The following is a 139,547-nucleotide window of genomic DNA, read 5'->3' as shown; positions in this document are numbered from 1 at the left end:
TTACAATAGTGGACTAAGCCACACATTAACCTTTTCCACTTACATGTGCAGAATCTTCACTGAAAGGAAGAAATAAAGAGTGACTCCATCACAGGGGTGCAGGGGAGGGGAGACACCGTTTTCAAATAAGACATCTGTGGTGTTTCTAGTAGTCATGGGGCAAATGGCGTTGAGTTGTCGAGACCCCTGAGCTGAGACCAGTGATCTAACAAGGGCATGGGAGACCTGCTGAGGCTGGTTTCCTGGTGCCCTGGTGGTTCTGGAGCTCAGATGGCAAAACCAGCTGTGGGCCAGAGGGCTGGACATGGCAAGGATGCGGGGACCAGCGGAGAGCTGTACTGCACCACGTTCACACAGAGCCGTGGGCAAGACAGTTCCCTGAATCAGAGAGCGATGGGCCCTGTGGCCTGAGTCGTGGGGCGGAGTGGCAGGTCACTTCCGGTTGCCACGTTCGACAAAAGCACAGCTGAGAGAGCTTCTAGCCTCCTCACCCCATCACACTGTGAGGCTTGTTGCCTACTTGCTTAGTTTGTGGGTGTCGGCCTCCCTACAGTCCTCGGAGTGAGGCCCCCTCCCTCCCACTGACACGCGCACATGCATGAATGTGCACACACACGCGCTGCAGGGTCACGCAGGAGGCCACGCGCACACCAGGCTGACACGGCCTGTCTCCACAGGCCCCCCTGCACGGTGTAAGACACAGGATTGCTAGAGAAGCGTTCCCCACTCGCCCTGCTGGGCAAATTTCAAGTATGAGTTAGTTTCTGATGCACTCTCCTGTAAAAATCCCATAACAGATTCCCACTGAAATCAAACATCCAAATTCCTTTCTAGAGCGAAATGTCACCTGTCTTCACTCTTACTTTGCTCCATCCCACTGGTCACCGAAGATGCAGCAACATTCCCCCCGGCCCCGGTGCAGGAGGTGGGGGCAGGATTCTGATGACGTTCCTGCAAGCTTCCTGTCCTCCGGTTATTCGATCAAATGTGAATCCAGGCACTTCTGGAAGGGACTTGACAGCTGCAGGATAGCTGTGGACCAAGACGGTGAGGTTATCCTGGATTAAGACAATGATTTCAGACCTTAAGAGCAGAGAATGTTCTCTGCGTGGTTACAGAACAGAAAGCAGAAGCAGGCTGTGGTGGAAGTGGAAGTCAGAGATGCCAGGCGTGGGAAGGACTTGACATGGCATCACAGTGTTTGGATGCAGGGCCACAGAGCTAGCAGAGAAACAGACAGCCTGGCCTTAGAACCACATGGAACTGAATTCTGCCAATGACCTGAATGAACCTGGACGTGGTTTCCCCCCAGAGATCCCCAGTGAGAGCCCAGGCAAGCCGGCACCTTGATTTCAGCCTCGCGGGGTTCGGGCAGAGAGCCTAGCCAGGGCCACGCCAGACGTGCACCTGCCCGATGGCCAGACAGTAAGTGTGCGTTGTTCTTGCTAAGTTGGTGGTGATGTGCTACGGCAGCCGTTGCACACGAATGCGGTGACTGAGGGCCTTTCTACTCCCCGTTCCTGAGTTTTGAAATCTGTTCTCCATCTCCTCTCGTGGTTGTTGCCTCACATCCAGTTTCTTCAGAAAGGTCGTCCCTGACCACTGAGTAGGGTGCGTCCACGCATCACTGTCACACCACCCGTTTTCAATTGGCGAATACAGCTAACCGGAATATTTATGCTTACTGCCCTTTAGTCCCTAACACCTCCCTGCCTCCCTGTCACACCCACCAGGGAGTTCCTAATAGCCGAGCACTTTCTCGTTCACGTTGGAACCATGCAAAATTCACCAGACATCTCAGAAAACCCAACAGCTGGGGAGACGCCCAGAGAAGAAGCACAGCTCATCTTGGAGAAACCTGTAAGTCCAGGAGACCGAGCACAGTCCTGAAAATCCCTGATCCCAGAAAACGCAGGGGCCACAAAATAAAAATCGGCAGCTGTGATAGGAGTTACTACCCTGGGGCAACAAACACAGTGGCATAGAATGATCTATGATCACGTGAATGATCTCCCAGAGTCTGTGGGCCAGGCGTGGCTGGGCCTCTGTGTCGGGGACTCCCACGGCTGCCCTGGAGGTGTCGGCTGGAGCTGAGTCTCAGCTGAGGTTCGACCGGGGAAGGGGCCACCTTCAGGCTCACGTGGCTGCCGGCAGTGGGTAGGACCTCGGAACTCGGGGTCTGCTGCCCACCACTCCTTGTCATGAAGGCCTTCCCAAGCGGCCCCTTGCTCCCTGAAAGCCAGCAAGGGAGAGAGTCTGCCAGCAAGACTGGCATTAGAAGTGTCCCCGGCGTGGTGACACAGGGGGCCCGCCACCCCTCTGCTGTATCCTGCTGGGTCACGGACACCACAGCCACAAAATTCAGACTCAGGAAGCAGGAAAGAGTCCTAACTGTCAAAAATCTTAGTGGAAGGACTGAAACGTAACTGGAAAATGTGGAAACCAACCTAGTGATATGGAGGAATGGCCTGTGGGACGATTTCAGACCATCAAGCAGGAGGACGAAGAGAAGGAAGGGGCGAGTTCAGTGGTATGAAGGATAGATTCCAGGAAATTTATCTCGGTGTAACGGGAATCTTCCAGAAAAGGAAGAGGAGAAGGGAAACAATAGTCACATTAATAAGAGCAGATGATTTCCTGAGTAAATATCTGAGACTTCACATAAAACAAAAAGTCCATTGAGTGTCCGGCAGGAATTGAGGATGGAGAAGAAATACCGAGAAATCTCCTGGTGTATTAGGGCTCTCCAGAGACACGGGCCAAGAGCATACACAGAGTGCATAAGAGGAGATTTATTATAGGAACTGGCTCCTGGCTGGGCAGGCTGAGACAGCCCATGATCTGGAGGACTTCACAGGTCAGTGTTCACAAAGTTATGGGGGCAAATGATTTCGAGATTACTGCTCTAAACCCTGGCTGTTAAATGTAGGCCTATAGGAAAATCGTATTTAGACACAACAGATCCGAAATTATCCCACATTCTTGGGGCACCTGGCTGGCTCAGTTGGTTAAGTATCCACTCAGATGATGATCTTAGGATCGTGACATCCAGCCCTGTGTCGGGCTCCAAGCTCAGTGTGGAGTCTGCTGGAGAGTCTCGCTCTCTTCTCCCTCTTCCCCTCCCACCCCCTGCTGCTCCCTCTCTCTCAAATAAATAAATTAAAAAAAAATTATCACTCACACATTCTTTACAGGAAGAGAAGAAACCATCAAGGTTGAGTGATGCAGAATGAAGAAATAATCAGGACAGGGAAGTTGACAAAGGAAATGCATAGGATATAACCAACAGCCGTGAGCAGGGGAACCAACGAGATCACGTTTGAAAAAGGAGTTGTAAAGTTTAATGAAACTGTTAAAAAGGATTCCTAAAAATAAAAGCGTGACGTTAAAAATAACGTTTAAAATAAGTTAAAGCTAACTTGCCAGCTGAGTTCATCAATCGGGTGAGGGGAAACAGAAGTAGAACACACCTGCTGATTTTTTATTGTGTGCTTTGTTCTGTTTGAGGAAAGGAGGTATGTATTCTGGTTAAGTTTTAAAGTTAATTGACAGTATGTGGGTTTAGGGCCAGGGTCCAGGGACATTGAGGCTGAACTTGGACCCCATGGCAGGCATATGGGGAGCGATTTGAGGAACAGGCATGGTGGCCTAGGAGGTGGGGGTGGCAGCAAGGGGCTGGAGGGAGCCACCCAGGCCATGGGGTGAGGATGTCTCCAGGAACTTCATCCACTAAGCTTTTAGGATGGTGGAAAAAAACAGTAGGACCACATTTCTTTCTTAAAAGGATAATATTGTCAGGACACTGGAATATTACTTTTCAAATTAGAGGACTAAAAAAAAAAGAAAGAAAGAAAAAAGTCAGGCTGTTAGAAAAACACACGTGTAGAGAGTGGGGAGTTTTAGGGCAAGTTGTTATAAACTACTAAGGTCCCAAGCACTCAGAAGATGGGATCTGTGTTCAGTGCAAGAACAAAGGGAATCCAGAGTCAGAGACTCCGCCCCTGGTTCCATTCCTGAGTCTTTTGATGAATCTGGAACCTTCTCTGAGAACTAAACCGAAGGAAGGCAGCCACCGTTTTGCCAGGAAACCGTCGCAGTACTGCTTGTCTCAGTACAGACGGGAGACTGGTCTCCTGTGTTCTCAGAGAATCTGCCGCATCTAGGCAGGCTTGGAGCACTCATGGGGGCTGTCAACAATTTTCCAGCCTTTCATCTCCTGTGTGGGTGCAGGAATTGTAGAACAGAGCTGCCCAATAGACATACATAATGACAACCACATACAGGACTGTGAATGTCCTCGTAGCAACCTTACAAAAAAATGAAAAAGAACCAAGTGAAATGAACACCCAATTATGTCATTCCAGCATGCAATCAAGGTAAGGATTATTTATGAGATATTTTATGTGTTTTTTTTCTCATACTGAGTCTCTGAAGTCCGGTGAGCATTGGTCATTCATAGCACTTCCCAGCAGAAGTGACCACACTTGCATGCTCGCCGGTCAGCCGTGGCTAGTGGCCGCCACATGGAGGGGCAGGGCCGAAGCGTCATAGCATCAACCTACACTTGTAATTAAGCTAAGCAGTTTCCCTTAAAACCCTGTGTGGCGTATACACAGGCAGCCTTTTGCAGTAGGAAATCATTTCATTTCCACACCTTTAGAGTGAACATTGAGAATCTAGCTTCTAAAATTAGTGAGCTTCATGGAACCTGGTTTCTGATCTAGCACTCTCCTAACCATGCTACTTGAGCATTGCTGCGAGTCTTGATGTTGATCTTTAAACACACCTGGTTGAGGCTCCTGGGTGGCTCAGTAGGGGGAAGCGTCTGCCTTCCGCTCAGGTCATGATCTCAGGGTCCCTGGATTGAGTCCCGCATCGGGCTCCCTGCTCAGCATGTAGCCGGCTTCTCCCTCTCTCTCTGCCCCTCCCCACCCCACCACCCCACATGCACGCTCTCTCTCTAATAAATAAATAAGAAGTCTTATAAAAAATAAATAAACACACCTGGTCTTCGTTGTCAGGCATTTTGCTTCAGCCCAAGCTCACTCTGTCACCTAAAATCATGTGGTGAGAATTACATGATAGAAATTATTGTCAGAGGAAAAGGTAAGTAGTGTTTTATCTCTGAGTAATTTAGAAGTATTTACTGTATACTGAGGGAGCAAAAAAAGAGAGAGAGAGAGAGAGAGAGAGAGAGAGAGAGAGAAGGTATATGAAAATAGAAATGCTTGAAATTAAAAAATGTCTTTAAAATTGATCTTGTAGTTTGAAACTCACAGTATTGTTTAACATTGCATTTAGCTTACTGTATCGCGCCCTTACATTCTGCTTAACTTGGGACAGATGGCTGCATGTTAATGCATGATCATCATCCGTTTCTCATGAAATCAGTCCTCGAGAATAAATAAAAAATTAGTGTTCAATCTACATTGATTAAACATCTAACTAAATATGTAATATATGAATATATGTATATTTAATTATACATATATACATTTTAAATATACATGTGTCCCATTTAAATTAGGGTAACAACAAAATGCATATGTGATACATAAGTATGTATGTATGTGTATATATGTTTCATGAACTATGTCAGTGCAAAATGTGAATGCAAATGTTAGTAAAGTAGAAACAGGGCATAGGTCAGAAATGAGACATGGGACTTTCACATCATAAGAGAAAAGTAAAATTCAAATGAAAGAGGAAAAAAAGATTTTAAAAAAGGCTATTTTATTAATAATAACAGAAAACTTGAGGTGTCAGGAACAGGATGAAACATTGTGGTGTTCACAAGAGATGGGAAGAACGCCTCAGTTAATAAACAGAGGCTCATAGATTGTGTAAAAAGGCAAAGTTCAGTTATCTCTAGAGAAGGAACAGAGATGTTGGAAAGAAAGGGATGGCGTGGGATGGAAGCGGGAAGGGCTAACAGTTCGAGAGTAGGCGCAACACCGTTAATCCCAGATTCAGGGTAAAACGCAATCAACTGGACTGGGAAAAACATTTTATGTGGATAAAATTTACTACCTTTCATGCCAGTCATGAACCTTTACATACTGAGCCCAAAGCATCAAAATGAAAAACTAAAAGCTAGAAGTTATTAAAACACTAGCAAAAATTCTAAAACCCTGTTGAGCGCCCAGTGCTGCAAGAGTTTGGGGGGCAGGGCACTCCACACACTGCTGGGGGCGAATCAGAAGTCTGGCCCTCCTGGGAGGCAGTTTGACCAAACCAAACGGTGATTCCACTGAGAGGCATCTATGCTACATGAAGAAGTTCGTGGAAACCTTCTAATGTATGAAAAAAATGGCCAGCCTAAATATCCAGCCATGGAGAATCGTTAAATCCCCTCCGTGGGGTTGTATGCAGGGGTCTGAAAGTCTCAAGCAGCTATATGTTTATACACTGATGGGGGAACTGCTCCAGGCACTGTTGGTCACCGAAACATGCAAACTTCATGATAATTCATACATGATTATGTGTAAGTACAGGAATGAGAAAAGGCCCCACCAGGATAGACAAATAGCAATTAAGGGGGCTCACCCTCTGGGGGTGGGAGTTGGGGGGTGAGGGGTCTCCAGGTCTGACGTGACATGCACAACACAGTTGTTCTGATTGTTTTACTCTTTCCATATTTTTAAAAACTCAGTGAAATCGTATTTTTAAAGTACCGAACATAGCTTTGTCCACTAACTAAAGCTTTTTTTTTTTAAAGATTATTCCAGCTGCCATCGGGTTTGTTCGTAGGTACTGGAGAGACAAGGAAAGAGTCCCGAGAGCCCTGATTATTAATTCCTCTTAGAAAACGTTTCACATCGCATATGGAAAACAGGGCTGAAAAATAATGAACGGACTGAAAATAAGTCTTTAAAAAAATCGTTTGAGAGTGTTGATGTTTTGCACATATATAAGATGGTATTTAGAACTAAACCTTTCAGGATCAGAATCCATAGCAAATAGCCATTCATTCAACTCCAAATTGAGCAAAGCTGTCAAAATTGCTTCAAAAAGTAGCTGTGAGGCCAATAGAGATTTCATCTGCATTTTAAGAAACTGAATGTTCAGAAACCCACTTTATGCAGAAGTCTGGGAGCAAGCAACATGTATGAATAACATTACACCTGTGACCACAGAAGTGGATAAATTCTATTTATCAGAGTTTCGGGTGCAGATAATGTCGAGCTCTCACATCTGGAAGAAATGGTGCAGCCACACACATGCTTCTGACCCAGTGCAACACCACAACCCCCAAGGTGTGATAGGCTTCTGGAGACATCATTTCACAAAATACAGAAAATTGCTGTGGAGCTAGGGCATGATTGCAATTTAAGGGAAATGGTGCAGATAAATCTATTTTAATGGATAAGCTTAGTAGATGCAAAATAAATATGTCAGTACTTCATTATTTATTCCTTTCAACTGGTCTAAGTTAGAGTGGAAAATGCACACGGTATCCAATCTGCAGTTATATACATAGAAATGAAAAAAATAATTGTTTCTCCTAAGCCATTTAAGTATTTTGGAAAAAACTTCCCACTGTATAATTAATTTCAAAGGCTCTTTCTGACTCTTTCAATTCCATCCCATGATCTATTGTACACTTCTTGGATGTCACACATTCCCTAGGCCATCAAGCTGCTCACCACTGAAAGTTCACAAATTCTCTTTTGATTAAGTGTGTCTCTTTGGACTCTGAGGGCCAGTATTTCTATTCAGCCAAAAATAGGTTAATGAGATAAGACAGAGCTATCTGCCTGGCGTCGCTGCCAGACAAAAGGGCGGTTGGTGGTGGACCCAACCCAAGGACCCCCAGAGGCTATGACACCCCCAACTTGGTAACTCCTGGTTTATTGAGCAATGTTATTAAGTAATGAGCAAGCCTCGCCTTTCTTGCTGTCTACACAACAGATAGGTTAAGAAGGGGAACTAAAAGTTTTACTACTTAAGACGCTCCTAAAACTTTACTCCATTGGAGGGATCAAGTCAAAGATATATACTCTAGAAATGGGGAATTCCATATAGCATTTCCTTTCTTGGATTCAATGTGCTAATTTATATAAGACACAGTACACACTTTATAATATGCTAGAGAAAATATGACATTTAAAAATATCAGGGAAACAGGTTCCTGATAACTTGATACATGATGTTATCAGCTTAAGATAAACGAGCTCTAAGATTAGCTATCAACTTGAAACAGGAGAAACTGTTCAGATAAAGCTGAATTTTGTGAAAGAAAATAAACCAACACACTTTCTGACGTAACCATAAAGGTAGGTACGGGCGCAGGGTCAAAAAGTAAAACTAAAACTGGCTCTGTTGAGCATAAAACTCTAGCAATTAAAATTGCGGGGGCTCGGGCATCTGGGTGGCTCAGATGGTTAAGCATCTGCCTTCGGCTCAAGTCATGATCTCCAGGTCCTGGGATCGAGCCCCACGTCAGGCTCCCAGCTTGGTGGGGAGTCTGCTTTTCACTCTCCCTTCTCTCTGCCTCTCCCACTGCTTGTGCTCTCTGTGTCTCTCTCACTCTAAGTGAATAAATAAAATCTAATAAAATAAAATAAAATATAAAATAAAATTGCAGGTGCTAGAATTTAAGAATCTTTGTGTTTCTCATCTCTTTTAATGTTCTCTGTGTTTTATCTTGTGAGGATAATGTTTCCCACATTAAGTATCATGATAAGGAGTAAATGAGAAATATGTATTTGGAGCTATCAAGGACATGTCAAAACATTGCTTCTTATCTTCCTTCTGACTGAGCCAGCCAGGGGCCCCAGAAATAAAGTCTTTAAACTCAGAAAACAGCTTCGCAAACATCCTGAGACTAGAGTTGGTTTTCCTTAAGGACACCTGGGATAAATTCCCAGCTGGAATTCCCAACAGATTTGCCCACTTCCAACCATTAGGACAATTTACAATAGTAAATTAAAACTGAAAGGTGGATATCAGTCTCCCAAAGTCCTTCTGGGAAGAAACAGGAAGAACAAATGACTCACCTGCCATCACTATTCATGGAAAAGGAAGAATGGCTCAGAAGGCAAAGCCAAGAGCCAGAGGAACTTATTCTCAGGCCTTGAAATTTAAAACACTCCCAATATTTGACTGACAGAGTCTCAGAGCCACTGTGGATCAGTGACCCTGCGTGCCTCTCATGTCTCCCAGATTTGAATGAGAATGTACTCAGCTGCTGTCCTGTGCTTATCCTGCCATTTATGTGGGAGGTGAAGGGGCAGATCCCTCACTGGTCCACACATCAAGAGTAGTTGTGCCCTGGGAACTGCATTTAATGAACCATCCTTAAGGGCTTTATCTGAACCTGGGCTTGACAAAGATGATAAGATTTGGGACTTGAGTTGTTGCATGAATGGGATAAGGCACACAGGAGGTGAATATATCTTACAGGTGTCAGGATAGAACCACTGGGGCCAGAGGGCGGCTGCTGGTGGACAGACACCAGGATCCTGATTTGTTTTGTTCATGGTTTCCTGGAGTGTGAATTGCTTCTAATGAACCAAATATAGAAGGAGATGGGATGTCATGTCCAAAGTTGGTTCACGGAAAGATCGCAGTTTCCCCTTTTATTCTCCTTCCCTTGCTCTCTCACTTGCTCATTCTGATGGTGTCCAGTGGCCGTGTCGTGAGCTGCCCTATGGAGAGGCCCACATGGCAAGGACAGAGGGAGATCTCTGGTCCATAAGGAACCGGAGTCCTTCACCCAACTTCCCAAGAGGAACTAAATCTTGGCAGGCATGTGAATGAGCTTGGAAGTGCATCCTCCCCCAGCTGAGCCTTCACATAAGACGCCGGCTCAACAAACTTGAATGTGTTCTTGGGGGACACCTTGAGCCAGAAAACCCAGCTGAGCTGCATTTGGATTCCTGACCCCCAGAAACTGTTGGATAACAAGTGTTTCCTGTGTGAGGCTGCTAGGTCTGGCGATCAGTTGCATGTAGCACTAGATAACAAATAAGAACAGTAAAATGGCATTTCACACAGGACCCAGGGCCTTTGGGGCAAGACATGCTAATCACATTAAAAACAGCATCGGAAGCAACAATGAGAAAATACAAAATGGAGAGTACAGGGAAGAAGGGAGGCACTATTTCAGGTCAAGCTGTAACAAGTGTCATCTCAACGCGGTGGAGGACGTCCCAGGCGTGCGACTTTGTGTGAGTATGGGCAAAGTTCTTTCCACTAAATTATGGATTTGCTCTCGACTCACACCTCTCAGGATGGGCAAGAACCCTTGTCTACAATTTCCAAATTCAAAATTCTGTAAGGATGTTTCATTTAAGACGAAGCATATAGTCAAACCAGCGCAGACCAGCTTTTGGGCAAAACTCAGACAATGTTAACGTGATAGAGCAAGCATGGTAGGTACCATGTAGGAAATCTGCTTGGGATACAGGATAACGGACTCTTTTTCCAGTGGTGTATTTAGCCGCCATTCACCTGTGGTGATACAGCTTTAAATTAATTATAAGATGAAATGAAATAAAACATTCAGTTCTTTCGTTGTGGTAGCCACATGTCAGTTGCTGAATAGCACCATGCCTGTGGGTTCTACCCCGGACAGGGCAGAAGTAGAACATTTTCATCGTCACAGAAAGTTCTATGGCACAGTGCTGGTCTAGATAATGTGGAGTCTGAGAGGGGTAAAGAGGAAGGGGCTATAACACGTATGTGAAATGAGATATTACATGGTGTGGGAAATGCAGCAGGGTCCTCTCAATGTTGTTAAAGGTGACAATGGTATTTATATGGATTTTTTCAAATAACTCACCAATTCTCTAGGCAAAATTTTTTGGACACTCTTTCTATGCCACTGATAATTTCTAATTCCTCCTTTATTAGTCTTGGGGGACTTTGGGCAATCCCGACCTTTTAGCACCTGGATCCCTGGCCATTCACCATGGGGATGGTTTTCTTTCTTGAAGACCAGCTGGATTTGAAATGCTGCCCCGGGAAAGCATGGACCTGCAAGCTTGGGTGGTTCTCTGCACGAGAAGAATGTTGTAGAGCAAAGATTAGGTAAGGTAAAATAAAATAAAATGTAAGACAAAGCATGAGATGATCTTAGCTTTTCCATCCTGCTCTCCAAGGACAGAAGACTTTGCGTGCTCCCACCTTGCGATGCCCCTCTGAGTGTAGACCAGATGGCCCAATGTTGGAAATTCCCTAGGATTTGGCCTAATGTAAGGCGTGCCTAGAGGCATTCATTCACATCAATCTTTGGAATCATCTGTTAAATACAGTGGAAAATGACGCTGGCCTCTCTCCAGGGGGAAGGCAGCCCACACGACCAGGTTAGTGTGGAGTTGTGCCTGATGCCTGGAGCCTCTTTCCCTGAAGACAGACGGTGGGCAATTTGAGGAAGTGGTAGTGCCCTCAATCCCCACCTAGTGTGTGGGCTCAGGTCTCTACCCTAGGACCCCATGGCACCTGAAGACCCAGCTGTGGAGTTTGACTGGGCTTTGTGTAAAATGTGGGGCCAACAGAGAGAAGTAATGGAACGGAACAATATATGCAATGTGAGTGCTCCTGGAGTTCACTGGCCGTGGGCTCCATGGGGCTCTTCAGATGGCCCCTTCTCCTCACATCCCACCTGTCTCCATGGTGCAGACACTGCTGACCTCAAAGCACAGGATGCTTTCCCCTGATCCCCGATCCAGAAGCTCCTGGCCCCCAAAGAACTCTTTCCTGTGCTGTAGAAGTTCTTCCTCCTCTGCCTGGGTTGGCTATGGAGGGAACTGTAGCTCCCTTTAGGGCAAGTCTGCCCCCACCCCAGGCCCCTGGCCAGGCTGTGCTGAAGGCTGAGGAGTGACTAGTCTCCTGTCATTTCAGGGTGCAGGTAGGGTGGGTGCTCCCACTGCTCACAGAGCAAAAGAAGGGTCTGCCTCAGTCGACAGGCACTGCTGGTGTTTTCCCGCCTCACCAATGTCAGTGTAGAAACTCTACTAAGCATCCCACTACATTTTCATAATAGCAATCATAATAGCTGATTGAGATATTTCCTATTTTCTAAAATTTTGGCTCCCCCATTCCCCTCTTCAAGGACTTCACTTGAACATGTAATAAGTTGCTGAAGTTTGGACCCTCTTTCTTCTATGTACTTTATTTTGCATAGTTTCTATTGCTATACTTTTAGTCCACTAATCCTTTCTCAGGCAATGCGTAATCTGCCCTTATTCCTAGCTAAATTTTTGTCATCCCACACATTGTAGTTGTCACCTATGGAATTTTTATTTGCACCTTTTATTTTTTTTAATGTTGACATTTTTTTAAAGTTTTTACTTGTTTTTTAAGTAATCTCTGCACCCAATGTGGGGCTCGATCTCATGACTCTGAGATCGAAAGTCTGTTGTATGCTCTTCCTATTGAGCCAATCCAGGTGCACCTGTTTGCATTTTTTATATCAACTATGTCACTTTGTCATCTTTTGAACATATGGAATAATGTGTTCTTATATGTTCCGCATACTAATGGAATAAATGATGGGTAATGTATTACCTGGTTATTCTAACACCTATGTCAGTTCTTGGCTTCCATTGATCTTTATGGATCATGTTTTCCTGCTTCTTTCCATCCCTGATAATATTTGATTGGACGCCAGACATTGCAAATCTTACTTTGCTGAGTGCTGGGTATTTTTCTCTTCTTATAACTCTTCTTGAGTTTTGTTCTAGGTTAATTTAATTTACTCAGAAATAGTTTAATTCTTCCAGGTCTTGCTTTTAAGACTTGCCAGGTGGGAAGGGAACAGGGATCAGTGGAGGGTTAATCATTCCTCACTTCTGAGGCAAGGGTATTTTGTGTACTCTTCCCTGATTCCTTGTAAACCCTGCCTAGCAGGAAAGGCCTATTCCCAGCCCGGTGTGATTGGTTAGGGAGTGCTCCTTCTGATCCTTTTGGATGGTTCTCTTTCCACCTTCAGATGGTTTCCTCCCATGGATGACCAGTCAGGGAAAGCCTCTGTAAATCTCTGGGATTTCTGTCTCTACGTAGCCCTCTCTTGTCTGGCACTCTATCCTGAGTCCTACACCTGCCTTGCCTTCATAAGAACCTTCACTCCACTCCCCTCAACTCAGGGGTCTGCCAGTGTCCCAATCTGTGCTGCTACCTGGATGCTCTGTCCAGCCAGTGAGTTGAGTCAGTTATAAGACTCGACTCACTGGTTGTCCCTCTTGCAGGGATTACTGATAGTCACAGCTTTATGTGTATTTTCTTGAAAACTATTGTTTCCTGTGTTTTGACCACAGTCCCTTGTTGTTTTTGTTGTTGTTTGTTTGTTTGTTTTTCCAGACAGGGAGGTAAATCTGGTCCCTGATAATCTATCTTGGCCACGGATAGGCATTTAGATACCTTAATTTTTCACTCTTCAAACTAATTGAAGTGGTACTGGATGATTCATATCAATTTAGTTGCCATTCAAAAATACAAGAGATTAGTCATGAGGGAAGTGAAGGCTTTCAGTGGACTGATGCCTTTCTTCCTAGAGATGTCATAGTGGAAAACGCTTACGGAAGTTGAGTGAGGACGTCGGTACTCTCCACGGTGTGCCCATGTCCCTCCCTGTCTGAAGGCTGAGGCTGACCCAGTGCTAGGCCAATCTTGATAATTAGGTGACGGGATATAAATACCTCAGAGGGTGTGAAACAGAATAGAGGTTGAAAATGGTTGGACTCTCTGAGTGTCTCCAATGTGCTGGGCACCATACCTTTCCCATGCTGTCTTTATAACAACCTTTTAAGGCAGGGACTGTTCTCATCCCATCTTCACAGATGAAGACATGGAGGTCTGTAGACAGCAAATAACATGCCCGAGCTACCCTAAGTCCGGAACAAGAGCCCAGATGGCCTAGCCCCAGTGCCTACTCATTCACCCACACTGTAGGGGGTCCTCTCTGGTTGTGGTCAGTGGACACTGGAGTGGTGGCAGAACAACCAGGGTTCCTGAGATCAGAGTGCACCGCCCCCAAATATGCCACTCTGGGGTAAGGATTATCTGGAGCCGAAGGCAATTGAGAAAAAGTAGTTACAGGATGAGCTCTCTGCCCTTCCCCATCCTCCTGAGAGCAGAGCATAAATTCTCCCTGTGAAGGCGTCTTCCCCCTGCCCAGAGAGTCCTCATCTGCCACCAGCTTCCCGTCATATTTTCCATCTTACAAATCACTGCCCCTGCAAGTTCAGTCTCTTTTCTTTGTCTTTCATCTTCCTTTGTCCAAGAAGCACAAACTCCTCCAAGCCTAGGTATTTATTTCTTTATTCCATGCCATACAAAACTTTTTACCCCAAATAAAATCGTAAACCTTTTCTCCTGTTGATCTGTCTACTGCCACTTTACTCCTCAGACCCAGCCAATGAATTTCAGAAGGCAGAGAGAAATGTTTCCTCCCCTGCAAGACATCAGAGATCTCAGCTCCAGGAATCTGGAGGCCAAAGGGTAAAAAGGGCCAGCAGTAAGAAGAATCATCGTCTGGGCTACATTCTTTTTTTAAAATTTAATTTAATTTTATTATGTTATGTTAGTCATCATTAGTTTTGATGCAGTGTTCCATGATTCATTGTTTTCGTGTAACACCCAGTGCTCCATGCAGAATGTGCCCTCTTTAATACCCATCACCGGGCTCACCCATCCCCCCACCCCCCTCCCCTCTAGAACCCTCAGTTTGTTTCTCGGAGTCCATAGTCTCTCATGGTTCATCTCTCCCTCCGATTTCCCTCCCTTCATTTTTCCCTTCCTTCTCCTAATGTCCTCCATGCTGTTCCTTAGGTTCCACAAATAAGTGAAACCATCCGATAATTGACTTTCTCTGCTTGACTTCTTTCACTTAGCATCATCGCCTCCAGTCCCATCCTTGCTGATGTGAAAGTTGGGTATTCATCCTTTCTGATGTCTGGGCTACATTCTTATTGCAAGTGAGCTCCCGTATGCTCCTTGCCTGGCTCAGGGCAAAGCTCAACAGAGGTCAAGGTGGCTCCCCAGGTAGACACAGATTAAGAGCATCCATCAAGGCTAGCGGGGTTCTGGACCAGAGTGAGGATGAGGGAGATCCCTACTCTTGGTGTTAACAGAGTTTATGCAAGAGTTGATTTCAGGAGGCATCATGGCTGAATGAGATTTAAAAGAGTCATTTGAAAATCAACTCATAACCAAATGATTCTGATATTTACCTGGTTGCAAGCCAGTTTCCACACTTACCTGGCTGAGCAACCGGGGTATGTTTTTACTGTCCCAGGGCTCAGCTTCTCCCTCCTGCAGTCAGGGAGCCGGGCTGGGTGTGGAGTGGCTCACCCCTAGCCCCCAGCAGGTGCAGCACGGCCTCCGGGAAACAGAAGGTTGGTTGTCAAAGGCCTTGATTGTGTTCAAGCCCACATTTGTTCACCACTAGATGGAGAGCTTCTCCCACCTTTCCCCCAGGGCTCCCGGAAGGCCCTGGAGGCTGCAGGACATATCCCTTTCAGTGTGGATACAATTTAAAGGAATTCCAGCTCGGATATTAAAAAATATTCCGGTAGTTAATGGGCTAAAACCTCAAATTTTGGGTTTCTTCACTTTTATCTTTTTTAATGTACTGCACTTAAAAAATGCTTCATTAATCGGACTTTCAACAGGCTCTGGCCTGTATTTTTCACAGGAGATTTCCAGCAGAACCTTCACCAGTGCTTGTTTTCTATATAAGTTGGAAGTGGCTGAATTCCTTTTCAGTAAGCTGTTCTTCCCTGGGTCAACCAGACATGATAAATGGTGAGGCTGGGGGAGGTGAGCGCCCGGCTTCCTTTCAGCCAGCGTGCTTTTGAAATTTCTGTTACCCATGAAATTCCTATTCTCGAGTCCTCAGCGCAGAGACAAGCACACACAAATTGGCTGATTGATCTTGTGTAGGTACCTTCTTCACATATAGTTTCTCACTCTGGGTCGAAGAGGAGGTTGGTCGGACTGAGTTATTAACCAGAAGGTCCCACTCCAGCCCAGTACACAAAGCCTGGGATTAGGAAGGGCTTTGATGTCCTTCTCGTGGCCCCGAGTGTGTAACTGTCTGGCGCACACAGCCTTGTATTTTGTAGCCTGATGTCTGGTGGAATCTTCCAGAGCTGTCCCGGCCCTGGGGTCCAGCGGGGACCAGCACAGTCTGCTGAAGGAAGAAGCAGAGGATCTGAGCTGGCACTTGTCTTCAAGCCCAGACGCAAGGAGCAAGGACGGCTGGAGCTCCAGGGATGGGGGTGGGGGACCTGGCGAGGGGAGGGTCCCGAAATGCAAATGCCTCCCGGAGCCCTGCTGTGTGAATGTGTGGAAACAGTGGCTTTCACAAGGAACATTGCTCTAAGTGCAAAGGAAATTAGGCAAGCAGTTTATTTAGGAGAAGCAGAAGCAAAGAGGAAAGTGATTTGCCTTCTTTTCCTCTTTTTCTCCTGGGAGGAGAATGATCCTGCAAGACTGTACCAGCAGGGTATAATGAGCCGTTCCCTATTTTGCTGGAAATCCCACCCTCCCACCACGGGCTCCTCAGTTTCTGTTTTGCAGCTTGCTGCTCCAGGAAGGGGACTGGAGGTCACAGAAGCAGCCAGCCAGGGCTCTGACGTAGCACAGGGAACGGGGTGGAAGTCAGGCAGGTCCCCGGGTTCCAAGGCACTGGGTGGGGGGGGAAGCAGTCCCCACTTAGCCAACACCATGAAGGCCCCAGTGAGTCAATGCCATCTCCCTGGCTGGCAGAGTGGAAACCCTGGTCTCCAAAGGGGAAATGAAAGTTGCTGCATAATTTGAATATTGAAGGGAGCCTTTAGGATTCGGTATCCCAGGGCAGGCTTCACGGAGAACAAGCTCGTTTACTTGGGGAGGGAATCAGTGTTTGTCGGGTACTACCTTTTCTGGGCACCGGGCTGGATGCTGGGGGGCTCATCAGCACTCCATGATGTGGATAGCGTTCATATCTGCGCTGTCCAATATGGTAGCTGTGGCCACGTGTGGCTTACCGAGCACGTGGAATGTGGCTGCTGCCACTGAATTTTCTATTTCTTTACATTTCAATGAATTTAAATGTAAGTAACCATGTGCGCCACTAAGCTACTACTGTACGCAACAGTGATGTTCTATGTCGAACCACTGTTCGGGGACCGACACAGGTGGGCTGTGATGTAGGCCCCCAGCATCTCTGTGCTACAGGGAAGGAAAGGGAAGCTCTGTTCCTCCATGCAAACAGTCAGGAAATCAGATTTGCTCTTTGCTTCTGTAAGACATGCCTTTTCAGCTACTCTATGTTCACACCCTCAATGCCGCCTAAATGGGGGTGTGCATGCACTCAGAGTGCCTGCTGCTGACCAAGTCATCCTAACGCAGAGGAATTATTCTCCTTCTGTTTGCTTCACATGATTCTGTACATGAGTCCCAGCCCCGGTGACCATGGTGTGGTGACAAGTGTGGCTCCCACCATCTGGGGGAACTCAGGGGAGCGAGGTCCAGGACTCTCTTTCCCATGGTCTCTAAGATAGGAGATAATGGCACCTTTGTCCCAGGCTTGATGTCCACATTGCTCCTGCCATATTCCTTGCTCTCTGTGTCCGACCCATCGAATATTCATCCAGTGATGGTGTCTCTGGGTCTGCTGGAGGAGGCCTGCATTCAGCCACCCAGTGGGAGGGCTGTTCCCGTCCTTCATGAGGAAGGCCTGGCATTGAGCACATGGGAGGTGCTGGTGGGGGCTGTGGGCTCCGGCATGGTGGTTTCCTCCCCCCTCGGATAGCAGGGCAGAGTGGAAGGCTACACCTTTTTTTCTTTTTTCCTGTGCAGTTTTTTTCCCCACTCAGCTTTCTACTACTTCTGATTCTCTTTCTGAATCATTAGTCTTTCTCAACACATGTCTTCATCCCATCATTCAAATTCAGGCACGCCCCGTGGATGTAAATTTTCAAGTTTCTTTATCCTGTTTTTTCCCAAAACGATTCTCTCTGACTGCCTCCCCCCCAGCCTCTGAACATAAAGTGTTGTAAGCAAGAGTTACATCACTCAAGTGAAACAATTTTGAGGGCTCTTCCTCATAATTGCTGGTTGCCAGAGGTGGGGTGTAGCATGGGAAAAATGAGTGAAGGGGATCGAAAGGTACAAAATTCCAGTTATAAAATAAGTAAGTCACATGGGTGTCATGTGCAGCTTGGTAACGATACTTAACACTGTATTGCATAGCTGAGAGTTTCCAAGAGGGTAGATCTCAAAAGTTCTTGCCACAAGAAAAGAAATTCTGTGTGTGGCGATGGATACAAAATGTGACCAGGTCTGAACTGAAAAGTCTAGGTACTGAAAAACAGAAATGTGAATAATACCTAACAGCAACCTGTCGTGGGGAACTGTTTGGAAAACAAAGAATAATTTATTAGCATAACTGATACCTTTCCTTTTCCCTTACATGCAACATGATGTAGTAGATATATTATTAAGAAGTTGTATTACCTCCATGTTGGTGTATTGCTTTTATTTTGTTATTAAATTGAGATATCCTGGGTATCAGGGGTCCATGAACGCTGTGTGAGTTGGGGGAAATGACGCAACCTGTCTGAGACGTAAGGTGTGATGGGAGCTTGCAAGGATCACAAGGGCACCGTGCCTGGTATCTGAGACCAACTCAGCACATTTCTTTCTTTCTTTTGTTTTCCCCACGTGTTTTATGGTTGGTCTAATGGTGTTTTTCACCAAGGCCTGAACCAGAAAACAAATATGGAAATGGTGTGCTGCTCCATTTCAAATGTCAGCACAGGTGTACAGGACCTCAACCTGTTCTGAATCATCCAGGCCCTACATCAGGTCCTATGTCTCAACGTCGAGTGGAGGCATAGGCTGAGGATGTGAGCATCCTGCCTCTTTTTCTCCTTGCCATAAAGAGAATGAGACACCCCCAAATTCACCTCTGAAATGCTCCAGCTACACCCCTGCTGGCAGCAAAAGACATGTTCCTGAAACAATTCTTTTTTTTTTAAATTTTTTATTGTTATGTTAATCACCATACATTACATCATTCGTTTTGGATCCCTCCTGAAACAATTCTACTCTCATGGAAAGACCGACTTGCAGAAGGCAGGAGACAGCCCATCCAAGCACCCTTCTGTGGCAAAGGCACCCATCAGTTCCACTGGGGGCTAGGGGGGCACTGTCTGGGGCCGGGAGCCTGTGTTCTCACCCTGGCTTCACTGCCGGATGGGGACATCCGCCAAGTCATGGAGCCACGCTTAGGTCTTCATCCACAGCCCAGGATGCTAAGGACCACCCAGCAGGGTGATGGGAGCAGTAATAGAAGCACACAGAGTCCCCAGCACAGGGCCTGGCGCTGCAGGAATAGCCTTGCTGGGCAGTGGTCCAGACCTCAGTGCTGGGGCATGGCCGGGGGCGCTGCTCCTAGAGCAGGGACATGCTAGGTGCTGTTCACCATGCCCTCCCAGAGCAACATGCATGTTGACAATAAAAAAGGGGTGGTGGGGATTTGGGGGAGTTAAATCCATTTATGGGAATCTGGATTAAAGAACCTCTATTCCATTCTTCTTGGAGCCTTACATTTTTTTTTTAAAGATTTTATTTATTTATTTGAGACAGAGAGAGTGTGTGAGCATGAGCAGGGGGAGGGGCAGGCAGAGGGAGAAGCAGACTCCCCACTGATCAGGGAGCCCGATGTGGGACTCGATCCCAGGACCCTGGGATCATGACCTGAGCTGAAGGCAGATGCTTCACCGACTGAGCCCCCCAGGCACCCCTCTTGGAGCCTTTCAAATGCTACCATACAGTGTTACTCTCTGAGAAGGGGCAGGAGTGTGTGCCTTTTCCCAAAACACTCTGTCCCATTCTTCTTTTTGTATTATGCATAATGAGCTTTAGGAAGTATGGCTCAAGGGTGGCTCTCTGTGACCTTGAAAAAGTCACTCTGCTTCCCTGGCCTTAGTTTCACTACCTGAAACTGATGCCCACACCCATCTCTGCCCTTCCTCCCAAGCAGCCTGGCAGCTCCAGGACCAGAACAGGGCTTATTTTCCACCCCTCTCTGGCCCCTGCTTAGTTTTGGTGCTGAGAAGACACTTCTGGGGCTAAACATGGTCCCCCTCCTCATGCTTATCCCCCACCCCACAGGGGGATGGCCAGAGGCCACAGGCCCAGAAAGCCGTCCCAGGACACTCTAGCCAAACTCTGGACCAAAGCCTTCCTCAAACACTGTTTCCATGTTCGAGCCTCTGCAGCTGTACACATACTGTCCCTTTGCCTTGAATTTCCTCACCATCTTCCTTTACCCCAATAACCCCTTCTTTCTTGCAGGTTCTCTGTGTCCTTGCTGATTTTCGGCCTGCTGGATCTGTCTGGTTCTGAGAGCCTCTGACCGCAAGCATGGGTTCATCTCTTCTCCCCGGCATTTCTGTCAGTTTGGCCTCACATATTTGGACGCTCTGTCATTAGGCACCTACATACACATTCAGGCTTGTTACATCTTCTTGGAGAACAGACCCCTTTATCATTAGGTAAGGCTCCTCTTTGTCCCCGATAAGTGTCCTTGCTCTGAAGTCAGTTCTGTCTGAAAGTTTAATATGTTACTCCTGTTTTCTTTGGATTAGTGCTAACAAGGTGTCTTTCTCCACGTCTTTCCTTTGAGCTTACATGTCTTTATAGTTAAAGGGGTTTTCTTGCAGACAACATATAGTTGGGGCTTGTTTGTGGATCCACTCTGATAATCTCTGTGCTTTAATTGGCGCATTTAGTTATTTTTTAAAGCTTTTATTTATTTATTTAGAGAGTGAAAGAGCTCACATGTTGGGGGAGGGGCAGAGGGAGGAGAATCTCAAGCAGACTCCCTGCTGAGCGTGGGGCCTGATGTAGGGCTTGATCCCAGGACCCTGAGATCAAGACCTGAGCTGAAATCAAGAGTCAGATGCTTAACCGACTGAGGCACCCAGGTGTCCCTTTAATTGGTGCATTTAGACCAATGGTACACAATTGGATTAGTGTCTACTACATTCTTATGCTTTCCATTTATTGGCTTCCTTCCTTCCTTTCACCTTCCTTCCTTCCTTCCTTCCTTCTGCCTTCCTCTGGTTTTAACTGGATATTTTGCATGATTCTGCTTCTTCTCCTCTCTACGTCTATCTCTCAAGATTTGACTGAGATGCACTTGGTCCAGGGGACCCCAGCAGGCTTGCCTTCCCTGACTCTCAGCCCCTCTTGCTCTATATCAGCAGCTTCCCCTCAGGACCACTCAGTCTGTCCCCTGGATGGGAACCCCTGTGAGGGCCCAAATGCCAGGATGCAGACAGGACCCTCCTGGAGAGGCTCAGGGAACCCAGGAGCCTGGGCCCTGGGTCCCATTGCCTCATGCTTGTCTCTGGGGAGAGTGACCCTGGCCCTGAAGCAAGTGGGAAGATGGGAGGGGGCTTCAGAAGGAGGAGTCATGAGGTGGGGTCCAGGTCATCATTTAGGGCAAGATAAGACCTCAGGAGTCCAGGGAGTAGAAGTGAAGGTCCATTTCACATACCACACAACATTCCTAGAGCTGTGAATGCCTGACTTTGCTTGCTGTTGGAGATTTGGGGGTGATGGAGGCAAGATGTCTGCCCTCCAGAGGCTCACAGTCTGATGGAGGAGGTGGACACCTGACACACAGAATCCTGAGAGCTCCCAGCATGGACTTATTCAAGGATTCCAGGAACACAGAGACCTGGTCTTGAGAAAGTTCCAAAAACCAGGTCAGTACAGTGAGCTCAGCCTTGTTGCATGACTAGTTCAGCAGTGGCGAGGCTGGAGGGACCACATGGTGAGGTAGTGGTCAGGCTGGATGCCATTCTGGAGAAAGGGGACTTGAAGCCTAGACCAGCCTCCCTGACCTCTCAGGGTTGCAGTCATCGTGGCGGACTTCCCGAACTCACAGTGGATATAAACACGCAACCGATTTCCCGCTGGGTGGCACACCGCAGTTTTGAAACGGCATCCTGATGCTTTCAGGGATAGGATCTGGGTGTGGGCAAGGGGGCCACAGTGGGTCTTGGGAGGGGCAGGGCCCAGAGGGAGGAGGCCCTGAAAGGGGAATCAGATGAAGGCCCCAAAACCACAGACCCTCCTTGCTGTGGGGCCCGGCCCGCCCTCGCCCACAGGAAGCGGGAGGGAGATGTGATGAGGAAGCTGCCACAGGTGCCGGGTGGGCTGAGATGCCCCGGAGGTGATGCCGCCACAGCGTAGCAGCCAGCAGGCCTCTGGAGAGCCTGGGCCCACCCTGCTGGGCGTAGGCGTGGGTGCATGTGCCCGGGGACACCCGGGGAGGGGACCCCTGCGTGAGAGGCCCAGGGATGGGCAGCGCAGAAGGGAGGCCTAGAGCTGACACACGGAGAGGCAGATAGAGTATCTTGGGACAGTTCACATGCTCAATGTCACATCTAGTTGGTTTGACAAAACATGGGAAAGAAGAAGTGAAATTTGTTAGCTGTACCGAGATCCATGTAGTTCACTTCAGGGGACAGTTTTGGTACCAAATTATCCTTGTTATGCAAATTTCCTCCCCAACTGGCTGGTTCCCAGTTGTGCACGGGGACCTTGGTGGCTACATCTGCTTCCCGTTGTGCCGATTCACCGGGTAGCCACAGCCCATCTGCTCCGCGGGCCAGCACCCCGCTGCCAGGGAGGAGGGACACTTGGGATGGCTCTTGAGCAGGGAGGGAACGTCAGCCTGCTCCCCGGGGCGACCACTGGCCCCAGAGGAGGGCAGCCAGGAGACTGAGCTCAGGGATGTCAGCCTTGCTCCTGTCCTTGACCTTGCCAAAAAGTGAAAATATCAAGGGGACTTCACCATGATATCTGTACCTGTGTCCCTGGGAAAATACTGCCCAGAACTTGGCATTTTTAAAGCAGCAGGTCCAAGCTAAGGCCTGAGGCCCGCAGTTTACAGGGCTCCCGGTTTCTTCTCTGCCACCCCTTCGTGGGGGTGCTCCCCGAATGTCCCTGTGAGTGTCCTGGACCCTCAGCCAGCAGCTCCTTCTCTGCCCCTCCTCATTTTCACTGCTTCCCTATACCCAGTTGTGGCCTCTCTTCCTGCACAGAGAAAATCTGGGGTGCTGTACACAGCTGGTTTTCCTTTTGTGGGCTCTTCAAAGCTGCTGCCCTGCCCCCCCGGTCTCCCTCCTCAGGCACATGGCTCATCTGTCACTTTCCTTACAGCCAGCCATCCACATCCTGGTGACTCTCAGGTCTTGGACCTCTCCCTACAGCTCACCTGTTCTCGTCATCCGGTCGCTTAGAGAAGACCAAACCTCGCTCCCCTCTTCAAACCGTCTGTGGTCTTAATGGCTTCTCTAGGATCTGAGACTGTTATTCCTTCAATGAGCAACGGATCAAATCATCTTAAATAGGGGATTATGTAGCCTATGTTCATGGAGCACCACCTTCACCCAAGGGGCTGTGGTAACAAAAAGCCACAGACTTGCGGGGATTAGAAACAACAGAAACTACTTCCCAGAGTTCTGGAAGCTGCAAGTGTGAGATCAGGGTCAGACTCAGGGCCCTCTTTTGTGTGATGGCTTCATGCTGTGTCCTCACATGGGGACAGGAATCTCTTTGGGGCCCCTTTTACGAGGGCACTAATCCCTTTCCTGAAGGCTCTACTGGGATTTCAGCACACGGACTTGAGGGGACACAAACTTTCAGACCAGTGCAGACACCTAGGCTATTCCAGGTAATCTTGTTGACCCTGAGGATGTGGCAGTTAGTACATTAAAAAACAAACAAACAAACAAACAAACAAAAAACAAACCCAGGGGCGCCTGGGTGGCTCGGTGGGTTAGGCATCTGACTCTTGATTTCGGCTCTGGTCATGATCTTGGGGTCGTGGGATTGAGCCTCTCATCGGGCTCCACATTCAGTGGAGAGTTTGCTTGAGATTCGCTTTCCCTTTCCCTCTGCCCCTCCCCACTCTCGTGTTCTCTTTCTCTCTCTAAAATAAATAAATAAATCTTAAAAAAAATAAAATCCCAAACCACCCCGTTCATGGAAATCGCATTCTAGTGGCAAGAATCCAAGCCCTCCCATCTTTGCTTCCCTCTTATCTGGATCCCTTCCAAGGTCAGCAGCTTGACCCCTGCTGGAAGGACCGCCTGGGTCCTCCCTGGTTCCCACTACATCTCCCCTCCATGCCTCCATGGCTCCCTATCACCTGGTTGGTCACCTTGTCACACTCTTCTGGAGGCAGGAGCTGAGCACGCTTCTTTTGGCTTTGCTGGGCTGTGCTGCCTACTGGGTCTCCTGTCCCCCATCCTCCACAGGGTTAGGGCTCAGTCTTCCGGGGGGGTGCATGAACTTAAATGCTGCCTGAGTCCAGGGGAGCACGTTGGTCTAATTCAGGTCAAGGGAGTTAGCAAGACTGCTATGCTCACACCCTGAAGCTATGTCCTCTAATCTAGGTTTTATGTGTAACATAGCAATTTATTTTGGTTTTCCACTCTCTAATCCTCTTGTCTCTGAGTTGTTTCAGACTCAAGAGGGGAAGAGAGAGTCATTATTAATTAGTCTTCCTCACTAAAAAAAAAATAGGTTTGGGTGGAGGAAGAGGGTTAAGCTGTAAATTGTGTTGGGGAGAAATGGGTTGGGGAGTCAGCTTCTCTGGTCTGGGGGAGCTGGTCTCACGCCTGGTGGGTGGACTCCATGCAGACCTCCAGCTCCAGAATGATCAGGAGCGGGTCTCTGGAAACTGCGTTTTTAATGACCACCCAGGTGATTCTGAGCTGCATTTGAGAACTAGGGTCACAGGGGATCTCTGGAAGCCCTGGCACCAGGGTGGGGATAGGGTGGGTGAGCGAGGAAGGCTTGAGGCAGCTGGGGATTGGGAATTTGGGTTCAGGGCAGGAGGGGCCAACGAGAGGACAGGAGCCTGGCTGTGAGACAGCAATGCTATCCTCAGAGCCAAGGGACTCCATTTCCTCCTGTTGCAGAGGGCTTGGGAGGCAGGGTGTTTGGGGAAAGGCAGGTAAGACTGTCAGGAAGCTAGCAGAGCAGGGAGTGGTGATGCTTTGGCAGCATCCCTGAGCAGGTGGGGCCGAGCCACCTCCTGCTTCTCCAGGTTCTGGTGCAGAGGAAACCCAGAGACATCAAGCAGATTCTGGTCTGCGGAGGAACTCACCGTCCCACCCCTAGTCTTGTACCAATCGCTGGGTGCCCCTGAGTTTCCTCTTGTGCCTTGCTCTCTGTTTGGAGTTGAGAAGCCATACCAAAAAAAAAAAAAAAAAAAGCACAGGACTTTTAGAAACTGCCGAAGGGATTCTGTTCCTTGAGAATCCGTATGATTTTGATGACAACGCACGCTTCCACCAAGGAGTCACAAAACCTCCAAGACATTCGATTTTGATAGAAAATATGACTAACTAATTAGCAATGGGAACGGGGATCTTCGCCTTCTGGACCCACAATCCTGATCTTCAGCTCCCCCAATTTCACACTAATATTTAAAAAATAGGGCAACTTTTGGGGCACCTGGGTGGCTCAGTTGGTTAAGCGTCTGACTTGGGCTCAGATCATGATCTCAGAGTCCTGGGATTGAGCCCTGCTTCAGCTCAGCAGGAGTCTGCTTGTTCCTACGCCCCTCCCCTGCTCACGCTCTCTCTCTTTTTCAAATAAATAAAATCTTTAAAAAATATATATATAGCGCAACTGTACATTCATGGCACTCATCGGGAACAGAAGTGAAGTGCGCAAGAGCAGCAGTTTCCAGTGGGAACGGTAAAATGCATGCAGGAAACCTCAGGAGCAGCCCTGGGGCTCCCCAGGGGAGATAGAGAGGGTGGGGGCGCTCAGGGGCTGCTGCGGGTGGGCTCGGAAGAGTGGCAGGTCATCAGGAATGCATCACTTCCACTCAGCCTCTTCTGGGTCCTTTGCACCTGCGGCCAACTCTTCGCACCTTGCTGCATCCCACCTGGAATCCGGTGCTGTCCTCCTGGGGCCCACCAGGCACACCTCACTGCCACCCCACAAACGGGGCACCCCCTCCGGGTCAGCCTTCCCAGAGTGGGTCTCATCATTTGGGCCTATCGAGTGGAGGCACCGCTGACTCGCAGTGCGCAGGGACCAGGGAAGGCACAGGGACACTACAGGTTCAGTATCAGAAGGATGTGCTGAGAATAAAGGATAATGAAAACCAAGAAATGGAGTCTCCCGTCCTACTGGTGGCTCTTGGAATCGAGATTTGAAACCTCCCTGTCACCTATTGGCCACATCTGGGGCTCCAGGATGAGCCTCCAACGTGTGCAGCTGAGAGCCGGGGACGTCTGGGAGGGATCAGCGCCACCTTTCCTCTCAATTCCTTCAGGTTTTATTTATTAAGCTTCATAAGGATGTGAGCTGCCAGGATGCACACAAACACGTTCCTCACGCTCACCATTAAATGTATCCTTTTGAGTGACTTTTTTCCCCTGAGGCTGGGCTCAGCTTATCTGTAAGTAAGTACATATTCGTTATTCTCTGGATCTATGATCCCTGTGAAATAACAAGGCAAAGCTGTAAAATGGTGGACCGGATTTCTAAATGGGCATCCGGTCACATCAATCTGAGCAACACACTCCAGCAGTGAGCTCACCTAAGGAGGCTGAACACTCCCTCAAAAGATGCTGCCTTGTCCAGGGCTGGTTTTGAAAGTCTCCTTTGGGAATTGGTAGCAGGCAGGGGCTGATGGGGAAAGAGTACGACCGTTTATTTCACTGGAGTTTCACCTTGCTCGGATCAAATGTTGCACCATGTAGACCCGGTTACCCCATCTCGTTCACTAGGTCTGAAGCCGTCTGATGTCTGGCTCTCTCTCCAAAAGGGAGATGAGCCTTCTGGCACTGCCCGGCCCTGACCTAAGTGTGCAGCTTTGCAGGGTCAGGAGCCTGACAGGTGGACACTGTGGTTAGCCACTGTCTCCCGCGCCCCCCACCCATGGACTCGCCTCCCGTGGCATTATGCAGCGGGCTGTAAAGAGCATGGGGTGCACTGATTGATGCTCGCCACCTCCACCTGCCTCAAATCCACATTTTGAAACCAAAGACCGAGACTCAGCACCCCAAGCCCAGGGCAGCCGGGGACGGAAGGCGGTCAGTGTGCGGTGCTGAGCGCTACAAACACTTCTGAGGCCCACGGTCACGTGGTTCCCAGCTGCGGCTCAGCCGCCCCCAAGGCCCGCCCACCTCTGCTGGAGGGGAGGAGTCGGCAGCAGGTGGCTGCGCCTCAGGGCCCCGGACTTCACCGGACGGGACAGACAAAGTATTTGTTGCATTTATTTGTTCTATCACTACAGAAGAAGCATTTCCAAATGTGTACAAAAGGATCCTCTATTCCTCCAGGGGTACACTACCCCTTGTTCACAGCTAAACAGAAATAATTTAACATCACCAGAGAAGGCCAATGGGAAATACAAGGGCATTTTCTCATTTACAATCCTGTACACGTATTTTCCAGAATGGCAGACAAAGACCTAAAGCTGCACCGGGATACAAGCAAATTGTACCTTGACGATCCCCACGGACAACATTGTAAAAAAGTGTATTAGAAAGTATTTGAGACAATATTGCATATTAATACCTGGTTACATCTGTTCACAGTGAATGAGACCATACCCACGGGTGGATGTGCTTCTTTCTTCTGATGCCTATACACCTTAAATAGATCTGACAGTGGTTCATTTTAAAGTTAAAAAAAACACAAAACACAACACACTGAACTGAATGAAAGCTATTTGGATTTTAAGTAGAGTTGACCCTTCCTTATTGCTGAAACTCAAGAAGTGCAGGTAAAGAGAAATATATTTGCTTCATGATTTGTCTCTGCAAGTCCATCTCCTCCCACTTCTGTTTTGGCAAGAATACCACATTGTAAGAGCTACATGGTAATCAAAACAAAACGAGAAAAAAAACCCACAAAAATAGAAAGAAACCCACCCCCCCAAAAAAAAAACCCCAAACTCACATCTCCATAACAGTAGCTTCCTTTTTCAATGAAGATTCTAAGATTTCTTTATGTGGAGGATTCTCGATTGGGAATGGAACATGCTGGTCTCTGAAGTGACTGGTGCTGCGATACGCCCTTTGGTGACAAAGCAATGACAGTGCAAATCTTTTTAGTGATTCTTCCGATAGGACAGCCCGTGCTCTCGGGTCCACGTCACAGAAGGGACCTGGGTAGTAAGGAGCAGGTGTCCAGGTTTTCTGTCGAGGGAAGCTCAGTGACTCAGTGACGAGGACAGGAGGGGCGGGGCAGCAATTTCTTACTGCAATCAACACATGGACCCACGACTAGCGACCCTCCTGTCTCCGGTGTTCATTTTAAAGACCAGTGCATAAAGCCTAGGTACCCTTCAGGACACAGCGTTCCCAAGACGCACACTCACGCCATCCAACAACAGAACAGACCACAGAACAAAAAGGGGGTGAAGTCATGCAAAATCCTACTTTAACCAGCTAGAAGAGAAAACGTTAACAGCTTTTGGTACAGAATAGGACCACCTTTCTAACATAATTTAATTACTTGTTGCCATTCTATGGGACCTTACCTTAAGCACAATAATCTCAAAGAAAAATGGTGTTACAATATAAAACCACAAGAAAAGGTGTGTAAATAGATGGTTACATTGGCTGGAAAAGGCAGTGGAAGGGGGGGGAGGGGATGGGGAGCATTTTAGGAAAGAACATCTGTGGCCACTATTTACAGTTCTGGGTTAAGCTTTGTTTGAAGCCACGGGGGTGGGGAAAAGTAACTCCTTTCAACCAACTGGCTGTGTGGGATGGATGGAAAAGAACAGGGCAGGTTCACCTGGCCGGCAAACTGGAAATCTCAGAAGTCTTTCACCTCGAGCATGTTCATATGGCTGAAGCGTAGCTTTCTCTGTGATTGTGTGTGGAATTACTGCTGTCAGCCGCCCTATCTGTCTCTACCGGACTCAGTGCATCCGTGTGCCCGAGTCTCAGTCACTGCGACTATGTTTCCAGTTTCAAAACACCATAAGCAAAGAAACCCGTGCCTCAGGTATGACATGTGTGGACTCCATCCTTTCAACAAAACTCATGAGAAGATTTGCTTCTGAAGAATGAAAGGTACTCATTCACTTATAGGATTTACAGTGAAGACAAAGGAACACGGGTCAGGAGCTAGACTCCCAATGGGGACAGTGCCTTTGCTCTTTGGGAGGCTTCCCAGACCTTTGACTGGTTTAGAAGTTGAGCAGTGGTTCTCAACTCGGGGTGACTTGCTCCCCAGGGGACATTTGGCAACATCTGGGGAGATTTTTGGTTGTCAAATGAGGGTGCTACTGGCATCTACCAGGGATGATGCTAAATATTCTGCAAGGTGCAGGGGAATCCCCCACCCCAAAGAATTATCCAGCCCCAAATGTCAAGAGCACCGTGACTAAGAAACCCAGATTTAGACTGCATGCAGAGGTGCTTATGGACAATTTTTCTTTTTTTTTTCTTCATGTTCACATTGGTTCAGTTTTGGCAAAAACACGTAAACATTGGAAATGGTATGCTCTTCCTTGCCTAGGTGGTTGGGATTATTATACTTAAAGATAGAATTAACCTTGAGGGCTACCCCTTCCAGTGGGGCCCGGAGTCACCAAACATCTCAGGGGAGTTCCCGGCAGCGTGGCTGAGGAAGGTTCTACCTCCAGCACCATCTGCCTCTTTCCCGGCAGACCTCGCTGGCAGGTTATGCGGTCGCTCTGCACGTTCCAAGCCCCCCCCCCCCCCCCCCAGTGAGAAAGGATGGCTCCTATATATGGGTGGGCACATAGGGGCTGCTCTGTCCTTCTGGGGAGAGTTTCAGACTGTTGAAAAGTTTAGTTTCTAACAGGTAGGTTCTGCGTGCTAGGCACAGGTCCTGGGCTTTGCTCATCATAGTTCCTTGCTCTAAAAATGACTGATCATTCTGCACGCTTCCTTTATGGATTTTAAGACAAGAATAATGTAGAGTGAGGGCAGGGAACGAAATGTACCGACAAACAAAACAGTGACATCGTTGAAATGGGGTCTAGGTTGGGCCTCTGAGGGGAAACAGGCTTCTGGCTGTCGGTGGAACCAGCCGAGGAAGGAAGGAGTGTGGCATTTGGAATGAAGTCTTGGAATGTTACCATTTGAGAGGTTCAAAGGAATTAAGGTCGGCATTTCAGGATGGACGTTAAAACTGCAGTGCCAGACTCTGGGCCTTGAGAGGCACAGACGCCAGAAGGCAGAGGACAGAGGTCTCCAGATCGGCCTCTGTGAGTTTGGAGTTGGGGGTTCCTTCCACCTGCCGGCAAGCCGGAGAAGGCTGAGCATTTCTACAGTGGTTTGGAAACTGAGACGGAGACTACCAGGTCCTCTGACCCCTCCCCACGCCCTTTGCCCGGGGAGTCCAACATTTCTCCAACAATGTACTTTTTGTGCAGGCTGTGACTTATATATAATCACATCTTTTAGAAACTGCAGCCTTCCAGACCGAGATGCATGCGGTCAGAGGCTGTGGTTTGGGTTTCTCAGCCCTGCTGTGTTGGGGGGCACCTGCCAGGCTGACCCGGGGGGCTGTGCTCACTGGGTCTGGGGCCGTGGATGCTCAGCCCAGAAACCAGCTCATTCCTTCCCAGGCTCTGACCTGTTTTGACGCAACTTTCTCTGGAAATGAGCACTTCTTTAGAGGAGGGGAATTCTAGGAAGCACCAGGGGAGGGGGATTTCCGCAAGCAGTCTCTGAGCACATCTAGTAAGTAACACAGCAGTTTGGGGGGGGGCGCGGGGCGGGGGGCTCCCCATGTAACCCTGCATCTAACAATAAAAATCTCCTTGTTTTCAAAAGCAAATCAAACCCCAGCCAAACGACCGACTTAAAAAAAAAAAAAAAAAAACCAAACGAAATGAAAAACCACCTAGAAATCAAAGCACAACGTTCTGGTCCAGTCCGGGGCTACTGGCAGGAGGGGAGGGCCCGGGGGCCCGCGTGCCTCGCTCGGCCCGGCTTAGCTCATGTGGAAGCGGTGCTCGCCCCGCGTGATGTGGGACGAGAACTCGTACCGGTCCTGGCTGTGGTAGCCGCACATGTTGCACTCAAAAGGATCACGGAAGCCGTGACAGCCCATGTGGATGGTGTACATGACGTGGTCCAGGAAGAGCACCCGGCAGTGTTCGCACTTGTACACCTTCATGGGCTCCCCGCTCGTGCCGATCACCCGGAAGGCGTCCTGGGAGCTCTCGGAGGCCGCCCGCAGCACGTCGTAGGCGGGGTGCTCCTCCTTGATGGACAGGCCGTTGCGGGCGTGCGGGTTGATGTGGTTGGTCAGGTAGATGAGACTGCTCCGCTGCTCCTCGTTATTGCTCTCCGTGTCCGTCGAGTCTTGGCAACTGTTGCTTGGGGACGCCTCCCGCTCGGAGGACACCGACTTGGCCTTGGAAAGCAGCAGCAGGTTCTCCACGGCGCTGTCCTGGGCTGAGTGGTTGGACCGCGGGGGCCCCTCCGCGTGGGGCTTGTGGAGCTGGTACATGGGGTTGATGACTGGCACTACCTCCGAGCTGCCGGGGGGCGTCTGCACCAGCGGGCGCAGGGACTCGGCCCCCAGGTAGCTGATGGCGTTGTTGATGGCCTGGTCCATCACGTGGGTCTGCATCATCTCATTCTCTTTCTCGTAGCTGGCGCTGTTGTCATAGGGCATGTCCGACAGGCACTTGTCCCCTGTGGGGGGGGGCAGGTGACAGTCAGTGAGGCCGCAGTAGCTCTGCGCATGACAGCGACAGCTGAAGTCTACACGCGTGCGGGAAGGGGCGGGGGACATCCCCACCTCAGGCTGTCCCAGTGCTCCGGCAGACACGCCACACAAACGCCTCCCAAATGGGGCAGGTGGAGATATCTCTGCCTATGGTCACCTAGCAGAGGGACCTGCCTGGAGTCTGCACTTAAACAGAAATGACGGGACAAATGAATCCGTGAACCAGAGTCAGGGCGGGTCAATATAAACAGCACACCTTCTACCTAAATACTCACCCACCACCTGTGTCTTTTCCTCTGGATGGTATAATCGAACATTACTATATTTAATTTAAGATTAAGATTTAAGTGATGCATTTTCAATAGAGCCTTCTAAGTGATTTCCAGTAACTAGTGAACTTCTCATGAATTTAATTAAAGTACATCAGTATACAATTACTGATGATAGTATGCAATATACTTATTTAAAATAGTATTAGATGGGGGGTGCCTGGGTGATCCGTCGGTTGAGCCTCTGACTCTTGATTTTGGCTCAGGTCAGGAGCCCAGGGTCCTGGGATAGAGCCCCATGCTGGGCTCCACGGTGGGTGTGGAGCCTGCTTGGGATTCTTTCTCTCCCTCTCCACCCCTGCATGCAATCCCTCTCTCTCTCTCTTAAATAAATAAATACATATTTAAATAAATAAATAAAATAGTATTACATGATGGAATTTCAAATTCAGAACTTTAATACTCAGAATAAAATTTAATCAAAAGATACAACTGGAAGGTTTATCGAAAGCTGACTTTGGGCTCTGAAAGTAAAAAGATGCTCAGGGGCCACGTGCCACAGAGGTATGTGCGGGGAGGCTGGGGGCAAACCAAGGAAGCTCAGGGGAGAAGGTGTGCCATTCATCCGATCTTTCCAAAAATTGAACGGTGCTCAAGGAACCACTACTGAGGACTCTCAGCTCACAAGCTTCACCTCAAGAAACTTCTGGTCTAAGAGCAGGGTTGGCAGCAGTAGGCAAGCTTGTTGCTCCCTGGGAATGGTGAACCCTGAGACCAGCTCTGGCTTCTGAGTAAAGATTTGCATCAAGATGCACCTTCTCGGAATACCGGTTATAGGTCCAGTATGAACAGGGCTGCACAAATAGCAGGTCCCAGGCTGGGAAGTCTGATGAAGAAAAGCTTGTGTCACATGGGCTTCTGACCTAGAAGAGTCAGCCAGGCAAGTGGGGCTTGTGTCCCACACTGGGAGCAGCAAGGGGAAAGCAAGGGGAGAAGGAGTCCCCACACCCTCCACACTGACACCTGACCTCAAGGTCTCCTGCTAGCTCTTAGCCACAGGAGGACAGACTCCCTGGTAGTTCAAAACTTATGAACTAATTCTTTTAGAAAAATGTTTCTGACCACTGACAGTTGTTCAGGGATCAGACCCATCATACTATAAAAGTATCTTTAGGCCTCATTTCTTGCTTGCAGAGGAGATTTATCACGAAACGGCTCAGCCTGCATTCATTCTAATCTACTGGTGGTCAGGAGGGGCACATGCCCTGATAGTGGAACAGTGTGATCCTCAGATTACAGAAAGGAAAACTGGCTGGTGACCAGTCACACCCTCTTCAGAAACGGAACATATGGATGGAATCTCTCCACGAGGTGGTCGGCAGGGAACACAGAGGTGGTATTTCTCTCCCTTAAAAGTTCAAAGAAGTAATTCAATAGCGTTACTAACACCACACAGTTTTCCTCATTTTTGTGTTGAGGTGCTAAATATCTTGTTGCTCTAACCCCAGAACAGAAGGTTTGTAGGGACCCTGGTAGGGACAAGATGAGGCACAGATATTGAGGCTGATTTAGGTATGTATCAAAGTGTTTATAGCACCACCAAAAATGGTGCTTCCCCACCTCATCATCCTGCTTCTTCTCAAAGTCATGATTCTCTGGTTTTCCAAGCAACCATTAAAATCCATTGTTTTTAGAACTTGGTCTCAACAACAAAATGGACAGAAGAAAAAATCCATATATTGCAGACTACTGTGGCATATTGAAACTACCCACAGAATTTCCCTTCCCTAATACTCCACAAAGTGAGAAAAAAAAAACCAACACACCATTCACTTTGGCAACCAACTAAATAAAAGAACGCTTTCTAACAAAATAGTTAAAAAAAAAAAATCAAGGACCAAGGAAAGACAATTCTGTCCTAAGACATACAGTAAAGGGTGTCTGCTGATCTGACTTCTAAAAAACCTTAAGTATGAGTCAACAAAATCCTCAGCACTTTCCCTAATATCCTCATATCTGTAGAGCACCATTTCAAATAAGCATCTTCTTCCACTTCTGACCCAAAAGCAGTGAAAACCTCTGCTAGCAAGAACCAGGTGGCACTGGACAGGTGAGCAGTGAAGTGGGCTCTCCTGACAGGAGTCAGGTCTTCTATGGGAGGAAAACAGCCTGAAGCCCCTGCTGTCCCTCTGTGGGGCTGGGAAGCACTCTCTAACCAGGTACAGTGATAACTGGTTTAGGACATTTAAACAAATCTCAGAATGGGAGAGAGAGCAAGGAGAAAGTTTTTTAACAAAGACTGCACTTTGCCTCACCTGAACTACCCACTCCACCCCATCCTTGGCATTCTTTCAGGATTTAGAAAAGTCGATAGCTCTCACAGGAAAAAAAAAAAAAGTCTCACATACAGTGGGAAGGATGTCAAAACGTCAATCAGGCTATATTAGCCCAAGTAGAAGAGCAAGATGAAAAGAAATGTCATGGTTACAGTGAAAATATTTTCTAGCAATACAAGGGAGGAAAGGAAGTAAAACAGACCAATAAGCCCATCCTAGGAAAAAAGCTTAACTCAAGGAATAGAGGAAATATCTCGTAATTACTTTGTGACATGGGCTCCATAAAAAAATGTACTGAAAGACAGCATGGTAAAACAACAGAATGAGATGAGAAAAGATGTCAGATCTCAGGACACAAAATGAGGTCCCAAACAGTTTTATTACAGAATGAATCCATGGATTTAGAAGCATCGAGTAATAGAACATAAGCTACTAAAAACGGAATGATTGACATAGAGGAAAAACACAAGATAATAAGTGTGAATGAATGTGAAAAAAGACACAAAAATTAACAAGGAAATGCTAACAGATATGGAAGACAAATTATCCAACACAAGGACAACTGGTATCCCTGATAGAGATCAGAAAGATGGAACAAAGGATGTCTCTATAAGGAAGAGAATTTCTCAGAAATAGAAAAAATGGGATTCCCCAACTTAAAATGGCAGGAAATTTTTATTCAGAATACAAAATACCAAGACACATCCTAGTGAGGCTAGTTAACTCTAAGGTTACAGAAAGAACTCTTCAAGCATTCAGGAAGAAAATGGAAATCACCTTGCAGAAAAAAATATCAGATTGGCCTTAGACATCTGCACGGCAACATTCAACAAGCAATGCCATTATGGCACCACACACTCTGTCAAGATAGAAAGGCAACAGGTAGACGTCCTTGAACACAAAACAACTGTGGAACTAGAACACCTATAGCACCTTTTTTTTTTTTTAAGAATATCTTTATTTATTTGTCAGAGAGAGTGAGAGAGCACAAGCGGGGGGGGGGTGGCAGAGGGAGAAGCAGGCTCCTCACTGAGTGCAGAGCCCAACATGGGGCTCGATTCCAGGACCCTGAGATCATAGCCTGAGCCAAAGGAAGATGCTTAATTGACTGAGCCACCCAGAGGCCCCCTATAGCACCTTTAATGTTAAGTCCAATCAGTTAAGAGAGTAATCAAAATAAATAGAAATAGCAGTAAAAGGACTGAGTCTGAGCCTTGAATCTATTTAAATATAGAGTTAACAGTAAGCAGCTAGACTTCTGGGAGAATTAGGATTATGAACTAGAATGTGAATATTAGGAAGCAGGACGATGTAAAAATAATATAACTGAAAACAGGGGAATAAAATCATGTCCTTATTTCCCAAAGCTACAAGTCAGTAGATACTGCCTAAATTGAAACAAATGGATTAAAACATTGATTTGAAGGTCTTCATGTTTTAAATAATGCAGTGCATCTTTCTAATCTTAGAAAAATCCTTTAAAAATAATATCTTTTTGTGAGAAAATATTTACTTGAAGATCAGCCATGCCTCCAGTTTTATTTGTTTTTTTTGTTCACCTCTTAATTTTAAGACAGCTATAAAAGTGATACTTTCATTTTGAAATAGCATCTGTAATATGACAGAATCTTTACAGAAGTATTTATTTCACACCTGTCTGTCAATCCACCTGTTCATCATAGTAGCCCCTCACATGCGTATATATGGATAGAAAGATACTTAGAATAATGCTCAGCTACTCTTAATATTGGCAATTTCTGGATGTTGGGGTTTTTGGGTAATTCTAGAACAATCATCTTTCCATTAAAATTCCTTATATTAACAGTGTGTCATTTTAATAATGCAACAGGGTAGTGTTTTTCTTTTAAAAAAAAAAAAAAGAAATACTCCAAGATAATTATAATGGATAGCAGGAATATTAATCATTGTTATTTTCCCCCTTTCTCCTCTTTTGTATTTAAAAAGCTTTCTCAGGGCACTTGGGTGGCTCAGTTGGTTAAGCATCCAACTCTTGATTTCAGTGCAGGTCACGATCTCAGGGCTGTGAGATCGAGCCCCACATCCGGCTCTGTGCTCAGCGTGGAATCTGCTTGCGATTCTCTCTCCCCCTCTCCCTCTGCCCCTCCCCTCCTCTCTCTCTCTAACAACACAACAACAAGAAACAACACTTTCTCCCCGTAACTGCCCCTCCCCTCCTCTCTCTCTCACAACAACAACAACAACAAGAAACAACACTTTCTCCCCGCAACTGCCCCTCCCCTCCTCTCTCTCTCACAACAACAACAACAAGAAACAACACTTTCTCCCCGCAATTGCCCAGCAGACTAAGAACAATGAGTAGCATTGCTATGTAACATTATTATCCCCTTTCTGTTGGGCTTCACTGATCCTGTTGACCTCTATCTGATGATCTTGAGGATGAGATCTTTGATGACATAATTGGTGAGGAATGTTGCCGGCAGAATCAATACTTACTTACAGTCAAGCCAACGTGTAAGGTAAAAATTTTAATCATAGATCATGTATCAATTAAGCAAAATTATAGGCCATTCTGAGCAATATACCACAGGAAAATAATGTCACCTTACATTTTTAAGGTGCTTTCTCAAGTGGAAAGCAGTGCCACACCCATTCTCCCTTTTGATCTTCAGAATAGCCCTAGGAAGGATGCAGGGCAGGAGGCATCACACCCATTTCACAGATGGGGACACTGAGTCCAGTGACGTGCTCCAGGTCACCAGCCAATCATAGCTGGAGCTGGACCTGAACTCAGGTCTCTTGAATGCAGACCTGGAGCTCTTTCAATGGCTCCACCCGTGTGTATGATCATGTATGGTAACAGCTGCATTCCTACACACTTTCTGAATTTATATAAAGGATAAAGTCAGCATCTAGAAGTTAAGAGGGACCTTAAGAGATCCATCTTTTCCCCTTCTTTCCTTCCCTCTTTCTTTCCACCCTCCCTTCCTTTTTTTTTTTTTTTTTTAATTTTAGTGATGGAGAAGCTGTGACGAGTCAGGAGTGGTTGACTGAAATTCCATCACATTGAAGTGAGGACAAGCTAGGCATTTGGGGGTAGAAAGAGGCATTATTTTAGAAATAACTTATCAATCACCAAACTCTTGGGAAAACACCTAACAGAATACACAGCTGTTCCAATCTCCGTGCTGCTGTCCTTGTCATACTGTTGCCATCACACTTCTCCTGTGCCCCCCCCTCTCCCCCAGGGACTTCTTTCTAACCTTGGCTTGGCTTGATTAGAGGTGTGGTGTTTTTGTTTTTTTGTTTGTTTGTTTGTTTGTTTAAACACAGAAGCATCTAAATCTGAAGACAATACCTAACTCGTGGCCTCCTCCCAGGTGGCTATAGGAGACGTTCACAGGTAGTCTCATTTGGTTGGAAGCCTCAAAAAGCTAATATGGGCTGCAAAGTTTCATTGAAAAGAGTCCTCAGCAGGACTTGTCCAATTTCCCAACGTGAAAGAGAAGTCGTGCCCAGCTTCCCAAAATCGGTGACCACTAACGACCTCGGGCACACTTGCTATTGGGTCTTTGCTCCATCTCCCCTCCTGGTTACCTGGCAACTGCCCTCCGCCTCACCTGCCGCCTGCTGACCACCGCCCACTGTGCACCGCATCCGCCCACTGCACCCCGAGCCCCACCCACTGAGGCACGTTGCCCATTGCGCCCCAAGCCCCGCCCACTGCGCCCCGAGCCCCGCCCTCTGCACACCGCCTGTCAGCGCTGTGTTCTCACCTAGCCCACTGTGACTTGAAATCCCATCACAACAGCCTATTCTGGGCTCAGGACCTTGCTCCCACTCTCCTCAGGAAATGCAGGGTCTCCTCGTTCCCACAGTCTAAGAGCTCACATTTATGTGGGTGACTCCCCACAGGGCGTCTCCAGCCAGTGCCTTGCAAAAGTGTTTTAAACTGGATCCTTCTTTCCCCCAACTCTCCCACCCCCAACATGCGAAAAGCCTCTAAAATCTAATCAAAATGGAGGCTTAAGTGCAAGAGGGAGGCTGGAGCCTCAAGAACTTGGCCTCTCCTTTGTCCTACCCCCTTCCTGCTGTCCCATCTGTCCTCTGAAACCCCAAGCCTCATTAACCATTAACCCCATTCTAGACCCATGCTCTGCCAACACACATTTTCCAGGCTCCCATGTGGCCTCTACAATGGAAAGCCCTAGAAGATGAGCAGATCAAAACCAGAACTCTCTTTTTCCAGAAACTGGCATTATCGTTTCTGTAAATGGCATCCTCCTCTACCAGCACCACCTGACTCACGGCTTCCACCCCCCAGTCCCTGCCCTGACCCACACGCACGTCACCAAACCCCTCTGCTCTCTGCTCCATTTCCCACTCCTTCCCTGCCACCACTGGCCCTCTTCTTTTCCAGTCACCTTCTGGTACTTGTGGTCTGATTTTCTAGCAGGTGGCTCCCATCAAAAATATGCCAGTGCTTTTTCCTGCCTCCTGAGTTAAGGAGACGTTTCCCACCTCGGCATTCAAAGGCCATTGACTCTGTGGCCGGAGCTTACTGGGACTTCATTTTTCTTGCTTCCCCGAGGGCACATGAGGTAGCCGGGAATACTCCCTGCTCCTCGGTCAGGTCCCACACGTCTGCTCCCCGCTCCAGCCCCTACAACCGGCGCCACCATTTCCCTGTACTTTTATGTCTGTTTAGAACCCTGTCCCTTTCTTCCACTTTTAATAATGTGCTGAAACCCTAGTCCCCTGTCAAGGTCACTATCAGCTTCATGAAGCTTTCACTTTTCATCATCTTTCCTGACCATGACCCTCCCCCACGGTCCTCTCTCCTGACCATGACCCTCCCCCACGGTCCTCTCTCCTGACAATGACCCTCCCCCACGGTCCTCTCTCCTGACCATGACCCTCCCCCACGGTCCTCTCTCCTGACCATGACCCTCCCCCACGGTCCTCTTTCCTGACCATGACCCTCCCCCACGGTCCTCTCTTCTGACCATGACCCTCCCCACGGTCCTCTTTCCTGACCATGACCCTCCCCCACGGTCCTCTCTCCTGACCATGACCCTCCCCCACGGTCCTCTTTCCTGACCATGACCCTCCCCCACGGTCCTCTCTCCTGACCATGACCCTCCCCCACGGTCCTCTCTCCTGACCATGACCCTCCCCCACGGTCCTCTCTTCTGACCATGACCCTCCCCACGGTCCTCTCTCCTGACCATGACCCTCCCCCACGGTCCTCTCTCCTGACCATGACCCTCCCCCACGGTCCTCTCTCCTGACCATGACCCTCCCCCAGGGTCCTCTTTCCTGACCATGACCCTCCCCCACGGTCCTCTCTTCTGACCATGACCCTCCCCCACGGTCCTCTCTTCTGACCATGACCCTCCCCCACGGTCCTCTTTCCTGACCATGATCCTCCCCCAGGGTCCTCTCTCCTGACCATGACCCTCCCCCACGGTCCTCTCTCCTGACCATGACCCTCCCCCACGGTCCTCTCTTCTGACCATGACCCTCCCCCACGGTCCTCTCTTCTGACCATGACCCTCCCCCACGGTCCTCTTTCCTGACAATGACCCTCCCCCACGGTCCTCTTTCCTGATCATGACCCTCCCCCACGGTCCTCTCTTCTGACCATGACCCTCCCCCACGGTCCTCTCTTCTGACCATGACCCTCCCCCACGGTCCTCTCTCCTGACCATGACCCTCCCCCACAGTCCTCTCTTCTGACCATGACCCTCCCCCATGGTCCTCCTTCCTGACAATGACCCTCCCCCACGGTCCTCTTTCCTGACCATGACCCTCCCCCACGGTCCTCTTTCCTGACCATGACCCTCCCCCACGGTCCTCTCTCCTGACCATGACCCTCCCCCACGGTCCTGTCTCCTGACCATGACCCTCCCCCACGGTCCTCTCTCCTGACCATGACCCTCCCCCACGGTCCTCTCTCCTGACCATGACCCTCCCCCACGGTCCTCTCTTCTGACCATGACCCTCCCCCACGGTCCTCCTTCCTGACCATGACCCTCCCCCACGGTCCTCTTTCCTGACCATGACCCTCCCCCACGGTCCTCTCTTCTGACCATGACCCTCCCCCACGGTCCTCTTTCCTGACCATGACCCTCCCCCACGGTCCTCTTTCCTGACCATGACCCTCCCCCACGGTCCTCTCTTCTGACCATGACCCTCCCCCACGGTCCTCTTTCCTGACCATGACCCTCCCCCACGGTCCTCTTTCCTGACAATGACCCTCCCCCAGGGTCCTCTTTCCTGACAATGACCCTCCCCCAGGGTCCTCTTTCCTGACAATGACCCTCCCCCACGGTCCTCTTTCCTGACAATGACCCTCCCCTAGGGTCCTCTTTCCTGACCATGACCTTTCCCCCAGCGTTCTCTTTCCACGTTATCCTATTGATAATAGTTGACCTTTATACTGAGGATTTCTAAATGTTCTCACATCCTTGATGTTAATTTATGTTCACAGAGCCCTGTGAGGTACATAAAGAATGGAACCAAGGCTTGGAGAGGTCAAGTAATGTCACCCAGTTGATAGCATTAACACGTGGCTGTGTGCTGACACCCTCAGGTTGGTACCCAAGCCCAGGGCATTTCCACTCTTACACTGAGCTAACTAGGTATCATTCTTCCTGCATTTGCAGTGTGTGGCCTGATGAGGGCTGCTGGTGTACCTGTCTACCATCTACACTGGACAGTGAGCTCCTAGAGGAAAGGGCCACCTTGCTCTTCCCTTTATCCCTCAAAGCACCTGGCACGGGCAGAGATTCCATGGTGAGCACAGTGATCATGGCTGTGCTCCCTCTTCCCTGGGCACTTCTCAGGGGCCAGTTGCTGTGCGATTCGAGGTAGCCCATGCAGGGGGTATTATGAACTTCTGAGCATCTGCAGCTCAGCGGGGCTGCTCAGGCAGCAGGTGAATCGGCTGTGTGGGGAGCTCCCCCAGCCACACTGGGCCAATGTTCTCAGCCCTGAGCACACTGACCCGGCCACCCCTGGAAGCACACAGGTGTCCACAGGCAGATCTCCCGGATGCCCAGGACTCTGTAAGCCCACGTCTAGGAAAAATTGCCCAGATAAGACTTCTTATGTGCAAGAAGTCTATTAGAAAAAAAATCCAAAATATTTAAGACATGGTAAGCCTGCCGATGTTTGCTTTTTAAAAAAATGAGATGCTTTTTCTTTCTCCTACTCTCAACTAATGGCCACCCGAGTCTAAAGCACCCGCGTAGTTGTTTTTTTAAGAGACAGCAAACATTGGACTCTTACCAACAAATTTCTGAGGCATAGAGCTCTTACGTTTGGCGACGTTACTTGCTAGTCTGTCCAGCACGAGGGATCTCTCTGATCCTATCTTGCACAGATCTTCTGCCATCCCACTCTGATTAGCTTCTTCTTTAATGACTAAAGTCAAAGACAGTTAGAGAGGCCAGTTTAGAAACGCTTACAGTTGAAAGAATTTGGTCGCGTCCCGCGCTAAATCTGACATTTGTTAAGCACCTACGAGAGCCAGGCCCTTCGTAGGGATGATGATGATGATGATGATGATGATGATGATGATGATGATGATTTCTAATCTCCCCGGCAACTCTGCCAGGCAGACAGAGTCTGCCCACAGCCACCTGCTAATGACACCCGGGGACTGCACATTATCTCCCACAACCAAAGAAAACAAGCACTGTCACCAGAAGCTGGATGTGATTAAGCACTTGTGTCCCTCTGATGAGTCCTCCTAACTTTTCAAGGGCTCCCAAATCCACTACTCATCAACCTGCTGAGAATCCAAGAATTGTCAGAGCTGGAAATGATCTAAGGGTCCAATGCCATCGGCTGGCACAGTGAAGTGAGATGCAGAAATGCAACAGAGAATCCCGGCAACACGGGGGTCGGGGGGAGAATCCAGAGCTCCTGATCCCCAAACACACAGCAAACGCTGGAAAATCAACACCTTCTAACTGCAGAACACCTAGACCCTGCGAGGGTAAGTGTTGATGTAGGGAGTATTTCTAGCCCTGTCTTTCTCTACCTTGTTTCTTTCCATAATTGAAGAGACAACTTTGTATCTTGTGGAATCCATCCATATTCTAGTTTTTATGTTGGATGTTTGGAAATAGAACTCTTTCACGTGCCTGCAATTTATCCTAATGTACGAGGAGCTGAAAATGTCAATTATATTCCAAATAGCTACTCAATCTTCCCAGCACCATTTCTGAATGGTCCACCTCAATCCCACTGCCCGATACCTCCTCCTCCTGCTTTCTCAGATACGACACGCTGATTTAGCACAGGACCTGTAGGCTTATCCACTCCTATTCTTGATTTCTGTCTATTCTTCAAAGAGCTCCGCATTAGCTGCATGTGAATACAGCACTAGACATTACTCTTCCTTTTTGAAAATGCCAATCCCCTCCTCTGTTCTTCTAGATACGCATCACGATATTCCAATACGATTTACAGACACATTTTATGTGAAAACCATGCCTTGATTTGGGAAGACACGTGCCTGCCCCTCCCCCTCTCCACGTCCCAGCTTTGCTTTCTGGCCCCAGCACGGTGGGGCAGCGGTCCTCATTATGTCCTGAGCATTGCCTGCAAAGATGATTTCTAAGTGTTTCGGGTCTTCATTGCTATTATGAAGACCATTTTGGAAACATATATTTCAAATTGGTTATTATCGCTGGTATATGCAATTTTTTAACATTGGAAATGTGTGTTTGCTATTCGATGGGCAAACATGATAGTCTACACCCTGATTTAGATGAAGGCTACATACAAAACCCACACAGCCCAATTCCAGTGGTTGTACGTTTGACCTATCAAGCTCATATTTTCCTCACATGTCCCTGCTTCTCCGCCAAGCCCCGCCCAGGGCACCTGCAGCACTTCAAGTGGGGTTACGTCCCCAACAGGCCACAGGGCCTCCTGAGAGCAGAGATGCTCAGAGTCATCACAGTGAGGGACAAAGGAGTCCAAAGCTCCCAGGTCAATGGCTACCCGTCTTCGATGCTTTTTCCCCTAAGAGCTTGTAACACAATTTGTGTACCTGATGGATCATCTTCCAAACGCTCAAGAGAAACTTACTTTTTCCATGAGGGAAATTACAACAGAGGACCAATAAGCCTTTAACTAAATACAGTTATATTCAGAAAAATTAAACTTTCCCACCTCCTAGCTAAGCTAGGCTTTGTTTTTACCAAATCCCAAAGAATGGCCCCAACCTACGGGGATTGAAGAGGGGGGAGGCTGTCTGGGTGTCCATCTGAGCACCGAGGGGGCTGGTCTCGGGTGCCGTGGGAAGGACAGGGCACGGGAAGGCACAGGTTCAGCCAGACCCAGCACAGCAAAGCTAAGTGAGCAAGGACCACCCGCCACCCCTACCCACACCCCAGCAGCCCACTGCCTGCCCTCTGAATCCATGTCAGCTTGTACGACTAGCACTGAAGTGCTTTTATGGATTCCCTCCATACCCCGAGTTCCTTCACTGCACACAGGAAGCCTTCTTTATCTCCTGAACACAGGAACATAAGGACACATCATTGTGGTATTCCTAATGATCTGGTCACCGAAGGGAAAAAATTAGCATTTCAACACGGACGTGATTCTGGCAAGAGGGTAAGATATATCGCAGACATATAAGCTCACTGACACAGACAGCCAACGGAGGAGACCAGTCCGGTGTCAATACTTCAGTGACTGACATTTGTATGTTCACGTGAGTGCGTGATGCATGTCGACGCTCCCTAAGGCTCTCTCCTCTTTCTCCCAGAGGCTTTCTGCGACGTTGGCCAGGCCAGAATTATCACTCCTGCTTGAGGGCCCAGGGTTGCATTCACAAACAGATTCAGAGATGCAACTTGAACCCAGGTCTCAGGGACACAAAAGCTGCTCTCCCCTGGATCAGCCTGGTCTGACTTCCTAACGTGTTCCTTCAGTAACAAAATGGCAGAGAAAACCAATGTGCTCTGTCTGTGTCTCTTGTCCATTTTGTCCTCGAAATTCCATATGTATGGTTTTAAAGGAAATTCAGATCACTATGCTCAAAGAGGGCTCAGTATTATAGATAATAAATTGCAGCAAATATCTGTTGGGTAGATAAATGGCTTATTTAAACATGGATCAGTCCATTTTGGAAATATATATTTCAAATTGGTTATTATAGCTGGTATACGCAATTTTTCAACATTGGAAATGTCTGTTTTTCATTAAATGGGCAAACATAAAAGCTCACACCCTGATTTATATGAAGGATACACACAAAATCCATAAAAACCTAATCCCATTGGTCGTATGTTTGACCTATCGAGCTAATATGCTTCCTCACATGTCCCTCCTTCTCGGCAAAGCAGGGCACGGTGGCACTTACTTCCAAGATCCATTAATTTATTTTTGGCAGGAAAACACAATGTCTGAATGTTTAGATTTTATTCTAAAAGAGCATCCTCCTCTCGTCTTCTAGACACCACCCTGGGGTTTGGCCACAAATTGATGACTATTAACATTGTTACTACTGTTTTACTACCTAATTTCCTCTCTTCTAGTAACCCTCAATACCTTTCCATTCTAGAAACAGACCTCAGACTTTGGAGAAGGCTAACTGAAAATATAACGGGATCTCCTGATTTTACAGGTGAGAAGAGTAAGGCCCAGAGAGATCAACGGTCAGTCCCCAGATCAACAGCTGATGGGCGGGGAAGGCAGCCCTAGAACCAGGGAGCTCTGGCCACGTAACACGCTGCCCGTGAGTGCCAAAACTATTCGGTTCTTAGAACTCCTTTCTGACCATTTGTCTCTCCTGCTCTCACCTGTACTTAATCTGAGTGCTCTTGAACTTACTCGGTGCCGCTCAAACATACACTCAAAAATGGTTAAGATCCTAAGTTGTCTGCTATGCGTATTTCACCCTAATAAAAATCCAGTAAGTGATCACATAAAATTTAAAATGATAAAAGTGATCTTCCTGTTCCCTGGTCGATTTCTTTTACGAGCCATTCATTCAAGTCAGAGAGCTGAACGAGGTTTTAAAAAATTTTCAACTCTTAGTTTAACTTCTGCTCCTGGGTCCAAAGATGAGCTTTCCCTTGGTGGCACCAAGCAAGTGGTGTTTTGAAAGAGGTTAGCTTCACTTGATCTATTCATAAATTTATTATGTTTTAAAAAGTTAGAAAGGTGCCTTTTATTCCACCGCCGTCCCTCTGAGTAAATTCAGCCTCCTGCAAATTCAGGCGTCTGTTTACATCCTTCACTTTACATTATCTAAGATCAGAGTCAAACGCTACCTCACGATGGGGTGCTGCAAGCATCAAGGCTCATAAGAAAAAAAGCAGCCTTTCCTCGAAACCTGTGACAGCCGCAATCCTCTGGGCTGTCAGGGTTTTCCAAGGAGCTCACCTGCTCCGGGCAGGTGCCAAAGCCTGAAAGCTTTTATTCGATCAACTTCATGAAAAAAAAAATAGTTTTTTGAACAAGACTTCACATCTTATTTTGATTACTAAGCACAAGGAAGCAATCGATACTCCAATTTTTTTAAAAAAATTACCAAAAACCAAGAAAACCCCCCAAAATTTCAGGGGTCACTCTTGTCTTAGACGCTTCCCCAGCTTTCAAGAGGGAGGGGTTCAAGGTCAGGCTCTCTCTGGTGAGATGAGAGCTTCAAAAGTCGGGAAGCACGGCTAGCTCCGGGTGAAACCGTGCCATGTTAGTGGCCAAAAACTTCTGTCTGTCCCGGCCGTGGTGGTGCGCGCGCCTGCGCGTTCTGCACCCGGAGCTATGTGCCCGGGGCCCTTCTTCCCCGCGGGCTGGGGAGGGAACGCCAGCGCTTACCTGGGTACAGCGTGCCTGGAAGACCCATGCTTTGCAAGTAGTTGTGGCAACGCTCTTTATGTTCCTCTAAAGAGCTTCGCTGTTTATAGCTTCGGCCACAATATCCACATTTGTGAGGTTTACCAACTGCAGAAAACACAATTGAGTTCAAGACCCCAATTAAATATTGGCCTTATGTGTAATGGGAATGCATGCAATACAATTATTATCAAAAATCCAAAAAAAAAAAAATACCCCTCAACTCTTGAGAGCTAAAAGCCTTATGGACTCAAGTCAAAATTGCTAAATTTAAAAATGTGAATGCCCACGGGTTTCTTTGTACCAAGAACTCCTGTGAGTCTTGTTTCATCTTAATTTGCCCACAGTCCTAACTACCAAATTCTCTTGGACTTCAATCACTTTTTCAACTGGAGGAAACGGGCCACCGCCGTTTGATCAGGTAGATGCCCAACAACTGGGTGGAGACGTGAGGAATGCATCTACACTGTGGGCCAGGTCTGGCATGACACTGGGGACAGATCCAAATGCAGCCAAAGTGGATTAAGTTCCAGGATACTAAACTGGATAATTTGAGGTCTCTAAGAAACCACAGTGGATAGATATACATTAATAAAATGAGCATTCATTTCCAAGATGTATTTCCTTGTTCTAGTTTAGAGAAAGCTCCGCATTCTCCCCAAAAAGTTAAGGATGACGTGGTTTCGAGATCAGCCCTTACCAACAGAACTTACTATGAAGATGCAAGTGTTCTCCATCTTCGCCGTCCAATGTGACAGCCACTGTGCTGTTCAATATGGCGGCCACCAGCTCCACATGACTACTGAGCTTTCAAAGTATGGCTAGAGTCCCCGAGGACTGAAGTTTTGATTTTGTTTAAGTTCAGTTGACTAGACTTACAATTTAAATACCATATATGGCTAGTGGCTACCCTATTAAGCAGTGCAGGTCTGTATGATGGGTTTGGTTCTTCCCGAACTTTATTGAGCCGTATTTTAGAAAAAGAAGACTGGCACAAACAAGTTCATATCATGCCTAAGCTTAAAGACTTTAATACACAGCAACTTAAGAGATGAAATAAGTGAAGTCTCTTTATTTAAATGGCAAATATAAATTTCTATCCTCAGACCAGAATCTTCTCTGACTTCCTTCTTATGTTGTTAGATTTCACAGATTTTGAAAGCATTGTATAAAAATCAATACCATCCAAATAGGAATGTTTGGTAAAATGGTTTAACCAAAGCTTGTACTGGTTCAGTCTCTTCCTTAGGTGAATAGAAGCAATGGCTTAAGAAGACTAAGAAAAAAAAAAAAAAAAACAAACCAAAATTTGACTTCTGGGACATTTAACAAAGGAAGAAAAGGATGGATCTTTATCCAGAGAGAACGTTATATCACTAATGTCAGGAAAGTAACATTGAAATATACAATGTTGCCTAAAATTGCCCATTTTATTGAGTGCTACCTTTAGAAATTAACAGGATATAGATAACCCGTCAGTGTCCTTTCCTAGAAAAGCGATCACTTAAGCAAATTCGTGTACATATGGCATGGTGTCTGAATATCCATTTTTCTAACTATATGATTGCTTTTAACTCTGGAACATAAGAAATATGTTCACAGTAAGAAACCGAACTAAAGTATACCTTGCATCATAGCCCAATGTTCTGAAGGAAAGACTCTAGCTCAGCTCTCAACTCCCAAAGAAAGCAGTGAGGAACAGAGGGGGATGTCTTCCCTACCTTGCCAGACCACTTGAACCCTCCTCTTATCAGTATAGGACACATTCTATGCCTATATCACTACGAATTTGTTGGTCTTTGGCACCTCAGGCCTCCACCAGTGGCCAGGGAAAGCTATGAGGCTGATCATGGCTTCCGTGGAATGGGGGGAGTGGCTCCATTTGGGTATTTTCTAAGAGTTGTGTGTCAATGGCACTCTTCGATGCCAGAATCACCAGCAGCCCTGGGTCAAGGGTACAGTGCTAGCTACTTGCTCATCACTGCATCCGTAGCAGATGCATCCATAGCGGATGCGGATATATAAGAGTCTACCACTCTTATATATAGTTACTCAAGTCATTGGCCATGCTTGGAGCAGGATACCATCATCACACCTTGGAGGAAATAAGCAGGCATGGGGCCAGAATAACCAAAAGTACTGTATTAGATGTTCCAAACTTCACAAGAGGTAGGAGAGCAAAGCGGGCAGCATCTCTTTGAGTTTTAAGGACCGATATGCAGGAGAGATTTCTGCTGCAAATCAGAGTCACTGGGGTTGACGATGACGTGGTTGGTGTCACCTAGGGATGAGTCTTTGTGTTTTCCACCTGCATGGAGTTGTGCTTCCTACCAACCCCGATGCAGTCCTGTTGTCAAGTGTGCTGATGTCCACTTGACCTGCATGAATAGTATGTGTGAAGTTCCTTGGTCCCAGATCACCTGTTCGGCTCTGCACACCACCAGTATCATGGTCATATGTGAAGCCTTGCATTTGGTTCCCCAGACACCTTCACTTCTAGGGGGCAACACACATGCTCCTCATTACTGACACACTGTAAACACTGTAAGATGCTCACTGTCATCCTCCCATGTTGGGGGAGCCATCGGTTCAATCTGTCCCCCGCAGCAAAGCCCTCCCCAGCCCTCGGCATGGACCCCTGTGGGGAAAGGGGTAGCATTTGGGAGTTTCCTACATGTTGACGACCAGGAAGGAGATCAGCATGAGGAGGAGATGGCTTGGCTGGATCCCGACAGGGTACTGGCACTCCCAGGGCACCTGCGACCACTCCCCTAGCCTCCTCCTGAGCTCCTGCAGGCACCGCTCCAGGAGAAAGACTATGTTCCCCACAACACTGGCTAAAATGCGTACCACGCCTCCTTCTGGGGTCACTTACAGAATTACACATTCACGTGGAACTTCTCTGAAGGTAAACCTCAGAAACTCCCCTTTTGGCGTGGACTCAAGCCCCTCCATCTATTGGAAGTCTCTCCTGAAGCCTCCCACCCTACCCTGGAGGCTGACTATCCCTTCCCTGTGCCCCCCACCGGCTCCTCAGACACTGTGTCAGCACACCGGTAACACGTTGGCACTTGGCTGCTTCCCACTAGCCTCCTCCATGGAGAGAGGGGCCCCTGGGTGCTCCGTAAATGCTCAGTGACAAAGGAAGAGGCACAGGGAGAGGCCACTAGAACCTCACCACTAACTACACTCATCACATTTGGGAAGGAGACGGCCTGATTCTAGGCACGCATTCCCAGGGACGCAGTATCACTGCCCCTGGGGGACAGCAAGGCCCTGGGGATGTCGGGGGGCGGGGGGGAGCTGGTCTGAAGTCTCTTCCTCCCCAGACAGCGCCCCGCTCCAGGGAAGTCGCTGACCAGCCGATGGTCTGGATGATGAGCTCTGGGAGGGCAGGGGTGAAGCATCCCTGCTGGACCGAGGGCCCCTCTCTGTTCCTCTGACCTGCAGGACCATGGGGCCCCTTGATGGGATAGCCAGGAAGATTCCTCCGGAGGCAGAGACTGAACCCAGTCAAAGGTGGATGTGTGCTTCGCAGGCTGGGGGTATTTTGGGAACTGTCAAGCGTTTGTGGTAATCATGCTCCGAGACTCCGGATTATTCGACGAGCGTTTGCTAAAATCTGGTAAGAGCCCCAAAGTGGCCTGTCTGCTGAGGCCTGCCTGGCTTCTAGCATGAGTTAGGCTGGGGCACGGAAAGGGGGGCGTGTGCCCAGTCAGGACGGATGGCGGCAGGCCTTGCTCACCTTCTCAGCTTTGCAAAGAAACTACGCCAGCGACAATGACCGCTACCGGAGTCCTCTGTCTAAAGCAGTTATACGTGCGGCCTGACCATTAATGTTAAGAAATGTACCTGGGAATTTTCTGGGTGTTAGCAGCGCGCCGGGTGAAAGGAGAGCTGGAAGAATCCTGCAGAAGGGCCCCACTTACCTGAGGACCCCGGGAAGACGAGGTCTCTCTGGAATGAGTCTCTATAAAGCGGGACTTTGTGTGCGTGTGTGTGTGTGTGTGCGTGTGCGTGTGCGTGTGTGTGTGCGTGCGCGTTCCCACCCACATCCTCTGCCCCGCGGGGGAGTCAGAACTGGGGGACCAGGGCAGTGCTGCCACAGTCCCGGGCGGGTGTGTGGGGAGGCCCGGATTGAGGGGGGCGGTGCTGTGCTGGGGATCAGGCCCAGCCCTTGGGGTGGGGTGGCGGGCTCCCGCGCATGCGCGCACACACAACACGCCGCGCGGAACCCGGGCCGGGACGCCTGGCACCTGCGCCCGGAGGACCTTACCGGAGTGCGTCCTCAGGTGGCCCGTGAGGGCGTCCCGCCGGCGGCACGCGTAGTTGCAAAGGTGGCACTTGAAGGGCTTCTCCCCGGAGTGCAGCTTGATGTGCCGGAGCAGGTTGCCCTTCTGCGTGAAGGAGGCCCCGCACTGGTTGCACTGGAAAGGCCGCTCCCCTGGGAGGAGGAGAGGGATGAGTGAGAACAGAACCCGGCGCGGGGACGAGAGGAGGACCCGGCGAGGAACTTGCTTCCCACGGGGCCCGGTGACTTCCACCGGCTGCAGGTTTGATAGAACATGAGGCTTTCAGACTAAACCTGCCAGCTCCTTAACGCTTCACTGGTTGGGTCAATTTGATCTGAAAATCTAATTTTTTTTCCCTAAATCAGAATGGCACATCACAATGCAAATTCAAACTCATTTAAATAAAGTGACTGCAACATTTTGTGATGAAGAGCCACTCTTCCTGATCAGCAGTTTTGGAATAAACCAATATCCAATTTTGCGTGTTGTGGCATTTGGTGGGGTTTTTAATGTGGCTTTTTTCAAAGGGTCTTTAAAATATGCCACTGAAGCAGCAAAATAAAAAGGAAACTCATTAAAAATGCATTTCAGGATCACAAGTTCATTTCAGCGTTACATTCTTATATTTAAATGAAAGGCACTTCATTATAACAGTTATAATAACTTCTTTTCATTTACATTTTTCCTGTATTTTGCCTTTCAATTTCTTCTCCATTACCTGTCTGTCCCTACGCAGGCAAATCAGGAAGGAGACAGACAGAAGAGAGTGTGAGGCTCAGAGAGAGAGAGAGAGAGAGAGAAGGAGAAAGATTGAATAAAATGAGAAGTTAAGGAACTGTGAAGGATGCTCCACATGGTCCAAAGAGAAGTCCCAGATCCCCCGTGGTGGGGCGTCCCAGCCTGAGGCTCACAGAGCCCTTCTGGCTTTTTCCTTCTCCCAAATCCTGAAACCACTAAAGCTATTACTGGCCTATCGCCACAGAAGATCGGTCATATTCTCAGTACAAATCATTTAAGAGAGGCAATTTAGCTGTTATTAGGAATTCTTTTAGGGGTGTTCCGGCTGGAGTGGTGGCTAAGCAGGCAGGGGAGCCCCGGATGTGTGCAGCGGTGCCTGTCCCGTGTGTCTGGGATCCAACAGAGGGACGCACAGACATCTGTGAGAAATACGCCACTGAGCAGTCCCGGGTCTTGGACTCCGAATCAGTGGCCATTTTATACTTAGCTCTCGGGTAGAAAGGATGATACACTTGTCAGGTTTAAATAAACACTAAAGCTCTTTTGAAAACAACTTTTTTTTTCCCTTTCTTTCTTTTTTTTTTTAAGAAGAGTTTTCTGTGCCCACAATAGCTGGTGTTGAGATACCATGAAAAAAAAAAAAAACCAAAAAACAAAAAACCCCAAAACAACATACTTCCTGGTAACTGTTTTTTCTTAGGAAAAAAGAATGTGTGAAAATGTATATTTAACAATTTTCTCAATTGCTTAATGTGGTTTTGGTGAACAAGGCGGTACTTACTAAAAGCAACTAGCAGAAGCATGTCCGGGACTAGTCAAACCTACACCGGCTTAAATGGAAAAGTTTACACTGGCCCCTGGATGTTGTGATTATCATCACTTTTATTTTTCAGTGGGCCGGACAGATGTGCTGCCGTAAGGATGGAGTGATACTTAATTATAGGCCAGTTGGAGGGATCCTGATACCAACCAGGACGTATTCGGTATTGTCCCAAATCTGCATCTGGGTCGGACGTGGCTGGGCAGAGTCAGGCAGGTGGGAAGGTGACAGCGACCCTGACTAGCTGGAGCTAAATCTCAAAGAGTCAGTGGCTGGGCGGCCCCCAGGAACATCCAGTAGCGAGAGATCATTATCTGTTACAAACACTTCTGGGCCTTCATTACACACACGTGCGTGAATGTGCATATTTTAACTCTAAGTAGATGCAAGGGAGAAGAGAAGTAATTGGTCCCCGGGGGCAGGTGCAGGGCGATCAGGGTGCGATGGATCTTGGCAGAGTGGATCTTTGGCTGAATGTTCCGGGAAGGTCGTCAGTCGGGAGAGCTCACGCCACCCAAAATGCATACAGGAAGGGTGGAGGACACGCCTGATGACACAGGTGTGTTGTGGCATGACCCAAAGCTAGCTAGCTCCATGCTGACGAGGCACTGGGGATCCGAAGGGCTGGGGTGGGGGGGGGGACGCAGGTCGGACCCTGCCGTGGGGCCATTGTGAAGAAGTAACAACAGTGGACCCAGGTGGGACCTCGCAGGCAAGCCACGCTCCCCACCCGCTCGACAGGGCGGGAAGGAAAGAAAGGAGGCTGTTGCTTCAAGAGTGAAATCTGTCTTCTAATTTGAGTCAACGGTTCTCATGTCTCTTGCTGTGCCCGGCATCTTAATCCTACTGGCAAGCTTTCCTGGAAATCTATTTGTTTCTGATTGTCTGTGCTGGCATGAATATGTAACACGGGACATGGAGACTCCCGAAGACGGCGTTCTCCGAAGTGACAACCCAGGGCTCAGCTCAAGGTGGTTTCCCTCTGGAGGTGTTAGCAGGACAGGGGGCACGGCCCCACTGCGGGATGACAGAACACAGCCCGCATTACCTGCTGAGGCTCCATCATCAACCGCTTGCCTCCTCTGGGTCCCTAGCTTGCTTCTTGTGGCTAAGTGACATCAAGCGCTCCGAGGCTGGACGGCTGTTACTTGGCGGGACGAAGGCTTTATCGTCATCACTAACTCAACATTAAGGTTTTACTCTCAGGGTCTACAGATGTACCACTCGAGGGACTCTCCGTAAGAAGGTCTGAGTCCCTCTGAAGAACTTATTTGGGTACAAAACAGAGGCTTCACGGGTGTCTCCATCATAAAATTTAAGAGGGGATATCAGAAGAATGTAGATTACAGAATATATACCTGAGCTGCAAAAATGAACTCGGGCCCACTGCAACCATACCTCGGAGCAGATTGTACTTTGATGCTGGTGATGATGGGAACCGGGGGAGGCCCGAGACTGTCCAGAATAACCATAATTCAGACACTTTTCTTGATCTTGATAGTTCAAAGTCCCATCACTTAGGACGATACTGCTGCATATTTGCATAGCGGGGTTTCCCCCTGCACTGCGTGGCTCTTTCGTACCACTCTCCCCTGTGATTCTCACATCGACCCCGAGGTGTTGGTGGGGAAGGCAGTGCTATTACACTTGAGTTAAAAAAAAAAAAAAAAAGAAAAAATAAAAAAGAGACTGAGCAGCAAAACTGGGGACGGAAGTAGAGGGATCAATACACAGTTCCGAGTGGCGCCCACGGCACCTGCCCCAGGTGGGGCTCTGGGCAGAGGCAAGGGGGCAGCCTGCCCCCGGGAGCTGTCGGGTACCAGGGAGGGAAACCCTGGTGTGATTTATATGGCCTTTGAGGTTGAGAAGAAACTGCTCTAGAAACACTGGAAACTCAGAGAATTTGGGGTGGGACTGATGGTTAGCAAAGCGTGCCTTTTCCAACATACTCCACTCAGATCCCAGAGAAATGGAAACCTCCCTAGCACCATCTACCTATTCAAACCTCGTTTGGCTCCACCTGCAACCCTCCACATTTATGCAAGTGCGGACACACCGTGAAGACAATCCACGAGTTTACTGTTTCAGGGGTTGGTTGGTTTGTTTAATAAAAGCCAGGCCAGGAACCATAACACTGACGGGCGGCACGTCCCTATTTCTGGAATAAACTTGTCCTGCAGGTGAAAGAATCAGCGTGTTGCTATGTGCTTGGCACTTAGCCGCGATCTGTGGGGAGAAGTGGGCAGCAAACAGCAGGGGCTACTCTGCATATCTATACTTGGCAGGTTTATTCATTAAATGCAATTATTCTTTTTATCGGGGCAGGCAGTCATTATGTTTTGACAGTTTAGTATGCCAGAATTTGATTCATTTATCAAATATTTATTTAAGCAAATTTTCACAGTACAGTCAGGCTTTACATGAATTAGCAAGGAAAGTAATTCATTTGTGAGGTCTATTCCTCCGTCAGGAATGTATTAACATGGGTCCCAGCGTCTTCTGTTAAGTGTCCATCACAAAGTAACTTACCTTCGCTTTAATTTCCAAGTCATTACAAAAGGGGAGAACCTGACTACTCTCACGCAAGCTTGACTTAGGGCTTGATGTGAGGGGTCTATTTCACGGGATAATTGGAAGATTAAGGGACGCATTAGGAAAAGCAAAGTTTGCTTAATTTTACGTTTTTATTAAAAACGCACATTTACCGAAAGTAAACAGGTTTTTAGGATTCTCCCGATGTATTGCAAATGGAAGGCATCATTTTGGAGACTGCCCCAAATCAGACATAAAAAATCACAACTCCACTGAGGCCTGTGTGTCCTGACAAGCTAGCTGTTTCGCTCAACGATTTTTCTGAATTCCTGCTTAATTTCTGATAATCATCAGATTTGTTTGGCCCCGGGTGAGAGTCACACGAAGCTGTGATTTTCAAGTCTTCTTCCTACTTCCCCGTCTTATAAAATCCTTTGTGCCTCCAGAGTAAACATTTCAACTGGTTTTGTTGTTGTTGTTGTTTTTTGTTTTTTTTTTAAATCCCCTTGCGGAGGGCGGTGGCAGATGCTGGTTCCGTGATGACCCACCGACACCAGCCCCTAGGCAGCTACGACTCGGGGTTCCTGCGTTTTACGTTTAAACTTTCAGTGACCACTATAGGTGGTGAGTTTATTGCATTTTGCACGCCTTTAGGGCAAAAGAGTCAGGGTTCTCTTCAATTCGGAGGACACCTCCTACGTACAGGTAACAGGTATTATGGGGCCCCATTCATGTCTCGAAGACTGTCTGGGGCCATTCGAGGTGACCCCACAGTGCTGGTGGGAGAGTATGGGGCTGATCCTTTGCCACGGCCGAGCACATGGAGGGACAGAACTGGTCCCCCCACCCCCGATGTGAGAACACCTCGTGAGCCTGGGCACAGCCGTGGGACGCTACGCTGTTCTCGCCCCTTCCTGTTTGGACGCAGGCTACCTCCTTCTCTGAGGCTTCCAGAGCCTCCAAAAAAAAAAGAGGCTCTGATGGGAAATTCTGTGCCCGTGTGAGATGGAAACTAAGCAGCCATCAGCAATCTTGTTCTGAGGCTCACCTGTTGGCGGGGAAGCCGCCTGAAAACTGAGCTGGACTTGGTGATACACTGGATTTTACAGCTTTTCCACTGCTCACTCACGTTTCTAAAAACCGAGCTCTGGGAGCCTGGATTTCAAAAAGGCACATTTTACTCATGGTTTCTCAGGGGAAACCTGGAGGAGGAGTGCATGTCAGCAGCTCGCTCTGTTTTTGTTTGGTTTCGTCTTGTGTTTGGGGGGGCGGTTGGAGTTACAGGTGCCCTAACCGCACAGCTGCCGCTCGTTAGTGGGCGGCGAGACCCCGGGGCCCTTGGCAGGACTGGGGAGGCTGTGAACGGTCCCTGTCTGGCGGCTTTAAGTCTAGGTTTGAACCGGTGCGTGTTTAGAAGTCCCTCTCGATGCTGATCGGCAAGAACAAGGCTCCCCCCTGCTACGACTTGGAGCCAATGCTACGAGACAGGGTATTATTCTCATCCCGCTACACCCCACGGACCTTCCCAGGCCACCAAAGGAGGAACTACGCCAGGCCTTACCAGTGTGGCTTCTCTTGTGGACCATGAGCACATTGGGGCCGATGCAAATTATCCCACAGACATCACACTTTAGTTTGCCGTTAGGAAGTCGAATGCCTCCGGTTCCCGACAGAGCTCTGTTGCCTTGGCCACTGTGGGAGCCATTCATTTTCTCTCCCGTGGCATCAAGCACTCGTAAATCCTCCGCACATTCTTCCCCATTCAGCTCACAGGCACGCGCATTCTCTTCATCACTCTGAGCCTCTACTTTAACATTACTGGCTGAAAGACACAATACAGGGGCCACTCAGTGTCATCACAAAAAAAAAAAAAAAAACAAAAAACAAAAACAAACAAAAAAAACCCGACACAGCAGCAAAAAGACAGCACATCGAAGCAGAGAAGGTTCTCAGCGGCTTGTACCACCAGGGACGGCGGCCCCGAGCCGGGCTCCGGCGGCAGGTGCCAGGGAGCCAACCGGGGCCTGGCCGGCAGGTGAGTACCGACCACGTGCTGTGCCTCCTGCCTGGGGCGACATCCCTGCTAAGGGGTCATCAAGCCTGAAAAATTTCTCCTCCTCGTGAGGCGCCCTTTCCCTGTTTCATGGGTTAATACACCCTGGGACAAAGCTCAGCAAAAGCACATGTTCCCGTTTCTGGCCACAGACTCCCGAAGGGTTTCCGCAAGAGTTCTGTTTGTTTCTTTGGTACAGGATCCTCCAAATTCCTTTTCAGTGCCTCAGGATAACAGAGCCTGTGCCCTGGAGTGGAGCTACGATTTCCTACAGGGTCTCGAGCTGCTGAAGGGCGGATGGGCAGAGTTTGTGGAGGTGACATATCTTGTTAGCTTCTCGAGGGGCCAGCCCCACGCGTGAGGGCGCGGAGCTGATGTTAAGGAACACACCAGCTCCTGTTCACTCTGCATTCCTGATTCCGCTAAAGTCACACTGAGGGCAGTTATTTCTGCCATTTGCATATTTTTGTTGGCAAGGGAAATCAGAGACATTCCATGTGCATCGTTCTGAAACACAGCCCGGTGATGAACTGATGAGTCCCACCCCATAATCAGTAGGACAAACTACAACAACCCTGAAAGCTATCACTTCTCTCATGGCCTCATAGATTAAGAAGGGCAGGGAGGTGAATTTTGCCAAGTACAAGAAATAGTGACATAGACAGTTGTTCTGACTATGAAATCTCTGACCGATGTTTTCAATCAGTGGGTCTCCAGGCTTGGTCCTTGGACCAGCAGCATCATCGTCAACCGAGAACTTGTCAGAAGAGCAAATTCTCCGGTCTGCCCCAGACGCGCTGAGCTAGAAGCTCTGGGGGTGGACCCAGTGCCCTGTGTTGTCATGAGACCCTCCAGGGGATTCCGACGTACAGGCTTGTCTGAGACCACGGTTTTAAATAATCAACCTAGTGAGTCACCCTCCAGGGTCATTTTATGCAACGCTTTGATTATAAAAGTCGAGAGCCCAGATTCTGAAATCGACATTCATGGCTGGGAACGTTAGCTCCACTCGTCACGAGCGCCGAGATCTCGGGGGCCAGTCACACACCTTCTCTGTGCCTTGGTTTTCACATCTGTCAAGGCTGGAAGGATCCGCAGTGGCCGGGCAGGGGCGCTGTGGGGACTCAGTGACAGATGGATGACGAGTCAGCTTAGCACAGGGGCTGCCCATTCCCCACATAGCTGTCCGTGGAGGGGCCCCCCTCACCCCCATGACATCTGCGACACTGACTCTGTGCTAGGCACACAGCACTTTATTTGCCCTGAGGTATTTAGCTCTCACAGCAACCTGCTGAGGGAGGTCATGCTGTCATCCTATTTCACGGTTGAAGACGCTCAGGCACAGAGAGGTTGAATGATGTGCGAAGGTCACACAGCCTGGCTCTGGCACCCACATTCCTAGCTGCTGACCCGCCAAGACTTTCCCATTAGCTCTCTGCGGAGGCAAATAAATAAATAAATGGGACAGTGAGTTGGAACACGGGCCAGAGCCCAGGAGGGAGTATCTCCTCTCAACAGATCCCTATGTTACATCCAGAAAGAGGGAGTCCCCACCCATGCTTTCCTACTAGATTCTGAAGACCAGACACCCTGGAGCGCCCCAGAGAGGCCCCCTGCTGACCTCTCCCAGCTGCCCGAGAAAGGGACCAAGTCCCATTGACACGGGGAGTACAGGACGTGAGGCAGGCCAGGCGGTGGGGTGCCGTCAGGCTTTCTGACCTCGGGGTGCTCTAGAACCCTTATTCCCAGGTACACGCCCTGTACCTTTCTAGGTGCAAGCTCATTCTCTAGGGTCTCATTATCCCCGGGCTCTGTGCTAGAACGCTCTGGAAACACGACCGTCCAGTTACAAAGACTTCTAAACGCCTTCACCTGGGATTATTTGTAACCATCCGACTGGTGGCTTGTTTTTTTCTCAAACGAGACTGGGGCATTCCAGAGCACAGCGGGGCACATGGTTGTTGGCATGGCAGGCTCTTCAGCCAGTGGCGCTGAGACAAGGGGTGTAGGTCTGCGCACCCGTGGCTGGGGAGGTGTGGGGACGTGGAGAGAACTGACCCTCGCCAGAAACCGTCACTTGTTGCACATGGTTAAGGCAGACAGGTATGGCTTTCACCCTGCGGTGTGCTGTGTGGCGTGCCTTGTTGGGGACGTGTGGGCCCTTCCTGGTGATGGGCAGGAGAGTGGGAAAGCAGCGGGCTGAACTTCTGGGTGACATGGGCCACAGCAGGCCACCTGCAGCGTGGAAGGAAGGAGGCGAGGGTGGCCTGGGGGGCGACCCGGCCCGGGTGTCACCTTAGGTAGCACGGAAGTCCTCAAACCAGACCCGATTCCTGTCATAATCCGGCTTTCTCGTTACTACGACGTCATGTGATAGTCAAGAACTGTAACAGAACCAAAATAGGAGGCTCAAAAGGCATGAGAGCCTATGAGAAGCGACCCCACGATTCTGTGGACCCCCAGGTACGGGTTGAGGTCGAGATGGTCCATGCCGGAGGAGGCAAAGCTCACAGACTGGAATTCGGGGTGCCTTAATGCTGCGGGTCTCTGAAGGAAAGGGCTCAGACAGCATCCCAGGTCACCGGAGGGCCAGGTCGGGCGACCGTGACGGGCGGGAGCGTGACAGGGGCCCTTGGAAGCAGACGCCACCCACGTTCCAGGTCAGAGCCAGGTGGCAGATGCAGAGAGTTTTAGGGCTGGGAGCTGGGTAGCACCTCGGGGACAGATTCCAGGCCACCTTAGGACAGGAAAGGTCTGCAGGGACCAAGGGAGAAAGGATGACAGGGAGGGGCCGGGAGAGGGCCGGGAGATCACAGTAGGCAACACGGTCCCCACGGGCACGCCAGAGTCAAGCACGAGCGACAGTTCTCTAAATATGGGCAAAACGCATTCCTATCTCTCTGTTTTTTAAAGACTTATTTTTTTTTTGGAGAGAGAGCGGTGGGAGGGGCAGAGGGAGAGGGAGAACCTCCAGCAGACCCCCTAAAGCATTCCTATCTCTGCGGACAAATGCAAAGTGGGTGTTGGCCACACAGAAGAGACGGACGGGCTCCTGCCCTCCGAGGAGGGCGTCCCTGGAAAAGGGGTGTCCCCTCTGGCTACGAGGAGAACACAGGCCAAGGGTTATTATTTTCAGGGGTTCAGGGTACGAACCTATCGTAATAAGTCACAAACACACCAGTCTCCAAAACTGTGATCTAAGGGACATAAATGTCAAGTCCCCTTAAGTTAAAAAACACCTTTTATAGAAACACAAACTCAGGAGTGGGGGAGGTGTCGGCCCCACTTGTCTAAGTGTGAAAAAGGTTTTGGGGGTTTGGGCTCAATTAGTGATGTGGCTGGAAAAAGGAGAAACAGAAGATGCAGTCTTGGGGTCCTGCACGGGGTGAGATCTGGAGTCCCTGCCCCGGGCCCGGCCGTGTGCCTCCGTTAAAAGGACAAGCCCAGCCTGAAGGGGTCAGAAGGAAGGAAGTCAGTGGGGGCTGAACACACTGGGGGCGTCCACGGGGCTGGGCCAGCTCGGAGAAATAACTTGCAGGGCCAAGAGGCTGGAAGCAACAGGAGAGCGGGCAGCCTGGGCGGCCCGGGCACAGCGCGGCTTGGAGGTGGCGCCCGGGTGGCGGGCTCCTTTTGCGGCTGGGCAGGCGGCCTCTAGCTCATGGAGCAGAGGGGACACTTGGGTGGATCACCTCCTCCTGCATCTCCATGTACAAGTCTGACTGCTGAGTTTGTGGGCCCATTATTTTTGCATTTCCCAACCCCGCAGAAGTCAAAGTCTCCGGGGGTTGCTTCACCTAATGAAGAGTTCGCAGGACAGGTGACTGGCATTGATTTAAGCTGTCCACCTGTTGGCTGGGAGCCCAGCCAGGGGAGGGTGCAAGGTTCCTACTCTACTCCCTTGAGAAAAGTCAAACGGGGCAGGACAGGTCCTCATCACTGGTGTCCCTTGAATGACACAGGTCGACCCGACCAGTCACTTCCATGAAACAGAGGGTCTCCCCTCGTTTGTGTTTATTGTGCTTTAGTCCACCCCTCGGATGATGTCTCTGAGCTCACCGGGGCTCGTGTTGACTGGCCGTCCCTTCCCCGGACTCCTAAACCACTCTTCCGCCCCATTTTCTTGGAGCCGGAACTGCTTAGGTGCACTATGGTGTCAGTGAAACGCCAGACTCTCCCTCGATGTGGGAATTACACTTATAAATATTTTGCAACTCCATCCCACCCCCCCCCTTAGAAAAAGGTCGAACTCAGTATGGCACTGAATCGAACTGATCAAATATAGAATATGACGTAAGACTCACGCACTTCTTTACCCCAGAACGCTCTGGCTTAGGTCTAACCCTGTAGCTCTTCCCGAGAGCACATGGACAGGGGCCTGATTTTATTATTTAATAAACGTGGCTTATATTAAGAGGGGATGTCTTCAAATCTGGAGTCAAAGCTACTTTCCTTCTCAGATGCTGCCTTACATTAGGAAAAATTAAAATATTATTGTTACATAATTTAGAGGCCTTCTATATTATTAGTGACACAGCAGACCTAAGAGAGACCCAAGACCCTTAAGAAGGCAAGGTGGACCTCAGCTCATACACAAGTTCAGCACTGAACAGTCTGGAGAATCCAGGGAACTCAGGGTCAACGGGGCCAGGAGGCCTCTGCGTGCCGCCAAGCACTGCACGTACTCATGAATGATTAAAATGTTTTAATGCATAGATATAACGTGCCCTGCCAGTCCCCACCTGACAAATGGGTTGTGTTTCCTCCCTGTTTTCCTTGCCCTTCTGGAATGTGTCTTTCTATTTACTGGTAACGTAAATGTTTGGTCCTCACACTGTGCTTTTCCATGGAGAAGACGTTCCAAAATCGTCCCTCAGGTCTGAGTTTAGGCCACGTGAGTCTCAAGTGCTCCATATTTTAAATGAAAAAAAAAAGGGGGGGAGAGAGAAATATCCCTGCAACCGGTGACTAGCAAGCAAAATGCAGAGGGAATAAAAATATTTACGAGAGATCCTGATGAGCGTAATTAAAATGTGAGATGAAGATGAAATATGTCGATGTTTTTGTGCTGCCTCTAAAAGAGATTTGGGAGAACTTTTAAGCATTTTTAAGCTAATAGAACCACTCATTCTAAGTTTTATCACTTAAAACATAGGGGTTTGGGGACGCTTGGGTGGTTTAGTCCGTTAGCTGTCCGACTCTTGATTTTGGCTTAGGTCATGGTCTCAGGGCCATGAGTTCAAGACACGTGTTGGGTTACACAGCCAACAACAACAACAACCTCCCCCCAAAACCCCAATAAAATGTAGGGGTATTTTTCTTGTCAAGATGCATGATTAGACGCATTTTTATCCTTATTTGATACTTTAGGACTTTAAATGAAATAAAGTCAAGGACAGAGGTGTCTGACAAAGGAATGATTTACAAGCACATTTACATTTTCCTCAGGTTACTGGGAACACAAACTGGGATAGAGAAGGTATCGGGGGTCAAACAGGTTATATATTTTTAATTTTCAAGCAGGAAAACAAAGAGGTGAGGTCAGGCGAGTGGGGCAATTCTCCACCCTGCCCACCAGGTGGCGATGTTGGCCCAGAACAGCTGGGTTGCTGTTGGGGTGGGGAAGTCCTCCAGGTCATCAGCCATCTGTGCGGGGGAGGAGGAGGATATTTACAGTCTGGGGATGGGGGAGGGGGAGGGGAGGAAAGAGAGAGTTACGAGTACCTTGTGAATCATTTGCATAAATATACAGACAAGCACATATCAAAACATGCATCAGCCATCTTACAAAATCTGCAGGTAGCATGTATCTTTATATGAGCACATGACAATATGCTTGCCCCCAGACCTCCCTCAGACTTCGTGAAAACGTCTCAGAACATCTTTTCTTACTCTTCGATGCATTTGACTTCTCAACATTTCAGCAATGTGATTGTTCATCTCAAAATTAACTTGACTTCTCTGTCCTAGCACCTCCATGTTTTCTATAATCATAGGAGTGCACACACCCATATATACACACACACACACACACACAAGTACATATACATACATCCATATCTCCCAGAAACACATCCCAAGCTATTGTTTTCAAGTTGAATCAAAGGAAGATTGATAAGAGAAAGATCTCGATAACTTTTATAACCTGGGAAAGTGGTCAGTTTCCAATCTGGGTTGTTGCTATACCCTTTAGATAGCAGAGTTTTGATGACTAGGATGTCAGAATCTTACCTTTACCACTACTGACACCTTTCAGATTGTGCCTGGATCAATAACTGTTACAGTATTAACAAGCACACCCTGTTTGCTGAGGTTGCTTTACAACAGGAGAGAATTTACTAATGCAGGCTCTGAAGGCTTTGGTCCTAAGGGGATGACCAATTTGTGCTACTTTAAATATTTTAAAGCATTTTAAAAAGCACACTCCATTCCTTAAAATACTCCTTCAAAGGTGCTGCCCTGATCTATCTATGGTTTATCATCTCTCAATACCTAAAAATGAAATTAACATCTGCTTTTGGTTTAACAGCTCAGATCAGGACTGTCCTGAGCACAAAAAGCACTCAGTGTGTCTGCTTGGGCAGTGAGGCACCGCACCGCAGACTAACGGTCCCAAAGCCCTGCGATGTTTCTCTTCTCGGTTCTGAAATTAATACTTCAGAGCAACAGAGGGAGAGTCTGTCTCTTCCTCCTGTCCCACAAATTTGTAAAAGTCATCATGCACACACGTTGGTCTGTCTCATGGTGACAGGAAGTCTGGCCATTTTATCATCCTACTCACTCGAAGGGAGATACTCCTCACATTAATGGCAGAACTGTTGACCAACATTAGTAGAGTAACAATTCAATGCTGGTGTTACTTCTACCTCTATTACTCCACCAAAAGGCATGTTCCACAGTCTAATCTTCCAATGGTCTGAAATGTTACATACGCACTTTATTGTATCAGTGATGCCCCAGATGGTAGATGTGTAATGAACAGGATGGGCAATATTTACCTCATTTTTTTTCAAGTACGAAGGCGGGAGATGAAGAATCATGCATTTACACTATGGAAACTGAGTATGAAATGAATACATGTTTCTGTTTTCTAGAAGCAAGGCATATACTTACGAGAGAAAGATTTGGGAATTAGTGCATGAAAATCCCTAAAGCCATCGGCCCCATATACAACTGCAATAAAGAAGGAGAAAAGAAAGCTGGCTTTTGATAGTGTTCATGAGGCACAGTAAATGTTTAAAAGAAAGGTTACTCTTTTTAAAAAAGAAGTATTACTGCTCAAAATCATTTGTTAGCTACTAATCAGCTACTCTCAGCCTTCATACAGGCAACTGAAAGGTAACCCAGTGATGCTCAGAAACAGGACTGTGACATCCAGGGGTCAGAGCTCCTGGTATATTATCTACAACCCCTGCTGTGCTAAGCACCTTGGGGGTCGTAACCAAGAACACATTCTAGAACCATGAGGAACTTTTCAGCAGAAGTGGTACACACGGACCCCAGATCTGAGCATCGAGGCAGAGGTTGTCCCGGGAGAGCACATATCTTCACAAAAGCCATGTGTTTCTTATCGGGCTGAATGCATAGCAAATGTTCTTCATTCACCTTTTCAACATTTCTTAGAAAGTGTTCATAGAAAATTAGAAATGTTCACATGACCCACTGAGTGGGGAAAATTAGTATTTTCCCCTACCTCAAAAAGAGCTATCAATTTCTGTAGGTATTCCTTATTAGCTGCTTTCATAAATGTTATCAGCGCCTCAAATCTTCAAGTTTTTGATCTGTCTTTATAGGTCAGAGCTTCCCACCCTGTGTCTGTGTCTGAAGGCTTAGTAGATACCACCCACGTGCACACACAGAGCACGATGCAGATGTGTGCGTGCGCACACACACACACACACGGTTTTCTCTCCAACGGTGGCATCCTAACGTCTATTGGAGTTGCGAGCACAGCGCAGCTGCTAAATTAAACTTGTTGGATCACCCACTGAATTAACAGAGGAAAGACCCCACGGTGTCCTGCAGGAAAGACACTCACTGAACCTTGCTGAAACTGTTCTAGCTTCCAAATTTACCTGACCACAGACCCTCCTGGTTGTCCCAGGAAATATTTATTAGAATATTGGGATAATGGGCAACGCTGTTCGTTGAAGTGACCACCTTAATTATTTCCCAACAAACCCTCAGTCTTCCTTACAGTGTCTCTTGACAGTCTGAATCTAACAGAGACGGTTACTATCGTGTGTCCCATCAAACAGGCAGGTCAGCGGTGGCTTGCCCGGGTGCACCTGTGCTCAATGTCGGCAGCCGGCCAGCAAAATGATGCCAATTTTACAGTGACCTTTGCACTGAGCTCCAACCCCAGTCTCTCTGTGCACGAGAGTGCGTGCATCTCAGATGATGGGAGAAAAGGCAGAGTCTTACCTTTTAAAAACGGGGGCATTACAATCCGCGATCTAAGACTCTGATTAAATGTTTAATCAGACACTGCCACACACCCTGAGATGCTGCTCAGATGGCCCTGGGTACCCCCTCAGCTCCGCAGGCCACAGTCTGTGTGCATCGTGACGAACATGGTGACGAGAGGTGTTCACGGTCACCAGTAACTTACGGGTACAGGAGCAAAGGGATTTTGAAAGGTAGGCTAAATACAAACTGTCTGATAGTGGAAAATGTAGACTTGCATAGGGCTTGGGTCATCCAAGTGTAAGCCCTGAAATACAGAACACCATCGCGGTACCTCATTAGACATTAAATGTTCATCCTTTTCAAGAGAATCCATTCCTTGCCTATTGTAATTCAAAGTTTTTGAGTTTTGTCCTTCATCTTTGATTCCCTAAAATGGGCAAAAAGCTTAAAAAACCAAACACGGCTATTGCTATAGAGTTGTTCTACTTCCCCGTAAGGAAGCTGAGCCGTTAGGAATTCACTCTTGGTGATGCACCACACACGTTCGTGCACGACCAACTTCTCAGTCCGGAAGAAGAACGTGGCATTCCTGTGGACGGCAATTATGCACAACAGGAAAACGGGAAACTCACCCTAACCTGTTCCGTCCCGTTTTGTCTGCTTCTGTCCTGTCTGGTGCTTTCTGGACCTGTGCTCTCCGGCCAGGTTCTGTCCAGTGCTGTCCAGTCCTGTGCCACCCTAACCTGTCCAGTCCTCTCCCGTCCAGTTCTGTCTATTTCTGTCCTGTCTGCTTTGATGTGGTGCTGTCCTGTAGTGTCTGGTTCTATCCTATCTAATTCTGTCTGCTTCTGCCCTGTCCAGTTCTGTGGTCCTGCCCTGCCCAGGTCTGCCTGTCTGGTCTATCCCTCACGGAGGGCGTTCACAGGGAGTTTGTAAATGCCAGGTACTTGCAAAGAACCTTCCATAAGCTGCCTTCAATCTTCGCCATGGCCCCACAAGGCAGGAACTACCACCAGTTTACCAGGGTGGAGACCGGGACTCCACGGAAGTTCTGGAGTTTGTCCTCCGGGTGGTTACCATGGGAAGGTGCAAATCTGAGACTATATCTAACTAACACATTACATTCGTGCGTAACATGTTAGTTCCAAACACACATTCTCCCGTGCAGGAAGGGCCTTCGAGGAGCTGTTTTCTCTGTCATGTGGCTCGAAAGGTGTCAGGAGGGGTGTTAGTCCAGCTACGCGCACACACACACACTTAGGTGTGCAAGCACACACACGCTCCCCCACACACGGGGGCCACGGCGCATTTACCAATAGTCCCCCGCAAGATGAAACGATTTGGCCACCATCAATTCAGAAAGCGTGTCCCCACTGGCTCTGCCCTCCACGCAGCTATCCCCACCCCAGCTCACCTGGGCCCTCTGGGACACCGGGTGAGCGTGCACAGTGTCTCCCAAGTCCCTGTCTCTCCCTGAGACAGCTGGTCAGGGACTCAAGCAGTCTGACGGTGCTCACATGCTTCTGGTGAGCCCTCAGGTGGGCCACAAAACCCTTCTTCTCACTCATGTGTGGAGAGGTTTGCAGGTATAGACCTGTCCTTTCCCTTAGCCTAATCCTGCCCGTAAGCCTGAGACTCGAAGCAAAGCAGCTCCTCTCGCTGGGGCTAGACGCCGACCTGTGGGAGCAGGGAAGTGAGGCTTCCATGAGGGGCGTTCAGGCGTGTGTTCCATTCTCTAATAAATCCCACCCCAAATTTTAGCCCATTGTTTTCAAAAGGGTACAGACAAGAAGAAGATTCAATGTATCTTAAGTTTTCTGAATGTCATGAAATGCATTCTTCTTCTCAAGACCAAATTTAGTTCATTTGGTGGAATTTTTATTTACCACATTGTCACAAATATTTTCAAAGAAAATGCTGTCAGTGGCTCAGATTCTAAGTTCTATTCAGACTACTACTTTGACGAACATTCTGGAAAAAAGATGAAATGCCCACAAACCGCACTTGCCAGTTTGCATTCTGTCATGCATGTGAATCTCTCATGCTGTTGTCACCCTTAGGGAGACACGAAAACAGACCTGAGATTTTCAAAACAGGAGGAGGAAGTCTGTTTCTCTTTCAAGTCAAAGAAGGACCCTGACGATTTTCTGGGGAGAGTCAACACGTATAGATTCGTATTCAGGAGAAGTCAGAAATACGCTGGGGTCTGACTTTTATACATATTCTTCAAATCATAGTAGCCTGTTGGGCACGGTCAGATCATTCGTGTCCTATTAACTTGAGTTAGTATGGTTTGCAGTGACCTTTGCAAGGTGTACAGGTCTGGCATTCCACGATTGGCAGCCTACCCCTGCCCATGCACCAGCGACAGGGTCCCCCGATTGGGATGGTAAGGAGAGGCCAAGAACAGGACAGGTGACCCTCGCCAGAGCCAAAACACCATGGCTGCACTCCTGCTAGGGAGTGAGCTAACCTGCACATCCAGACTCTCGTGGAATTCTTCCATACCTACACATTCCTGGGATGGGTATTTGTTCTTAACCCGTCCTCGACGTTGGGGAGCTCCGGGTTCTGCCTAGGAAAGAGAGCGCTAGCTAACGTCTCCTGACGGCTCATTTCAGGGAGGCACTGATGTTCCAGCCTCACTGAAGAGGAGGCTGCGCTACAGACACAGAGCCGGGGAGTGCTGGTGTGAGGTCTCATACCTACACTGAGTTGGTCCCAAGCTGCTCCTTCCAGGACACACTGAGCTTCTCATCCCACCTCCTTTTCAGGCTTTCGGGGGCCCTGGCATACAGGTTACGGTGTCTCACTCAGCCCTGCACCCTGCATGGCCCCAGCCAAACGCCACGCCCCGAGGGGCGCCCAAAATGTCTGTAAAAAGAGGCAGTGGACGTATGCCAGGGCTTCCTGGCCGTGGGAACTCACCCGGGCCCTGTCACCACCCAGCTCCCCCAAATCTGAACTCAAGCTCTTTCTGCAGACCCAGCTATCTTTCCTCCACCCCACCTGTACCAATGGCACTCCTGTCTGGATTCCCAGAGCTCGAACGCACATGGGTCCCCCCTGCACCCTGGACTCCCACCGCCTACCTCTGATCCTGCAGATCTTCTCGAGCTTCCTGCTTCCCAGTCACATCACTCCTCAGCAGCACCACCCAGCCGAGGCTGCCTTGGCCTGTGCCACATCCTGCCAGTGCTTCCTGGCCACCAACCCCCCTCCCCCCCAGCACGATGGTGGAGATGCATCCTGTGGACCTTGCCTTCGGGCTCCCCTTCATTGATCTTACCCGCTGCCCTAAGATGGTCATGCCAAAGGCTGCCTTCCTCAGCCCACATCCACTCCCAAAGTTCCCACTGGCTGGCACTCTTACTGCGAGCCCCAAATCCCAAGACCTGGGTCTGAGTCCCTCCAGGACTGGTCCGCAAGGACGGTGACTCTCTCAGCAAGCCATGCCACTCAGATAATCAAGTGCATGAGCCTTATGGAAAAATGTAAGAAAAAGCAAACTCACCAACTGCACCTTACTTGTGGATGCCCTGCACGTTTCATTCAGCTGTGCAGATCCTTATTTCCTAACTATGCCTCCTCCACCATAGGAACGTGGTCCCCTCCTGGAGCCCTGTCCATCCCCACCCTCCACAGGGCTGGATATCCCCCCTCCCCCCTCCCATCCTCTTGATGCCCACCCCAAAGCTGGCTCTCTCTCAGGCCAGCTCCAGCCCAGAATCCTCGGGGCACATGCCCAGTTCTGGACTTGATGTGGTCCAGAGCCCAATTCTGTGCTCAGATGAAGAGGTTACACATATTGGCTTCCCTCTTCCCCCGTTCCTCTCCTCCCGCACATTGCCTAGAACATGCAAGGTGCTCAGGATAGAACTGCTGAGTCAACAGCCTTTACTACTACTTTCTGAAGACAACTATCAGATCTGAACACTTTCAGAAGTTCATTCACATCCAATGAGAAGTTGCAAAATATGCAGCAGAAAGCACTTTAATTTCCTACGTCGGTGGAGAGTGAGGGTCCCAAGAAACTGGGGGCATCCGGAGCCAGTTAGGAAACAGGGAGAATCGCTCTTGCTGGTTTCCGCTCAGGGCTGGACTTGACTGCAGTGTGTATACACTGAGCACACATGGACTGGCTTTCAGTTTGGACGTGTCCCCTGGCCTGTGTCTCGTCCCCTTATGGGAAGGCAGGGGCAGCTTCTAGATAGTGGGGTGCAGAGCAGGTTTTGGGTCAGAGGTGCGTTTGGCATTCGGCTCTACCTCCCATCAGCTGTGTGGACTGAGTGGTCCAGGGCCACCTGCACTGAGCCTCAGTTTCCCGCCCCACCAAGTGAGAATAATCATATCTATCCTCGTCAGGTTTATGTGAAGACTCAGGCCTTCGGCATGCTGAAGCTTTTTTTCTTAGTGGAAAAGCACAGGCAGATAAACACCCATCTTGTCAACGAAGACTCAGGGCCTATGGGATCAGCTACAGCCCACTAACATTAACCGAGTTTTCTAAATGGGAGAAAAAACAGAGAGAATGCTTTGTGGGATCGCTGGCTGTAACAAGCAAAGACACATGTCCTCAGGGAAACTGCTGTTGGCACCGTGACCCCCTGGGTCCATGCAGGCTTCCCTCTGGCCCCGAATGCTCCTGCTTGGTGCTCCTCTCCATTTGAGAATTATGCAGATGGTGTTTCAGGCAAACTGCCAAGGTCATGGGACAATTTTGGTTGCTTGGACTGGGCCCGGACAAAGATGGCTAAAGTCAACTTTGCTTTACTTTAAACTCCAGCTGTCAGATCTGCCTTCCAGAGCAGACAGGGCGCAAAGCTAACTGAGAGCCCAGGGAACAGATGAAAACCCGGTTCTGAACCTCTCTCTCTCTCTCTCAATGCAGCACAGCTGGGCACCTATCCTATTTTTGTTTATGTTTTATTGATACACCTGTCATGTCTCACAGTGAACTAAGGGGCAGAGCAAAAGCTCTGATGCGCAGACCTGTAATTTAGAAAGGGAAAAACAGTACGTGAAGAAGAGTTTCCTTCTGAAGGGTACAAGTAAGAAAAAAGCAGGTTCAAAAATGATGATTCTATTTATGGGATTATCCTTGAAAGTCATTTGTGGTCATTTGGTGTCATTTGTGGCCTCCTGTCACCAACCCCCTCCCCAAGACACAGTTCATCACAACTTGGGGGTGAGACATCCCACAGATTAAAGAACAGGGTGAGGCTTAGTTTCTGACTGTTATGTCCTTCTTGCTCTTTCATTTTTTTAATGAAAAAGTACCTTTGTGTGTGTGTGTTGGGGGGGGGTAAAATAACATCTGCCTGTGCTAAAGATCACAAGTGTACAAAAGTAGCAAGATGAGATTTTCAGAAATTCACCTCCAAACGACTGTACATCTAAAGAAATCATGCGAGGGAGAACATGGGAAATAAAACTAAAATAAATAATAAAAACAGAGTGACAGAGCTTAATCCAAGCTTTAAAAAGCGAGAAGGGATATTTTCAGGCACCGAATCAGGCCTGGGAAAATGCAGCTGGCTGGAGAAACAGTGACGAGACAACGCGAGGTCCCGTCTGGCGTCAAGGGAGGACGAGCCCTGGGCAGAAGCGACAACGTGAATGTCTTCCTCCATTGCACATCTCATCCCAGGGAGGGACGTTTGTGCTGAGGCCCACGGGCCCGCACAGTAAGGGAGGGACATTCCACAAAGCGACTATGCCAGTGGGCAGGGGTGGCCGCCCAGGTGTGTCGGCGGCGGTGGGCCGTGGATGCAGGGCCACGTGGCCAGCAGGCCCTGCAAGGGCAGGGACAGCGCCGTGCTCCGCCTGCGCACAGGGCAGGGCTCACTCCCAACCCCGAGAGCGAGGGATGCGGGACGCGGAGCTCGCCAGCCGCCTAGGCCTCCGCCGCGTGGGCCGCGAAGCCAGGAGTCCGCCGCGTGGACCGCGAAGCGAGGCGTCTGCCGCGTGGGCCGCAAAGCCAGATGCCCGTCTGCTGTTTGTGCATGCGCTCCCGCTGAGGTCGCTGCACGCATGTTTCCGATGTGGTTTTCCCGCAGGCACATTCGCACTCAAACAACAGGCTGAACCCTTGCTGCCCCGGGGAAGGGAGTGTGGCAAAACGCGGCACAGAAGAGGAAAGGAAATCTTGCAACCGGTTGTTACACCTGCGAGTGTGGGGGCCGCGCGGGCCTGGAACTCATGGGGGGCGGGGCGCAGAAGACGGGGCTCCTGATGGAAACCCAGGAAGGGCTGAGGATGGCAAACCCAACTGTCGCCGGCCTCCGGGCTCAGGGGCGGAGCGGACACAGCTCGTCCAGGCTCGGCAAACGGGTCATTCCCTCCCTTCCCCACAGTTGGCACCATGTCAAGCCCCGAAGATTCCAGGAGCCCAGGCCCGGCTTCGGGGAGGCCGCAGATAAAGTAATCTCCCCCAGGACACACAGAGGGTGGCTCCCCTGCTGTCCCTCCCTTCCAGAAGCTCTGAGGGGTCCCTGCCAGCATTCCAAGCAAAAGGTGACTCAGCAAAGGCTGAGCAGGGTCAGGAAGAACAGCTCGGGCACTGGCCCCAGGGGCCCAGAGCCCAGAGGGGGCAGGAGTGGGCTCTCTGGCTTCACATGGTCACGGATCCTTGAGGGAGGTGTTGACCCTGCTCATCCTCTGAGGCCGCTGGGGCGCTCAGCAGGCCTCCGGATGCTTTCCCAAGCTGCAGGGGCCACGAGGCCCCCATTCCTGCCTTTCCTGTTTCTTCCTGTTCTCTGCCCCAAAAGCATACTTCGCAGGCACCAGCTCAGCCAGTGAGCCGGGGTTCGCGGGGTGTGGGCAGGAAAGAGCAGGAAGTGCAAGACACCTGCGTCATGCGCAGAGGAAGACAGGGCCGAGGGTGGGAGCGGTGGCCGGGACTGAAGCATGTGGGGGGGGGGGGAGCGGGTGGGTGCATCTGGCCTGGGTGCTGGAGCGCACATGCATGTGTGTGCACGCCTGTGCACATGTAAATGGCACAAAGATCACTCTTCCTGCACATGTATTTCACAAAGGCAGCTCAGGAAAAGAGGCTCGAAGCTAGAGAGCCTGGCACTCACAGTGACTTTTACATTCAAGACAACAATGCGGGATGGGGAGACAGGACTCCCCTCGCTCTGAGCACCAGATGAGCCCCGCATTCCTGGGGGCACCTTCACCGCCCCAGCCCAGTGAGTGGGCTGCAGACAGGAGCCCAGGCATCAGACTCAGGCCCCCACTGTGCTGGGAAGCCACAAAGCTCCTGCTCCCTCCTGTTAAGTGGCAAGCTAAGCATCCCTGTAGAGATTTCTGGGGAAGGAACAGTGGCCCATGGCAGGACTCCCCTGTCCCCAGCTGACACCGAGGCTGTGGGACACATGGGTACTTTAAGCTCTTTAGTAACTAGCGTTAACGAACTGCTCACCTCGAAATGCTCCTAAGGGATTCTTCAACACACCCCCCCTTCTTCTTCCCCTTCTTGATCTCTCTCTCTCTCTCTCATGATTTCCAAACTTCACTCTACCTTCTAACCGCTAAGCATATGGTGTTTTGTCAACACTCCCAAGGAAGCTCTGGGATGGGGCTCGGACCACCAAATGGGATGACGGAACAGGGGTTTAGGGAAGGACACGCCCATGCCCTCCTTCTCCCTCTGAGAGGCTCCGGGGTTTGAGGGACCCTCACAGCCTCAGCAGGTCTCAGTCCCCTCCCATGTGACACTGGGACCCAATGCCCGTCCTAACCCCACACATCTGGAGGGTGGAAGGGCAGCGCAGCCCCTGGGCAGAGGTGCCCACCCGCAGTACCAGCCTCTCTGCTGACGGCCCCACAGCCTCCGACTGGGACTCACTCATTACTCAGCAGCCTCCCACTGCCCGGCACCTCAGTCAAAACTGCACATCTCTTGGGAAGAACCTTCAAATATCATGCTTTTTTTTTTTTTCTGGTAGATGTCAGCTACTTCTCAGGATTCGAGAAGCTCAAAAGTTCCTGTCCTTCACTTCAGCACCGTTTCTTTGAAATGAGGGAGGTTCTCCTCTTCCTTTTCCCATCTCCGTCGTTTCATGATTCAACACTGTTTACTGGGAAGCGTGGGAGAAGAACCAGGGCAGCCCATGCCCTCCTCCATCTAGAATCCAGCAGATGCCAAACAAGCAGGGTCAACGTCAAAGGTTGGACCTGGCCCCAGCAGCTGGCTGCCCGTCGTCCACGGGGGGGCGATGAGGGAAAGGACTCAGAAGCCTCGGGGATGAGGTCCGAGGCCCCTGCCCCGAGGGTCCCGTGGTGGGAACGGGGCTCAGGTGTCAGGACAGGGGGCGGGGTCTGGCCGAGGAGATGCTGAGGACACTCCCCCTGACCCCACACCCCACAGACAGAAACTGGAAAGCTGGGGGCCAGCAGAGTGGCCTGGGGGAGAGGAGGCTCGTGGCCCTGGGCTGAGGCCCGAAGCCGACAGCCACCTCCCCACGGCTCCCCTCGGCCCTGCGGGTCTCGCGCGCATCTGGAATCAGGCCGCGGATGGGAAACTCCAGGCTTCTGAGGAAAACCATCCCAGCTATTGCCAGCTCTCGGGTTTCCAGAGGCCCCAACTTCTGCATTCTGTCCCCGCTCCACGCCACCTACCCTCCTGCTGCCCTATCCAGATGCTGCCAGGAGGCAGGGCCCAGAGCACGATTGTGACACGGCGGCATGTGTCATATTGTAACTGGGTGTCCACATCCTCCTGCCCAAATTGTTTAACAGCCTAGAAGAGGAACCAGGGCAAGGAGTGAAATGTAGGAATGCAGGGAAAGAGGAAGCCGCCGCCAGACACCAGCCCAACCGAAATGCGGAGAATTATGGAGAAGTGACAGAAAGGGAAGCAAGAGCAGGGAATTGCATTTGGTGGCTCGGCCAAGTGCACATGCATGCACAGATACACACTCACAGACACAGACTCTCACACTCCCACACGCTCCCACACGCACCGATACATGCTCTCACACACACACACACACACACTCACATATACACATACACATACAAAGACACCCCTCCACACAGACACACGATGGACACACTCACAGACTCACACACACTGATACATGTTCACACGCACACGGACACACACAGACTCACACTCCCACATGCACCGATACATGCTCACACACACACACTCACACATACACAGACCCACACTCAGACTCACACACAGATACATGCTCACACACAGACATGCACATGGGCACACAGACTCACACCCACACTCCCACACGCACTGAAACATGCTCATACACACAGACATGCACACACACACACACACACTTATACAGACACCACACACACACGGACACACACTCACAGATTTACACTCACTCACACACTGATACATGCTCACACACACACAAAGACACCCCTCCACAGACACACAGACTCCCACTCCCACACACACTGATACATGCTCACACACACGGACACACACAGATACAGACTCACACACACACTCCCACATGCACTGATACATGCTCACACACACAGACACACACGGATACACATACAAAGACACCCCCCCACACGGACACACTCCCTTACGCATAGATACATGCTCTCACACGGACACACACTCACACTCACACATAAATACCCACACAGACACACAGTCCCATATGCCCAGATACATGCTCACATGTATCTCATATATACACACATACTTATACACAGACACACAGAGACTCATACACACACTCATATACACACTCACACTCCCATACATACACACATGCTCTCACACACATAAACACATTCACAGATTTACACAGACACACACATACCTTTACAGAGAGACAGACTCTAACACAGTCACATGCCCACACTCACACATGCATATACACACTCACACAGACCTACCCCCCATACACACTTATACACAGGCACCAACAGAAACACACCCACACAGACTCACACAAGGCACATTCACATATACATACTCACATACACTCACACAGAGAGAGATTCCTACACACACACACACAGATATAAGCTCTCACACACATAGCCGCTCACTACAGACATATCACACATACACATACACACACACCCACAGTCTCACATACACACACACTTATATACACACTCAGATACACACACATACTCAGACACACATATATACACTTATGCATAGACACATGCACACTCGTGCACACACATACACGCACACTCACACACACACTCATACACATGCTATCTCATATACAGAGACACAGTCACCCTCACATACACTCATACACACACGCAATCACGCACAGACACACACACTCTTACACATGCTATCATATACAGAGACACATAGTCACCCTCTCACATACTCTCATACACACGCACACACACGCACACACTCATACACATGCTATCTCATATAGACGCATAGTCACCCTCTCACACACTCATACACACACGCACACACACGCACACTCACACACTCATACACATGCTATCTCATATACAGAGACACACAGTCACCCTCTACATACTCTCATACACACATGCACACTCACACACACTCACAAGCCTTTCCCGCACCTAAACCAGCCTTCTAAAAGACGAGGCTCTCCTAGTGCTTAGCCCCAGAGGAGAGGGACCAGTCAGCTCTGCAGTCCAGCTGTCTGAGGACACCTGGTCCAAGCTTCCTCTGTGTGTCTGTCCTACATGGTCCGAGACGCAAAAATTCCTAGTAATTCTAGGACACTGTTCTATCGTTTTCCTCTTATATTTAAAAAGAGTAAAACGGTAAATTTCCTTACATCATGGTCAAAAATTTAATTTTGGAGCTGAGACCCTCCCCCCCCCGCCAAAAAATGGAATATTGAACAGAAAGCGTAAGTACATTCAGGCAGATCCCCTTTGGGACAAAAAAAAAAATACCACTGTAAGAAATGAGAACAGGTCACGAGGAAAAACCTGAAATCTAGGGAAAAATGAGAAAGAAGTTGTGAATTAACCTGTTTGCGGCATTTTCTGTGTGTTCGAGATAAGCAGAGCTCTGAGTCAAAGGCATTCCCACCAGAGGGGTGAGGAGGTTGCCTAGAAAAATCCTTATCTACCGTTTTCACAGGCGTGTGGTGGAGGGTGGAGGGCCCAGCCAAGGGGGCCTCCCTGCCTGTCCTGGTCCCAGGATTTCTGAATTCACACTGGAAGCTCCCTCCAGGTGCGGGCTTTAAAATGAATGCATCTTTTCCCTCCTCTGATTTTCCAGGAGAAACACGGGTTACCCCAGGCACTATTACCGTTCTTGTAGAAAACTACTGAATATCTCTTGAAACTTGGCATGTGTGGGGGACCTTCCCGGGAGCGGTCCTTCCGATTCAGGCTCTGCAAGCTAGCGTGTGAAAGTTGCCATGAATTTAAGACAGGAGAACCTGCATCCCTAGAAGACTTGAGGTAAACCTTCAGCCTGTGGGCAGAGCTCAGACGTGTGGGCAGCTCAGGACTTCCCCGTGTGCCCACCTCCAGGCTTCCTGGGTGAGTGTTCTAGATGACCTTCTATGCATCACACATTGTTCCTACCCCAGCGTGATGTCCTGGACAATGCAGTGTGACACCCAGGCACTGCCACGTAAAACCAAGACACCTGATGTCTTCCTTCACAGGTAAACCTGGGTCTACTCAACAAGCTCTCACCAAGCACTGGTACCACAGAGGCTGTGACATCTACCCCATGGCCACAGGCCTGCAACCAAGGGCACTGACTGTTGACTCGTGAGACCCTTCCCAATATTACAAAAATGAAGACCACCCATGCTCGCAGGGGACACACAGCTGGTGATCCCAAAATGCCTGAGTTCTTTTTTTCCCTTCTGATTGGCAATTTGGTTTCTCATCTCTGATTCTTGTTTGTTTTTTTTTTTTCTGTTTTGTTTTTTCTCTATCTAAAAAAAAAAAAAAAAAACAGTAATGGCAGCGGAGACCTCTCCTTGGCACCACCCTACCTGAAGCCTGTCAGCCTCCCTTCCAGCCCACCGTGGGCAGGTGCACCCCCACACACCTCGTGTCAGCTGCTCAGCTGTTCTGTCTTTCTGCCCGGGGCATCTGAGGCTTCAGGAAATTCTGTGCTGCTCAGGAGCAGCCCCAAACCAGGACCCTCACTCTCCATGGGGCAGCTGTTGGCCAGTGGGGGACACTATGCCTGCCTCGTCCTGCATTCTGCCTGGTGGCTTGGGTGGGATGGAAGCCTGGTCCCCCATAGCACTGGGGGGCACATCTGCATTGGTTTCCCCCTTTTCTTTCTTCCCTATCCCTTGGTCTGGCCTCCCATCAGGCTGGGAGAACCACCCAGTTCTTCCAAGTGACAGAGAATTGATCAAGGAGCATCTCGCACGCACAGAAGGCAAACCTGGGGTTTTTAAACCCCGAGTTATGGATAAAGACAGGCAGCACCCATAAACCAGTGCCACCCACAGCAGATACTGGGGGGATGCTGCCTCCTCTGGACCCTGTCACTGAGTTTTAATATGATTCCTGCATCCCGGCTCTGGGACAGTCTGGTCCCCACACAAACTGATCTCCTACCTTGTAACAGAGATGCTGAGAGAAGCACATGTAAAAGGGTTGACACTATTTAATAGAGGAAAGTTTTAGTAACTTGCTAGTAGACTTCAAGATTCACTAACAAGAAATGCCCTTTAATAAAAACGACACCGGTGAAGACCTACCATGGAGCCAAAGCTGCATCTACTGGGCCCTTGGCATTCACGACTCTCCCAGCCCCAGCCTCAGTCTCCCCACCCGAGGACTGGCTCTCATGGCCAGTCACTCCCTTTTGGTGACTTTGGAGAGCCCCTAATGCCATGGCTGGGCGGACACGTGTAGGAAAGGGGCAAACTTCTTTCCCTCTTGTCCCTTACAAGCCTTCGCGCAAACACTGCAGAAATGAAACTTCAAGTTCAACACCAAGGAACAGGGAAAAAGCAGGAGACATGTGCCTGGCGGGAAGCGGGCATCAGGCCCAATCTGGGGAGGCATGGTGACGCACCAGAGCTCTGGATCTAATCAAGGAAGAGAGATTTGGGAAACTATAGCCTTGCTTATTTAAAGGCAATACTTATTTTCAGAACACCAAGTATCAAAAAAATTCTAAAACTATATGAGGGAAAAATACATAGCATGTGGAATTCACAGAGAATTTTTACCCTCTGCAATGACAAAATATTCATATTTAGGTCACCAATTATTCCAAGGTCTGTCATGGTTGAGGGTCAAGTGAAATAAAATGTCTAATAGGGGTGCCTGGGTGGTTCAGTTGGTTGAGCGTCTGACTCTTGGCTTCGGCTCAGGTCATGATCTCAGGGTCCTGGGATTGAGCCCTGCGTCGGGCTCTGCGCTCAGTGGGGCGTCTGCTGGAGATTCTCTTTCTCCCTCTTCCTCTGCCCCTCCCCTATTCATGCCCTATCTCTAAATAAATAAATAAACAAGCAAACAAATAAAATCTTTTTAAAAATGTCTAATAAAGTAACAACAAGACATATTTGCACAGTAGATCCAGAATTGTCATTAGACTTCCCCATCTCAACTTGAGGCTTTGGGTTCAAGGGACAGAAGGAAGTATCACAAAAACTTAAATTGGAAGGATCTGTATAAAGATCAAAGAAATTGAAAATGCAATGCCTTTGGCTCATTCAGAGCTGCTAAACTGAAAAATATAGACTGGGGGAAATCAAAAGCATCACTAGCTGACCTCATCCCGTTGACATTACACTTACTCAGAAGTTGGACATCTCATCTGCACCAACTGGTGACAACAGGTCAACAATGAGAAAGTAAAACTAGCCTCTGAGCCAACCATCAAAAAGAGAAGTAAGAAGCCTCTGAACCAAATTCACGCGTTTACTCATGGGTGAGTCCCTCTGACGCTCACTGGACCGTCTGTACCCTCACCTTATGCAGTGTTGAAGATGATTAAATATTCTTTCTTATCTTAACACCAAGCAGATTAGAAGTTGCAATTTAGAAAGTCGAGAAAGACACTCAAAACATCCAAACAGATAAGAGCGTTCAAAGCCAGGGTCATCTAGGGAACAGAGATAAGCTCTACAGGAACGTGACTTTTTGTGAAGTGAAGTTCAGGACCTCTACCATCCAACAAATGCCGCTGTTCTTTCTGGCCGCAAGAGAACTACCTCTTTGCAATGTGGACAGCTTTGGAAAATCTGAAAGTCAGGACCCCACTACCCTGGAGGCATGAAACATGTCTGCTGAAGAAAGGAATGAATGCATGAGCAAGTGAATGAACGGACAGTACAGTCCTGCCTGCTCACGGGGTTTACACGTGGCCAAATGTGTGCACACAAATGACCTCTCCATAATGCTAGAATTCACATTTACAACAGTAAACCCGAGTTCAGAAGAAGAGGTTCAAGTAATTTTAAGATATTCTTGAAAGAATCGCATGGGGGTTCTAGAAAGATCCCTCATCCAAAAGGGTTAAAATACAGCAAAAATAAAACAGGGTAGGTTTGAGTAGTTTGGAAATTTTCATCGTGAAGAATGCTCCCTCCTTGCAAATACTAGATGAATGAGAAGTGGCTGGAGGTTCCTCTGAACGTGAACAGAGAGCACGCATGGCAGACCCAGTATCAGGTCCAGATCCGCAGAGATGATGGGCTCACTGACCAGCCCACTGAATGACTTCCCGTGGGACTGGGACAGGGAATTCTGCCTCCCGTATCCACTTCTGAGCAGAGAAACTGCAGATTTTGATTGCAACCATGTGCCAGGTGCATACATCTTAGGTAGGGGTAAAAGAGTTCAGTGTTGATCGCTTCCAGGGTTTTGCTGCTGGGAAAGTAGATATGGAGGAAATGCAGAACATTCTGAGATTAAAAACAGGAAATGGGTGAATTCATTGCCCCTTCTGGGAAATGATGAAATGAAATGTGTTTCAACCTTAAGGTGTAATCATGCAAAACTTAGTTTATCAAGGTTATTAAGACATACGATTCCTCATCAAGATAAATGACTTTTTTAAAATTTAAAAACCCAGTGAATATAAGGGTTAAATCCGCCCTCTTTCCCATATCATAAAACTACAAAAAGCTACACGCTTGAGTATCTTCTACAATAAAAAGAGAGAGAAAGTACCTAATGAACAATTGTGATGTGAATATTTTCATGGTCTCAAATCAGAACCTATAATAAAGTTAGTAACCGGTTGTTTCTGTTCAGAGGTGTGCTACATGACCTGAATTAAACAACAAGAGTCCTTGCGTTAAAACGCCAGCCCCTTGTGCTAGAAAGCACAACCAGCACGTTCAAAAACAGGTCTTCAGCAGCAAGCGGGTCAACCAGAAGCCCAGTCCGTTGTCTGTTCGCGGATCCCCGGCGGCACAGGCAGGACCCACTGTGACACCACCACCTTGGAGCCAACCATCGCAACCCAGCACACAGGGATAAAGTGGCACCACCGAGCTCAGTGTGCCCACAGATTTCTTCTCACAGACCGATGCACAGAGCAGTTGTACTCATCACACCAAAGATCTACATGTATGAGTAACCAATGCAAATAAGAGGGAATGAAAGACCAGAAAATGATGGGAAATCGAACAGCGTAAATATTTTCACACTTCAATGACACATTTCTAACGGTTAGGAGCGAGGCAGTTATCTGTGCGTGATGTAAGGCCCTCGTCAGAGTCCGTTGGTGTAACCTGCTAGCACAGCCCGATGTCTCCTCCCATCTGCCTGCCTCCAAGTCCTGTCAGAAGGTTATCTACTCAGCTGCCAAATCTGCTGCGGGCAAACTCTGTCTCGGGACTGGGGAGAAGGACCATGGAATGGGTTGCTGGTGGAGCCACTCCTTCCCAAACATGGCACCTGCGCCGTGACCAACAGGGGTGACAGGTTTCGCCACCTTCTTGAGACACACAGACCAGCCTTCATGGCTGCGCCCTGCACCAAGAAGGCCTGACCCCCACACACCCCAGGATTTCCCTCCATGCTCCTCTGAGTTGACAGCATCGGTGTGTGGCCACATGGTCACCGATGGTGATTCAAACCGAGGCCTGCAGATCCCCCCAGGGGCTGCTTGGGATACCTCTTCTCAGACACACCTCAACTGACCTGGGGGTCACTTCATTTGTTTCTTATGTGGCTTCTCGCACCTAACCTCAGTGTTTTCAAGTCTTCAGCTTTCCATATGAATGTGTAAAATAAATAAGATACACTGTCTTGGTTCCCAAGCCTTGACTCAAGCTTTGCATGGAAGGTCCCTATCTGCCCCCAAATTATCTCTTACTGATCCTATAACATGACTTAAAATAGAAGCATGAATGCCCTAAATGCGACAGGGTTTCAGCGGGGGTGACATGTGCTATAAGACTTCTTGATGAAAGGCAAGTGATGGTCCAAGATGGTGTCCGTTTTGCGGGGAGAGCTATGGCAATGACTCCCCTGCTCCCCATCAGCCCCACAACTGTGACTGCCTAGGGAATGCATCTACTGAAGGCCAGCCCTCCTCCCAGAATCCCCCAAGCCCCATGCAGAAAACCAAAGATCCCAGTGTGTTTCCTCAGCCCCCCCGCAACCTGCTCCTTTTTCCTACCCACCTCTAAATATTCTACCCATTCTTGAAGGGACAGAATATATGTCATGTCTTCTGAAATCCTACATACATTCCATCAAAACTGATTTTGCTCCTTGCCTGTTTGTGGGTTTTGATACCTCCACTGCAGCATTTCATGTATCCTGCTCCCTGAGGAAGGCCCTGGGCATGCGTCCCTCGCCCTCTGAGTTCCTTGCTACTTGCCCAACAAGTGCAGCCACAGATGGAGGTAGCCTGGCCCGTGGATATCACAACCGAATTTTCCTACCAGTTTCCCAACGCCATTTAGAATACCAGTATTTTTCATTACATCATCCAGCTAATACTTACTCTTGGGATGGTAACAAAGATCATAAACACACAGGCTTAACATTAAAAAAAAAATGGTAGCAAGAGAGAGTCGAAAGAACACAAGATTTAGAATCAGAAAACTTGTGTCCGCATGGGTTGCGTGACTCAGAGATCGGTTAATGACCTCATTAAGTTTATAACCAACCGTGAACCCAAGATGAAGGCCCAACGACACCCAGTACCAACTGCCATTCCAGGCGGTCTGGGCACGGGGACCCTTCTCATCTGTAAAGCAGAGAGAAAGAGAGAGCAACGTGAGGACTAAGTTAAACCATGTCACCAAAACCAGTGTACTCGATCTCCCACCGATCAGTTATAAGAGCAGATGCTCTTAGCATGTGTAGCACATGCATCTGTGCATTTTGTTCCATGGGTGGGTACCATCACTGCACAAAAGGGCCATTCCCTTGTTGGAATCGCTTTGTACTGACTGTCTCCAGGTCTGTTTTGTTTGCTTTTGTGTACTTCTTTCCGTGTCTGTGTTCGGAAGACTTGCCAGCCTCACACCACATCTGGCACAGTGGTTCATTCAATTTGCTCATTCCTGAAACAAAATGGTGCCTGGGCTCCGTTTTCAAGTGGGCCGAGCATCTGTAGTTGGTATGAGTGACGCCCATGGTTTCAAACCCACCACATTCTTGTTCTGATCTTGGTGCCACAGTCGTGAGGAAGCAACACTTTACAGAGGTGTTTTACCTCAAAGAATGGGGCCAAAAATAACTGTTTCTCAATGTATGTAACCCACTCTCATTTTTCTTTTTGAGGTGAGGATCTTGCTAATAGCCAATTTGTAGAGCATCTCATGAAACCCCTTTCCAGCAATTCTTTTTCTTTTGTGGCTGGGACTCACATGCTCTTTCTCATGGATTCTGAAAAGTAAGCTGTGTTGTTTCCAGTAACAGCCATTGAAAACTCCGGAGAATTCACTTTCCTGACAAACTAAGATAATGAATTTCTTTCCCTGTTTACTAATTCAAAAGCTGTGGCCCACCGATGGGAACTCAACAGATAATGGCTCTCTGAAATGGGAATTCTCTTGAAAATGCCCCTGGCATATCATAGGAAAATCTTGGGGTTTTCTTTGTTCTTCCTAAATAAAGAACACACTCTATACTTTGATCACAGTAAAGTGTCCCTTCCTTCGCTCTTGGATCTCCTGTCTCTCTGTGGATCTTGGAATGTGAGCGTTCCTGACCCCAAGAGTTGGCAAACTGGGAAGGAAAATGCATTCACAACAGCAGGACGATGTTGTCGGACACAACACTGGAGAATCATCCACATCACTGTCGTTGTAAAGCCCACTTTCTACTAATTTCCCTTTCACTTAAACTTTCGAAGAAATCTTTCCGTATCTACAAGCGGCCACCTGCAACCTGAAAGATTCACGAGATTGTGACACAGCACCGGACATTTACACTGAGCTATGGAAACTCTGGATTGAAGATTTGTTTTGTTTAAAGACTGATTTGTTTAGAGTCACCTGGGTGGCTCAGCTGGTTAAGTGTCTGCCTTCGGCTCAGGTCATGATCCCAGGGTCCTGGGATCGAGTCCCGCGTCGGGCTCCCTGCTCCGCGGGGAGTGCTTCTCCCTCTCCTGCCCCTCCCCCCATCTTGTGCACACACTCTCTCTCTCTCTCTGTCTCTGATAGATAGATAAATAAATAAATAAATAAATAAATAAATAAATAAATAAATAAAATCTTTAAAGACTGATTTGTGTAAAGATAACATTTCCAGGAGTAAAAATTAAACTCAATTAACAATCTGACGGACACAGCCACATGCAAGTCTGGCTTCGCCTGGAACAAAGGATTAAAGGAGCGTCCCGTTGGGAATGGTGACATATTTTTCTGCTTTGATGCCCGGGTGTGACTTTTGCTCCTTTTAAGGAACTTGCAAAAACTGAGTTGTCCATGGTTTAAAAAGCTTTGACCTTTGATCCGAATCACTGATAACCTACAACAAACTCATTCCTTTTACGTGTGTTTCAGGGACTGCGAGGCCAGGGGTCCCAGACGAGTCTGAGATCAGCAGCCCACCTGCGCCAATTTCATCTTTTTAAAGAACAGATTACCTAAACGTTCCTAGAAAGAAAAGAAAAAAGGCAACGTTTTCCGCTATGCTTCTCACAGAGTAGCTGTGGAAATGAGCATCGTAAAGGGAAGGAGTTCTCGTATTCACCCCTGTCCCTATGTCTGGGACACACAGCTGTTCCAGAGAGATCTCACCAGGCTGACGTGAGCCACACGCCCCCAAACACGACAGCGAAGCACGCCAGATCTGCGTCTGAGGTCCACGTATCAGATGCACTGGACAAGGGGAGGGAGAGATGCGTGTTTCTGGGAAAACTGACGCCCGCCTTCTGAGCGAACAGTTAACGTGGGCTGAGGCTGCACAAACCGACCACAACCGCCTGCATGTGCCCGAGCTGCATGGGGAGGGGGTGGGGGAGCTGGTGCCCTGGGCAAGGCTCTGCCCTCCAGAACCAGAATATTACAGCTCACAAACACGGAAAATGGGTTTAATACCCACGTTTCTATAGACGAAGAGCGGCGAGTCCCCCAGTACTACAAAATCAGCATTGGCTCGCTATCTTCCATCTCGTCCTGAGGGCGAAGGTGGACCTGGACAAAGGGGAGCTCACCAGGCGCACTGACTGGGTTTTCTCCTATCTGCGCCCCGGCCCAGGGCCGGCAGGGTCCCCGGGATGCCATGTCTGGGGAGGGACTTGGGCGGGCTGCCAATGGCCAGGGGAGGGTGGGGCCAGTGAGGGGAAGCAACGCAAATGGAGATTCCTGTTGATTTCATCGGCCCCGGGTGTTCAGAGGGCTTAGCATGGCTGTCTTCATGGCCTGGAAGGGTTCTCACAGTTTAGGGAAAGTACAGGGCAGCTGGCTGCCCACACGGCTCTCGAAACAAGCGGATTTGATTCAAGACTTTGCTCATAATCAGTGTCTCCCAAAGCCTAGACCCGGCTGTCCCCAGGAGACCTCCAGACACATGGGCCCTTATCCAGCAACGATGCTGAAGGACACATGCACGGGGCTCATGGTAGCTCAGGGGTCTTCCATTGGGAGTGTCTTATGGGAGGGAGACTCACTGCACAGCAACAGGATGGCGGTGATCAAACTGTGTGCGGCTGGTTCAGTGGGTGTTGTGGGCAGAGGGAGGCTTAGCATCAGAAGCTTTCCTACATTTTCCTTGTTGTTGTTGTTATTTTAGTTGTTGCTGTTTTAAAAGGGCTCCACGCCCGGCCTGGAGCCCAATGTGGGGCTTGAACTCACGACCCTGAGATCAAGACCTGAGCTGAGATCTAGAGTCGGATGTTTAACTGACTGAGCCACCCAGGCACCCCGACATTTTCCTTGTTTCATTCACAGGCAGACAGAAGCTCTGAACCACCTTTCCACCAGGGAAACGCTGATACTGCAGTGAGTACATTTGCTAAAAGCAGCCAGGAACTTGAGTGCATCATGCTGGATATTTTCATTTAAACCAGCAGATGTTCAAAACCAGGCAGAACTATCTGTGAGACACGAAGACAGTTTATTCTATGTTTAATTTCTATATTTTTTTTTACTACTTTTCTCTCTCTGCTCAACTGCGTCCTTTTTGGAACAGAAGGTAAGCTCTTTGAGCCCCTGAGTCTTCTATTCTCTGTCTTGGTCACCCCTGTGCCTGGCAGGGTACCTGGGACAAAGTGGGTACTTAGGAAGCATTTGTCTTATGAACTGATGCTCGAAGCTACCCAACCCCACCTCCAGCTTGCTCCCCTGAATTCTGGAATGCTGACGCCCCTTGACCCCTGTGCTTGTCTTCTAGCTTCAAACCTACCAGTGTCTGGCACCTGGAGCTCCCTGTGGGTATAGACGTGTATTTAACTCCTTGAGGGAGCTAGTGCTCCTACAGCCTGATGCCCCATGACATCTAGCCTAGCAGCTCGGAATGCGTTCAGGGATCGCACTTGGATGACACTAGGGTACTGAGGAACATGTCAATAAGCATTCAGATTTCTTTTCAATTGTCAAGGCTGCACAGGACAAATTAAATTTATAGTACATATCCACAAACATGTTGATAAGAGGATAATTCAATATAGGACACAGTAATAACTTCTAATTTCCTGGGATGCTGCTAATTCGGATTATGTGTCCCCTTAAGGGTCGGCAGATGGCCAGAGGGGGTGACCTTCGCAGGCTCTACACTGCAAAGTAAATTCTAATTACACAGCAAAACTGAAAATACTCATTTCCCTCATCTTTTCCCATCTCTCTGTGACTTAAATGTTTAGATGACACATCTTATTTTTCTCTCGGCTGTAATGCCCTGCTCCTTGCCCTGCTGCATTAACTGTGTTCACTTGATGGGCTCAAAAGTCGGTTCTGACTTCAACTCCCTCCTGAGATGATTTTCAATTTCTACAGCCGGTCTCATAAAGAGGCTTTTCACCACGTGCTGAACTGACTTGTTTCTGTAAGGTGGGACGTTCACTCTGTTTGCGCTTTCCCCCATGGTGTGTTCTGTGATGGATAAGCGACAGAAGGAGAAATGTGACTGGCCTGTGAGGGTCTTGCAATCTAGCTGAATGCAGAGAGCAGGTGCAAAATACCCGGGTACCCCACCCCCCGGGGGGGAGGCAGCTTACACCTGAATGCTAGGCACGGCACCATGGGCATCTCTACGCTGTTTGCACTTCTTGCATCCAAACAGTGGAAGAATTCTAGGTGTGCTCATAGAAACTTAGGTAAATAGTTGGTAAGTTATAAAATACATTTCCTAGAGGGCAAGCAATGTAAAGGTGAGGGGGACGACAGGCCCTTTGGGTTGGCCGTGTGCAAAGAGAGGGAGCTTCTGAGTGTGGCCCCATGACTTCATCAAGGAAGGGACAGAGACAGGAACACAGAGGTTGGCAAAGGGCGTGGCCTATCCGTCCATCCATCCCTGAGAGACGCATACCATAAACACAGGGCAAATTTTATCCTTTCTAACCCAGTCAGGCAGGTTAACAGACTTTTAAAGTAGCACTTTATACACTCTACATTTAGGAGAAATGCCGGATTCATCCAGTGTATTCTGCACACGAAGGCAGTGGTCTGCCCCACGTCACAACTGTAGTGTGGCTGAGAGCCAAGACTTAACCCAGACCTTCTGCTTCAAAACCTTCTACAACCAGTGCAACTCATCTTCTAGAGGAATTCTTTTTTTTTTTTCTTTTTAAGATTTTATTTATTTGTTTGACAGCGAGAGACACAGTGAGAGAGGGAACACAAGCAGGGGGAGTGTGAGAGGGAGAAGCAGGCTTCCCGCCGAGCAGGGAGCCCGATGCAGGGCTTGATGCCAGGACCCTGGCTGGGATTATGACCTGAGCCAAAGGCAGACGCTTAATGACTGAGCCACCCAGGATCCCCTAGAGGAATTCTTTTAGGGTGAACATTTACGCCAGCCCCAAAAAACAGTTTTCACGACTTTACAGTTAAACCTTGTGTGGAACAGAACCATAGGATTGCCCAGGTTAATTCAACAATGTATTCAAAAATCTAGATTCCAAACAGACTTTTGAAGATTTCTGAAAGAAAAAGGAAACCCAGCCTCAAATATCCAACAGTGTGGGCTTGGGGCTCTGTCTGCAGGAGCTGTTGGAGGGCCTGGGCGTGGAGCCGTGTGGATGCTGGGGCACAAGCCCCGTCTCTGGCCTGAAGCCCAGCATCGTGCCGCATGTCCACTCAGCTAAGGGAGGTGTGCTGTTCACGCCTACAGACTGCTACCTGTCCAGCACAGTGGTCTTTTTCTGGTTCAACCCTTTTGGACAAAGCAGCAGGTCTGGTTGTCAATAACTGATGTCAGGCAGTCCCTGCCTAATTCATGTAACGAGAAGCGAAAAGCAAGAGCCTCTGACCTTGAGCCTCATGGGGTTTGGACTCTAGGTGACCTATCACACAGGGGCACAGGACCCCAGGGTATGGCGGCAGCCTTGACTCCAGCCTCTTGCAATGGTTTATTCCTGGGAAAAGGGGTTCTGTCACTGGTCCCTGGACCCAAGTACTAGAATTCTGATGAAACTGTATCAAGAGCAGGGTGAAGAGAAAGTAAAAGCCTCCAAAGACAGGAATAAGCGCAATCAGAGCCACAGGGCTGAATCTGTGAGTCTGTGGATCGGGGTGTGCTCAGGAAACCCAAAGCCACATGAGTACACACTGTCTCCTGAAGTGCAGGAAGGGCAGCAATTAGCACACGGCACCCTCACACAGGAAGGCTGGGGTCTGGGCTGCATGCAGCTGGGTGGGGTCGAGCGCCAGAGCGCCCCATGCCCAGGCTCCCGGGATAGAGGTGCCAAGGTGGGGACACCAGGCTTGTCTTCTCGGGCTGCCCTAAGCAGGCAGACTGCTGCTTCCCTTTCCTCTTAGTAAAAAGAAAAAACAAAGCCTCTCTCCTTGACCACCTCTGCTGCATTGCTTCATCAGGTTGCGGCAGACTGTTTTACGAAGTTATCGAGAAGCTTCATTCAACACATTTTTTGCAAACCATTTCACGGATGTAATGGCATCTGTCTTTGAAGCCGGCTTCTCTTAGCGCCTGTCCTTAGTGGCATGCTCGTGGAATGTGCTTCACGTCTATAAGGCAACTGCCCGCCTGGGCTTCAAAAAACTCAAGAGGATTTACCAACCCCCCCAAATTACCATAAAGAGTGCACGAGAAGAGAATGAATGGATGAAAATCACAACTAAAAGTACTGTATTTCTGCACTGATCTCAGCCACTCTGCTTTGGAAAACTGCTTTGTTTTTACATGTTTACATTTGGCCTTATTAATAATAGTTTTTACTATTAATAAATTGCCTTCTCATTATTTTGCGCTTAATCCAATGTCTACAAGATGTCTGGTTAAAACAGAGCTGTGTAAAACAAACCCAACTGATGTTAAAAATTGGGCTGGACCTAGATTTTTCTCTAGATCAAATTTGGCCAAAAATGGAAGAACGAAAGGAAGCAAATTTTCACCTTCATTGGTGAGGACAACTGAGAAAATGTTTTGAAGAGGAAACGGATTTAAACACTACCTTGGAGAGGTGATAAGTGACTAGCTTTTGGCTAAATTTCAGCCAAGGTGGATCTGAAAAGGTTTTCTGTAAACGGGGGAAATGGTTCCTCTCCAGAACTCTGCATCTGCCCCATCCAGCAAGTGGCCCCCGGCCGAGGAGGCTTCTGAGGACTTGAAACACGGGCACTCTGAATTGAGATGTGCTGTACGCATAACCTATACTGGTTTTCAAGGACTACAAGTAGAAAGGAGTAGAGTACTCATTAATGATCGCTTATATCAAGTGCATGTTCAAATAATAGTATTTAGGGTATGCCCTGTTAAATAAAGTCTATTAAAATTAATCTCGCCTGGGCCAATTCTCTTTTTGAATGTGTCTACTGGAAAACTGAGAATCACAGATGCAGGTCTCATGCTATTTTCATTGGACAGTGCTGACCTAGAACATCTGATTCCTACATATCTTTTCTTTTTTTTTTTTTTTTTAGATTTTATTTATTTATTTGTCAGAGAGAGAGAGAGAGCATGAGCAGGGGGAGGAACAGGAAGAGGGAGAGGCAGACTCCCTGCTGAGCAAGGAGCCCCATATGGGGCTCGATCCCAGGACCCTGGAATCATGACCTGAGCCCAAGGCAGATGCTCAACTGACTGAACCACCCAGGTGTCCCTGATTTCCTGCACTTCACAAATATGTTGCAGGGATGCCGGTTATTACTCATCTATGAAATCTCTGTCCCTAGACAAGGACTGAAGGCTGCCCCATGCGTCATAAGGCATAGAGCCCCTGCTGCTTGCCTGCCCAGGACCCTTCTGGAAAGACCCACACATAACACCTAGAGAGTGTGCCTGAGTGTGCTGTGTGCGTGCACAGGGCCGCCTGACCTTAAGGATAAGTTTTTAGGACACACTCCATCAGTAATAAAAAACAGCTACTGAGGGGCCCCTGGCTGGCTCAGTCAGTAGAACACGTGACTCTTGATCTCAGGGTTGTGAGTTTGAGCCCCACGCTGGGTGGGGAGCCTACTTAAAAAAAATTGTAAAAAAACCCACAAATGGACACACACAAACCATCAACAGGATTTTTAACACTCACAGCTCCAAAGTCAACAATAAAGTTCAGTCTATCAGTAATAATAGTACTGCTTTGAAACTGGGAGTAAATGCAGTGTTTATAATGACAAGTTAACTCTGTTATCTTCTCAGGAATAAAACCACTTCACTCAAAACCACAGCCTTCTCTACCGAACCCGAATTTCACCGACGACAGATGCAGCTGTATGCAACACCAGGACGAGTGAGGTGGTGGCCACCCCAGGTAATAGTTAATGGTCCCTCTTGTCCTGATGGCAGGAACGGAGGCCTTCAGAGAGATGTATTCTACTTCTGGCTACCTCTGCCTTCCACGGAGTGGTGTGGACACCGTGACAGCAGGAAAATTCCGCTGGGTCCCAAGAAGGATAATAAAAAGCATCATGTAGCTGCCCCCAGGGCTGCCATCAGAGGTCTTGTCCGATCACAGGTCTTGTCGGTTTCGCCTCTGCTGTGACAGCCCCGCGTTCTGCAAGACGGAGCGGTCACCTCTGCCACACACTCTGGAACGGCTCGAGCAGCCGGCTGGAGGCCGCCCGTCAGTCACCCCCACCCGGTCGGGAAAGACACCGGATGTTCAGGGCTTCACCGGCATCCTGCCCGGGTGATTTCAGTGGAAATCGGCAGCATGCAGCCACATCCCCCGTGGGGGAAGTACTCTCCCAGCAGGCAGCCTTGTAGAGACACACCCAAGACATGTGGCTCAAAGGCCCCTGCAGCTCACTCGCTCCCCAAAGTAGGGCACATGACGGCGCGTTGCTTCATGGGGTTGCATCCAGCATCGGCGGCTTCGAGGCAGGCATGTGGAAAGGGCCCCCGTGGCCCGTGGCCCATCGGGGTGGCTTCTGATAGTGTCCCCAGCTGCCTGCCCAGACACCAGGCCCTTGCCGAGAAACAGGCCCATTGAGGCCACCGCACGCACAGGGACAAGCAGCGGGGCCATCCCCTAGATCTGTACACATACCGCACGGTTGTATTTCATCCAACAAACTCAGTCACAGAAACTTTTCCAGAAGACCAAGTCCAATCCCACATTTCGAAGGATATTGGGAGGCTAATGCTTTCCCGGAGAAATCATCGTTACTGATTCATGCATGTAATGCACACAAGTGTCGCTTTTCAAGTCCAGGCTCTTCAAGCCCAAATAACCAGCCAGAGCCATAAAAATAACATCTCATCAGTAAGACCCAGAATGCTTTTCTAGTCATGCTTCCCCCAGTCACAAAGCCAGTGTGCCTGCCCTCCCCACCAAGAAAACCAGAGAAGCATTCTATTTATTAAGACCACGAGTACAGCTGGTGTGACGTTTCCAGCTTGTGACCTCAACGGCAGAGTCACCTGGAATTAACCCTCTGGTTGGACGCACCGCGTTTCCCCGTACGGCCACCCCCCTTCCCTAACCTGCTCTACAAATACCCACTCCCGCTTGCACAGCCACCCACCAAAGTGTCCCCTGCCCCTGTGAACACCGTGAAAATAGTACGGCAGCCCGTGGTGTGCACATATACCAGTTCTAAAAAAAAAAAAAAAAAAAAAAAAAGCTCTAAATTGTAGCATTTGCCAATTTCTGTGGTGTCAATCCTTCCAGCACTGGGGAGCTTCAAGCTCCCATTGGCTGGTCCCGAGCAAGCCTGGAAGCTTCTCTGAGTCTGTACCGGTTGGCATATTCCCGCGGGCTCTAGCAGTGGACGGGAACGTACTTTCTGAGCTCCCTACAGGTTTCTGGCCACCCCCCTGCACCCCTAAATCCCAACAGGCAAAGGGTTTGAGCAGATCTGTGGTAATGTGCGAACTGTAGTTCCTGCTAAGACTTTGAAGAGCGCCCGGCTTATCTGGCGGGTACAGTAGCCCGGCCCCAACCACTGAAGAGCAGCAAGGCGGCTTCCTGGGGCCGCCAGCCCCACTGCGAGAAAGCCTTTTCATCTCATTGAACGGGTCTGTGGAAACTTTGCAGGGCAATGATTTGGGCTCTGCTCTGCGCATAAAGCTTGCTGCTTTTGCATAAAAGGAGGGGAAGCTTGTTTTTTCTTTTTTTTTTTTTTTTTTTTTCTGGGTTATATTTACACTTCCCAAATCAGAAAATGTCCTAACCAGATAGGACAGGTGGCAACTGGCAACCACAACTCAAAACCTTTTTTTTTTTTTCCATTTCTTTTCTGAAACCCCATGTAGAAGGAAAGGAAAGTTAACGAAATGTCAGTTGGCTGTTTTAGACCCAGAGCTAACTATGCTTTCAGCACAGACGGAACAGAGCAGGACATAAAATCGGGACCAACAACCTAGCACAGAAAATGCTGTTGAACTATTTACTCTGGTAGAGAAGAACCCATCTTGATTTCCTTTAGTAAATCGATAGGGTACGATGTGAGCCTGGTATTTAAGTTGTGAGAATAAAATGAATTTAAGTTGTCAGAAAAAATGCAAACACTCACATCTGCTTGTACAAATAAACAACTTTTCAAAGGGAACGTGCAGTTTTGGAGATGTGAACATGGTAGGAAGCGCCAGGATCAGAGTTTGTCAACCTTCTGTGGCCCAGTTTTTTGGCAGGGATTCCTTTTTTTTTTTTTTTTTTTAAGATTTTATTTTCTGACAGAGAGAGAGAGAGAGAGACAGCGAGAGAGGGAACACAAGCAAGGGGAGCGGCAGAGGCAAAGGGAGAAGCAGACTTCCCGCGGAGCAGGGAGCCCGATGCAGGGCTGGATCCCAGGACCCTGGGATCATGACCTGAGCCGAAGGCAGACGCTCAACGACTGAGCCACCCAGGCGCCCCAGGTATTCCTTTTTAAAAAGAAATCCACTATCAGGTTCCAGAACACCACTGACTCTATGAATCAGCCCAAAGCTGACTGTGTGGGGATGAGGTGCTAGGGCTCGATGGCAGGACGTCAATCCAGGGGCTCACCTGGGAAACGTGTGGGGACATTTGGGGTGAGGTGTGACACACATGGCTAATATCCTCCAGTAGGAGGGACGGTGTCAGCCAAGGAAGGCTTCTATGCCCCAAATACCAACTGTGCCCACTGAGAAACAGTGACCTAAAATAATCCACACGATGAACCTTAAATTCAGACCCAGCCGTCGATTCCTTCCCCTTCACTTCCTCTCTCTGGGGTCCTACCTGAGGGAGCAACGGCGCCCCCGTTCTGTGCTCTCATTCGGTACATGCCCTGCACTCCTACTCAGTGCACAGAAGGCCCAGGCGCTGGGGCTGCAGACTGAGCAAATCCCAGAGGAGTGCTTTCCCCCTGCATGGTGGCAGACCCTGCAGTGAACAACAGCAGGGTAAGGACCGGCGATGCCATTGCGGATGGGCTCAAGGGTGGCCCCCTGAGGGCAGTGAGGGAGAAGGCCGTGAGGACGTCTGGGGGATATGCTGCAGGCCTGCACATGGCCGAGGAGGAGCCCAAGCCCAGCTCCCAGATGGCCTTGTCTGCCTCCCCTGGGCCTTCACTCAGGCAGCTATCACATAATCCATGCTCTTCACCTGCTCCTTCCTGTTGGCCTTCAAACACACTTTCATATTCTCCTCTCACAAGTCAACCCGTAGGCGGGGCTGCCTTCCTACCTTCCGCCCACTCCCTGGTGCTCCCTGACATTTTCACGTGGGCCTCCACCCCTGCTGAGCTGCTTCTGGGGACCCACCACTGATCTCCCAAAGGGCCCCTTCTCCAGCACTCCTCACCCTTCTCACCCTCATTGTCATTGCTCCTCATGGTGGCCCCTCCGCCATATTTCTTTCTAGAATTTTTGTCCGAGTCAAACAGCTTATTCTCTGCCTCCTTCCTTGCCTTCTCTCCTAGACAACTATACACGTTTATTTCCCAAGGCCCTTGGTGCTCCGCCGTCCCTCCCGCAGACCCCAGAGCCAGAACTAGCCCCCTCCCGCAGACCCCAGAGCCAGAACTAGCCCCCTCCCGCAGACCCCAGAGCCAGAACTAGCCCCCTCCCGCAGACCCCAGAGCCAGAACTAGCCCCCTCCCGCAGACCCCAGAGCCAGAACTAGCCCCCTCCCGCAGACCCCAGAGCCAGAACTAGCCCCCTCCCGCAGACCCCAGAGCCAGAACTAGCCCCCTCCCGCAGACCCCAGAGCCAGAACTAGCCCCCTCCCGCAGACCCTAGAGCCAGAACTAGCCCCCTCCCGCAGACCGTAGAAATAGAACTAGCTCTTTCTCCACCTCTCACCCAACCTGCCTTCCGGAAGGCTCCTCGGCTACCGATTGCCAGCAGATGTCAAGTCAACCCCAACTCCCACCGTGTTCCCATTCTGTTCAGGAGAATCACTGCCATCACCAAGGTGGAGGCTGAGCCACCTCACACATGTTCCCACATTGAGTAAGTAGACAAATATGGTGGCCACGGAGGAGAGACATCCCCAGCGCCCTGGCTCTTCCCGCCACAGCCCCCGAGCTCAGGCACAAGTCACGCCACCCTGAGGACTGTCACCAGTGATCTTCCCAGCACACAGGTTGGGCAGGGTCATTCCCCACGGGCCCACCAAGAGGGCTCCCATTTGAGTACCACACCTCATGCCCCAGAGCAGGTCGCTTTGTACCTCTCCTTGTGCACCCTCCTCCCTTCACCCAGCCGCCACCGTTCCTAAAGTCCAACCTGGCTCCCCTTGGCCACCTGCTCAAACGTCAACCCTGGGAGTCCTCCCCAGCTCTCCTCTCCCCTCTGCCCGGCCCAGTGAGGAGCACCTCTTCCTTTGCTACACCCCTGTCCGTGAGCTCTGCTAAGCATGACTGCAGGGCGTCGGGTCACCACTCCCGGTGCATTTGGCACTAAAGCCTCAGCCTGGCACGAAGAAGGGCTCTATCCGTATGAATGGGCTCGAATGGACTTTCCTAAGAGTTGGAGAAGCTGAGGTTGGAGCAAACACTAAGCCAACAGAAACGGTATCTGCACAAATCCCCAAGTAAGCTCAGCAGGGGAAGCCTTCCGTGGTGGCCCTGCTCTGGGTCTGACCTCGAGAACTTCCAGGGCGTCGTGGTCATTAACATCCAGGCACAAGCAGGCAAGGATACGCTGGCCCTCGTGGGACAGAATGGAACAGAGCCGTGCACCAGTCCCTCCAGATGGGTGTGCCTTCATGGGGTGTGGGGGGCATAATGACATCGTCCAGTCCGGCTGGCCTTTTCCTCATCCCCTGCTCTCTCCTGAGACTCGGAGGGTCTGGCTACACTGACCGTGTCCTGCTCTCTCTGTATGCTCCCTCATTTCTGAGGGATGCTGGCTTTTCATGCAGTCACCATATCAGAGCTTGTCCCTGAAGTCACCTGCCAGCACGTGTCACAGGCACACGTCCGCCCAGGTCCTGCAGAACATCTCACAGCGAGTCCACCGGACAGAGGTACTGATTACACTGCAGCAGCCCCCGTGGAGGACCGTCTCCCACGGGAACCCCTGCCTGGGCTTCCACAGGACAGCAGTGGGCAGTGACCCCCGTCAGCACATGGGGACAGAAATGATGGGAAGCCACCTGCCAGGGCCGCCAGCAAGCTTGAAATGAGCAGAGCCAGGGACAGAATCCCAGGCCCGGAGATGCTCCTCCAGGGAAACGACTGTGAGCTCCTCCGATACCACCCAGAACACACACACACCACACACTGCACGCATGAACACACACCACACAAAGTGCACACATACACACCACAGAGACACACACCGCATGCAAAAACACAAACCACACACAATACACACATACACACCACATGCACACCCACCACACGTCACACCCTCCTACAGACACATACTACAGACAATATACACACAGCACATGCAGAAACACACACCACACACATATGCACGCGTGCACACGCACACACACACAGCGGTTTCCGTTTTCTCCAAGGAATGTTCTGAATGCTGTGCTGTTGGGTCCCACCCATCTACACCAAAACCTGGGACAAGATGGTACTGGTGCAGCGCCTGGTCGCTTGCTTTTCCCTCAGGGACCCCACACGCCACGCTGCTCTGCAGGGCCCAGACTCCCACATGCTCTGGTTGGCCATCAAAAGTGGAGACGATTAAAACAAAACAAAACAAAATTTAATTTTAAATAGGAAGCAACACACGTGCTACCTAACAACCTCTCTTTCCAAAACCTGCCAGTCTCAGGGAAAATCGTTGTTTTAAAGCTATGTCTCATGTTTGGGGAGATGCAGGAAAATGAGAGTCTTTCCAACTGGAATCATCTTGGTTTGCAAATGTCCTGGTGACAACACCTCCCCTCTCCATGAGGCGTTCCAAGATAGGGTGAACCGCAAGATGAGTAATGGAGAATTTTACAAATTTCTCCACTCTTGCACAACACCTCAGCTACGAACAGGAGCAAGGAACTAACACAGCAAGGTGAACAAGGATCCGAGGGATACTTTGCTTTTAGCTGTTCCTCCAAGGAAAACAAAAAAAAAACCCCAAACCCAAGAGAGCCAGCCAGTTGAAGTCTGGCAAACAGTTTTCCCCTTTGCGCCTGCTTTCACAAGGGCACATCCCATCCGAGGGTGCTTGAGCTCGCTGCAGCTAATGCTCAGGAGATGCTGGGAGATAATATTTCTCCCTAGCTACAATGGGGTTTATCGGTTCAGAAGAGATGCATTTCACAGATAAAAACAACTTCCTCTAACTGCTGATTAGATAAGCATGCTTAGCATCCGTCCTCAGTGCCGGCTGCCCAATCTCCAATTAGACCAAAGCTTGCTTTCTCTTTCCATTGGGAAAAACTCTCTGCACCTTACCCGCCTCCCCACCACCACCGCCCAGCAGCCGAGAAACATTTCAGCCACAGGTCTGCCCCCTGCGCCATCTTGGGATTCTGCCTAAACTTGAAAATGAAGGTGAGATTAGGCACCAGAATAACTGATTAACAATACGTTACTCTTCTGACAAATCTGTCCTCGAGCTCACGACGTGGTAAAGGGATTTTTACTTTGGTCGAATAAATTAAAAAAAATTAATGTTTTCATGTACTTAATCATTTTCCTGGATTCCAGGAAAGAAAAAAAAAAAGTAGAAACAAAAATCTAGATTTTTTTTTTCTTTCCATTTCTGCCAGGGTGACTCTAACCCTGGCCAAAAGATTCAAGAGAAAGGCCCCAAAGGCCGTGCCAGTTTAGCTTCAAGAAGGCCACAGAGCTTCGCTCCAAACACCACTCCATGACACGCGACCTCCGAGCGTGAAGTCCTAAAACAAACCACAGACAAAACCGTGGTGATCACCTCCCAGCTCTGGGGGTAGGTCACACGAGTGAACAGAGGCAAGCAGGGCCTGTAGATGTGCATGCTGCCATCCCACGCCCAAGCCCTGGGTAACTGAAGAGTAACCAGGGACAACCCAGTGACAAGTAAGTCTGTAGTAAAAGCTGTGCAAGCTCATCCTGAGTATCTGCTCCGGCACACCCTGGTCAGCCCCGGGGCAGCCTCCAGTCTTTGGCCTGCTGGTCAACTGGGCTGTGCTTGGGGGACTGTGCTTGGGGGAGCCATGTGCCCATCAGTCCCACAGCACTGCTGCGCCTCTGCTCAAGGTCAGGACATGGAGACCTACACTCACAGGGAGCTCAGAAGGAAGACGGCGGGGGCGGGGGGGCACTGAATAAAGGAAGGAAATAACAAAGCTTTTAGTTTCTTTACATGCAATGCTCATCTGCTCCCCTGGATGCCAAGCCTGCCGTCATTCCTGCAGGAGACCCCTTCCAAAGCCGCCGGCCAAGGGAAGAAAGCCCAAGCCACTCTCCACTTCCCCAGCCCGGCTGCCGTGGTGGGGCGCCTCAGTGCGGGGTTGCCTGAAGAGGTCACTGAGTACACGGTCTGCGTTCAGCAGTTTCATACACAACCACTTCAGAGAGGTGAGATTTCTCTCATTTTTAAAGCGACCACTTCAGAAGCACGAGCTCCCATCCCATTAAGTAGACTGAATCCCTCCCCGCCCGGAAGTTCTCTGATTCCTCTAACTTCAGGGCTTCAAGCTGTACTTCCAATCTGTTTCCTCTTACTCAGGCGCGGAATCAAATGGAGGCCACCCAAGGTTGCTCTGACATCTGTTCCCCATCTCTCTCTCTTAATCCAGGAGACCATATTTCCACACGGTCCTCCAGCATCCCCCCAACACGGGGTGAAGGCCACCCTGGGAAGAGCTCACTGTCCGTATGAACACAACCACGCATCACAGGGGGCTCATTTCTACCACTCCCCACCGGTGTGTTGGGTAGTAAGGTTGAGATTTGATGTGTCTACACCTGGTCGTAAGGATTCATGGCTTTTCCAAAGCATCCCCTGTCTCCTTCTAAAGCGGACACCCTAGGGGTCTGTTATTGCTGAAGACTTCCCACTGTCTGGCGTCTGGCCATTTGTCCTTCCTCTTGGGTCTGGCAATGGCCAGCACCCCTGAGCTCTCTATTCTGTTTTCTTTTTAAAGATTTTATTTATTTATTTGACAGAGAAAGAGCACAAGCAGGGGAAACAGCAGAGGGAGAAGGAGACTCCCGCTGAGCGAGGAGCCCAATGGAGGGCTCGATCCCAGGACCCTGGGATCATGACCTGAGCCGAAGGCAGATGCTTAACCGACTGAGCCACCCAGGCGCCCCCCGAGCTCTCTATTCTAACCCCTCTCTTGTGGTTTGCCCATCCCTGGGATCAATTTCTTTATTATTGTTATTATTATTAATAAACTGCTCTTCCACATTAATAAATGTGCTCCAAACATTACCTGTTTCCTCTCTCCCTTCCCTCCAGCGAAGCCCCAACAGGTGTCCTCACCCCTTATCTCCTGTATCTCTAAAAGACCTGCTGTGCACAAATTGCTTCCTTTTTCTGCCCTTTACTGTCCTTTTCACTGCAAGTCTTTGCTGCTTTGTCTTCAGCAAAGTGTGTTTGTCTGTTTTCACGTGACCCCGGAAGCCCTTCCGTGAGAGGAGTTTCACTGCTGTTGTGAAAATGAGGAAACGGGCTCCGCGGTAAAAGTCTGGCCAGAGGCGCCCGGCTGGGAGCGGGGCTCGGATGGACGTGGCCCTCCGGAGTCTGAGATGCGTCTTTTCTGCGCCGCCACCTCCCCCTGCGCCACCCACCCTCTCCACCCCTTGACTACTTCAGTGCAGGGAGGGGCTGCTTATGGTTTCCTGTTGTCTGTCCTCCGAAGCAGCTCCCCTGCTCTTCTGGCTCCTTCCCGCTGAGCTGAGGACATGTAGCTTCAAACGTACCTCCCTGTCCTCCCCTGGGAGGACTCCCCTGCCTTTGCCCACTGTCTCCCATTGCTGTGTGTGTACCTAACTGGTTTAACGCTCACTTCAGTCAACCAGCGACCACTGCACACTAATGGTAGCTGGTTGCCTTCGAAAATCCCAAAGGATGGTTTCTAAAACTTTGTCCCCGGGAAGCACAAGTAAGGTCCTTGATGGCTCTTTGGACGTGGTCTTTCGGGATTCTCTGTCTCACTACCCGCTCCTCAAACCCCTCCCCTCTAGCGTGCGTGACTGTCCTAGGTGCTTTTGCATTTCTGGGCCTCCTGGCAGAGATCCATCGCCCCTTTGGTCCCCGGCCCCTCCTAAGGCGTGCTGGCTCCCTGAAACCGTGTCTCGCCACCCACTTCAAAGGGCTTTCGCCATGTGGCCCTACGGCCGCGGCAGCGGCTCTTTACAAACCCAGCAAAGAGGTTTTTCGGGTGCTTTAAATTTTACAATTCTGGAATTCATTTGGCACAAACTCCATCCTACAAGGAGAAGTGGCATGCAAATCCTGTCACATGCAGCCGTGAGGGAGCACCGGCGGGGGGCTGCAGGGAGTCATGGGCCAGCCCCCGGCTTCACGCCCACCTGCCCTGGCCGCGCTGGCACCTGCAGCTCAAGCCTCAGCCAAGAGACTCAGCCTGGGAAGCAGGCAGGAGCACCCACCAGGAGCCTGGCGACCTTGTCCCAGTAGGAACTTCCAGTCCCTGGCAGCTGACCGGGGGCCGTGTATCGAGAACACTGTGAAGGCATCTGTAGGGAGCGTGTATTGACCTCTACCAAGTGCACTGAGTGCTGTCCTCTGCTCTCCAGGAATCAGTTCTCTTCTTTAGAGAACTTTCAGTTCTCTAAAGGACACCCATCACAACCAGGGCTCACGGGCTGCAGGGCCACTCTGGGGATTTTGGGGAGCGCTCCCTGATTTCCCCCGCAATGACCCCAGAGTCCTAACGCTGATGTCTGGGCTCTCGGGTCACTCGAATGCTTAGTGGCTACATATCCACGTAATTTCTTCTGAGCCCCTCCCCGCCCCGGGTCCCAGGTGGGTCATGAGCCCATGCTTGCTGCAACCCGAAGTGCAGAGGACAGTACCCGCCTCACTGGTTGCTTCAAGGACAGACAAAGGAGACAAAGCAAGGTCGCCCTGACATTAGCCATCCATGTGCCACCTTTGCAAACCTTTACCATATACGTGCACCCTCACTGGCTTAAGAGTTTTACTGAAATTTGACTTTCTACTTCACGTAAACGTGTCTTGAATGGAAGTGTTGTAGTAGCATGGTATATGATATACCAGTACCACTCGCAACAAATGCAAGGCAATCTTAAAAATAAATGCATCGATGACAAAGAAGCATGCTCTCCTGTGTCCCAACTCTGGGAACCCCCGAAATGATGCATATAGAGCGGAGCGGAAAATCCAGAAGTGCTTTGCTTCCCACCCACTCTCCCACATCCAGGAGCTATGCTCTAATAGGGGAAAATAAGTCATAAAGGTACTTGTTTTCTTGGTTCATTTGCATCAAATGGCTTTAACCACTATCCTTGTCTGTTGGTAGAATTCATTGCATAGCTATTTTTTAAAAGAACCCTTATACCCAAAGTCTCATTGGTTTCTAAGACACGTGAAAATACCCAAAGACTCACTGGTTTCTAAGACACATGAAAACACACAAAACACATCTCTTAGTTACTATATCAGGATGTCCTATAGGGAGAGAGCTAGGGTGGTTTTTATAACCCTGAGAACTTTACACACGTTGTCCTCCTTAGCTGTGGAGTTGCCCCACGTGGGATTCAACCCACCTCGTGTGACCGGCTCACCCTTCGTGATATCCTTTTGTGCACACAGGTGAATCTCAATATCACAGTTTTTTTTTTTTTACTTTAAAAAAAAAAAAGAAAGAGAAAATAGGTATTCTAAGGAATTGCTGACTCATTGTCTCATGAGAACAGGGTATAAAGGTGTGAAAACTAGTCTTTAAGTTAGAAATCGAGTCTCACGTTGACTCTGTACGTGACCTCGGTTATTTCGCTGAATTTCTTGGGGCCTCCGTAATAAAGAGGGGAGACCAGGTTTTGCGAACATGACCTGCGCTGTGTATGTTAACAGCAGGGAGAGACTGCAGAAACTTACACACCTACCTCTTTATGGAAAAAGGTGTGCGAGAAACGGCATTTTTGACATTTAACCATTTTTCTCTCTCAAATTTTGTATTTGGAGCTGCATTTGGCATTTGAGAAACACAGCTGAGAGGGACAACATAACATGGACAGATTTGGCTTCTTCTAAAGCAAAGCTCAAACTAACTCGCCCGACTGCCTTAGCACATCAAATGTATAATTTTCACTACCTACCATCCATAAAATCAGATGTTCCCGAAGCACCCAGAGGATAGGAGAACGGGCTAGGGACGTGCCCCCCTGGCGGGAAGCTCTTCCTCTCTGCCCCGTGGTCCCCGTGTGGGGGTGTCACAGCCTCAGTGACTTGTGTGTATCCTCCTGCACACACCAGGGCCCCTCCCGCTGATCTTTCTCCCACATCTTCTTAACACGGCCGTTGAAGGGAAACAGCAGGTACAATGATCCCACCACCCAACCACTGACTTTGGAAGAATATGGAGGAACCGAGGTGTTATGGGAACAGAGCGTGCGAAAGCCCACCAACCGGACACACGGACGGTCGACTCACCCACTCCTCTGTCACTCTTGGAGCTCTGCTGTCCCCCAGACGTGGTGGAAAGGTCTTCGGGGACCGGCATGGGCTCATCCCCATCATCTGGAGTGTCGCTCACTGGAGGGCTTTCCTTCCCTGAGGAGACAAATAGCAGCTTGAGTTACTGGGGCTGTGGTCGCCACCGAGGGTGGAGGTCACTGCAGTGCGGCCAGCAAGGATGCTGCACACGTACGTATGTATTTATATGTTAAGGGTAATAGTCGGGGATCTATTTTATCAAAAGGAACGGTGGTCGTCAGACATTCCCATGGTCACTTTTCCACGCCAGTGGCCAAACTCCCACAACTTTGTTTATGACGTCTGTGTGATGCCCCATTGCACGGCTACACCAGGATTTATTTAAATCCTTCTTCTATTTTCGAATTTATATTGTTTCCAATCTCTTTCCCTATTAAGCAACACCATGGCGAACGGCCTAGTAGTGAGCCTTTGCATGTGTTCTTGGTAAGTGTTCCAGAAGTTTCATGAGTGGGTCAAAAGGCATCTACATTTTTTAAAAAGATTTTATTTATTTATTTGTCAGAGAGAGAGAGGGAGAGCACACAAGCAGGGGGAGAAGCAGAATCCCCGCTAAGCAGGGAGCCCGATGCAGAACTTGATCCCAGGACCCCGGGATCATGACCTAAGCGAAGGCAGACGCTTAACCGACTGAGCCACCCAGGCGTCCCAGGCATCTTGCGTTTGTAAGGCTTGCCACACATTATGCCATAATTTTTCCTGCAAGGTAGCTCCAGTACACCCTCCTGGATGTGGGCTTCATTCCACCTTCAGATTAATTTGTTTTTAAGGTCACCTGACTGGTTATCTTGGTCAGACCTATACATTCTGGGTCTGCTCACTGGCTTTTAAAGAGTCAGGGAATATTCTCCCAGCAGCCTAGTTTGATCCAGCTGGGCGGGGTGGCGGGGCAGGGAAGCAAGCTTGCAAAAGGCAGGAAGAGGGACTCTGAGGCCTCCTGGGGCCAGGATTCCTTCTGTGGAATTCTTATCTTTGAAACACAAAAATAGAATCCACACAACTCAGAAGTGGCTTATCCTTCACAAAGTGATATTTACCAAATGAAACAGGGTTTTCCAGGATGGCTGTATCTATTGTGACCGCATCAGAATTCCGTGCAACCACAGGCTCCAGCAATGGGGAACCCACCCCTCCCCACCCCCACCCCACTCCCAGAAATCCAGCACTGGAAAGCCAGGACTGGCGGAAAATGTGTGTGTGTGTGTGTTTTTTTTTTTTCCTTTGAAACTGAAACACCTGTATCTCCCAACCTAGACATCGCTTAAAATTAGGTTAGGAGACACAAACCACATGCAAGGAACAGATGGTAAGGCCTGAAGCTGATGCAAAATAACCTATCAGAGCTGCTCTAGAAGATGGGCGGAGATGCTGGTCCTAAAGGAGGTTAACAGAGAAGTGGAAGGCGGGGGTCACACGCTTGCTGGCTGGGCTGGCAACTTGGCTTCCCAGGCGGAGGACATCCCCGCACAGACGAGCCCAGACTTTTTGCAAGGACGGTGTTGAAGGACCTAGAAAACACGGCCAGGAAGACAGGAGTGTGCCTGCCTATTTGAATAACCATCTGGACGAGCAATACCAACACTTCAGGGGATGGGCAAGACGAATGCAAGCGTCCCTGGCAGAGGACGAGACCTCGCGGGCGTAGGTAGCTGAACGGGCATTGCGCAGGCAGGCACCAAGACGATGCTCTGGGGGACAGCGGTGCATTCTCCAGGAAGGAGACTTCACAGTGGAGTATTCGCAGCTTAGCTGCAATCACCACAGCCAGTAGGTTTTCAGAAAGAGCATTAATGGGTATATTTGGACAGCCAGTGCAAGACACATCGTTAAAGGAGGGGCGGGATTGTAAGAATTTCCCAAGAAAAAACAAAAAGCCAGAGAGGAATTGAGCGAAAGGGCTCGTGTGATGGGAAAGCCTCGTCGATGTGTGTTAGGTCAGTGATACTTCCAGGGCTCTAACTCATGAGGAGTAATAGTGGCTAAAAGTCTCGGTGTTCTCGTATACCGATTCCACAGATGTGGAAAAGCTGAACGGGAGAATGCAGGAGGTATATGGACCATCTGATAACTGGGTTTTCCTTACCATTGCCTAGAGCAACGGTTCTCAAACTTAGAGAACTTCAGGGAGGTGGTCAGAGGAATCTTCATTTTTTTGTTTGAAGACTAACCTTACACAGAACTTCAATACATAAAACCAGACTTCTGTGTCAAGTGGGGATATTACAGGGGGGGGGGGCGGGGAGGAGGGGAGACTGGGAGACCCAGGCCACCGGCCTTCTCAAAGACCTCCTGAGGACCCCCCTCCTCCAGAAGAGACAGTGGAGACCCCTGGATGAGCCAACGGACCCCAAGATTAGAGGAATATAGAGCAAGGTGGCGTGCACATGTGTCTTTGTAATCAACCAGGTGCCGTTATTATGGGTGGGCGTGGGAGGCTGAGCAACTAAGCTTTATGAGCATATTTTACCTTCCCGGTGACACTTCCCTTCGGAGTACTCCATGGTCATCCTGGGTAAAGAATCAGGACTTATCCGGTGAAGGGACGTTGTCTCTGCTCCACTGAGCTAAAGCGTGTCCAAGTAACTCTTGATTGCTCTTTTGGTAATTTAACTGCTCTGTGTGTTAGAGAATAAGGCCAACTACACATTGTTGAGGATGCTTACATGACAGATCTGCCCGCTAAGGGTTCTGTGGGTCCGGCCGGGCTCCCGCACTGAGTGCAGTGCCAGGTCTCCAGCACCCATCAGCCTGTGCCTCAGGTCTCCCACTGCTTCCTGCATGGGGGGAAAAAAGAGGAACGAAGGAAGCAGGAAGGATGATGATTCCAAGATGCATGGGTCAGACTGATCAACAGGAGCTCCCTACATGGGAGAAGCACAGAGGGAGAAGGGAGAGCAAACAGTCGTCCCTGGTGTATACAGTGGTGTCCAGGAAAATGTCAGACCTGGAGGAGAGCAGAAGGAGATATAGGGCACAGCCTTGGCTCACCTTCACTCGGTGAGAGATTTTAAGAGGTGGCCTGATTTGCCTAAAAGCCCCCAAAGTCTGGGTGGTGCCGAGACATGACTCACTCCCATGAGCCCGTGTGCCCCGTGGCCCCCAGATTCTCTCACTGTTGGGAGATTTCTACGGTGAATATGTACCACTTTGTGAAAACATTGTCAAGTGAAGATTATTTGCGTGTTGATTTTAAAAAAAATATGCCCCGTGAACCACTGAAAATGCAAAATCTTGGAAAGATCATAAAAGATACAAAAGTAAGGTTATTAAGTCAACACATCCCAAACATTAACACATGGTTGACCTGGGATATGGTTCGGACAGAAACATGGAGGAAGTCACCCCTTGAAGATGGTTTCCTCAACAGACAAATGAGGCTAAAAACCGTGATTTTGGTCTAACTCACAGGGCTTCTGTGAAGATAAAATAATAACATGTGTGAATGCTTATATGCTGAAGAAGCCTATAGGGTTGTTTCTAAATGGCAGCAAACCACAAAAGCATGAGGTCTGCGTAGCATCAAGTGCCCGCATTTCCCCCAAGTTCATGTACAAAGACAGACGACATGTGGAGCTGAAGACAGCAAGAGATCAAGTACTTCTCATGGAATAATTCAGGAAGTGCAATGTAATTTCCCTTATTTAGAAAAATGAAAGAAACTTCTTAGCAACTTATATTTAATCTTACTACTTGCCTTTGCTTCAAATAAAGCATTACCTATGAGGAGTGTTTGGGGCAAATTAGATGAGAAAACTATATAATGAGCTTATCAAAAGCAAGCAAGTTAATTTCTCAAGTAGATTATAATTCATCCAACAAAGTTCTATGATTCCCCATCTCCCAAGTGCATGAGTGTTTTTGTATGCAATTACCCAGGGGAACATAATTCCTGGGGGTAAAGAAAAAGTCAGAGTACAGACTCCCCACTCTAGAAGAGTGGGAAAACTTGCACTCCAGTGCCATGTCTGGCTCCCTGTGGGGCTTCTGGCCCATTCCTGAAGTTTCCCAAATCTCAGCTCCACGCAAACTGAAAATGGTAACTGTATCTTCTTCACTGGGTGCTTGTAAAGTTGAAAAGAGACAACACTCAGGGCAGTGTTTGGTAAATGTAAGCTTTCAATCAGTGTGATTTCCTAGGATGAACATTTCCACTCCTATTTCAGTAGAGATGAGCTTCATTTCCCTAAGCAGACTATGTCTGTCTACAGAGCATACTTCTCGTTTCTATGTCCTAACAAACATCACAAATACCGTTGAGAACACATCCAGTACACCTTTAGGATCACAGGAACCAAATGATCCTTAAATATCAACTGGCTCACATCCCTCTTCTTGCAGATGACACTACAGTGGTCCTTCCAGGAGGCGAGAAACCTGTCTCAGGGCCCATAGTTGGGGACAAAGATGGGAGACGGATACTGGCCTCACAATCCCCCATGAGCTGTCTCTTCCCTTAAAAACCAAAACAAAAAATAATGCACAGGAATAAAAATATTTTGGAAAGGCTGACAAAGAAGAAAGAGACAAACACACACACACACACACACACACACACACAACTTTACCCAAAGAATGAATGAGATATGCCCTATAGGAAAAACCCTCAGAAAGAAAGAATCAGGTGATTTGAAAAAAAAAAAAAGTCAGATATTATTTCTTTTTCAAGTGAATATTTCACAGATACTGATGGAACTGTTCATGCTGGGGCATTTTTGAACCCAGGAAAGTGGCAACTTCCTGGTTCAACTTAGAAAGTTTATTGTTTTCTTTCCTGTGGGTAGAACATGACAGTGAAGAATTTTCTGGGGACAGAGGGGGATTGAGTAATATATTCCTCCACAGATCAAGAATGCCAACTTCTGTTTGACTAAATGTATGTCCTTATTCTTTTTTTTTAAGATTTTATTTATTTATTTGAGAGAGAGAGAGAGCGCATGAGCAGGGGTGGGCAGAGAGAGAGGGAGAAGCAGCCTCCCCACCGGGCAGGGAGCCCGACATGGGGCTCGATCCCAGGACCCTGAGATCATGACCTGAGCCGAAGGCAGACGCTTAACCGACTGAGCCACCCGGGCGCCCCTGGACATTCTTATTCTATAACTGTCACTACCCTCAATTTTCAGAAATGGAAAAGACAAAGGGATGTGATTAGGTTTTAGTTCTAGAAGCAGCAAGAAGGAGAAGAAGAATCCTTCAAATCTTTAGGAACAATGGCAGGACCCTTCAGATGCTCTGCTCGCTGTTTAGAATGCTTCAAGTTACATGGACCAAGAGTGCTCTTCCAGTTTTGGAAGTAGCATTTCCTCTGCTAAGTGTACACAAAGTGAATTTCAGATCGAGTCTTGAACCTTCTCAACCACAGGAGAGTTTCCTTTTTCAGGCAGTCTTGGGCCACGGGTCTCCCTTCATTCTTGCTCCCCCAAATCCCACTTTCAAAAGCCAGTGTCCAGGAAAAATGGAGCGTTTAGCCTCATGTTAAGGGCAAGAAAACTATGAGGGAAAAAAGGAGGCTTTTGTTCTGGTGGTGAACAAGATAGGAGATGGGGACACAGACTTGCTCATAAGAAACATTCTGGAGATGTCTGCCTGGGCCGGGGGCTTTCAGCTCTGGCTCTGGGACAGGAGAGGACAGATGGACAGATGCTTCTTGCAAGTGTCACCTCAGAAACTCAAGAGACAGCAAAAACAATGAAAGGGTTTCTTGGCATTTGGAAATTGTTGACATCCTGTGTTTTTGAACTGCTAATCCCCTCTAGCCAAGGCCTGAAACCCCGGGCGGGGCGGGGGGGGGGGCGGGGGGGCACTAACCCAGGGAGGGACACACACTTTCTCCCCCCTCCTCCACCTCCCTGCAGGCCTGTTGCCCAACAGCCACCAGACCTCTCCCCCACAGGCCAGTGAGAGGCTTCAAAGAGCCAATCTTTTTTTTTTTTTTCATTGAAATCATATTTTGTTGTTGGTGTACTTCCGGTTCAGGGTTCAGAATCAAAGAATGTGCTCAAGGGAAACCAATGCAAATAGAACTTAAAGACAGTAGATACTAGATGTAAAGCGAAAGACCCCCCGTCTTCCATAGCCCATCACCAAACTCCCCAGGGGAAGTCTAGGTCAGTAAATCTCTCTCATGGGCAAGCATGTAGGAAGTGTGTGTGCGCGCGCATGTGCATGTGTGCGTGCGATGTGTGTTTATCCTACAGAACGGATCACACTGTGCACCCTCCCGGACACCGCCGGCACGTTGGCATAGGTCTTGGACGTGTTCCGCTATGAAGGTATTCAGGCCATCCTTGTTCGGAAGAGCGGGATGAACAAGGGAAATGCCCCGGTTTTCGGACATTAGCGTCAATACTGTGGTGAGCATCTGCTCGAAACGCTCCGCGCACTTGTGGGCGCGGCCCTAGGGTGAACTCCTTCTTTGCAGCCCAGAGAGTTCAAGTCCACACTTGCCAAATGACCGGAGTAGCTGGCCCAGGGGAGGCGGGAGATGTCTGGGATTGTGGCAAGTACTTGAATCTCCTCCCCTGCACACTCGCCAGTGAGTGAGCTGCCACACGTGTGGCCCCAGTCTCTGTCATGAGGACTGACTTAGACCGGGGCACAGAATTCAATAAAAACTTAGAAACAGGTGGGGGGGCAGGTCAGCCAGGCCCAGATGACCAGGCCAGGCCATTCTCCAACAGACGCCCACCCGGGATTGGCCAGGAGCCTGGGAGGCTCTGAAAGGTAAAATAATGAAAACCCACAGGCCACAGAGGTTGCTTCTGCAGCCGGACACCTCTGGGTACGGGGCCAGATGGAAGGTGGGCTTCCTATGCTTAGGAACACAGGAGCTATGCTGGGCTTTGCTGGACGGGCTCAGCCCTGCCTAGTGGGACAGTCTGTGACCTGCCCTTAGGCCTCATGTCACATTACCCACAGCTCCACTTCCTGGGTCTCCCAAAATGACAAGAGCCACGTCCAATACGGCTTGAAAAAAAAATGTATGTGGGTGGGGAGCTTACCAGATATTCTGACTTGTGCCTCAAAACTATGCTTTTCAATTTCTTTCTCCCGCTCCCCTCCCTCACTCTTCCTCCCTCTTAAACACCACCATCAGCACCTGTTTGAGGTCCAGAGCAGATCCATCAGTCATTTCCCCCCAAGAGTATCCACATTTATTGGACCTTCTCTGGGGTGCTCTCGGATTTCCCAGCAAAACCCATTTTATGCTTGGAGATTATTCTGCTCAGGTTCTCAACCTGGGATGAGCTTAAGAGTTGCCATAAAACATTGACACGAATTCCATCTTGGTCTTCCCTTTTGCAGGACAGCCTGTCTTCCTCCCTCGGGAACACAGCGAGCGCCGCGGCTCCTGGCACCCCAGGGAGGGGTCCTCATGGGGCCCCCCATACAGGTACCCCACAAGGGTCTCACCTGAAACTCGGGACATGTCTTGACCCTCATCAGCGTCCATTGTCCTCAGGTTATCTGAGAAAGAGAGGAACGGATTTTAGTTTAAAGCAAATTACTAATAAGATACGAAAGAGAGAAAGAGAGAGAAAGAAAGAGAGAGAGAGACATTCTATGTATTTAACGGCAAGGTTATCTACCAAGAATAATGCATTTTCCTCCTCACATACTTGCTGGAGTATCAGACTGGCACAGACCTTGATCCTTTTAAAAACAGCATTACAAAGATTTATAAAAATATCATTACAAGCACAGGAGGACCAAATTTGTTATTTATTGTTAATTTCCTACTGCATAATAACCCAAAATGCAAACTGACTGCAACAAAATTAAGCAGAAAATTAAATGGCCCTGGGTCATTGTAGGCACAGAATTCATTCTCTTGGCTGATCCATAGTTATGTTCTTTCTAATTTACTGAGCATGCATCGATGAACCTTGAGTCAGCTTGGTGACACGCGTACAATCAGCAATCAAAAAACGAAGCAATTTGCTGAAGAATGTCTCATTTACCCAGGCAGGGCTGCATATGTGAGCAGCTCTCGCACTCCCTCCATCAATAATGAATACACCTCCAGCCTGGCAGATGGGCAACATGGGCGCTTCCGTCTTTGTCCCCCACTCTTTCAGGGACTCTGCCTCAGACGTCGCTAGTGCACTCACGCAGGGAGAAGGGAAGCTCATGATGGCAGCAAAGCGAGGCCGGGAGAGCACCCAAACCTTCCTGTTTGCTGACACATGGCTTGGCTCCTCACATTGGTTTAAAAACAGAAAACCCACTGGGAAGAGCCGCCCTTGGTGGTGAGAGCGAATGTCCTGCCCCGAGGGACCAGCCGCTGCACGTGCTGGTGGGTGCCCTCGGGGTCCTGGCCCAGCCTCAGAGGTCGTGGGTGCCCTAGCGGATGACCTCTGGGAGCCCCGTGGACAGGGAAATCTGTGGCCTCAGCAGCAGGTGACCTCAACGAAATCTGCTCATTTATGCTCTGCTGGACAACCTGGCAAGACAGACCTTCTCTAAGCAACAAACTGAGTCCATCTGTTGAATTGAACTCAGGTCACCTCTGTTTCAGTGTTGGCAGGGAGGTGCACCTCTGTCTCTTTGGTTCAGGTGTGTGGATCTGAGCTGTGAGGCCAGTTTGCAGCAGACCCGGCGACAGATGGTGGGGGTGGGGGTTCAGGGGACCGAACTATGTAGTCAGGGGCAAATACATGCATATATATAATAGCCTTTACGGTGCCTGTGGACTCCGTATCTTCAATTTCTGTAGTATCAGTACTAGTCACGAAGAAGACAAGAATGACTGTCACTTCTTCTGGATGGGGAGGGGTTTTCTTCTATTTCTGAAAGCCACTGAACAGGTCTGAAGTGTGACCTGAATTTTCCAGGCTGCTGTGCGGCGCAGGGCTACGGCCGCTGACCACAGAAGGGATAAAGGCCCGTGGCCCCACCTGTGTGTCTGCCCTGAGACTGAGGGTCCACAAGTCGGCCAAAGCTGAACTAAGCAGCCCCTGGAGCCAGCTCGAAACCGGCCGTATGCCCAGCGTCTCATAGACCCCCAGGTACAAAAGGCAAAAAAAAAATCCATGAGTCTTCTGAAACCGTCCAAACAATTATAAAGAGACAGGATGGACTCCAATGAGAAAAATCTTTGTCATCTTCGGATGGTATGAATGTGAGATTCACTACTCCCTGAAGGCAGGTACAGTGTTTTATTGTGGTGTCACAGACCTGTCTTGAAACGTCCCTGTGTTGAGTGGTGAGACAGATGGCAGAACTCGAATCTTGGCTGTAACCAATCCTGGGCTAACACAGAATTTGTAGAATGTTGACTTGGATTCTTCTAGCCATGCGGGTGATAACGTTTTTTACAACTTTTTTTTTTTTTTTTACAAAGACCCATAACTTCCACACACACAGAGATTTTTACAAAAACAGGATGCTAAATGCATTCCAAGTGGTCTCTTGTAAACTATTTGTTTCATTTAATCCACCACGTCTTTTTGTTTTGCACATCTACGTCAAGGTCCTCATTTCAGTGGCTATCAACTTCTCAGCTGTAGGGCTGATTTATCCAGTTCCCCAGTGTAGATCGGAGCTATTCCCAAGTAGAGGACAGACTGTTTCCTAAGGCCCCACAGATGGCTCCCCACCTTGGCTCTAAGGGAGAAGGTGTGCTCCCTCGAGGCACGGAGGGGACCCTCTGTGTTCGAGACCAGGGGCACAATCCATCCTTCCCAGGTTGCCCATCATGCATCCATCCACTCAGGTGGGAGATGCGACAAGTGCCACAAAGCAGAACACAGATGGTCTGAGGTCCAGACCAGGCTCTGCTGGGCAGGAGAGCCCTTGCCCTGGGCAGTCACCTGGCTTGTGTGTCTTGTGTGTCCCTTCCTGGAAGCAGCCCCACCTCAGCAGCCACCTGTACAATCCGGACAGTGGGTGTGCTGGGGGCCGGCCACACCGAGCAGAGGACCATGAACTGGTGTCAACACGCCAGTTCCCATTTTCACCAAACGTCCACTCCCACCCCGCCACCCCCACCCTGTGGAACTCCACTGGGTAATCAGCACCACTGAGATTTTCAAACACACTCCCAACCAACCCTACTGCATGTGGGTGTGCAGCCATGCTGGGAGGGCCCCCTTGCTTGGGCTAATGGATGTTTGTCACCACTGTTCTGACCTTCTTGATAATTTGGGGGCAGGGCCCAACTTTCCAGGCTGCGCTGGGTTCTGTGAATGCTGTGGCCCCGGTCCTGCCTGCCTGTCATGCAGGGGTGCAGGACTTGACAAGCTCCTGAATCTGCATCTCTTGGGATGGAACAGTCGTGACTTTTTTGTAAAAGTGATGGCTTTTGGGCAAAGACCAAACAAATAAATCGATGATGGGAAACGGACTGAGGGAGAGGAAATTTCACCCCCTCCAAGACCAGAGGTTACAGAGGGGCAGCTGTGGGGGGCCTGGGAAGGGGCAGTGGGACACCACCCCCATCCCAGCTACTGCATGCACAACCCAGGCTCTGTGCTTACTCTCACACAGTACTGACTAAGCCCTCTTTTCCTACATGGAAACTGTGTCCAATGCCAAGTGGAAAACAGAGTGTGGGCTGGATATGGTGTCTGCTGTCAATGAGTTTATGATCAGAAAGATGAGTTCATCACACAAGTGGACTCATGACCTGTTTTTGGAAACTGGCCCCTAAACAAAACCCAGGACCACAAGCCTGGAAAGGGAGATGCCAGAGGCAAGGAGTATTTCACAGATGTGAACTGTGATTTTCTCCCCCGCACGGGAAACCCAAACAACTGAAGGCCAGAGCTCCACTGATTGACACGGCAGAAAACACAACACCAGCAGACACCGGGCACCTGGGCAGTTCCTACAGCCCTGAAGGCTCTCATTGTTTCTCTGGAGCAAGCAGTTCTGAATCTCGCACATGGGGAAACAGATGCAGAGATAAGTGAAGCCCAATGTGACAGTGGCTGTAGCTGGCCATCCCTCTAGGGGAGCACAGCCAGCTGTCGCAAGCCACTGCCCACCCTCTCCTCCCACTCTGGAGTGGTCCCGGAGTTGAACGTCTCTTCCTGTCTTTCCTTCTGTCTCCTTCATCCCTCCTCCCTTCCTCTCCGTGTCTCTGTCTCTGTGTCTGTCTGGTCCTTCTGCTCCAACGAGACTTTCCTGGTGTCAGCTCAAGGGGGTTGGCATATCAGTGACTCCAGAAAGTGGGGGGATGCAGAGGATCGAGCAAAAGACGTGAGAGACAGGAGCAAAGCTGGCCCGGAACATCTGTGCTTTGCCAGCGGCCTCGCCAGGGAAACAGGGTCTTATTGCCAGTGCTGGCCCCGTGGAGGAGCTTCCCTCGGGGACAGGGAGACTCTGGAAACATCCCCCCACCTCACCAACCCTGTCCTTCTTTCCTTCTTCCATGCGCACGAGGGACTGGGACCTGGCTGTCTCCTGGGAAGAAGCGCCCTGGGCAGTCGTGGCTCCCGAGTCAAGGGGTGGGCAAGTCTCCAGGAGCGTCCTCACTTGTACCTGTGAGTGAGCAGGCGGCCCCAAGAACAGCCCCAAGAGCCGAAGGGAGCCCCGAGGGCCACTGGCAGGTACGCAGGGCTGGTGGTGGTCCTCGGCCCCTCCTCACAGGCCCCCTCTTTGCCCTAAGATGAACACCTCTCTTCACAGCACTCTCCCATATACTTCTGAAAAGGCGAGTCAGAATTAATGAAGTCGAAATGAAAAGCCAGATGCCCGTCAAGAACCACAACTTGATTCCTTTTCGAGCGACCGACATCATGGCTATCCCAGCACCGCCAAGTGCACAGCGGGCCCGACCGGCTGTGAGGACCGCCGGTGGTCACTCAGAACGAGCCATTCCCTGGGAGGACCTAGCACCTCCACAAGCTTTACAGATCCTCAGTTCTCTGCAGTTTAAATTACGCACGCGCACACACACACACACACACACACACACACACACACACACACACAAAGTCATGTCCGTACAGAGAATACTGGTAATGATGCTGTCCTGCCTGTTTGAAAGTTGCTAACAGAGCAAATCTTAAAAGCACTCATCACACACGTGTTTTTGTGACCGTGTGTGGTGACAGCTCCGAGACTCATCGTGGGGATCACTTTGCAACGCACACAAATACTGAATCATCGTGCTGTACACCCGACGCTAATATAATGTTACATATCGATTATGCTTCAATCAAAACAAATACATAAATACCTAAAAACAGTGCCTTTCCTCTCCCCTAAGACACATGGGTCCAACGCTATCTCATTTCTTAAGTACTTTTTATGTGCCAGAAGAAGATGGTGAAGGAATGGATACTGGTCTTAGCAGGCTTTACTTAAGCAACTGACTATGGCATTTAACCGCAAAGAACCACAAGACTGTCCATGTCGTCCACCTCGCCCACCATTTTATGTGAGTGCCTGGTACAGCATCTAACATGGATCTAGTATTCAAGACTCATTTGCTAAATGTGTATCTTTAATCTTCACAATTAAGCCATATGATTACGATTATTGTACATAATCCATATTATTTCCATTCGATGGGTGAGAAAGATAGAGGCTAACCATACAGCAGCCCCCCAAGGGCGCACAACTAGACAACAACAGAGTGAACTTGAACCCACAACTGCTCGACGGAGACGTGTTCTTCACTCCACCACTCCTGCCTGTGTGAACCTCACAGCCCAGCACCGTGGTCCCAAATTTCAAATGGGCAATGGACAAGGAGTGGATGTTACCTGTATCCTGACAGAAAAGGGGTGTGCCCTTTGTAATACTCTACAGGTAAGGCAACCTTCATCACAAAACTTCTCCAATAAAGTTAAATTCTCCTTATTTGATAAGATGTGCACTATTGATTTTTTTTCCTCCCTGACGAGTGAAGTTGCACTAGCGGTTCCAATTCAGGGTTATTTCCTTATACGCTCAATGATGCTTATTTAGAAGGGGCTAGGCATGCGGGGAAAACACAGTCCAAGCCTATAATCTATTTAAAATGCCTTAGGTCGGGCGCCTGGGTGGCTCAGATGGTTAAGTGTCTGCCTTTGGCTCAGGTCATGATCCCAGAGTCCTGGGATCAAGTCCCGCATCGGGCTCCCTGCTCCTTGGGAGCCTGCTTCTCCCTCTGCCTCTCTCTCTCTCTCTCTCTCTCTCTCTCTGTCTCTCATGAATAAATAAATAAAAAAAAGTTTAAAAAAAATAAATAAAATAAAATGCCTTAGGTCACAGACCTCTTTAATGAAACCCATTATTCCTGCCCAGGGAGAGCTCTTTCATTTTCAGATTGGTAGATTTTATTTTTGCAAATCCATCATATCACTGTGAATTACAGTGTATCTTAAAAAAAAAGAAATGTTCCAAGAGAAAGCTAAGGCAATCTGCCAGGTCTTTGTGTCTGGTGAGGGGGACCTTATAGGTTTTCCTAACAACTTGACAAAACAGGTCAGGAGAACATAGAAACTTCTGGGCACTCTTATTTCATTTCTGATTCTTTCCATTTTTCAAAAATTAGCTGCCAATCTACACATTTTCATGATTATTCCACAGAGTATTGCGGCGCAAATAACAATGAAAAACAAGATTTCAACAGGACAGCAGGGAATCCAATTTGGCTTTCAGACTGCGCCCCCTCCCCCTTATTTAACTGAGCCACAGAAAACGCCTCCAGTGGTTTGTTCTACTTGGAACCTGCTTTTTGAGGGCAAATTAGCTCAGATGTGCAATTCTGTCCTCACAATTTTTTTTTCCTAGGGGCAGGAACTGATATGCAAAAGAGGAAGGGTCTGGGGACTTGAGGAAGCCTTTTCAAAATACAGCTAAAAACCACGCTGCTTGAAAACAGTCTCAGCAAAGAGAGATTTAATATAGAAGGGAAAGATCATGCGAATATTGCAAAATGGCATCATGGAGCCACCTGTCTCAAAGTGAGGTATAAAAAAAGATGGGAGATATTGTATTCGACATTTTTTTTTTTTTTAAACAGAGAAAGCAGAGTTAGAGACATTTACCCTCAGCACAGGTCCAGAGCAGGACTTCCAGGGGCCTGGGAAGGTCCTGGCACTGCACTTCTCCTATGCAGAGAAGTGACTTCTCGGTAAAGACCGCTCTGCCCCTAGACCACAGGCTCTCAAACTACAAGTAAGGACTATATAGACAGCAACCGTAGCAGAAACATACACACTCAAAAATTTACATATGCATTTATAGGACTTTTCCTGATTTTGACTGTCATCATGGGCCACTTCCTAAGCAGCTTCCTCAAATATAAATGGCTTTTTACACTTCACTTAATCACTTAAGTCAAAATATCTAAGTTTAGAATCATTTCCTTCTACCCTCTTCCCAGTTTTAGAAGACCTTCATGCATGGCCAGCAACTGTGCAACAAAAATGAGACTTAAACGTCTTGAAAAAAATATGTATAAAAACTGCCTCCCAAATAATGATTGACATGGATATTCCCAAAAGTGCTGATGGTTTTGTCATTTATTATTATAAAGTGAGGAGACAGGAGCCCAGGCACAATTTTGTGTTCCTATTTTTTTTCAAAGTTTTGTTTGCACTTTAAAAAAAGTGGATAAATACAAAGTTACCATATTCACTAAGTGTTTTACTCAGCAAGGCAATGGGCCATCCTCACAAAGGATACAGTATCTTATCCTGCCCTCTTAGCAGCGACTTTACTTACCATATTAGCAGCAGATACTTTCATGGGGACACGTGAAAGCTCAAAATTAAAACTGAGCATGCAAATCCACTTGTATTGTATACCCGTAACATTCCAAAAAAAAAAAAAAAAAAGCACTTGTAATGCTGGGACTTCTATAAGGCCACTGGGTTTTGTTTTGTTTTGTTTTTTTAATGCATGTCTTCTGTAAGCTTTCCTGGCAAAAGATTTAATTTATTTAGACCCCAAGAAGTAAAATTATCCAAGTCTTGACAAGCATGTCTAGTTGTTCACAAATCCATACAAATACGTTTATCTCCAATAACTGAAAAGTCACGGCCGATTCGCCCGCCAAGAACACTCTCCTAGGTACTGTAACCCGTTTTTCTTTTTTTTTTTCCATTTTAGATAAGTCTCTGTTGTCTGGCTGGTAGTGAGACAAGATCTATAAATCCAGATATACACACACACACACACACACACACACACACACACACACACACATACACAGAGAAAATGTGTTCCAGAGCAAACATGTCCCAGGATTCATTGTTACCCAGATATCTACCTTTTATTCCTTGCAATGGAAAAGGCTGTTTGGGGAGGGGCACCTCTAAGAGAGGAGGTCTCATCTTGGCTCTAGAGAGGGGGCTGCAGACACCCTGATGACGGGATCCCCCCCACATGAAGGCCACATGGCTTCTGGGCCAACAGGAAATTCTCCCTGCAAGATGTGAGTTCTGAGCTCCCCAGTTCTACTGGCAACACGGATCACCAACTCAAATCACTTGAAATAAGGTAACCTCATGAAAATGATTAAAAATCCTATGGCCACAGTTTTAAACTACGTTCACAGAACATAGGAATGTGGATCCGCAAATCAGGTTCTTTGAATCCTAGCCCGAGCTCTTAGTAGCTGGAGAACTCTGGAATTCACCTTGTTCACCCAACCTCAAATGGTCCCACTGAAGTCAAATCAAGCTGTTTCGAGAAGAGTAAAAGGGAGAAGAAATGCATTCGGTAAGTTATCTGGTCAGAACGATTCCTCTGGCAATACACCAAATAATCATGGAAGAGAATACCACTTGGTAGTCTCAGCTGCCTCTTTAAGTTGGAGCAAATTAGCAAGAAAAGTTCTAGCTTTCCATTTTATTCTGCGACAGAGAGCTCAGTCCCAGCTGCGCTATCACCCCAACCTGGAGGGCTCCTGAAAACAAAATGCCCAACACCACAGAACAAATGACAAGGTCCATATGAATGCGAGATCCTAGTGGCTATGCACCCCCCACCCCCAGCATGCTTGGAGCCCATTCTCTAATCTACAACCTTTAGCCTATAAGGTCCTCATGCAGACCCAGCAGGGAAGTGGGGAGGGGGGCGGGCGGAGGGAGTCATCAGTAGAACTTCACAGAAGCCTACAACTTCCTCATTTGTAGGGCCACAAAAATCGGCCTGTCTTTATTTGTAACCTAGCAGAGAAATGCTCTTGTCCGTCAGACAGCAAAATAGAGGAAAACTCATTTTAAACACTACCGTCCGATTCTCCTGCAGCCCTTAAATGAGCCTAAATTATTTACTTTCAATGCTTCGCTTTAAGTATTTTGCTGTTGCTGTTCAGCAAGTTTCATTTCTTTCACAAGAGCCTGGTCTGCTCTAAACAGAGCTGGAAATTCTTTAAATTCAGGGAAACACATACAACTCCAGGCAGAAGCAGGAAAACATGTGCAGAAAAGCACTAGAAATTTCCAAACCATTTTTAAATGGTAATTAATGGCCTTATCTCTAACAACCTCAGATAATTAGCAGTGTGATTTTGGTTTAATGAAGTGGGATACACAATTTATCAATATGTTTTCACTGTGGATCTCTTTGAATATCATTTTAATTTTCCGCCCTCCACAAAACTCACCACAAAGGAGGAGGAAAAGGTCACTTTTTCAGGCTGGAAAGTGGGGCTCGCACCAGGGGGTCGCTGGCTCGCTCTCTCTGCTTGCATTAAAAGCACGGGAGGACGTTTCAGAGTGTCTCACAAGCAAGCTCATAAAAGATCAATTCCTCATTTTCATTTCTCCTAAAGATTCTAAAGTAAACATTTTCCCCCTGGGGGCCAAGGAGGTGTCTTATGTGCTCTTTCATGTGCTCCAGGCTGACCAGTGAAAATCGGATTCCACGAGAAAAATTCACCCCAAACGGAGGAATCAATATCCCTAGTGGAACTCTTAGCTTCAGTAAAGGACTCTGAGCCATATTGTTCCATTTTAAATCGTTTCAACTAACAGAAAACGCTTTAGAGGGCTGGTATCAGTATGATCTCCAAAATGGAGCCTGAAACTCTATGTCGGGATGCATAAGAGCACTTAAAAACACTTTATGCTGTTCTTTCTCCGTTGTTTCCATAGACTCCCATGGCACCCCCCCCCAAAAGAAAGAAGGAAGAGGGAGAGAGAGGGAGGGAGAAGAAAGGGCAGGGAAGGAGGGTGGAGGGACATTGCTCGGTGCCCCCTTCCCATCCCATTGCGCCCCCCCCCCGCCCCGCAATCCCCAGCCGGGGAGCCCTGCACCCTGTCCAGGACTGCTAACTTTTGGCGCCAAAACAGCAGGAAGAGTCAGATTTCCTTCAGCAGTGAGCTGATTGCCAGAGAAAAATGAATCATTGCACACTTGAGTGAGAAAATATGAAGAAGGCACTTTTCCACTAATTAGGCCCCATTTTAGGCAATTCGTTAAGCGGTGGCCCCGCGCCACCAGCCATCAGGAGGTGGAGCATGGGACAACCCGAAAGCAGAGCGTGCAAATGGTGCATAATGATGCTCTCCATCACCCCAGACAGGCGGCGGAGGGGTGCCGGGCAGGGGCCAGGCGCAGGCCACCGGGAAGAGAGGCCACACCGGCTGGCCCCCGTCCATGCAAGCACAGCAGAGAGGAGAGAAAGTGCGTGGCACTCACCAGTCTACCCGAGCCTCCCCGACACCGAGGGGGTGCTGCCTTCCCACACCAATCCCGCCTTTGGAAGATGGGGGTCTTCGGGCCCTGGGCCGCGCGTGGAGTCCCCTCCACTCAGCCACCTGGGAGGGACCCTGCTGCCCCAGGGTGGCAGGCCGGGAGGCCCTCTCCTCCGCCACCGCCTTCACACTCCACTAGGGCGGAAAGAAAGGTGGAACCATTTGCCAAATATGCAAAAAAGGAGGGAAGATAGTTTTCTCTCAGGAAAACATGGGCAGGAAGGGAGCGTGAGCTTCCTGTGCCGACCAAAACGGGTTCAGAGATTATTAGGACGTCTGATTTGACAGGCTTGTGGTGGAGGCTGGCGCTCTTTTAGTCAACAGGAATTGCGAGTTCCCCAAAGGCCGAAGTGGCGGCGGGAGAAGGGAAGCAGGGCCAGGCCTGCGCGGGGGGAAGACAACGGGCCCCACGCCTGGGACTTGGGGTTTTTACCACTTTTACCAGTTTATCGCCAGGCGGGTCACTGAAGGCACCTGTGGGTCCCGCCTGTTGATCACAGGACACAAAGCCAACGGAAGCCAGGAGGCCGTCGGCCTGTAGGGGAGATCTCAGCTGGTGCCCCGCGGGCCCTTCTCAGGAGTGACCCCCAGCGACACACACACACACACACACACACACACACACACACACACGGAAGCCGGGGAGGCCTTGCCTCCTCCCCGCTCAGGAACGCGTGCACAGCGCCCTTTGTCTGGCTGTGTTTTACGCTGCACGTTTTGTCACGTCCGAGAGATATTTGTCAGAAGAGCATCACATGTTTAAAAACGATGTCAAACAAAAGCCCTTACGGGAACAGCGCAGAAGATGCAAAGACAGGGGCGTGTATCACAGGAGCTGCAGAGAGAGACCGGGCGTGAAGGCGTTTCTGGAACTGCCAAGAACACAGTAACACCTTGGGGGTCTCCAAGATGAAACCGGTGGGAGTGTCCAGAAGTCCCCACGGGAAAGACCAGTCATGTCGCTGCTGCTGAGTCTGGTCTGGGGTGTGTACCAGCCCCATTTCTAATTCCCTCCCCATCTGAACTTTGTGTGTGTGTGTGTGTTTCACACCACTATTCTGCAATGCAACCTCCCCAACATCTAGATCACACATGCACCTGTGCCCAGTGTGAGCAAAACAACGATCCGTCTCAAGGTGTAAACAAGATCAATGGTTCTCCTTTTATAAGCCTGCGAGGATGGGTCACTTGTCACTTTTACATCTCTTGTTTTCACCTGAGAAATGGCATGATTACACACACATGCCTGAGGGCTCCAAAAAACACCAGCGTACAGACCCGGGGCAGGGAGAAACCTTCACGACCAGGGCGAGACGTACAGCATCTTGTGGCCAGAAGGAGTCACAATCCCCGAAAAAGCTTGTCAGGCTGACAAATCACAAGGGTTGCCAGAGAACCTTAAGGGGACTTGGTCTGCTCTCTGTGAGTGTGATCCCCTGAACGAATCTCCATCAGAATAAGGCAACGAAAACCAGTAGTTATTTCATAGTGAAATTATTTCATAATTGCAAAGATTAGAGGAGGGGGAAAAACACACAAATGCCACGAAATGGTGCTATCCTTGACAGATTCTGGGTTAATAGTGTTAGGCAGATACCCAAAGTATCACATCATTTACGTCTACACTCAACAGTATAAATAGGAAAATCCATCCTGCTTTAGTGAAAGGTAAAAACCAACCAAACACACAGAACCTAAAAGGAGGGGTTTTATTACTCAGGTCAGGTCTGTGCGATATGAAGACTCTTTCTCACCCTGCCCCCATGCCTCTCTCTCTGTGCCGTGTGCATGCTGTGTGTGTGTGTGTGTGTGTGTGTGTGCACTCATTGAATTTCTTTATTTTCTATATCTATCCATGCACACATAATCTTGAAATAAACACAGAACACCTGTACGTGTGGGGGCGGGGGTGTTTTGTCGCAGGGCCCGCAGAAGACAGCGTTGCTTCACATTTGCAAAGTTTGACATTTAAGTTGACAATAAGCTACCATATGACCCAAACACGAAACACACCAATTCAAATCAAGGGGGAAATATCCCCCCAAAAGAACCATCATCCATCCTCAAACTCTTAAGTCTCTAGCCAAGTGAGAAGACTCAGTGGCCTCCAGCACCGTGGGGCTTCAGACCTCTTGGCCAGGAAATTCACTAGGATTGTAATTTTTCAACAAAGGAAATGGCGCCAAGGACAGTCACCGTGTATCCTCTCTCAGGAGACCACGGACCAAGTTCTCAAAAGGGTACACAAGCACACTTTTTCTTACAGACCCACAGGCTCACCCTTTGAGACCGAGCTGATGGGCTGCTCTTGTTACCATGCTTCTGAATTCGGAGGATGTGTAATGTTGCAAGATGCAGCCCTTCAATTAAAGCCCTGGTGAATTACACAAACAAGCAAGCATGCTGGAGTTTCTAGAGCTCCTGCCTTCGACTATCACCATGAAACAAAAGGGGAGGAAAGCACGACCATTTAACTCAATAATCTATTCTGGCATCAGCTCTGGTGGACTCCAAGACCGGGAAGCACCTTTTTTTTTTTTTTTTTTGCCGCATAAAAAAAGGTATAAACGCGTATGTTCCTGGAAAGTTTTGAAATCGGATATATTCTATCAAACCAGAAGTGTACAGGGTTTTAAAATGTGACATCACTATTTACATCTGTGCATACAAGTTATTTTTTTAACATGTTCTGCATATTCTATGATGGAAGCAGGTAATCTTCCCGTCACAGATATCTGGCACCGTTTAATTTTTTTTTTGCCACATACCAAATAACCTGATTTGCCACTGAAACAATTCTGACATTGAATCTGAAAAAATACTTAAATTGGTACTTTTAAAATTCCATATAAAAGATGGGCCCAATGAGCCTCATCAAACACCTTCAAACAAAGAAACAAATTCACGAGGCTCCTACCATTTCCTGCAGTTTTCTGTCTCCTCTCAACTCAGAACCAAGTGAACCAATCCTTGCAACCCTTTCAATTTCTATGAAAGTTTAACTATTGTCCAGATGAAATATTTTCAACCTCCATACATTTTGTCCCCTTAGCAGAAGTTGATTTGGCTACCAAGCAGGTATTCCTTCAACAGCAGTTTGTGTCTCCAAGTTTAAAACAAGATACCTGGGAGCTGAGATGCATGGGCCGGAGCAGGATGGGAAAGGAGCAGTTGGGCAAGCTTGCCTTGAATTCGCTCCGGCCGGTGCAGCCCAGAGCCGGGAGGGAGGGGGGGAGGGGGGGAGGACTGCATTTGAAAGCTGTGCTTGTCCAGTCTCTCGGTCTCTACATGCCATATTCTGTCCCTCCAAATTAAAAGAAAAAACAATCTCACCTTCTCTCCCCCCCCCCATTCCTTAGGAATCACCCGGGATCCTTGATGATTTTTTTTTTAAATACATTGCAAATCGAGTCGCAAGTAACCCGACGCCTTATTACCAGGGAGTTTCGAAACCTGAGAGCCAAAATCGCAGCCAGCAGAAGTCCTACTAACTTTTCAAACCGGGATAATTCTTCATTTTGCAGAAAGCGAGTTCAGACACGATCTAATTATTTTACAGTAGAAGCAAAATGCTCTCACCTCAGAAATAAAAGAAAGCTCTTTACGAATGACTTTGTAAAGCCTGACTTCCGTGATCTAGAGGCATGTATCAGTTTAAATATAACTGGAGCTAGAACGTCCTCCTCATGGTAACAGCGGGGCGGCTCACAAGCGTCCCACTGCCGGCCTGGCCCTGTGCCTGTGGTCACAGCACAAGTTGGCGGAGGCTCTGACAAAAGTCAGGGCTCTCTCCGTCCCCAGAAAGGGGAGGCGGACCTGAGCGAAACCAGGGGTTACAATCTTACTGCCTTGTCTGGTCCTCTCGTTCTTTCCTTCTCTCTCTCTCTTTTTTTAAACCACCAGCTACTCGGAGTTTTCCTATTGAAATTCAATTTGAAAACACTCACGTGGATTTGTGCGTCGCACTTTGGGGGCCAAGACTGATCCTCGGGCGCGAAGAGCAACCTCGGGGCCGGGGCTCCCTCTGCCCTGCCGGGCTCGCCCGGGGCCGACCGCCTCGCCACCTCCAAGGTCCCGCCCGGGCTCGGCGGCTCTCCGCGGGGACCCAGGGGCTGTCGCCGCAGTCGCCGCCCCGGGCGCGGGCGGCGCATGCACTTGTTAGAATGCCCTGCTAACTTGGCCGCCGAGCTCTTCCCAGCTTTCTTTCACAATGACTTCCTGAAGTTGCTCACTCGCATTGTTCCCCATTTCTCCGCCACCCTCCCCACCCCCCGCGGGCTCCGACCCGGCTTTCGCGCTCGCGGCCGGCCGGCTTGCCCCGAGCGCACAGCGCCGCCCACGGGCCGCGCACCTGGGCTCCCTCCGCGCCGCGCCCCGCGGGCCGGCGCCTCGCCACCTGCGGCCGCCCAGATTGGCGGCGGCCCGAGCGCGCGCCCGCCGCCCGCGCTCCGCAAACTTTGGGGAGGTGCACACCTCCGGCCGCCGCTCGACCGGCCCGCAGCCGCCCCGCCCCGCGCGCACGGCCCTGCCCTCGCCCGGCTCGCCGCTCCGCAACACGGAGCGGCGACCCGGGCGCGGTGCGGCGCGGCGCGGGACTCGGAGCGGGGCGCTCAGCCGGGCGCGGAGGGGGGACTCGGAGCGGGGCGCAGAGACGGGCGCGGGGCGGAACAGGGATCCGGGCGCGGAGCGGGGCGCAGAGCGGGGTGCGCCGCCTCCGCCCCCGCCCCGCCGCGGAGTGGCCGGCTCCCGCGGTGCCGTCTGCCCGCAACTCGGGGACCGCGCGCACAAACTTTGCCAGGGCGCGCGGCTGGCTCCCGGCCCCCGGGGCCGCTGGGGCGGCGGCGGGCGCGGGCCGTACCTGCTGGCGCCGCCGCCGGCTGCAGCCCGCTCGCCCGCGCCAGGCCCGCTCGGCGCGCCGCCGCCACCCCCGCGCGCAGCGCGCCCGGGCCCTCCCCTCGCCGCCGCGCTTCCTCATTCCAGCGCCGCATCGCGCCGCGGCCCCGCGCGGCAGGTGGCGGCCGGCTGTCTGCGCCCCGGACCCGGTGGCGGGATCGGCCGCGGCGCCGCGGGGCCCGCGCTTAACCCTTGGGGGCCCGGCGCGGGCGGGGCAGCTGGAGGCGGGGGCCGCTGGCCGCGCCGCGAGGACCCTCGGGACGCGGGACATCGTGAAGCACTTTCCCCAGTGGCTCGGGGCGTCCACTGCCCGCCCAGCTCCACTTCCCTCGAACTGGGGCCACTGGGCTCCCAGGTTCTGGCTGCGACCCCGGGTGACGAGTGCCCACCCGAGGGGGTGGGAAAAGTTGATCCTCCGCAAGTGAGGGGAAGGTGCAATTCATTTTCCCAGACAACCAATGGAATACCTCTCGTCTCTCTTCCCTCCCACCTGCTCAGGCAGCAGCTAGGATCGCGCCTTCCATCTGGCCCGTGTGCACACGCAAGTGTGAAGGGACGCCTGCGGGAGGAGGTGACACCAAAGGCAGTCCTGCAGCCTGGCTCCGCGGCTCTTGGCACCTCAGACCCCTCCCTCCCTGTGTGGGTCTCCGTTGAAAGAGGAATGTCGCTCACACAGAGCACCTCTTCACACTCTGCCGGGAGCCCATCATTCCGATTAGCCAGGCCCCACCCGAGCCAGAGCCAGGCGAGAGTGCTCAGTGTGAGCAGAAGCGGGAGAATTGTGAATTCAGTTGATTTGCCCTGATCCCCCTTGGGCGTTAAGGGAGGGACAGAGGTGAGTGAGGCCCCAGCCCTGCCCTTCAAGACTTGTGCAGGCCTCCCAGGTGGAGACAGGTAAGGTGTGTAAAATGTCATTTCGGGCCCTTGAGTGTGGCAGGGAATGGTGGCCACCGGGGAAGGCTGTGGCCCCACTGAGGAGGCTGCTGGTGGCACTCTTGTGGACCGGCTTTGCCTGGTGCCATCCTTGGGAGAAGTCTCTTCTACCTTGCGTGAACCACAGGCAGCATCCGGACAAATTCTTCCCGGACCACTTGTACAACAACTACTGCTCACTTCGTGCTGAGAGACGTTTTGATGTTCTGAGCCCTGAGCCCATTGACTCCCCCTGTTTGGAGCCCAGAGGAAAAGAACTAGTGAAAGGTTCATGGCTTCAATCCTTAGTCCACCCCTTGCCTCTATGACCTTAGGCAAGATGCTAAACCTCTCCATGCCTCATTCTCCTTACCTGCAAAAGAAGCCAGTGCTACTTTATTCATCCGAAAAGTCCTTGTCGGGACTAAATGGGGCAATACACACAAGATTCAAGGCCGTGGGGGCCAAAAGTACTGTACTGGAGGGGTTTTGGGACACCTCTGGCTCTTGGATGCACACCACACCCTTCGCCCCCAGATGTGTCTCTTTAAATGTGTGCTGTGGTCTCCAGGAGTGGGAATCAAGGACCCAGACGTAGTCTTCAGTCCAAGGCATTTCCTCCCGAGGCGGAGGAATATGAGGTAAAGGACCCAGATAGTTTAGGCTGTGTGGTCCTGACCAAGCTCCTAAAGCTCTCTGAGACTCAACATCCCTATCTATAGGTTGGTGGTAATAATGTAAGCCACCTCATGGGGTTGTTTACAGATTGTGTATTTTACACAGGAAAGCTCTTGCCATGGATTGGCCCTGCAAGAGGAGGACTCTGTGAGTGGTGACTAGTGTTTATCATGAACCCTGCTCACTACCAGTGTCCTGTTGAGATGGGGAGCAAGCTGAGAAAAACCAGGCTTCATGGGCGGCTCCCCCCGCCCCACTCCCAAACAGGTGGAGCAGAAGGAACTCGGGCTATAACCTGGGGTCTGTGGGTGGACACCATGGCCCCGAGAGGATGCTTAAATCAACAATAAAAGCACATTGGAGGGGAAAATCTATCAGGAGAGATTGAAACATGTGATACTTTAAAAAAAAAAATCATAGGTGTAAAGTCATTTTGTTTCTTTAGAATATATACATAAAATATTACAGTGTTTAATGAAGGATGGCCTCGTTTATTCAGACAATAACTGCCAAATTATCAGTTTTTCTTCTTTTGAGATATTATCAAAATCACAAAGAGCCCCTACAGAATGAATCACAGTCGACTTATTCGGAGCTTACTGCAATAAGGGAAGCAGCTATCGGCACTTTCGTTCTGGGAGAGACTGGAAAAGATTTTAAAGGAGAGTTGAGTTTTATGGAGTAAAAGAACGGTTGAAGTGATAGGGTAGGATCCATAGTTTCATTTCTTACTCCCCGTGTGCGTCTTGGGAAGTTACTCAGCCTCTCTGGGCTTGCTTTGTCATCTGCACAGCACACCTACATTACAATGGTGCTGGTAAGATTAGGGGAAGTTAAATGAGCTGATGGATGCAATTTACTATGATTAAAACTGTATCTTTCTTCAATTTAAAAATATCTGCTAAAAGGCAACAAATGAGCCGCAGTTGGGAGACAGCAGGAATAATTTTTAAGTAACAGGAAAAGATTTTTGTAAAAAAAAAAATTCTCTTGTCTTTCTACGATGCTGAAGGAATACAGAACTCATGCAGTTTCGTCTGAAAAGGAACAGGAACAGGAGGAAAAATACAAGGACATGGATGAAACTTTTGCAACAAGGACTCTGCTTCTTTGGTTTCTTTTCCCCAGTTTTCAAGATCTCCAGCTTCTGCTTCTGCTGGTTTTGAAAATTAACGGTTGCTAGCCTGGGGCAAGGTTCTTGACCATTCCCCTCCACCCCCCACCCCCAAGCGCTGGAAGCTCACTCCTCAGGTTTGGCTTTTTCCTGAGCCCAGTGGCTGCCACTACATCTGGAAGGGAAGGAACATGGCACAGGGAGGAGTGGGGAGGTTCCAAGGAGCCAGGACTGCCCGGCGGGCGTGCTGGGTGGGAAGTGCCCAGCCAACTGCAAGGAGACCCCCAGGATGCTCCCTTTCCTGACGTGTTTCCAAGGCCCTGTCCGGAGGCTCAGTTGCTCCTGGTTTTGAAACCCACAAAAACTCAACAGCTCTGTTCATCATGCACGTTTCCGCCTCTAGATTTGAATCGAGCGTGTGCCACCGCTGACAACCAAATTCTTCCCACTTGATGTTAGTTCTTTTGCTTTTATTCCCCTGGGATTTTGTCAGAATACACTTGTAGTCTCAAAAATGGTGACTTTTTATCAATATCATTTGGTTGGAAGAGATTGAAAAGCAAACCAGGCCAGATATAGTGACTTGGAGAAGATAGATTTACCCAGAGAGCTTTCTGATGAAAAGTTTTTGAACGTGTTTTGGCTGAGTAAAGGAAAAGTAGATCTTGATCTGACCTGAACAGATCAGAATAAAGACAAACAGAGAGGTGGGGGTCATCCTCCAGTTGATGCCACTGGATGGGAACAAGATTAGAACATGATTTGTGGGGTTATAAGTCTTCTGGTGGCATGGATTCAGTGAGAGCCTCCCCTTGCAGGTGGTACTTGAGAGACAGGAAGTCCCAATAAGGCATAACATGTGATGTTACAGGAAGGGGCTCCAACCTAGTAAAGTAGAAACAATCGCACTTCCATGCAAAACATGTCATGGTAAATTCCAACACAAAGCCTGTGGACCCACAAAAGGGTGAAGCCACTAAGTGGTTGCTCGATTGGGAAGGGCTTTGTTGGATGCACGGAGGGAAGGAGGGAAACAGAGGAGGTGTAAGGAAATGCTTGTCTTCCCCACATGGTGGGGGCGCTTGAAAAATTCTCCTCCGAAGGAAATTAACCAAAGACTGGAGGTGATATTCTAATGACCGCCCTACTGAGCCCAGCTCTGTGAAGGACATTTCCAGACATTATTTCCCACCTAACAATGCAGCAAGGCCAGCATGGCCTTCCCCCATCCCACGTAAGGACACAAAGCTCAGAGACGGTGACTCGCCTGGGGTCAAAGTTTAAGTGACAGACTGCAGACAAACCATTTGGGTTTGGTAGCTTGGGAATCACTAGGCCTCCCTGCACCTCAGTTTCCATTTCTGAAAAATGGGAATAATGGCAATAGCAACAGCAACCCTCAGGAGGATTCACGGTCTGAAGGAGTTCCTGTGTGGTAAGCATGCTTAGATGGATCCCCTGACACATAGTCAGCACTGAATATTTTGGTGTACCCTGTTTCTTTCTTTCTTTCTTTCTTTCTTTCTTTCTTTCTTTCTTTCTTTCTTTCTTTCTTTTTCTTTCTTTCTTTCTTTCTTTCTTTTCTTTTTCTTTCTTTCTTTCTTTCTTTCTTTCTTTCTTTCTTTCTTTCTTTCTTTCTTTCTTTCTTTCTTTCTTTCTTTTTCTTTCTTTTTCTTTCTTTCTTTCTTTCGAGAGAGAGAGCAAAGGGAGGGACAGAGGGAGAGGGGGAGAGAATCCCAAGCAGGCTCCATGCCCAGCACGGAGCCCAACGTGGGGCTCCATCTCACCACTCTGTGATCACCACCTGAGCTGAAATCAAGAGTCACACACTCAACAGACTGAGCCACCCAGGCACCCCTGATGTACTCAATTTCTAAGTGGTTGGGCTGGGATGCACATCTTGGTCAGGTTTTTTAGCTATGCCCCATACCTGCCCCTCCAAAGACCAATTCCTTAAAGATATCCTTCTCCAATTGGAGGGAAGTATTTCTTTCCCTCTGGTCCTCTTTCAATTTTTTATTTCCCGTATGGCCAAATCACCCATCTTGACAGCACCAGCCTTGATAAAGGGATCAGATGGGCACGTCCAGGAAAGATTAAGGTTTACAAGTGGACTTTCTGATCTGCACAGTACACAGACATGGAGTCGAGTTATTTCTGTGTTGGTATAGCAACTTTCTCTTTCCAGTATTAATAAATCACAAATCTTTCCTGTCCAGGCTTGAAATGAAGTGGGATAGCTTTGGAAAGGGGGTTGAGCAGGGGGACTCTACAGTGGAAAATGTCCTAAAAATGTCAGTGTCTCTCCCCTCCTCGCACAGGTCACTGTAGGAATTTATCTGAGTCACCCTACTTCTCTGAGTATCGCATTCTCTTCTCCACAACAGGAAAAATAAATCCTGCTGCATGGAGATGGCATGAAGTTTGGCTGAGAGCATGAACGTAGATCTTTCATCGTAATACCTGGTAATGAGTGTTAGCCCCCTCCCCCCCCCCGCATTTCCATGAAGATTCTTAAGGTGACATCCAGTGGAAAGCAGGTGTGGAAAAAGGCAAAGCACCTGAAAGATGTTCCCACATTCAGCGTTGGGACAGACCTTGATCTGGTTGCAAATAGATTGTTTCTTTACATGAAAAGAGCTGTGAAGAATTATCTAAGAGTGGTTGGTGCCAAGTCTGGCTGGTTCAGGAGCAGTAAGCGAGCATCTATCTGGCACTCTCAAGTGTATACAAACTTCCACAAGCATTTCATTTGAACTTGTTGATATCAGTGAGGTAGATATTCAGGGAGCCACGTTTGCCTGGTTTCCCCCGTGTCATGGGCTTCTCAGTCTCCTGCCTAAAATGGGGGAGCTCCCTGGACATAGTTTTTAATGTCATCTCTGTACTGATACCTGCAGTTCCGACCTTCCCCTGAAATCAAGACGCATGCGTCTTACTGCCTCCTCGACAGGTTTACCTGGACACCTAGCTGTCCCCACACCGCATCCCTGATCTTTCCCCTCAAACCTGTGTCCTTACAGCCTTCTTCACCGGATCAAATAGCAACTGGGAATTTCTGAGGCCAGGAGCCTTGGAGGCATTCTTGATGGCTCCCTTCCTCCTACCATCCCTTCATCAGGACTTTCTGCTGGCTCTGCCTCCAACAGGTATCCATCACCCAACCTCCTCCACCTCCATTGCAACCACACTGGTCCAAACTATGTCACCTCTTATCTGCAGATGGTGGGGGCTCCTAATGGCTCTCTACTCCTGTCCTTGCCCCTCACAGCACTCAAGGAGGGCCTGATGAAAAGCTCATCAGATCGTGCACTACTTCACGGGATAGCGTGCTAGCTCTCTGGGGCTAATAGCTGAAGTCCAAAGGGCAAGTGCTTCTCCCCTCCTCCATCATCTCTCTCCCCTACCACTCTTGTCCAGCCACTTACTGTCCCTCTTGCGCACTGGTCCAGCCACTTGGCTCTGCTTTGCTGTTCCTCAAGCACTGGGACCAGCTCACTGCACCTACCTTTCTCTGGATACCTGCCTGCCTGCCCTCTTACCTGTCTTAAGTCTCTGCTCAGATGTTCATCTCAGCTCTGGGACAGTCACGGCCCACCCTCCAAGAAGTGCAACAACCCCTACCCCCACACAAACCTCCCCTAATCTCTCTTCTTTACATTTTTACACAACGCTGATCTTCTAACGCTTATCTTCCAACATTTACTTTGTTTACTGTCTATGAATATATAGAGGGGTTTCTTTGGTCTGTTTTGTTTCCTTGATGCCTAGAACCAGAACACTCAGTGGATATTTCCATTTATCGGCACTACTTTTGAAGGGTTCATCTGACTTTTTTCTAACTCAGGCGAAACGATCTCCTTTAAATTATATGATGAGGAGTTGTCATATTGTTTTTCTAATCTGCAAAGGAACTGTGGTTTCCTAGTCTTACAGCTGGAAGAAGCCACCTTCCCTTTCTGTCCTTCTGTCTGTCCGGGGCTCTCAGCTCAGGCACATAGTCGGGCTTCTTGTTGACCTATTGAATGCTGTCTTGGCAGTGATGAATTCAGAACAGAATGTTCTGCATTTCATTCCTTCCTTGGTCTGTAGAAAAGCTGACAGTGTAGCTCACCCTATCCTCATTCACACACTCTTCTGTAGACTTTCAAGTTCTTTTTCAGAAGGAAGCAAGGAATAATTAAAAAATAAAAACCTTCGGCTTCATAAAGAAGGTTCCCTAATCCTGTTCTGGTTGTGTGAAGCAGTTATCCCGAGGGAGTTGATGCTTCTTTATTTCTGTAGGATAAGAACACAGATAATAATTTAGTAAGGCCAGGAGTTGGTTTTTTTTTTTCTAAATGGGTGATTTAGAAATTATTTAAAGATATAATGCATTCTGTACCTACTCACAGCCTAATGGCTATGTATTCTTTTAATATTTACTCATAATATTCTTATTACTTACAGATATGTTTTTCTAATGAAGAAAAAGAACTCATTTTTCTATAATAGGCATCTCGGAAACTGGCAACTTTATTTCCACTCCAGAGCTCAAATACACAATTTCCTTTAGCTTAAACAGTGTTTTGCAATTAAACCGAAGGGTTGCCTTCACATTATAATATCCCTTTATTTTCTATGATGGTACCTCATGAACATATTCTGCCAAGCAGCATGGTTTCAATATGTTGTACCCAATGATCCTGCATTTTGGGAGAAGGAATCATGTTGTCTTAATTTATGGATGATAGCAAAGCCTATGTTGGAAAGAGAATACGCAAAATGAAGACCTCATCCTTTGGTACAAGTTGAGATATGGGATTTGTATATGTTTGTGAGACAGTTGGCTATGGTTGGGGACACATTCTTTGGCCATCAAAGGGTAACAAGCCAAGTGATTAACCCGGTGGCAGAACCAAGGAATTTGGCTTCCCTGGCCAAGTGTAGAGTGCAGATGTGCACTTATCGATCATTCAATCAATATTATAGATCAGGAGAACCTGTATGCTAGTTTAATTACCTTATTATTAGATTGTAATTGGTGAAGGGAAAGTCAGTTCTGTCTGCTCTTACTCCTTCTGCCCTTGTTGGCTTCTCAGGGCAGCTTTTGGCCCTTTGGATTCCAATGCCATTAAGCCCGCAAGACAGAGTGTTGCGCCACATGATTGATGCCGTTTGAGCCAGGCTACCTGATAGAGCAGAGTTCTTAGAGCAGATCCAAATGCAGCGGTCGATAATCATACACTTAGCAGTTGCCACTCCACTACAACAGTGCTTCAGTAATCATCACCAAAATACCCCGGACCCATCTCTCCCAGCACATCTTTCTTATGTATTCCTGGAGCTCCTGTTGATTTCAACAAGAGCTCCAGGAACCCAGGGTAGCAGCGCGGCAGCATATGCAGTACTGGGTGATTTATATTTGCATGGCTTTTGAGCTAATCAGCAAAAAGCGCTCATCAATCTTCTCCTCCCTAGGAAGTTGGATCACGTTATTGTTCTGATTTTGTGGATGAGGACACTGAGGGATAAGAGGCTCCCAAAGTGAGGAGATTAGGGAAAAAAAGAAATAAAGCTGTTTCTTGATGACCCAAAGTCATGTTTGACATCTGATCTTCTACCAGATGGCACGGAGCATTTGGATTACTCAACAAAATAGTGTTTTATAGAGACACCCATGCCAAGGGAAAACACTGCTACTTCACTCTGATGGTTCTATTTTACTCCCTGAAAAAAAAATTTTTTTTTTTCAGGTAAGGCTTGACCAGCTAATTGATGTGGAAAGGCCAATGGGATCAATTTGTTGCTTGGCCCCCTCTTGATCAAATCAGAGAAGTGCCCACGGTCACTGCCCATGGGGTGGCCAAGACTCAGCCTCCATAGCCTTGTAGTAATAACTGACATCACATGTACAAGAGTGCAGTGCATGCCTTGCTTCTTTGCTTCTTCCAGGATAGGTTTGCACTAGAATCATTTCCTAGGTATAATAAATTTAGGAGCCTCCCACAGTGGAACTGACAGCAAAGGCAAAAACTGTCAACCCACCTCCCCCCCGTGATGGAAAACGTTTCAAGGTTTTCCCAGCAGTGCATTAGGCAGCTCTGTAAGAACCCACTGTTGTGCGCGTTTTGAGATTTCACGTCTTCCATTAACCAATTCTGAGACAGAAGACCAGTGTCTGTATTTCCCATGTTGTTGAAGTACCTTTACATAGACTTTAACCCAGTTGCTAAATTGCTTGAATTTGTTAAATGTACAAAAGGGCCTACTCCCCGTTGATGGAGTAAAAGTAGATGTTTGATTAAGTAGATAGCTAGATATGCTTTTTTTTCTCCCCATCTGGATGTGTTAAGGGGGTATGTTTCAAACTTAGCACTCAGTTCATGCCTTTCATAAGGGGAGGGAAGAGGGTATTTAACAAGGTTAATAATGACAGAGAGAGGAATTGACACCACAAAAGAAAAAGAATCATTCTAGCATTTCATGACAGTTCAAAGACAGATGTCGTTGGCTAAGTGAGAATCTCGTAGACGTGGGGGTAATATACACCTTATATGCATATGGATTAGTGAAAGCAGACTGTCAAATCGGTGAGTGTAAGATTGTCAAATATGAGACATAGCTGCAGAAAACCTGGGGAACTACTTACTATTTATTTCTTCTCTTAAAGACCCAATCCTGTTGTTTTTTCACAGACAAAAGACCATGTCCTTTAGGAACTGAGGACCAATGCAGGCCAAGTGTAGGATGGGATGGAAGCTTTGGATTGGGACCTCCTGAGGAGAGTGGGGTTGGCGATCTGTTATCTTTTGAAGTCTGTTTTTCATCTTACTTATATGCACACTGTTCTCTTTTGTTTCCGTAGACTTTAGCTCACCCAACAGGGCCACATCTAATTCCATCTTCCTGGTGTTCGTGATGAGAAATTCTAGAATTGCAATTGATGAGACCTCATATTGAGGAAGTTATATCCCAAGTCTCTTGGAATTAATTTAATAATGACAGTCAACCCCGCGGGGGTGATTTTTGCAGCTGCCCTAGTACAAGGTGCTTCAGAGAGACATCACTGGCCTTCTGAGCTTTGGTAGAGGTTGGGTAGATGCAGAGCATCACTAGCCACAGACGGATTGGCTTGGTTTGGCTGGGTAGATGAAAGGTGTCACTAGTATGAGTCAGGAGACCTGGACTGGGTCACGCATCTCTCTTTAAGCTTGGGCAGGTTGATCAGACAACCCTCCTAAGCTTCGGTGTCTTTATTTATGAGATGAGAATGGTTGCTGAGATCATCTCTATGACCTCTCCTAAGTGCTATCCCATGACTTGCCTTTGGCTTTGGCAGTGTGTTTCTGTGGGCTGGCAAGGAGCTGGAAACAGCCTTGGGGAAAAGCTTTGCTGGCGACTGCCCATTGTCTCTAAGTTGACCCTACCTCTATCTTTCAGTGCCATGCCATCCCAGAAGTCCCCAAGCACTGAGGGCCAGCTCTGCTGATGGTGGTCACACTTATTACAGGCTCAAACACCCACAAATACAACCACTAACTCCATCACCTACTAACCCGTGGTGACTAACCCTCTTTGGCCAACCTGGATGGTATGACTTCAGGACTTTGTGAATGGGATGAAGAAGGTAGGGATTCACCTAACCTGAAGCAAGAATAAAACAGATGTGTGCTGGAGATGAAGACCCACCCGACTGATCTGTGTGGTGCCCTCACAGAGAAGTCTCCTGTTTCTTGCCAGTGGCAGGATTGTCCTTGGAAAGGCCTTCCGAGTATAAGAAGATGGGTGTCTGGTGAAGACCAGGGCTCTTGGGAAAGGCTACTCGCTGCATAATCAAGGGAGAATTAGGGAAGATGAGTTAATATAGACTAAAATAAGTGTATTGATCTGGGGGAAATCCTGAACTCTGCTGTGAGTTAAATGGTTGTGGTAAGTGGGAAATGCTTTGGGGAAAAACCCATGACTTCCCCAAATGCCTATGTAAATGCGTACAACATGGAAAATTAGCAGGAAGACCTTGGGGTTTCAGCTCACACTGTCACTTACATTGGAAATATTGAGCTGCTCCTCAGGAGAAACAGTGAAAAATAAGAATCACAGCCACCTTTAGGTTCAAAGGCCTACAACCATCAGATGCTCAGAAAGGAGAATGTGAGACGTGCATAGGGAACAGCTGAGTGAGGCAAAAATCTTCTGTAGGAAAAAAGAATCTGATAAGAATTATAGAAATGTGGTTAGGAAGCTATGCAAAGTAAATAGATGAAATTATCTCTGGTTAAATAGGCAAAAAGGCCTAAGTAAAATGACCGGGGTGGGGGGGTGTCTATTTTGAAATGGATATATATTATCCAAAGGAGTTTTACATGGTAGGTGACATTTTCTTAGCATTAAAGGTGGGTATGTCAGGAAAATAGCATGTAGTTCTGTCAAAATGTCCTTAGTAATAGAGATGCATCCAGATGTATTTATGGGTAAAACGAGCTTTGCTTTAAAATATTCCAGCAAGGGGTGCCTGGGTGGCTCAGTTGGTTGAGCATCTGACCCTTGGTCTCAGGTCAGGGTCATGATTTCAGGGCCATGAGATCAAGTTCCACACTGGGCTCCATGCTCAGCATGGAGTCTGCTTGTGGATTCTCTCTCTCCCTCTCCCCGTTTGCCCCTCCCCCGGCCCCTCCCCCGCTCTCTTTCTCTCTCAAAATAAATAAATAAATCTTTAAAAAATAAAAGATAAAATACTCCAGCAAAACAACAACGAAAACAATGATGTAAATAAAAAGAACAGTTGAGAGATGGAAGCAGGTTGGCAATATCTTTGATAATTATTGGCTCTGGGTGGTGGCTCTATGGGTATTTGTTATATGATTATCTCTGCTTTTATATATATTCGAAAATATCTGTGATTGTGTTTTTTGAGAAAGAAGGAAAACAAATACCGTCATTTAAATATCAATGATATTTTGAGATAATATTTGCAATGACCATGAAAGAAGGGTTGCATTTGCTCATATACAAAGAGCTTTACAAATTTATAAAAACTTAAAAAGAAATAACTCAGTAACGGGCAATGCACAAAGGACCCCACTATACAATTTACAAAAGAAATACAAGAGGCCACTGAATGTGAGGAAAGTATTCAACTTCAGTAATGGTTACAAACTGAAAATTAAAATAAAATGTGAGATATAACTTTTTATTTATTACATCTGAGGGACTGTCATGAAGGGGGTAGAGAACTTGGGGCCCATCAGCGGCATTCACAGAGCAGTTCTGAGAACTGTTAAGCCTTACATGTTGATATAAATCAAAGTAAATGTGCAAATTTTCCCATGTAACTTCAAGGAATACATGCTCAAGCACTAGGGGTGTGTGTGTGTGTGTGTGTGTGTGTGTGTGTGTGTGTGTGGTGTATTGTTGTTCATTAGAATTGAGTTTTTAGAAACAAATATTAAAAACAAACTAAATGTTCATCACAAGATAAAACAATATTTGGCATATTCACAAAAATGAGTATTTGGGAGCTGTAAAAGTTGGTGATGTATGTTTATTTTCTGAGATGAAAAGTTATCAGCTATGCCCATTTGAGTCACAATTCAAGCTGCAGGATAGTTTTAAGCATTTTGCAGGTCTTTGGAAGGGGCAAGAAATGTATAATAAAGAAAGACTATTTTGGAAAATTCATTTAAATCTAAGAGAGCAATGAATCTAAAAGTGTCGGATGCAGATATTTTGAAAGCTTATTTTTTAACTTTATTGGAAAAGTGAAAGACTGGGTTTATTGCACACTGGTAAATAAAACCCAGATCTATAGAGTTTAGCAAGGCCCATGAATATGTCTCCAGAACATTTATGAAGAATCTATCACATGTCTCAAGCCCCAAGATTTACCACACACGTGTGGAGACCAAATTAACTGAAAAACAAAGTAGATGTACTCTTCCAACCACTATAACAAACAAAATGTCTTTCCGTACCATGAGGTTGAAGATGAGGAACATCGCAACTCCCTGTTCCCATACAGAAGCTTAAAACACAGAACGGTTCTATTTTCAAACAACGGAAGCTTTAGTTTCTGAAATATCATTGACCTGTGAAGCAAATTTAAATAATGCTTTTGAAGCATTTGTCCTTTTTATTGTCGTAAAGTACACAAAACATAAAATTTACCATGCAACCAACTTGAAGTGTACAATTCAGTGGCATTAAGGACATTCACCTTGTTGAGCAACCATCACCACCATCTACTTCCAGAACATTTTCATCATCCCAATGGAACCCCACACCCATTAGCTGTGGCTGCCATTTGCTCCTTCCCCCAGCCCACTACTTAGTGACAATCACTAATCTGCTTTCTATCTCTAATGATTTGCTTATTCTGGATATTCCTCATAAAGGAAATCAGACAGTGCGTGCCTGGTATCTTTCAATTAGCACAATGTTTCTGAGCATAATGGTCATCCATGTCATAGTATGTATCAGTATTTCATTGCTGTTTTTTTATAGCTGAACAATATTCTACCAAATGGATATTTTGCTTACCTGATTGTCTATTGATGAACATTTGGATCATATCTACCTTTTGGCTAGCGTGAACAGAGCTATAGTAGCTCTATGTTTACGTACAAGTTTCCATTTGAACACCTGCTTTGAATTCTTTTGGGTAGATTTCTCAGTGTGGAATTGCTAAGTTATATGGTAATTCTTTGCTTAATCTCTTGAGGAACTGCTAACCCATTTTCCATAGCAGCTGCACCATTTTATTTTATTTATTTGTTTAAATAATTTTTTATTGTTGTGTTAATCACCATACATGACATCATTAGTTTTGGATGTAGTGTTCCATGATTCATTGTTTGTGCATAACACCCAGTGCTCCATGCAGAACGTGCCCTCTTTAATACCTATCACCAGGCTAACTCATCCCCCCACCCCCCTCCCCTCTAGAACCCTCAGTTTGTTTCCTGAGATTAAGAATTCCTCATATCAGTGAGGTCATATGAGACATGTCTTTCTCTGATTGACTTATTTCACTCAGCATAACACCCTCCAGTTCCATCCACGTCGTTGCAAATGGCAAGATCTCATTCCTTTTGATGGCTGCATAATATTCCATTGTGTATATATACCACCTCTTCTTTATCCATTCATCTGTCGATGGACATCTTGGTTCTTTCCACAGTTTGGCTATTGTGGACATTGCTGCTATAAACATTGGCGAGCACGTACCCCTTCGGATCCCTACATTGGTATCTTTGTGGTAAATACCCAGTAGTGCAATTGCTGGATCGTATGGTAGCTCTATTTTCAACTGTTTGAGGAACCTCCATACTGTTTTCCAGAGGGGTTGCACCAGCTTGCATTCCCACCAACAGTGTAGGAGGGTTCCCCTTTCTCCACATCCCCGCCAACATCTGTCATTTCCTGACTTGTTAATTGTAGCCATTCTGACGGGTGTGAGGTGGTATCTCGTGGAGGTTTTGATTTAGATTTCCCTGATGCCGAGCGATGTTGAGCACTTTTTCATGTGTCTGTTGGCCATTTGGATGTCTTCTTTGGAAAAATGTCTGTTCAGGTCTTCTGCCCATTTCTTGATTGGATTGTTTGTTCTTTGGGTGTTGAGTTGGATAAGTTCTTTATAGATTTTGGATACTAGCCCTTTATCTGATATGTCATTTGCAAATATTTTCTCCCATTCTGTCGGTTGTCTTTTGGTTTTGTGGACTGTTTCTTTTGCTGTGCAAAAGCTTTTGATCTTGATGAAATCCCAATAGTTCATTTTTGCCCTGGCTTCCCTTGCCTTTGGTGATGTTTCTAGGAAGAAGTTGCTGCGGCTGAGGTCGAAGAGGTTGCTGCCTGTGTTCTCCTTTAGGATTTTGATGGACTCCTGTCTCACGTTTAGGTATTTCAACCATTTGGTGTCTAATTTTGTGTGTGGTGTAAGGAAATGGTCCAGTTTCATTCTTCTGCTTGTGGCTGTCCAATTTTCCCAACACCATTTGTTGAAGAGACTGTCTTTTTTCCATTGGACGTTCTTTCCTGCTTTGTCAAAGATGAGTTGACCATAGAGTTGAGGGTCCATTTCTGGGCTCTCTATTCTGTTCCATTGATCTATGTGTCTGTTTTTGTGCCAGTACCATACTGACTTGATGATGACAGCTTTGTAATAGAGCTGGAAGTCCAGAATTGTGATGCCACCAGCTTTGCTTTTCTTTTTCAATATTCCTCTGGCTATTCGGGGTCTCTTCTGGTTCCATACAAATTTTAGGATTATTTGTTCCATTTCCTTGAAAAAAGTGGATGGTATTTTGATGGGGA

General features: G+C 48.7%; 1 protein-coding gene and 1 long non-coding RNA gene across 12 annotated transcripts; one reads left to right on the top strand and one right to left on the bottom strand.

The window, feature by feature from the left end:
• Nucleotides 1-29,712: 29,712 nt before the first annotated feature.
• Nucleotides 29,713-125,078, bottom strand: IKZF1 (IKAROS family zinc finger 1). 11 transcript variants are annotated; one of them, XM_028108888.2, is made up of 8 exons: nt 125,017-125,078; nt 109,428-109,481; nt 101,955-102,074; nt 56,094-56,354; nt 50,427-50,594; nt 46,133-46,258; nt 41,582-41,716; nt 29,713-31,670 (listed from the first exon to the last, which is right to left on the bottom strand). In XM_028108888.2, the coding sequence occupies exons 2-8, from the start codon at nt 109,465-109,467 to the stop codon at nt 30,961-30,963; spliced, it is 1,560 nt and encodes a 519-aa protein (XP_027964689.1). In that variant the 5' UTR covers nt 109,468-109,481; nt 125,017-125,078; the 3' UTR covers nt 29,713-30,960. The 11 variants fall into 11 exon arrangements, with proteins under 11 accessions (XP_027964689.1, XP_087874336.1, XP_027964690.1 ...); XM_088018210.1 differs by lacking the exon at nt 125,017-125,078 and adding an exon at nt 124,515-124,538; XM_028108889.2 differs by lacking the exon at nt 125,017-125,078 and adding an exon at nt 123,604-123,938 and having other exon boundaries at nt 41,612-41,716.
• LOC148162487 (uncharacterized) lies at nt 97,654-98,730 on the top strand. Its single transcript, XR_015766709.1, has 3 exons — nt 97,654-97,888; nt 98,110-98,238; nt 98,480-98,730. It is a non-coding gene; the product is annotated as an uncharacterized LOC148162487 (long non-coding RNA).
• Nucleotides 125,079-139,547: the final 14,469 nt, after the last annotated feature.

This window comes from Eumetopias jubatus, unplaced genomic scaffold, assembly GCF_037043125.1.
Source record: "Eumetopias jubatus isolate StellerSeaLion01/CBP00866 unplaced genomic scaffold, mEumJub1_p1.0 scaffold_14, whole genome shotgun sequence".
In the NCBI taxonomy this organism is placed as follows: Eukaryota; Metazoa; Chordata; class Mammalia; order Carnivora; family Otariidae; genus Eumetopias; species Eumetopias jubatus.
This window is presented reverse-complemented; position numbering and strand designations above follow the sequence as displayed.

Excerpts from the sequence above, each read along its gene's own strand:
- IKZF1 (XM_028108888.2), bottom strand. The coding sequence starts at position 109,467 with ATGGACGCTGATGAGGGTCAAGACATGTCCCGAGTTTCAG. Across the intron at positions 56,355-101,954 it reads CAAGAGTGACAGAGGAGTGG|CCAGTAATGTTAAAGTAGAG; the intron begins GTGAGTCGACCG and ends TGTGTCTTTCAG. Across the intron at positions 41,717-46,132 it reads TCCAGGCACGCTGTACCCAG|TCATTAAAGAAGAAGCTAAT; the intron begins GTAAGCGCTGGC and ends CTTTGACTTTAG.